We start from the raw sequence: 140,249 nt of genomic DNA on the forward strand, positions 1-140,249 counted from the left end.
CGAGGAAATGACCTCTGGTCACTGTACAGCCAACATTTTTCACTATAAATGACATACACTAAATAATCAAAACATAATTAACCACTTAATACAAAAAATATATACATTTAATTTTTAGCCACAGGACACCACTGTGGTCCAGACTGTTGGACGGATTACCATTAAACTGCCATTACATTTTGTACAATCAATGGTCCCAACAGGATGAACCATATTGACTTTGGTGATTTGCTGCCATTTTTTCTACCCTACATTTGTGGTTTTGGATAAAAAGCCTCTGCCACAAACAGATGGACTCATGAAATTTGGTAAATCTGGATGAATTGTAATAACTTTTTGCGATACCCTGACTTTTAATTTGGGGCCATTATCGGGTTATATATTTAATTCAGGACCAAATATCTGGAATGTAATTACATTCCCATCAGCCTCACCTACAGCATAATACAGACAGTTGTGTATTATAGGGTAGTTTTCTACTTAAAGGATTTAGTTCAAAGTAATGGATGGGTTTCCTTAGGGATACACTGGGGCTTTATGAGCCAGCAGGTTAATTCAGGTGGAGGTGGTCCAGGATCCACTACTCACTTTGTCTTGAAAGGGGGGGGGGGGGGGGGTCAACTGATTCAGACAGCTAGGTGGTTTGGGGGCTTCTGCAGACTCTGAAGGTAAAAGATTACATTTTCACACTGATTAACGGATAAGGAGCTTTGGCGTAGCTCCAGGCACCATGGGACCGAATGTGTCTGTGTATGCGTGTCCTTGTTCACACCAGCAGGACACTGAAGGCAATTAGGGTTTTAAGCCAGAGGGTTTGAATCAATTATCACATGCCAACTTCCTCAAGCCCATCTGTCGGGGTTTGTTCAAACCCAAGATTAAAAAAAAACACATCTACTTCCATTCAACTCCATTTAACTAAATATGGGGATTAAAAACATAAATTTTTCCATTTCTGTTGCCTCTGGTCTTAACGTTTTAATCACCGTGTCATACTTTTTGATGGGTGTCATGGCATCAGAAGCAGATGCACAGAAACTCAAGAGATACGAGAAAAACTGAATGAAGGTTTCAGCTACTGTAGTTTTTACCTTTTGACCAACCTTGAGGATAAATCCCGCTGGAATACTGAGGACATTTCTTTTTAAAACTGAATGTCTAATGAAACATTCCCCACTGATGTGTAATTTTAATGCCAACCCTTAAAGAAATTTAGAATATATTACAAACATTTGCATGTTTGAAGTAGCAGTAAACTTGGAAAATATCAGGCTCCCTGATAGACATAAATAAACCTGACCAATATCTCAGCAGCAGAGAGTTGACCCTGTTTTTAACCTAAGCTCCAAGTCTTTACTCGTATACCAGCAGAGCAGTGACATACTGACACCCAGCTGTATGCTTTAAACCCTTAGAAAACCTTTTCTTGATAGGGGTCATATTATATAACGCACACTGAAATGAAATTATCTGAATCCAAGCGTGAAAAGTGATATCAAAACACACAGGAAATATACCACACTCATACCCAACACTTCATTTCAGTTTATATCATTAAAGAGACATTAATTTGTTAGCAGTTATAATCGTCTGAAACAGGCCCCTCAACAGTTACAAAGTTTATATACACAGTTCCATTATGGTGCATTTGGGGCTTTAAATGCTGCCCAGCTTCTGTTGTTCAGCTCCTGTGGTCTGTGGGTTGCCACTAAGTGATCTCTCTAAAAGCCCTTTTCTCCACATACTTCAGCTTGTGCCTCCTCTTGAACCTAAGAGATGGGGGAAGGCAGGAAAAGAGAGTCAGAGACACATTTCTAATCAGTATACACCTTATGTATGTGTACGTCACTGTGAGCCTTCGATGAGATGTTATGCAAGAGCGAGGCAGAAGTCCTTACTTGGCTCTTTCTCTTGGTTCAATCAGGTTCCTCTTCTGCAGACTCTTGAAGCGGTCCTTGAGGACGCTGCCCTCTGGCTGCAGAGTCACGCCATTGCGAGAGGTGGGGATAGGAGAGACGAGACCAGACAAATCCATGTGAGACAATTGACGCTCTGCTTTGACTCAATTCCCACCCAAATTATAAAATCCCGTTCACACCACAAAGGCTGATTTAAGTACTATTCAGTATGGCGGGAGATAAGAGAAGGGCCGGGAATTTTCCACTGGCAATTAGACCATATGAAACTGTAATGATGCCTGTGGGGAAAAGTGGGTCGTCGCCGTATTAGAGAATAGGATAAAGCTTAAAATAAGACAATACAGAGTGCTGAAGATAATACACCAACTAAATGAACCAAAACTCATTACAGATAAAGACTTTGCGTCCTCACTGGCAAAGGTCAACGTGGATGAGCGAGCGAACATTGCAACAGCTGGTGAAGTACCTTGAGTCGTCGCAGGGAGCCGGCCAGCTCGTCGCTCAGCTGAACCTCCATGTCCTGAGCCTGAAACCTGCAAATAAAGGACCAAGATGTTTACAACATAAATAGGTCCATCCACATACTGCCCAAATACTGAAGTAGCCAGAGGTAAAGATTAAAATGAACGCACTTCACATTTGTCGTCATCACGGAAAGGTGGCAAAAGTACAGTGAAAATTGTCATCAAAAATTGATGCGAACCCAATGACATCATTTCTGACTCTCAACTTTTATAGACACTGATAATGTTTTTAGATTTTGTAAATATTTACACAAATCCCACTGTTGTGAAATGTACTCCTGGAAAATTTATATTTTATCTTAATTCTTGTCTTGTATTTCCTGTAGCAGAAGTCAACAAGTTTAAATACGTTTGTTTAAACCACATCCTACGCCTTTCTCTCTCCTTGCAGAGTTCAGGTTCAGATTCTTGAAGTTGCTTGTAAAGCCATCTTGTGGTTTGGCTCTGTTATAATTTATGATTATTTAACATCTTATTCTGCAACTCAGCTCTGACAATTAAGTCTACTTCTAAAAATGTTTCTTTATGTTGACAGCTCTAAATAAATTGTGAAAATTGCTTGACCTTGATCACTTTCAAGTTATAAGCATTTAATATTGTACTTGTTTCTATAACTTATTGTGACACATTAAGAGTAATGTAGATAATCCTCTTAAACCACAGTAGGTTGAAGTTAAACCTCAGATACAATGACCTCTAGTGGCGTTTAAGGACACGGCAACTGGATTTAACAGTTTTTACCTCACTTTCTGGGCAAAGGGTTTAAAAGACCAAGAGTTTTATTATTCCAGATCACACCGGTTTAAATGTGTCCTAACCCCTATACTGTAGCCAAGTTAATGACAGAGCCTGTGAGAGGTCATATATTACTAGTACAGTTGTATAATGGCTTACATGGCTCTGAAGTCTGAGAAACCTTTTCAGGCTTGTCTTGGGGTTCAGAAAGAAAGCCTGCGTTACAAACTGAAGGTGCAGAGTTTGAAAGAAGCGAACATTGAGGAGGCAAGGAGGGCCTTATAAAATAAAAGGCCCTATTTTGTTGCATTATGGGAAACGTAGGATCAAGTGTTTTTTGAGCTCGACTCCTAAAAAGTCAAGATATTATGTCCTCTGCCATATTAGTTTGGACCATTTTGCAGACCTGTCTCTTGGGAGTCCCTCAACTTTATGAAAGTGCAATACTAAATCACAGAAGGAGCCCTTTCACACGAGGGAGGAGAGTGCTAGGTGTGTACTTGAGTTTGCCGAGGCGTCTGGGTTGAGCTTTCTGGGCCTCCTGGTTGGCCTTGCGTTGTGTCTGTCTGTCCTTGGTTTTCTGGTCCTGCTGTTTAATTGAGGCCTTTATGGAGCGAAGCTGGAAGAGCTGCTGCTGTTGACCAGTCTTCCGTCTGTTGGCGAGTCGCCGCTGCTCCTGAGATGGGAAGAGGAAGAAAGAAGATTGTTAGATAGTCAGTAGAGCAACGACAAAATGGCAATTTTTGAGAGCACTTGCAATTGACAATTTCACAAGTTGCACTGTTTCATCTTGAATCGTTTCATGTGGGGATCCATCTAAAAATGAGGTTATCAAACATTTTGCTCTTTAAGAACCACACACAAAAACACAAGCTTTGCAATTCCAAACAGGTCTCTAAAAAAAGTTTAAAAATGCCTTGGCAGTTTGTCACACATGACACAAAAGTAAAAAAAAAGCTAGAACCAGTAAATGTTGAGCATTTCTGCTAAAATGACGGAAAGAAAACTGAAAATATTAATTGCTAATCAAAATAGTGGCTTCTCTTTTGATTGACTAATCAATTAATCAACTCATTGTTTCAGATCTCTATTCAAGTGCTTCTCTTCACGTTTCAACTTCCTGCTTTAGGAGTTGTGAAGTGAATATCTAACATTTTTCCAGCATACAGAATTATGAGACGGCTGCCTCCATCAAATTTTATCCCGCCTCCAGCTCTTGACAAAACTGATGGCGTTTTCATGTCAAACACTGTTTCCTAACAAGCGTTGCACTTTGTGAATCTCTGTCATTTGTAAGTGCAGTTGCAGCATTACGCCGACGTATCATAATCACAGAGATGCAAACTCATCAGGGGTGAAAAAGCCCCATTCACAACTGCCCCATCTCACCCTCAAAAACAGGAGTAGAGCTACATAAATAATATTTTGCCAGCAGAATATTCAGTATATAGTCATGTTCTCAGTCTCAAACAGAGCTTAACCATGTCACGTTGTTCACGTCAGAACAAATTACTGGGACCTATGGCTGAACGATTAATCGTTTTCAAATCAAAAAAACATGATTAGCTAATCGTGAAGACAGTCATTAAAATGTAGGTTAATAATACAGCCCATTTGGCCCGTTTGAAACAGTCGTGCAGTTACAGATTCATTCCGTTGTCATTCTTGTGTGACAGACCTGCTCGCCAATCACAAGCACCATGCTCCTCCTGTTACGGCCCAACTCATCATTGATCATGCCGTCAGGCCATTATTTGTTTTTACAGTCCCTCCAAGATGTTGCGATCTCAACTATTAAAACAAATTCAACAAATCCCAGTGAATTCAGCGTGACTTTTAGCAGTTTTTCATCGCCGTTTCCCGCAGAACGTTGTCATATGTCAGCAAACTCACTTTCTCGTTTATAAGACGCATACATACGTCTCACACTTGCCTACAAAAATAAAAGCCAAGGACCGTGAAAAACAGGATCCAGATCTTTAAGTTTTGCCAAACGTGCAGTTTTGTGGTCGGACATAAAAACAAACCGTCTATTAAACACCTTGCCACTGCAAAACATACACAGGGAATGGCAGAAAAGCATAGAGGATGTCAGACTAGACAAATCACTGAGACACAGGTTGTAGCATCCCGGTCAAATGCAAGCGCTGAAAGAATCAACTATATTTAAATAAAAATATGAATTAATATGATAATTACCATTTTCTTCAATCATAATAATATGATATATAATTAACTCTTAAAACACATTGCTGGTAAAAAGAGTTTGCTTGAGCCAGTTTGTACACGTGCTGTGTGGTCGGATAGGGATGTCACCACCTCTGCCTCATTTAGAGCCAGGAAAAACCCTGAATATCTAACTTTTCAAATAAATTATTTGAAAAGTTTCAGTCTGGTTTCAGGAAGTACCACAGCACTGAGACTGCCCTGCTTAAAGTCACCAATGACCTTTTAATGTCTGCTGATGAAGGAATGTACTCAGTCCTTGTACTCCTGGACCTTAGCGCTGCTTTTGACACCATTGATCACAACATCATGTTAGACAGACTGAGGCGCTGGGTGGGGTAACTCTGGTACTGCCCTAGAATGGTTTTCATCCTACCTGTCAAATAAGAGGTTTTGCGTATCTGTAAACAACTATGTCTCTTCGTCCAGTTAAATATGGTGTGCCTCAGGGGTCGGTCTTTTCCTTGTATCTGCTTCACCTTGGACATATTATCCATAAACATGGCATTTCTTTTCATATTTATGCTGATGACACACAAATATACTTGTGTCAGATCCACAGTCCCTGGAATGCTGAGTTCACTTAACAACTGCCTTTGTGAAGTTAAAAAATGGATGTCAAATAATTTCCTCCAGCTGAATCAGACAAAACAGAAATCCTGGTCATCGGGTCCCAGCAGATGGCAAAACAATACTGCCATCTGCTGGTTCCCTAGTAAATCACATTAAGCCTGTGGCAAAGAACCTTGGTGTTTGGTTTGATAGTAATTTAAATTTCGAGCAGCACACCACAAAGCTTGCTCAATCATGTTTTTATCAACTTTTTAAATAGAGCAAAAATTCAATCTATGTTAACTTTTAAGGACACTGAGACCATTTTACACGCCTTCATCTCATCACGCCTGATTATTGCAACCCAAAAATCTATTGATCGACTCCAGACTGTCCAGAACTCAGCTGCCAGGCTTTTAACCAGAACAAAGAAATATGACCACATTACTCCTATTTTAGCTTCATTACACTGGCTCCCAGTATGTTTTAGAATTGATTTTAAAATTCTATTGATCACTTTTAAAGCTCTTCATGGCCTCTCGCCTTGTTATATTTCTGACCTTTTAGTCTCATCCACACCAGCACGTACCTTGAGATCCTCGGGCAGAGGTCTGTTCTCTGTTCCAGAGTCTCGACTGAAAACTAAAGGGGACAGAGCGTTTGCTGTCAGGGCCCCGAGGCTCTGGAACAGCCTGCCCGAGGAAATCAGGTCAGCTGAGTCAGTGAACTCTTAAGTCCCTTCTTAAAACATACTTTTATAGGAGAGCCTTTCCCGATCTTATTTGACTTTATTTTATCCCTTTTATTTTATTGTATTTTACTAATTTTATATTTATCTTAAACGTGTATTTTAGTCTTTTCAATGTTTTCTTGCTTTTATCTTGTATTGTTTTTGTATTATTGTCTTTTGGGTATTATTGTCTTTACACTTGTTAAAGCACATTGTAACTTGTTTTTGAAAAGTGCTCTACAAATAAAGATTATTAATATTATTATCTGTTTTAAATTAAAAGCTACAACGCATTTACCAGATACATTCCATTACATGGAATGATGGATCAATGAAGTGGTGCCTGTATTCACAGCTGCCATCACACCATTGCTCTTTGACATGAACAGTTTAAACGTGCCTATGAATGTGTAGGAGTACTTGTATAGTAGAAATTACTGAACTGAAGCGTTTCTGAAGTAAACGTCTTCAAAATATCAAGCATGTACCTTAATTTTGTCTGCCCTCTCTTTCTTCCTCTGTCTCTCAGTCTTCTTCAATGCCAGCGAGATGGCTCCCACTGCCACATCCTCCTCTTCCTCATTAGGAGCCTCTTCTTCATTCTCTTCTTCTACCAGGCCTTCCACCTGCTCTCTGAAAACTGTCTCCTGCAGGACACACAAACACATGTTAGATAAAAATCACAGATCTGAACTTCCACAGCATTAAGAATAAACTAAATCTGATGGACAAGCTGGAATAATCATCTGTACCTCTGTTGCTGTGTCTTCTCTGTTGACAGCCAGCTGTTTTGCTATTTTGTCTTCTTCCTTTTGTTTCTTGACCTCCACCTCATGGGCCTCCAGCAGCAAGGCCTGGGTTCACAGAGAGAGGGAGGTGACCGATTAACAGCCAGCGCAGGTCATTGTAACAAGATAAATGCTGAACAACAGGTTATTGTTTTTGAAATTTTAAAAACAACTTTTATCATAAGATAAATCTGCATAAATGAGCTGCAGCTATTAGTAAGCCTGTAGAGTCGTGACTTACCTGATGGGAGAAGAAGTCTGGGTTGTAGGATCCTCCGGGAGCGATCACCTCCACAGCAGGAAGCACGGATGGCTTCTCATTCAACTTCTCTGGACGCTGACAAAACAGTGATGCAGCCACATTAGTCAAACTCAAACCGCCACACATAATATATTACATCTATGAAATATTAGTCTCTGGCTCAGGAAATCGAACTGCAGGTTGATGTTTACTTTGTAACCAGTCACTTACATCTCTCACAACAACAACAAGTCTTACCTTAACACGCTGCTTGCCCGTCTGCTGAAGGTACCAGGGGTCAGCTGCATCTTTGGCTACATTAAAAAGAAAATGTATGACCAATATATGAGTACCTACATGTACTAAAGACAGCTGATCGGAACTTGGCAGCAAACCTTAGTTTAAGTCCACATTTTCAGAATAATGTAGTTGCACATCTACGATCAGTCCAGATTACTGCATGTTGTCAGGTTTTTAGGTAGTACAGCTGGCAGAAAGATTGGTCTTTACAATTAAGGAGTGTGACTATGCTAACACATTTTAGTTGTGGTGACCTAAATGGACATTTCACAGGCCCCGTGTACGGCACTGGACACTGCAAATGGGCAAGCATCCACCATTTCAGAAAATAAACTAGAACCCTGGTGGCTTCCTCTTTTGGATTCCCCTGATCACCCTCAGCTGGCAGACACAAGAGTCTTAGTTGAGCTGAAGAACTCAAATATTTGTTCACTTGCCCCACATCTCAGGTTCTGATAACATTTGCTTATGGAGCATACTGTACACTTATCCCAACTATATGATAAATGCAGCTTAGGTTTAGACCAACTCCCACATGGGAGCCCATGGTCCAACATTTTTTAGGTTAATATCCTTTATCAAATTCTTAACAATGATTAACAATTTATTACCAACATCTCTATTTTGACATTTGAATCTTAGCATTAACTAAATAGATGTTCATGAGTATCCTCAGATCCCAGATGACCGTTAAACCAACGGTTGTCTGAGCTCCATGTTGGTCTTCACATTCCCATGAAGGAAATACTGGGAGCGCAAGGATGCGATCATCACTGGATAGACGGATACAAACACACACAGCACAAACTCAAACTCACACTCTTGTCCCCATATGTCGTAAAAGTCTCTGTCTGGGTTGTTGTTGGCCTCTGTCACTGCCTTCTTGGTCGCCCTGTTGACCGGCCGTCTGGTCAGCAGCTGTTTCTGTCTCCGTGGCACCACACCTTTGGCTGCCAGCTGCTCGGCCTTCTGGGCAATGCGACGGAGTTTCTTGGCATTAGGTTGCTGATAGGCCAGCACACTGAAAGGAGGAGGTAAAGGAAACAGCCAATATGATGAAGAGGAGCAAAAGCAGCAACTACCACACTAGATGTTTAGGCCTGTTTGATTTGACACTACTTCATGATGCATGTTTGCATATCCTCAGATCCCAGGACACCATTTACACAACAGTCTCCTGAGCTCCTGTGGGTTCTCTTCACATTCCCATGAAGGAAATACTGGGAGCGCAAGGATGGGATCATCAGCGGGCAACAACATTAAAATAAACAAATACCAGGCTGATTTTTAAATATATTTTTTTAAATGCTCTGATTTAACAGACACATACAAGGTCGCTCCAAAAACAACATGAACCTTTACAGACAACAACGGCGACGTGTCAGAGCTTATCTGTTCTTTGTTTTGGTAGCTGGTAGGGATGCACCGAATGTTCTGCCACCGAAATTAATCGGCCAAAAACATCACAAAAAGCACTAATAAGTCAAAAGACTGATTAATTTTTACCGAACAATTACGTTGACATATCAGCAGTGTGGAAGCATTTTAAAGTGTCAGAGAAAGACGCAAAAATTCTGTTGTATTGTCTCCTAGCACATCCACTCCATCTATGGCTGACTTCTAAGGAAAGGCAACAAACGATCTGAACCGCTTTGAGAAGACGATTAAGCTAGCCGCACCTACATTTGGAGTATTCAAGCCTTTATGGTAACTGAAATGGACCAGAACGAGCTGACAGGCAGGTTAGCAACTTTATCCTGTCATTTCCTCTCTTTACAAAGACATGTGTTGCAGTTTGAGAGTCCTATCTGAAGAGAGGCCATGAAGTCTTCATGTTACGCGATACGAGAACCACATACAACATTATTTATCAAATTGGGTCAGAGTTGATTAATTTAGTGCGAGGATACATTAAAAGTAAATGGACACATGTAATTTACTTTACTGGACCATCTCGGGCCTCGGACCCACCCACCATAGTCTCTCCAAATCCTGTTGGAAACACTGAGTAAAAAGCACATTTTGACTATTTAATTTATGCAGTGGTAAAAAAAAATGGCAAAAATGTTAATGTTCTTTTTCTCTTGACAGTGTCTTGATAGTTAAGGATGCTGAATTTAGCCACAGAAGAATAGTAAAGCACAAAGGGCCATGATGGAGACTGACTCTTTAGGTGGTGGAACGAGGGAATCATGCTGCAGGATCAAGTCTATCCTCAGAGGACGTGACGCCTTCCCTTTCCGCTTCCTCCCCTCGACAGGCTCTGCTACTTCACAGAGAAAGAGATTATTTTGATTCAGGCACACATTTATATATGCAATTTTGAGAAAAACAACTATCAAAATGATAAGTTGCTCATGTAAATTTCTACTCAATTGCATATTTACCTTTCTGTTCAGCTTTCTTTGGAGGCCCAACATCCAAAAAGAACAAACTGTCATCTGACTTCTCAGACAGCAGACCTCTGAAATATATAAAGATCACATCATGTTTAATTTAGACTAGAAACTGCTTTTTCCAACGTTTCATCTAACAACAATGATTCTCATGATCAATTTATCTGTTTTCAAGTAAATGACTAACCATTTATTGTATAAAACAAGATAGTAAAATAAAATGCCAATGATAAGTTCCAAGAGACCAATGTGACATCTTTAAATAGCTTGTTTGGTCCGGCCAATAGTCCAAATCCTAGGGCTGGATAATAAAACAATAACAGTTATTGCAATACAATATCGCCCAGCCCTACCAAATCTCCAAGATATTCAATTTACAATGATACGTAAGAAACAAAAGCATCAAATCCCCATATTTGGGATCTGGAACCTGCACATGGTTTTAATGTTTGCTTGATAAAAGGTTTGAATGGTTAATCGACAGTCATCAACTAACTGAATAATCATTTCAGCAGTTTGTACTGGTACTCTCTTCAATTCTAAATTAAAATAAAAAAACAAAACAAATGGCCTGACATGAATTTCACAATTTGTGGCATTCATGTGAAACACAATGGAGTCTTTTACAGGCAACAAGCCGTCCACAGCACATACAATATCGCCCAGCCCTACCAAATCTCCAAGATATTCAATTTACAATGATACGTAAGAAACAAAAGCATCAAATCCCCATATTTGGGATCTGGAACCTGCACATGGTTTTAATGTTTGCTTGATAAAAGGTTTGAATGGTTAATCGACAGTCATCAACTAACTGAATAATCATTTCAGCAGTTTGTACTGGTACTCTCTTCAATTCTAAATTAAAATAAAAAAACAAAACAAATGGCCTGACATGAATTTCACAATTTGTGGCATTCATGTGAAACACAATGGAGTCTTTTACAGGCAACAAGCCGTCCACAGCACATTGGGCCTTCAGCACTAGTTGACTAGACTTGTTGTTTGGCAAATAAACTTGAATTTCCTGGAATTTATTTCACCAAGCTGGATACTGCGACACTGTCTCCATCAAAAGGGGGAGTAACGTTAATAAAATGCCATAACAAAACAGGACTGGCCAAACTAAAAAGATACAGCCAACATTTGAACATAAACCTGTAAAACGTCCACAAAATGTCCTGTATCACAAATAACCTCGTGGTGGACACGTGTTTTGGGTTTTGGTTTAACGTTAACTTCATCGGTACCTCACTGTTCGTGCTCCCCGCATATGGAAACGTAGCTAAACTCACCCTGTGGTCCTCTCCTGGTGTCGGACGTCTTCTAAAAACGCATCTACATCGTTTATGTCGCTGTGTTTGTTCCAGTTCTTTTTCTTGTTCTTGTTCACACGTTTCCTCCGACTACTGGCCGGGTCTGAAGTGTCTGAAGAGGACTTAAAATTTAGAAAACCTGGCTGTGAAGCAGCCACGCGTTTCAACCTCCTGGCCGCCGCCATGTTGGGAGATTGAGAGAGAAACACGTTCCTTCTTCTTTTGTGGCGGAGTGAAGGTGGTGGCGCCCCCTGTAGGACAGATACAGTCAATGCTATAAATGTAAATAAAAGTTTAAACTTGTGGGGTTTTGTTTCATAGTATCATATTTTATAAGGCTATAATTATTTTTATTTACAACACAATGAGTACATTAACATAGTTTTGTGATAGTCATAACAAGAGTATTTATAGATTGGTTTTAATTATAATCTTTATATTAAATTGCATACTAAATAAAATAAAAAACGTGAAAATTGTGTTTAAAGATAAAAGTAACGTTACTAAATGCCACTCACTTTATATTCTCACTCCAATATTGAGAGTGCTTTAATTGCCTTTTTCTTTCCAGGTAAAATATATTTAATAAAACACTAATAATACTAATCACCCAAACTAACAAAACTGTCAATAATCAAGATTCAGATAAACTCACGACATTGCACGTGAGTGTGGTCATGCACTTGCTTATCATGTTGCTGCATGTATGTAATGTGTTTTGTCCCAAATGCATCATGGGAAACGTGTCTCCTGTTGCTCTCCTATGTTCTTTTTCCTTTTTTTTGCCCTCTTCGTTTTATTGCGAGAACAACGCTTTAGAGACTCAACAATAAATTCCCATTTTTAAGCCGCAATCTTTCACTAAGTTTTCAAAGGTAAGTATCACCGTTTCAATAAAACTCTAATCTATCATTTAATGTCATGTTAGTTGTCTGATGGACGTGTATTTTCGTTTATTTTCGGTGAAAAAGAAAACGCAGAGCAGCCGAGCTATTATCTGCCAGCTCGGGGAGTCGGGGACCTAAAAGGCATTCGTGATCTGCTCGAATTTGACTCGGAAATGCGCCTAAATTGAGGGGTCATCTGACAAAATATTGTTCATCAATTGATCCCCTGACATGTCTAGTGTCATTTTCAAAAAGTATATTCCAGTTTCATGCCGCGGTTTTTATATTCTTCCGTCGTTTTTATCATCACCGTCATCGTTTACTACAACGATTTTTCCTTCCCGTTTACATTCTTCTAGCCAGCAGCCAGCCATCATCTTTAGGTGTGCTCGTTTGCGGACTCCGGACAGCTGGTGCGGGCGGTGTCGCCTCGTTTCCTTCAAAATAGCTCATTCTGAATAAAAAATCAAGGCTTGTGCGCAGCCGGAGAGCACCCTGTGAAGAAGCGAACAAACCCACGTTCAATGCGCAAGGGGCGGGTGTTGTCGGGCAGTCACCTTGCTGTGATTGGTCGAGGGGTTCACAACATCCCGCCCCACGGGCTCGTATTCGGAAGGTGATTGGTCCACACTATAAAGAGGTCTGCTACGATTCGATGCTTTCGCTGTCCTCCTTACTACAGTCATTGCATAAGCTGCCTGGGATATAACTTGAAAAAACGGAGGCTACTGATGCGGATTTGTTTTGTGTAACTCACTCTAACTGAAGAGTAGAGTCTGTGATGTTGATGTAAAGGTCTAAAACACAATTGTATTGTAAACAATTGTAAACAACTGAAAAATTACATTTTTATCCTTTATATCCTGTACCCTTAAACTTTTCCGTTGCACATGTGCCTCAAAATGCTTTGTAGTTACTTTACCAAAGCAAACTTTGTAATGTGCCCTCAGGTGATCTTTATTAGCCATGGCCCGTACCAAGCAGACTGCCCGTAAGTCCACTGGAGGCAAAGCCCCACGTAAACAGCTGGCCACAAAGGCTGCTCGTAAGAGTGCCCCTTCTACTGGTGGTGTCAAGAAGCCCCATCGTTACAGGTGAGAGCTCACATTGTTCTTCTGTTATTGCTGGAAAGATAAACAACACAAGAGGCTGTACATATGTGGATTTAACCTAAAACTCAACTGACTTACAGATGGATTCAGTAGTTTTCCTCCAGCTCACAGGAAACTCTTTGGGGACATATTTTAGTTCTCTTATTAATGCACTACTAATGTACTAATTACTCTATTAGCAAACTTTGTTACAAAACACAGTCTGTGTATATGGTGCATTTTGGACCGTTATGTGGAGAAAGCCTCTCTTGAGTGGAGCTGATTCTTTACCCTGGACTCTCTCAGACTCCTACAAGTAGTCAAAGACTACTTACAATATGCCGAGGTGCAAAGATGAAAAAGTGTTCTGTTGAATTCAATTTAAAATTTTGCTCATGTTAGTGTGTGCGTCTCCTCTCCAGGCCTGGTACTGTGGCTCTGCGTGAGATCCGTCGTTATCAGAAGTCCACTGAACTGCTGATCCGCAAGCTGCCCTTCCAGCGCCTGGTGAGAGAAATCGCTCAGGACTTCAAGACAGATCTGCGTTTCCAGAGCGCAGCCATCGGAGCTCTGCAGGTCAGCAGCGGCCACTGTAGAAAATTGTTAACCTAATAGCATGTTTCATCAGTCCAACTAAACACCAATGCTTTGACTCTGCCATCTGCAGGAGGCTAGCGAGGCCTACCTGGTGGGTCTGTTTGAGGACACCAACCTGTGCGCCATCCACGCCAAGCGTGTCACCATCATGCCCAAAGACATCCAGCTGGCACGTCGCATCCGTGGGGAACGCGCTTAAAATGTTTTCTTATTTGTTATACGCTGTCCTCTTGTCCCTTCACCACTCTTTCTATCCCTTTCCTGCCTCTATACTTAATTAGTAGTTTGGTTTGAGGTTCTATATATATCATATGATTGTGATAACCGTAAAATGTGTGATCATGTCTTCTTTGGTGCTACTAGTAGCAGTTTCCTTAGAGATATCTTCATGTATGTTTGAAACTTTGAAGCACTCTGAATTACACTCACTCACTTCTAACTTGCTAGCTCAAAGGAATGCCTTATCTCTATGAAAAAGGTGTTTTTGCAAGCCAATAATAGTGTGATGTGAATTGAGCATAAAAAATAGCATTAAGGTTGAGACATCTTCATCTTCAGACGGACATATACATTGATATAATGGGTCTTCTGATTTTTTTTCTTCTCTTTAAAAAAAAAGAATAGAAATTTGTTGTAAAAGTAGTGATTTTTCTTTTTTACAATAATGGTGTATTTCTACTGTTTAATGTATCAAAATACAAAAGTCAGATTCTGGTTGTCAATTAGAAACGTCGTTGTGCTATGATGACACTGCATTTTTGGCAGATTACAAGCGGCATATATGTAGCAGACCTATGTTGATCGTATTTTGAGTTTTCAGCCACGTTATTATGTCCAGGTAATGTTTTGACTTTTTGTTCCTCTCTCAGGTTGATATGGTAACCTAATTTTATTTCTACTGTGTCTTTGATTTATGGTTTCAGCCATTTTTGAAAGAAAAATATTTGTACTCCGGAATTCAAACACAAACATAATAAACAGATTCTTGTGGTTAAATCAGCTGTGAGTGATTATCAACACTAAAATACTTTTCAAATGTGAGCTGAAACAGTTGGACAGAAAATTAATCTGCAACAACTTTGTTATTCTCCTGTCATTTTCCAAGAAAATGTGTAAAAACATTCCACAATCCCAACTTCTCATTTATGAGGATTTTTTGTTGTGAGCATAAATTAACGTTCTTTGAGTTTTGGGCTGTTGGACATCCGAAACAAGCAATTGGAAGTCACTGTGGACTTTAGGAAATTGTGATGGACATTTTTCACTAAACAACTAATAGTTGTAGCCCTACTTCACATTCTTATGCACACATGTAGTACATTTCTATTTTCACTCATCCTATAGATAAATGCTATATACCAAAAAGTTTCAATTGCATAATGTAGCTGAGGTAATAATGAGCATTTCATTCTGATATTTAAATAAAATCCAGGGGGAAACTTTCACTGAAACCCTTTTTATTGTAAATTGAATCCAAAAGAACTTTTTCCCGAGACAAACTTACTTTTTTGGGGTATCTTTAAAAAAAAAAAAAAAGACATGTAACGTTACAGATGAACAATCAGCCTTGACGATGTACGGGGTGGTTTCTTGATTTTTAAAGTAATTTCTAAACATACTTTAAGGATTTGTCACATTGATTGTGATCAATTACAGCGCTTTCAATCCGCATTTGAAAAACACTAAAACGTACGACTAACTTTTAAATGCAAAATATCAAACTTTCGGTTTGAGTCCAGATAACGGCTGAACTCTTCTAACAGCAGCAACACCTAGTAATTCCTCGTCAACTGGTCACGATTTAAAGCGCCGACCTGTTCCCTAAATATCAATAAAACGCAGTCAAAGTAATTACCGCATGTTGACCAGCGCCAAACTCATAAGAGTGACCACAGAAATGTTGTGAACGCTGTTGCATTGTGGGACAGATGATTGACGCGGCGGCCATTTTCCCGCTGGACGCTGCTTCCCATTGTGGATACGAAGAAGAAAATAGAGACAAGCGAAACATTTCTCACGACTTATACTCACTTTCCCCCTAGGTAAGCCTCTCGAAATATGCCACTGTGTCTGTGAATGAACTTTGTATTTTTAAGTTGATTTTTTTTGTAATTTGTAGGCACATATAACTATGAAAAACCTCTAATTTTGTCGTGTGAGAAAATAACAAACACGGCTGTCGAAACGACGGTGAAATGCAGTCTTTACTGCAGCCGTTCAGATCAGGGGAAATTCTGTTTCAAATTATGCGCCGGTTCAGCTCGGTCCTACGCAGCCGTTAGGGACCTTTCAGCTCTGCTATGTGTACGTATGAGTTCCTTGAAATGTTTTCTGTGTTGTTCTCTCATTTCCCGATAGACTGGAACAGCGGTTATTTGTAAAACTGAAGTTGTTTATGTGCTACTCCTTTGCTCTTCTGCCCTGGGTCTTTATCCCGTTTGCGCATCGAACCGCCGCCATCATCAGAGCGGGGTAGGCGGACCTAGCAACAGGAGTGGAAGGCAGCTGTAGAGCCCGCCTACTTCGAAGATTCTGCATACTGATTGGCTCATAGGTTATATTTTTAGAAACCGTTTGGTTTGCTAGCCAATAGAATCGTCGTTCATCTTTGATTGATGTGTGTCGGGCTGATAGTGATAGGGAATGTCTTGTATGTTTATTTACCCAAAAAGTTAACTTATTTTAAGTTGCCTGTTGCAGTTTTTTAAACTATATAATACAAAATGTATCTTGAGCATAAGTGGCGTTGAGAGGGCTAATAATCTGTATTTAGGAAGTGTCTTCAACAACAGTGGTTTCACCTCAAGTGCAGAAGTATCAAACCAAAAAAAAACAGTAATGAACTAATATTTTACTTGTCTGTTAGCATGTTCGCATTATTGGTGCAGTTAAAGCATTTGTACAAGAAATCAGGAGAATACTTACAAGGAGAACTCTTGACCATGGAGCATGTTGTGTTCTTTATTTATCTGTCTTCTGTAGGTGATCTTTAGTAGCCATGGCCCGTACCAAGCAGACTGCCCGTAAGTCCACTGGAGGCAAAGCCCCCCGTAAACAGCTGGCCACAAAGGCTGCTCGCAAAAGCGCCCCTTCTACTGGTGGTGTCAAGAAGCCCCATCGTTACAGGTGAGACAGGCAATAACAGCTCCCAGATAAGTGTTTTCACTGTGTTTTGGGTCAGACAGAAATCCTAAACCATATAGTGAAAAACTTATATGGTGAAAATAACATTAAAATGTTTCTAGAACACAAAGGAGTACAAAAAGAAATGCTCAGACCTTTGATTATAAACTTTAACTAAACCAGCTATAGGTATCCTGCTTTGTGTTGTTTGACATTGATGTATTTGATACAAAAAACATATTCTTCCCATATCCTCAGCACATAACATTTTTTATGTATTGTGAAGGCCTGGTACTGTGGCTCTGCGTGAGATCCGTCGTTATCAGAAGTCTACCGAGCTGCTGATCCGCAAGCTGCCCTTCCAGCGCCTGGTGAGAGAAATCGCCCAGGACTTCAAGACGGATCTGCGTTTTCAGAGCGCAGCCATCGGAGCTCTACAGGTCTGCATTATAATCAGATCCACACTAGGCACTTAACGCTGGATCTTTAATTAAAGAATCCTAAATGTAAACTTAAGTGTATGTGAATGATATAGTAAAGGCTGGACAATTTTTAAAGTTCAGATGAGAGCAGCAGTAAAGTACTTTTACTGTACATACATATATATACAGATTGTCCAAATGCATGTCTCTATAAGCAGGTCTAATAAAGACGTCACTGTACATATCTTTGGTGTTAAATTAGTCTAAAATTGCAACAACTATCTACAGTCACCCATATTAAAGTTACCAAAGCCAAAAGTGATCAATCACTTGATCAGCCAGTCATTTTAGCTCTACTGACAACTGTTGCATTTCCTTCTCTGCAGGAGGCTAGCGAGGCCTACCTTGTGGGTCTGTTTGAGGACACCAACCTGTGCGCCATCCACGCCAAGCGTGTCACCATCATGCCCAAAGACATCCAGCTGGCACGTCGTATCCGTGGGGAACGCGCTTAAACGTTTCTCCTTCTCTTGGTCTTTCTCCTTTTCACCTCTTCCTGCCCTTCCTTCACCAGTCTGTCTCGCCCTCCTTAGCCCCTCACCTTCTCCCTCCCTCTCTCCCTCCCTGTGTTAGTAGTGTGTAGAGGAAAACTGATTATATTATGGATACAGTGTATAGTCGTGGTTTTCTTAGTGCTCTTGGCAGCAGACTTCTAGGGTACTCTCTTTTTGTGCATGTACCGACTCTTTGGTGATGAGATCTCCTTAAGCACACGGCTCCTATTTTGCAATGTTTCTGACCTGACTGTGTGGGGGAGAGGGTGATTTGTGGATAGTATAAGGAAAAAAACAAGGCCTAGAACAATGCAAATTTAGGAGGGACAGACAGGAGGAGAGGATGGGTATTTGTCTGCTGGGGGACTCTAGTCTCTTTTCTGCAGCAGGGTGCTAGAAGAACTTGCCTGGTCCTCTCCTCCTGCTTTCTATCCTCTGCTGGCTTCGTTCTGATATGTGCAGAGACGACAGTGTTGGTCTCTTCTCATGAAGGCCGAGGCTGGATTTTCTGTCCCTGTATGTGTCTGCATGAGTGTTGGCTCTGATCACCACAGCAAATTGTATACAATCCATCAGCATCTTTGGAAAAGTTGATTTATGATTACCTTATTGATCATTGCTGTCATCTGTCTATGTTAGGGTTTTTATTTCCTTCCAAATAAGTCTCATGCACAGGATTTTTAATTTTTTTTTTTTTCACTTTAAACTATTTGTGGATGACATGGAGATGGGGGGATAAATCAGATTAAAACACCTACAGAGAACAAAAAAAAAAAAACAGATTTAAACAGATTTTTCTACTGAAATGTAAAGCTACTGACTTGCTTTGGCACCAAAGTTTGATCCTCTTGTAGACACACTTTTCCTAACTGACAGAAGAGTTTCGCCTCACCTGTTTTTGTGGTGTTGAAATTGGTTTCATCTAATTATTTAAAGCCAAAGCTTGAGAGCTCAAGTATGGTGTCAGAGATCCCTTTTTTAGTAGTGGCTCATTTTCTAATAAAGAACCTTTTTATTAACAAAGGTTCATCTTGGTTTATAATGTTCTCCAAAACCAAAAGCTCTCAAAGTGTGAAAAAAGATTTTTTTAGAAACCAAATGACTGATACTGATTAAAATGTGAAAATGTAATGTAAATCAGTGTTGCATGACAAATGATACTGGTCATGTTTTCTGTATACGTCCCCCCCCCCCATTGCTTTCTTTTCTCCGGATCAGTTGATCGTCTGTATACCGTCTCAGGTTGACTCGTCACCCTTTTAACTTAATTTTTATTTTTTTGCTCAATTTTATTTTTTTTCTCTTTTTTTTTTTTTTTTTTTGTTGAAATGTTGAGGATGATGTCTCAATTACACAATGTTTGTAATTTCCAGATTTGTCATATAAGGTGGTAATAAATGGATGTTACACACAATCCCATGTCTCAGTGGTATATACACTTCCACTTTAATCTGTTTTATCATTCCCGCTTTTATAAAAATAATTATTATAATAATAATTTTCCGTGAAGAGAAGTGTTACAACAGGTCCATGGACCTGGCATGGAGAAAGATGATGTAAATAACAGTCATATATCACCTTTGGACCCGCGTTGTACATACAAAGTAGTCAATTCAAACAGTGCATAATAAAGCTGAAATACCCCTGACACTAAGCTTATACCTCTATGGAAAGTGATTTGAGAGTCAAACGCAAACCAAGTAAATTTTATTTTAATAGAAACAACCCAGGAAAGGCACCAAAAACTCAAAGAATCGTGTTCAATGTTAAAAAAGCTGGTAGAGGATTTCTATATTCAGATAGCTTCACTAAGCACGTCTTGAATGAAGAAATGCTACATGTCTTTATATGTTCACATGCCATGAACATCTTCCAGATGGTCAAAATCCACTCAAATGAAAGCACATTATTACCATAAGATAACTATAATCCTAGATCAGTAACCCTTTCTTAAATACTTTCTGATGTATCTTCTGTAGCTGAAACCTTCATAGATTAAAGTCCTGTGAGCCCTGATGTAACGCTGATGCCAGTCACACCACTAGATGGCAATAAAAGACCATATTTGTGTTGGTAACGTCAACTTAAAAACTCTTTCATACTGCTCATTTTTGAATTTGGACACTATTATTATTTTTATTAGGTTAGTGAATTTGAATGTGTGCAGTTTTGTAGTTAGCCCTCCGAGCTGTTTGTTTTGACATGTTCACCCCTGTGGCCTCGCTTTTCTGCTTCATAAACATACACAAACTTAGATAATTTTTTGTATCCCACCTTTGTTATTCTACTAATGGAATATGATTTACTTCTTCCTTTACGTGTCTGACCATTGAGCTAAATTTAAATCAACTTCTAAAAGGACGTCTACTCTTTACACATCTTTGTCTGATGATACAACACTAATTTAAAGTGACTTCTTTGTTTTGTTGTTCTTTCAGGGTAATGTGTTATGTACCCATCACACATAAACATATACACCGACGTGAGACTCCAGCTTTACAGTTAATATCCTTTTCTGGGTTGACATCATTCCCCTCATCAGTGTTGCATTTCATCCTTCTACTTCCTTGATTAAAAGAGATAAAGCCGTGCCCTCAGTCATATTCATTACACACACACACACACACACACACACACACACACACACACACACATATTCACCCATGTTACTGTGGCCTCGGCTTTACTCATTACAATGAAACACACATAGACAAACAAACATCTAATCAAACACCAGCCTTTAATCCTGTTGTTTTGAATGGGCACCACAGCTACAGTGGTCTGGACGCATACTCATGTACTACACACAAACCCACAATCGAGCAGTCACTTCTTCAAGGTGAGGGTCAGCTCTGTTGCCACACAAGTGTTTTGGGATCAGATCATTCTGATGTCACCTACTGAAATCGCAATGTGGTCCACACTGAAATTTTCACATCACTGGAGGTGCATTATTTTGTCAAAGGCAAAATGTGTACCAAAAAATACCATTTTAAAAAAAGATTGTCGTGCTGCAGAGATGTCCTGGCCCACACATCATTTTCTATCGACTTCAGAAAACATCTTGCTGAATAATTACGTAAAAATGAGCATTACCTCTAATAAATCAGTCAAAATAATCGCAATTAGTAGATACTTTTTCAAAATCATTCAGCCGTAGGATATACATACATACATTTTTTTATTTGTATTTTTCCCATGAGGTTTGATCAAGTTTTCATTTGCACAGCTACCACTTAGAGTGGCAAAGGTCGGACGTTTCAGCCATTTATCCAGCACTGTTAATTTCTCTGCTTGCTCACTAACTAGTTTTTATGTAGTCTAAATCCCAGCACATTATTTTGATGGTTCAACACGGTCATGATGCTGTGATGTATCCTCAGTGCAGTTGGCCATTTGTAGCTAGTAGTTACCATATATATAGTATAATTTACAGACACATCAAGCACATATGTATTTTACTATAAGTTCTGTACCTCTTTGCAACTGCTGAAGTACGGTACAAGTAGATATACTGTGCGTCTAGCTGTTCCAATTACGAAGGTGTTTCATTGATTACATATTATCTGAGAACATTTATGGTTCGACTTACAGTTCTGCTATGAAAATGTTGTAAACATTGACAACCCAATCGCGTAATAATTCATATAATCTAATCTTTTTTTTTCTTCTCTTCTCTTCCCTTCTCATTTGTATTAAGTGTATACATTTCCCCAGATTACAGTAGAAACTGGTTTCACACAGTTATACAGATAATTTATACATGAAATAATTTCATTGTTTGGATTTAAAAAAAAAACAGTTGACCCTTAGCTAATCTAACTGCAGGATTACATGGCAGCATCTCAAAGAACCATTTCTTTGGACCCAAGCACTCTGAGAAAATGGTGTGTGGAACCAAGAGCTTCAGGCTTTTATATCAAAATAAGCCTTAATAATTATGACTTATGATGATGCATTGTCTAGCACAGTGTGGACAACCTGGAAATATCTTTTCCACAGAGTTTTCATTTAGCAAACTCAGAGCTGGAGCTCAAAATGAGTAAAATGGGGCAAATCGGGCATCTGTTATCTAAGTATGGCGTTTAAAACTTCCTTTTTTATTTGCCATTGTGCTAATGTTGTCTCTTGATTGTTATATGTTCATTGTGGCTTTGTTCATCAGAAACACAGCGCACAGAGTGCTTTCACAGTGGAGGAGCATCATCACCCCTCAACACTAGTATGGTGCCCTCATTGCTGAGCACATAATGGACCATACATGTTCATCTAAAGAAGGTGTGTGCATAGTTATTTATTTCTAATCGTATGTCTTCGTCCTTGTGTGAATGTGTGTGTGTGTGTGTGTGTGTGTGTGTGTGCACAACTGTGCATTCGCCTTCCACCAAGGTCTGCATAGTGGCGCTCCATCTGTGGCACTCAGGGGATTAAAGCCAATCTGTCTGTCTGCCGCTCAAAGTGCTGACCGTCAGACCAGCACCAGATTAACACAGTGCTGGGATTGGTTGGGGGGGGGGGTCATGGGGTGTGGGTGGAAGAGAGAGAGAGAGGTGGATGTTGAGGAAGAGAAAGAGAGATGTATGAGTGTGTTTGTGTGTGTGTGTGTGTTGAGGGAAGGTGGGGGCCTACTGGGTAGGGGCAGGTTGAGAGGTTGACCCCAGATTAGTGCACAATTGGTACAGTGTGTTTGTGTGCGTGTGTGTGTGTGTGTGTGTGTGTGTGTGTGTGTGTGTGTGTGTTTGGGAAGGGAAGGGGTTTACAGACATAGAGAGGGACAGAAGGGGAAGAAGGACGAGGGACAGATGTACAGTATAAGGTGGGTGGATGGATGGGGGGGCGTAGTTAACACGAAACTCAGTGCAGTTGCTGAAGTACCTACTCTTTGTGGCTGAACCAGACAAGAATTCTCCAAGTGCTGTTGGGTGGAGAAACAGAGAATTTAAAGCAGACGCACCTTCACCTGTAAATGTTAAAAAAAGAAAAAGAAATAATCCTGTTGACGTCATGCAAGAACAGGAGCTTGAGACCATATTCCCAATAAAACACTCAGGTTGCAGGTTCAACTCTGTACGTTTTCTCAGAATCTTCCACTTCATGTTTAGTGCGTACATATTCATAAGTGCCTGAGAGGGAAGGTCAAACTCTGTCTGACTGTTAACTGTCATTTAAAGCATACCGAGGCTGGCCTGGGCTGCCTTTTGCTGACACCTACTGTTATCACAGTGTGTACTCCAGAATGTGAAAGGTTACATCAGTGTTACATATGATGGTTTCAGAGCTACCAAACAACATTGCATTTATGAACTTACAGTAAACTGATAAGGACTAAAGTGTCTGCCAAATGAATCTAATGGGTAGTGCTGACAGCAGATAAAACCTGGAAGACCAACACAAAGCCAACATGGACATTAGGAGGTAATGTGTGTTGAAGGAAAACACAGAGTGAAACCGATGTTATGTTGCCATAAATAAAAAGCAAAATAATTGGGTAGTTAACATCTGCACTGAGTGAACTGAGATTAGGATGAGTTTACCCTCACCTGTCCCTGTGGGGTGAGACATCGAAGTCCAGGTGGGATGATTGGCAGTAAGTATAAAAGACGTGGGGGTTTTGTGTGCGTGCTGGGGGTTTTAGTCATGGTGGGAGGGTAGGGGCAGAGGCCTGGGGTTCAGTGTACCACCGAGATTAATGTAGTGTACTAGTGCACAAAGAAACATGGTGAGTGGGGGGTATGGAAAACCCAAGGGTGGGGGCGTGGAGGGAGTCGGGAATTGCGCACTGGGATTAACCATGTTTAGCCATTAGCACAACCTGGTAGTCAGCTAGCAACACAGGAGGGGTTCAGTTGCGCCACACACACAGAGTGTAACAAGAACTGTAACTATTAGTGACACTACACTAACCCTACACGGTGCTGAACAAGCTAAAATCTAAAAGTGCTAAGAGCTATGTGTAGGGTTAGCACAACAAATCATCCTCCCACATTATGCAGCCATCTGATTCAGTGTTAATGAAGTTATGTCTCTCACGTCTGGCTGAGCTCACTGACAGTAGCGTAAGCATAAACGTTAATGTACCAAACTGTAAAAGTCCGAAACACCCAGCCCAACCTTGAAAATAAAAACCTAACTGATCAAATGCTTTGTGTCTCATCAAGTCACCGCTTCATGTCTTCTGTCAAAAGTTGTACATGAACACAGCACAAAGACTGCAGTTAACGGATGGGAATAACTAAAGAGGAGTCTGTATTCCTGTGCTTTTGAAAAACAGTCAATTTGTGGTGTGTGGGCTTAAAAGCAACAAGGGTCAAAATCTAAACATAAGATCTTCGTATGTTTAGCTTTTGACCCTTTGTTATACTTTGAATAAACTGTTGTTAATTAGTTTCCTCTCCTAAATAAAGACATATAAAATCTCTGCTTCAGATAACAATTTGTCTGACATGGTTTGTTTGCAAAGATGTTGATAACCTATTAAAAAAATCCTAAAACGATCTCTATTCCTTCTCACCAAATGAAAGATTTAGAATCTGTTAATATGCAAATATTGTTCATTTCAAAAGTTTAACATCTGGACACAAGATATCTCCTACTTTTCCCCTTCAGCAGCCATCTGGCGTCAAACTAGAAGCTCAAACATCAGAATCAAGAAAATATAACCAAAACACATTTTTGAGTGCGGAGGACTTTAAGTGTGCCCGTAAAGAGCAGGACTGGACCTGGACCCAAAGTTCAGTCTCACTTGCTGTTTATGGCTGTGAATTGTGTTGCTGTGCTGTACCAGTGTGTGTCTGGTGTGTGTGTGTGTGTGTGTGTGTGTGTGTGTGTGTGTGTGCTGGCCTGTTTCTAGCAGGCCATGTGCTTCTCTAGTCACACTACCACCAAAACCTGTAGGGACAGAGGCGCTCTCTCTCTGTTACTGTGCTTGCTTCTCTACAGCTCCCCCTAATGACCACTGAACAAACAAATTTCATATTCATATTCACATGCAGAACAGTTCTGTTTCCACCTGACTGTTCACATAATATACTGTTTATTAGAGTGGCACGTAATCACAAATACTGAATCAAATGGTGAGTCTAGCGGAGTCCTGTGTCCTATAGGCCAAACAGGAACATAGTAAATTCATACAATTTTTCTTTAACTTTTAAGATTTTATGGTGCATCATTTATGGCACTTGAAACAATACTATGTCATAATAATGATATATTATCTTATCTTATATAAGATACTGATGACACTCATATTTGATGACAAATAATGATGGTGGATTTTGTTTAAGTGGCAGAAATTGACTTGCATATGTTTAGTTAATTGCTCACATTTTAGAATATACAGTATATCATGTAGGTCTACCTCAAGTTTAATGATGTTTAGACAATCAGCCATATGTGCTCTAATGGCCCTTTTATGTAAATCTAGAGAGTAAGATTAGAAACTATGCAAGATTTGAAACAGACATTTAGCCTTGATGCTGGTGGTTAGGTGCACAGAAAATTGTGTTTCTTCTACAACAAAAGGTATATATACATATATTGGCACACAGTAAATATTTGTGTGTGTGTGGGGGGGGGGGCTGCCTGTTCAGTCACAAACAGACATGGTTGGTGTGTTTGTTGTTGGCAGAACACACAGACAAACTGGCATGTAAATAGCCCCTGAGTCACAGAGATGAAACAAACATGTTGACTTGTTGTTTCCAGAATGTGTGTGTGTGTGTGTGTGTTGGTATGTGTGTGAGAGCATCAGTGTGTTTCCGACTAATATTTTGTAACTTAATGGAGGCACCCCCTGACCCTCCCCACCCCCACCCCATCCGTTTGTGATTGGTCTGTGGCTCCAGCATCAAGGATTAGGCGATGTTTCCCCACTTTACGTCCCCTGTTCCTCTTTCTCTCTCCTCTTTTCTATTTCTCTCTTTCTCCCCACATCACATGATCCGTTACATCACGGGATTGAGGTCAGAGCTGGATTAGGGCAAGCTACGCGAGTGAGCAAGAGAGGCAACACTGGAATTACTGAAAGTGAGGGAGGAGAAGTGGTGGTGGTGGTTTGGGGGGGGGGGAGTTGTTCAGATGGCCTGCAGATGAAGAGAAAGAAGGAGAAGAAAAGAGAGATGGGAGATAGGGAGAGACTGAAACAAAGAAAGAGGAGGGAGGTAGAGAGGGGGGATGAAGATATGAAGGGGTTTACTCTAAAAGGGGGATTGAATAATGCAACGGTCTTGGTGTCATGGCTGATGCTCTAAATGCAGTAAAGTGTGTTGGACAAAGTGGAGCTCTGTAAGAATAAAACATTGTGGGGGGGGGGCATAAGGGTGGTGTAGTGATGGGGGCAAAGTTGAAAAGCTCAGGCAGGAGCTCAGACTACATTGTAGTCTGTCTGTCATCAACCACCAACAGGGTTTAAGTACTGCAGTAGAACAGTAGACAGTTTTCGACTTAAAAAATAACTACCCTGCCCCCAAATATTTGCCTCTGAAGTAATCAAGTAGTGTTAAGTACCTCAAAATTGTACTTAAGTGCAGTACACAGCAAGTGTACTTAGTTACTTATCACCCGTTTCGGTGTTCATATTATGAATGAATTTGAGGATTTAATACAGTCAGTTTACTTGCAGTAATGTTGCCTCCACATTATTGCATGTGTTTAAAGGTAGGGGAATGTGATTCTAATCCAATACACATATTTTTGTCAGATTCAGCAAATATCTCTTCACAGTCCACTAGATGTGTGTGCACTGAAATAAAATCACCTGTTTGTACTCAGCCCTGGCTCTGAAAATGGGAAACAAACAAAGTGGCTCCGACTGAGCCACACAACACTATTCCAGCTGTTCTAGCCATGATTTGTGTGTCAGCTAACGCTAAATGACTTGCTCACGGACATTAGCTTACTTTGTAATGCTCCATGACATGCTGTTGTTGTGATGTTAGTAGGAGGAGAGTTGTGAGTGTCGCTGTCTGGAGCTGGTGTGCTACTCTGGGACCATCTCGTCCTCTCTGCATGTTAGCGACGCACATAGAATCTATATAAAAAGCATGTAGCAGCATGTAGCGACTAACTAACTTGACTAACTTGAATTACATTACTTGCTGTGTGGTTGTTTGCTCTATATCATGGGATTTGTCATGGTAATGTATTTCTCCAGAATCGCATACTCCACCTTCAGTACAGGTGTTGATTACAACCAGCAAATGCAGAGTTAAATAAAAAATTTTAAATGAAATATACTTTGAAGAGTATCTGTAAGAGAAGCAATTTACAATTGTTGTGGACTTCAACATGGTACAATTCACAGACACTAAAAGTGACAAAAATGTCAATTGATATTGTTTTCACTGTTTTCACTGCTCCAAGATAGCATAGAAAAACAATTGTAGAATAACAAGCATGCACAAATTAGTCGAATTTTGGTTCAGCAATGATTTAATTATTTAGAGGCATAAGATGTCTATCCAATAAGTAGGTACAATAATGGAAAACATTTAAGTCAGATTAAATGGACATCATTTTGTTTGGTGGAAATATGTTTTTTCCTGATTCCGAATTCTGTCATCTCATGACCTGTCAGATTCATCTTTTGACGGATTGATCTGTCTTGTGAGGGTCCTGGTCCCAAGGGGAGTATGTACCATGCTACTACCACATCTCTACTTGTAGATGCCTCCTCTCTGTGTGGTTTTCATTTACTTGCATCTTTTACATCTCATCTCATTCATAGTTCTCTGTGTCTCAGTTCTGTACTTTTTCAGAGGATCACAGTGGATTGGTGGATTGTTGATAACGAGGTTTCATGAAAAACTGCAGTTTTAAAGACAAACGAGGAAACATGGCTCTGACAGAGCTGGTTTCAGCAGAAAGTGTGGAGAACTCACCTTTGGTATTAATGTTTATTTTTAGAGTAGAAAGTAGAAAGAAATAGAGCAGTGAGGGTAATTCTTTGATGATTTCTACTCCCTGTTCTAGCTGTACATGCTGATGTTTGGTGGACGTCGTGTTCTGTCAGGTTTTTTAAAAAAAAATTATTTGTACGAGGTCAAAGTTTAATTAACGATACTTTTTGGGCCATGATGCACTGGGCCTGCAAGAGCATCTGTCAACCGGGGGAACCAATTTGTCATCTGGAGAGGGTGGAGGCTTTAATCCTGCCGATGAAAGGAGAAATGTCCAGAGAAAGATGGACATGTAAATGGAGAGATAGGGGAAGTGAGATGATGAGAAGAGAGTGACAGCACACAGAAGAAGAGGAGGAGGAGGAAGAGGAGGACGATAAGGAGGAGGAGGAAGAGGGAGATTGTAATCCTGTCTAATTCACTTAGTGTTGCGCTGAGGGAGCAGGACACTAAGAGGATTTGGGACATTCTCTAAATTAGATCAGCAAGAATAACAAACTGCAAGGAGAGGTAGAGTGGAGGGAACGAGGGGGCACACTGGGAAAGATGGCACGAAGGAAAGGTCAGATGAGGGAAGGTGGCATGAAGGAGGGAACATGTGAAGACATGGTGGGACACAAGAGATATCTGACATGCACAAAGGAAATTGGCATGACAAAAATGTTTGTTGCCAGTTTGAATCATTTTGACAGGGAAAAAGACACACTGCTCTGTCTTCCTTTAACATCTAATGTTTACAGTAGGTGCCCTCGAGCAAGACAGTCAACCCCCAAATGAAGACGAGCATTTCTAAGAAAAATAGCCTCCTCGCAAGCTCAACAAAACCTGAAGTTTGTTTAGATAAGAAAAGTGTTGAGACATCAGGAAAAACCTCAGGAAAAACTTTGCCCAGTGTCTCTGATCACATTCATGTTTCATAGTCCACACCAAATGCAGCCATAATCCAGACAACTGTTTTAGTCCAACATATCATTAATCTGAGGCTCTAAACTCTGACTTTTACTATTAGTGATATTAACTAGGTGTTAAATTGTAATCTGCAGTTAAGCCCTTAGCAGAAGTGTATGCTGAGGTTGACAGTGGCTGGTTGATCCATTCATACTGTAATACTGATCCTGTTACCACTACTGGCTGCAGATCACTCACACCTACTTACACTGCAGTGCTATGTGATTTAGCAGCATTACTGCACGATTACAAATCTTATTTGATGACTTATGCAAATGATTACATTGTTTTAATGTATGATCAATGTGATGGTCATTTGAGAATAGCCATAGATTTATTAAGCCAAATTCAAAACACTTTTAATATTCATCTGACTGGCTTTACTGTGTTCAGTGTTGGGGCATAATGAAAGACAGCTGATGTGAATGATTGACTATAAATAAGCAATTTTTCTGAATCAACCAATTGTGTTTTTTATTAATTGTAGGATTATATTATTGTGGAATGGCTGGCCCATCATTGTCATATGTTAATTAATACATACATTTTAAATTAGGTTACTGAGATGTACCTATGTATGTGTACGTGTGTCACCCGTGTTTGGGAAGACACATTTTGAGAAAGAATATTGGGACACTGTTTTAAGTTCTAATATATCCATGAACCAGGCTAACCAGGCTACAAATAATGTTTTCAACCACTGTTTTAACCTGGTTTGACTTTGTTGTGTTACCACACAACAGAACAAAATGTCCGTGACTCTACTCTGGAATGATATTAGTTCTCTGTTTCGTCATGGATTTGTTTTTCATTTTATTTTATTCTAACCGAAGCGAACAAACAAACCAAAAAAAAAATTGTTTATGAGTTTGCCATTGTCTGTGTAAATGTGGTTTGTGTATCTAGCCGTGTCTTTTGTCTTTAGCTGTGGTTGGTAATGACTGTTTGCATGTGTGAATTTGTATGTGTGTGTGTGTGTGTGTGCGTGTATGCTTGGCGGCATTGGGATTAGGAATCGATTAAGAGGAAAATGGAGGCAGGAGGGAGGAAGACGAGAGCAAAGGAGGGAGGGAAGGCAGGAGGGATGGATGGATAATGGGGAGGCTGGGCGGCACTGGCAGCAGCCTCTGGCATGATTACAGTGTGCCTCCAGAGCAGGCCGGCCACCAGCTTGTTTGTAGGGGATTAGAGAGGGGAAAGAAATGAATCATATTTCTAAGTCCTGAGTATGTCAGTGTCTGTGTCTCTGTGCTTCTGAGTCCATATGCTGCAGCTGGGGGATTACAGGAGCACACTGCCTGCAGAGCACAGGAAGAGATCTATCTATCTATCTATACATATATCTATCTATCTATCTGTGTCTCCGTTTATAAGCTGCTCACAATTTCAAAGACACCAAAAACAACAGAGCAACAGTGTAGCATTTCCTACATGTGTAATTTGCTAAATGAACCCATTAAAGTCCAAGACCATTACTGATTTCAGTCTAGCGCTTCAGGACCAGGGCTGAACCCAGCTCTGTGGTCTCCCAGTAAGAAGGCAGGACTCACTGTTACTGGGCCAAATGAGCAGAAATGTGCAGTATTAAACATCTATCTGGTTGTGTTTAATTGGTTACTCCCATTAAACATTTCACAGTTTACAATGTGGCAGAGTGCAGCACACTCAGACTTGCAGGTTCAACATCAATTCAAATGTGCACAATATTTATTATTCTACTCAAGTTCTGATAAAATATGCATGTGTGATTTCACATGATGACCACGATACAAAAAGGCCACACTCCTTCCACAAGAAATAAAGGACAAGAGTCTACAGCCATTCTAGCAGCATGGTAATACTGTGTATAAGAGCTAAAATATCTGAGCTAAATGCTAACATTGGCATGCTAACATGCTCACAATGTCAAACTGTAACATGATGACACTAACCAGGCATAATCTGTCTTAGCATTTGTAGCATGCTAACATCATGCTAGTTAGCACTAAACACAAAGTACTGTTGAGGCTGGTAATTGGTCATTAGTTTTGCAGGTATTGTATCCGAAACTAAAGTTCTGGACACATAATTTGTGATTTTGTGCTAGATGAAAAGTTAAAGGATCACCAAATATGGTTGTGGGTAGCAATCCACCTAAAAATCCTCTTACAGTTTTTCTAAGTCGCTTTGGTGCATTTCTCGAATCATCCTTAACATTTGCAAGACAGTAGTGCATTTCTCAAAACAGGTAGTAGCCTACAAACGGCACAACACAGTGGATTACCTGCAAAAGCCCATAACTTGCTCAAAATCCTTAGTCTATCTCTCAAAAGCAAATCTAGGACGACAAGTCCTTGTGTCTTGTTTATGAACAAGCAAGTCAAAATGTTTAGCCATCTTGTCAATATAACAGTGTACTCTGTAAGTATTTTATGATGTACATTTTGGCTAAGATTTTGACGACAATGATTGAAAATGCACAAGGCTTCACTTTTTTTTGTATGGCATATACAATTTTCACCAGTACAAAGTTATACATTGCAGGAGAGAGGACAGAAATCCCAGCTATGCTTTTACTGTTCGTACTGTAATTTGTTGACAGAGCATGTCATTGTCATGTCTAGTATGGAAGAAGAAAAGTAAGAGACAGGACTGCATGGGATACACCCCCTTGGCTGACGTTCCAGTCTGTTGTAACAGATATCTTCATCAATCCAGGACACATTTACAAAAATTCTAATAGACATGTATATAATGTCTATCTATATATACATTCATATATATATATGAATGTATATATAGATAGACATATATATATATATATATATATATATATATATATATATATATATATATATATATATATATATATATATACGGAAGCCCTAATCAAATATTTTTTTACTCATCAGTTTCTTGTGATTTCCACATAACCATAATGGTAATTATAGTGTGGTTTGTTGTATCGTTGTATGTATGTTGTATCTCACTTGGTAGAGTATAGGACTTATAGGTGTAAGGTTGTGTGCTCAATTCTCACTGAAGGCTAAATTTTTCTTTTTTATATTTTTCATAATCCTCTTCAACAAAGTTCTTATGCAAACACTGTTTCACATGCTCACATTACTGTAAAGCACGTGCTGGACTCTGTGCGTTCTTGGTCCACATCCATCAACCAATGGACTTTTCATTTCCCCAACATTCCCAAATCCATGTAACATTATACAGTTCCTGACGGTTTTCTGACGGAAACACACCTGCCAGCCCCTGTATTCAGCTATGGTTTGTTATCATATTAATTATCCCGTTCTCAGGGGAAAACAACATTTGTTTTATAGATATATACATATATTACTGCTCACTGTGGATTGTATTTCCTGCCTGGTATTGAGTATTGGTATGAGTGTTGCTATTGTGATGTTGTTGTGGTCTATTCTTTGTTTATGATCCTTAAGAAACAACATTTCATTTAGCTATATACTTGTAGGCAAAGGATATGAATAAAGTATTTTAACTTTGATTTTTGATAACGTGTTCAACCGTTTTGCATGTAGTGACTAATGCAATGAATTTATGCCTAGATGTTTTGGGGGGTAAGATTATTCAACAGCGACTGGTATAATTCATTGTGATCTGCAGGAAAATGTAGGATACAGCAGACAATTGTACATAATCATTTGCATCAGTGTGTCAAAGCATTTGCAATTTGTTCAAAACAATGAGAAAGTGCTTTTATGATGTGCACAAGTGACGGGATGATGTGGAGATTGAACAATTAGTTTTGAGAATTTCAATTCTGATCTGAGAAATGCACCAAAGTGACTGTGAAAAACTGTAATAATAGTTAAAGCAAGTTTTTTGTGAGATTTGGTGCCCCTACCATTTCAGAATGTAAGTAACTGCTGTCTTAAAAAAGGACAGCTATAAACATGCATTTGTTAAGATTATATTACGATCAAAAACTAGCAAGTTGCCAACAGGGATGGGCTGTATTTATGATACATCTAGGCTATTTAAAATATGTATTGAAATACAAAATAGGATTTTGTCAGTTGTATTTCATAAAGTTTATGAAAATAGTTTAATATTTTGTACCAAAACACTTGTTTTGTATTTTGTAGTTTAATATAAACACTATACATAAATATATATATATTTATGAATACTATAAATTACTTTGTCTACGTGATGATGTCATAAAAATGCTGCGTACACTGTAGTTTGCCTAGGATTGTTAAGATCAGAATAGAAAATTGGTCCAGAAGAAGAAGGATTAGGTGGGAAACGTGGAGCTTTCGATTGTTTTTTCAATTTCTGTTTCCATTTTTCACAGCCTAGGCTAAATTGTTTACCAATTTACATAATGTTCTAGCTAACTATTTGACTCAAGTAGCAGCCCTCACAGATAACATTTGCTTGCTACTTTCAACCTAAAATTAATAATATGGTGTTTTCAAGTTGAGCAAACTGTTCCTTTAAAACTGTTCTTCATCTGGGTAATCACAGGGATATGTGAATCTATGATACATTAACTGATTGCCAGTTTTCTCATCAGATTTATTGCACAACTCATTAGAGACAGAAAAGCTGTTGCTCTCAATCATTGTCCACTTAATCAGCTTAATCAGTCAGTATATTGGTGAATGGATCTATGCCTTAAAGAGGCCAGTATGTGATTTCATGGTACCTTCAAAAGGTATTTTTAGTATTTGTGAAATATACAAAGACAGTATATACAGTTACATGGTGTGGTTGCAGTATTTATTTATTTTTAATTAGGGTAATTAGTGTCTTATTTTAAAATACATTTTGATGTATCTTTGCCCATCCCAGGTATCTGACTTTGCTAACACATCCAAACATCAAGCAAGCACATCAACACAAGACATAGCAAGGCAGCTAATAACATTATTACTTACTGGTCCAACAGCAAGAATGCCAGCTCTACATCTATGTGGCATCCTTGGAAAGCTAGCCAATAAACAGCAACTGACACAAGAGCATGTACAGAAATGTTATCGATGTCCCAGTGTGTTATCTATCTATGTTGGCTAATATCAACTCAATATTTATAGCTAGTGGCTAAACCTCTGTCTGTGAAACTTCTGGCTGATTTTGCTTGAGTTGACAACTTTGCAAACACATGCAAACATCAAGCAAGCATAACAACACAGAAAGCCAGTTACTAAATTATAACTTTCTGGTCCAACAGATAGCCACAAGCCACAAGTAAAAACATGTAAAAGCCAGTCCCATATTTACTGTTGTCTGGTCGCTTGCTCATCACTCTCTTTTTCTTAGGATTCATCCTCTGGGGATCATGTTTCATGGCAATCCATCTAATAGTTTTACAAGTTTTAGACCAACATTATCATTCCTGGAGCCTTGACACTAGCTTGGCTCAAAACAACAGCACCAGTTGAAAGCAGTGAGTATTACATGTTGGGTTGGACCATTCGTCGGGTTGCATTTTCTTGTGGTTTTTTGTCATTGTGATTCAAGACTCACAGCCTTGTTTCAAGTTTCAAGACATAAGTGAGACTCAGGAGGTAGAGCGGTCATCCACTTATCAGCAGAGCCTGGCTGAAGGATCCTTGGGCAAGATACTGAGCCCCAAATTGAACCCCAAATTGCTCCAGATAGCTGTGCCATTGATGCACGATGGCATCTAGGATTCAGTGTGTGAATGGGGGTGAATGTAATGCAGTGTAAAAGCTCTTTGAGTTGGAAAGACTGGAAAGTACACAACCTGAGCTAAAATCTTTTATCCAGTGCACTCCTCACAACCCTTGTGGTGTTGACCCTCTAGCCCACCGGTGGCGGTAACACACAGAAATATCAGCTATCCTAAATAATCTGCCCGCCTCTCGTACTTCAGTTTGGGTCTGGCGAGAGCAGTGGGACTCAGTATTATTGTTAGTTCTAATCTGTTTTCTGTCCTCTCTGCCCTACTCCCTCTCATCTCTGCCTTATACCCACTCAACCTCTTGTATGGATTAGTGGAACGCTCCCAGAAACTGATTCCCAATCTCCCCTCTCTGGATGTCTGAAACTCCTATAGCAGCTCCAAAAGGCAGAGTCATAGAGGAATAACACATGTCACAGATATAGTCCTAAATGCAGCGAATAAACACTCAAATCCAATGACTTACAGAACAGAACAAGAGTTTTAATGAAGTTGTTTAATGTCTCAGAAACATAGCTATCTAGCATGGTAGTGGTGAGACTGGTCAAACACAGGAGACAAATGAAATATACAAAATAATTCATGTCAGAAAAAAAGCAGAGAAGATTATAGTAATGCAAAAGATAAAAGTACAGTAAATGATTAAAAAGCATAAACAGCATTGTATCCTATTACTGCTACTTTTATTGGATAAACCCCTGAGTTTGAAAAAAGAAGAAGAAGCAGAAAACAGAAAAATATAAACAGAAACAATAAAAAGTTGGCAGTTTTCTAGAAATTAAGAAAGAGAGAGATTCTGTTGGGTGGAGCGCCTGCGTAACAACTCATTGCCGATACCAGACATGATTGCATTTTCAAGTTTTAATATTTACAAAAGAACAACAAAAAAAAGCGTATTAGCAAAGTCCATGTCAGCTCAAGACAATATTAATGATGATAGCAATAATACTGATAATAATATCAACTTCAAAAACAAATTAGCACTATTTTTACTTCAACGAATTCACAATTTTTCAAAGAAACATAATATTGTTTAAGTCTAATACAAAAAAAAATCAAACGATACACCAAACACATAAAGTGGTACCCATCACATCTTTACAGGTTAGAGTTGCGAGAGGCGCCAAACTCTCTGTGCAAAGGGGGGCTGCATGGCGGCCCAGTCCCTTCCCTTTCTCTGGTGCAGTCTTCTCTCCCATCAAATACCTAACTGGAGCAGTTTATCATCAAAAACAGTTTACAATAAAGTTATTTGTATATTCAAGAACTGCTTCAACAATCCGCTAACCTCATGCAAACACTGTGAGATGGAGTGGGGGGAAAAGTACTCGGCTGCCAATAGCAACAATGAGACCATTGTTGCCCAAATTGTCTGGAAGTGATCCTATTAAACTAACAATGTACGAGCCATTCTGCTAATGATTTCAACCATGCTCAAAGGCAACAGGTTTGTACTGCAGTCACTTCAGTGACCAACTCTACCCCCTCCGCTTGTATCGCACAGGCTGCAGAGGGTCAGTATCATACAAGGCTACTGGGAATCATCAGCTTCTGTCTGCTATACATTTTTCACATGGTATTAAATTAGTGGCCACCCTGTAAAGACACCTCGTTAAGATGTCCATATGGATTTGTTGAGTTGTTTGGCTCAAAGCTTTTTGAGTCAGCTTGCTGATGAAAAGCAGCTTTATATATATATATAAAAAAAACACCACAGAAAATACAAGACAAAGTCTAGAAGGAAGAAATGAACATGAGCTTGGGCTGTCGTCAGTTGTTGTGCTTTAACACGTCGATTTGAAGGCTGTCTATGCAGTAAACTCGTAGGTTGCTGAAACTGCTGTTATGCTGCGGCAATGTACAAAATAATAAGCTTTGCTTCAAATGTGGTCCAAGGCCACTCAGACAGCAGTTTCTGAATTCGGCTCTTTCAAACAAAATAGATTTTGCTAAAAAATTCTTTAAACCAAAACTACTGAGTCATCGGTCAAAAGGATGCATTCACCCTGTGACAAGTGGCCTCCTTTCTTTATACATGCTCACTTTAAATTTTCTTGTCATCAGTAATAGAGTCAAACTGTATTTAAATCACAACAGTTTCGACCCTCTCGTCCACTGAGCTAGAGAATTAAAACTGCGTCTCTCACTAATTTGATTTTATAGTACAGATATCGTAATCCTGTTTTCCTTTTACACAGCCATTTCTTGATTCCATGGCTGATTTTTATGTTGCTTAACTTAGTAGAAACACTACTGTCATCTCTTTTTCACAATCACCAAACCAAGCATCAACAGATCAGTTTACCTTCACACATATTTTTCTAAAACAGCAAAAATGAAGACATTATTTCAGCTGATTAGTTCAGCTGACATGATTAATTGATTTCTGTCCCAAGGTCTCTTCCTTCTTCTAAAACACACCAATTTTGGGTTCTTCACCCTACTTGGAATTTGTATGATTTGTTTGATTTCCCCTACCCTCTTCCCTCCCCAGAACCCACTTTATGTTATTTACAAGACCTGGAACTTCCAGGAGTTCTGGTCTTTGTAGTCCAGACAGTCAGTGGCATTGAAATTGAGCTTCCAGGCAGCTTGGTCCTTGTAGTCTAGACAGTCGACAGCTCCAAAGCCCAGCGAGGCGGCTGTGTAGCCCTGGGAGGAGAGCGAGGCGGGGGACTGGCTGAGAGGCCCACCCATCGAGGAGGCTGTGATGGGGCTCAGGGCGCCTCCAGTGCCTGATAGCTGCGGGTGCATGGGGGGACAGGTAGGAGCTACAGTCCAGGCCAGTGAAGTAGGAGGAGGAGCCTGCGTAGCTCTGGCTGTAGGCTGGGGCCTGGGTGTAGGTCATGGGATAGGTGGTGGTGCGCTGCATGCAGGGGGTGGTGGAAGCAGACAGGGGGTCTGGCAGCGGGGAGATGGAGGCTGGGCTCCAGATGGACACTGTGGCACTGGCAGAGCTGGAGCTGGGGGTGATGGCGGTGCCTGGAGGTGGGGGTGGAGGGCTGTAGGGTCCATTGGTGGGGTTGGCACTGGCCTCAGTGTTGGCATCACGAGCAGGTGATGTCTTCTTTTTAGGGGGCCGTGGTTTGGACTGGCCTGTGCTCTGCTGCTGCTGCTGGCGGCACTTGGCACGGCGGTTCTTGAACCAGACCTGGAGAATGGCAGGGGCATCAGTGAGGAGGTCAGTTTTGAAATCAGTACTCCATTATCAAATCCAAGCCTTAAATAATTTGTCCCAAGTGTAAAAACTGCTATTGTGAGGAAATATGTTACTTTTTCCTACACACTCTTCTCTGTCTCTTTCTCTCTCTCTCTCTCTCTCTCTCTCTCACACACACACACACACACACACACACACACATACATACATACAGAGGAATTTATTTATTTCATTAAGCCAATAGTATATTTGTTCTGTATTAAAAAAATAAATATATACATATATATAATAACAAAACGCACAATACTAAAACAGCACACTGTATACTGCTATGTAATGTGTTACCTGGACTCGGGACTCCGGCAGGTTGATCTTGAGGGCCACCTCCTCCCTCATGAAAATGTCTGGGTAGCGGGTTTTGGCAAACAGAGCTTCCAGGATGTCCAGCTGTGCGCGTGTGAAGGTGGTGCGTTCCCGACGCTGTTTACGCGGGGTGTCTGCAAGGAAAAACATCAGATGCAAAAAAAATTATTATTATTATTATTATTGTGCTTGCGTTGTTTTTTGTTGTTTAAAACATTCTGCACCAAAACGATGACCTATAACTGTAAAGACAAGTGCTTTTCGACCAAATTCAACAGGCCGATTGATTGGAAATAGCACAAAGTTCCAATCCATATTAGATTTTTTAAAACCCATTATTAAGGTAATTTTAATTAATAACTGCACAAAATAAAATGTTAGTGATTGCTTATGAATCAAGGAAATTGAGTTATTTATCTTGAATTGGAAAATAAAACGTTGCTTCTCTCCGGTTCTACATTTTAGAAACTGCCGAGAATGTTATAGAAATAGGCAACTATTTTACAGAACAGGTCTTGCAAATTATCGGATGGAGATTAAAAACATTTTTAGTGATAATTTTCATCGAACTATATCGGCATCTCTCATATAGGCTACTAGAAGAAATGTGGAGTTTCAATGGATCAATACAATTATCTTACAGAAATGATCGTTTTTTCTTTCAACTGCACTGTTGGGATCGAAATATACAAAGTAAAAAAACGAAAGTTTCTCCAAAGCATAGACTCTGAATTTGAAAAATTGTCCTAACTCTTCCTTGATTCAAACTCTAATCTGCGACAAGAGGCCAAGCTTTGTAACACGCCTTCTGTCATCGGTGCCAAATCTCGGCATCATTTCATTCAAAGTCTCTTCTCAAGGATGACAGATGCTGATCAGGCCATGCAGCCAATCCGAACAATATGAGAAGTGTTCATTCAAAACATTGGGGTCGAAATAAAACACAATGCGAATCCCATTGTAAATAGGTTACATGATAAGATCAACAGATTGGAGTCTGTGTTTGGTGTGAAGTCTGTGTGAGAACATGCTGCGTTTCTATTCACACACATTTGCATTGTTTTTTGACTCCATAATCCGCTGAACGTGTAGGTCAAGTGAACACATGTTCTGATGGCTGAAGCAACAGAGACATCTATTCATACTCTTAAAGCATAACCTCACAGCTACATGAAAAAAAAAGTGAATAGGTCTTTTTTTTAAATAATACAACGACATTTGTTGATTAATTCTTTGAGTTTCTGTATTTCGAAATAAACGTTTTTTTTTTCACTTGAAACAACAATTAAACGACAGATTTAAATTGTTTCAAAAAATCATACAGTCATATATCATCTTCCATTACTTACTGGGGTATCCAACGGCGGAGTGGAGCAGATCCATGCCCGGGCCGGACAGCGTTAACCCGTTCACGGCGTAATGGGGTTGCTTAATGTAGGACATCATGCCTCCTGCCGGCTTTAAAACACTCCCTCACTCCCTCACTCTCTCTCTCCTTCTCTCAGACCGGGGGCCGGGTCTCCTAGCTAGTCTCCAGGGGGTGTCTCTCTCTCTCTCTCTTTCTCTCTCTCTCTCTCTCGTTTTTTCTGTCACTCCCTCCCTCTCTGTTTTTCTTTTACCCTGGGTTGTTTGTCACTTAGTTGTTGTTTTTGATTTTTCCTTGCTGGCCTACTCCTTGTTTGCTCAGTGCCGTCTAACCAGGCACTTGTGGTTCTAACGGTCCAAGTAGCGGCAGTGCGTCTTTACACCTGTTGGAACCTGCTGCGTAAAAACACCGCTGATTTAGCGACAGGGTGTATATTTTATGGCTCCTCTATCCAGATAAAAAGGACAGCAGCAACTAAAATCAACCCAAGACTATCAATTAAGACAGCTCATTAAAAAAAATGATAATGGCTAACTAAATAAGACCCGTGTTATCATGCAGTTCTTCTTCCAAGTCGTGCGTAATCGCGGTGCAAGGTAAAAGCAGAAGCTCCGCAAGTTCGGCCGTCTGCGGGTCTGATGGGTGCTGAAAAGAGCAGGGGGCCCTGACGATACCTGGTCCCAGAGGAGAGGATCTGGATCTGCAGAGTAGACAAGTGAGGCGAACAAGAAGAGGCTGGCTAATTAGAAGTAACTTCTTACCCAAGTAGACACCTCCCTCCCTTCTCTCTCTCTCTCTCTCTCTCTCTCTCTCTCTCTCTCTCTCTCTCTCTCTCTGTCGGGCGCGCTCACGCAAACGTACGCACACACATAGGCCTACTTGTCCTGAATACACGTCGTTATGTAATCCTGTTGGATATGTAGTGCGAAAGGTGCAGTGTTCGTGATGATAATTTGACACAACGTGTTTAAGTTTTATTCTGCACGTCTGCTACGCTATATTTTATTTTGTTTAGGCTGTGATCTAACTTTTTGTCGCTGCAGCGGTACTGTCACTGACACCTGTTGATGTGTAGCCTGCATATTATTAGTAGAAAGATTCATTAGAAATTTTTTCGGATTTATAAAGCCACTTGGAAAGTTATACTCAATATATATGTTATACTACAAAACGTATACAGTTATGATGAACGATTGGCCGTCTTCTGGTCTGGTTTAAGAGAACCCCAATCTTAGCCTTTTCGACTCTTGTTCAGGTTTTTTTGTTATGAACCATTTTCGAAATTGGCCTCCTAAAATAATTAGACGACCGTGCCTGAGTGTGGAGGCAGAGGGTGAGCAACTGAGAGGCAGAGAAGGGGGTACAGGCCGGATTAGAAGCAACACAAAGAACGCGTTGTTCTGCTATTAAATCCCTTTCTGATCCCCAACATGCTCCCTCCGGCCCATTCATCCATTCATTCACTATTGTCGATAATAATAATAATAATAATAATAATAATAATAATAATAATAATATTCCGCCTTATAGGCTAGTAGCCTATGTGATTGTCGATTTACAAAATGTACTGGCAGACTTATATATATTTAAATCTTCTTTGTACATTTATAATTTAATCATAATATTTCATATCAAACTTAACTAGAGGAAGATAATGTATTATATGGGAAAACATAATTAATTGCGTTTTGTAGCTACTTTAAAAGAAACAGGCAACCAAATGAAATGTTAACTTTGTACTGAAATAATTTCAGGTAGGAGAAGACACATTTCTATAAGGCTTAAGCCATGGAGATATAGACGCAGCTCTATACTTCATATTTCCATCCATTATATGTTGGTCCAAAAGTCAGAGCTGATGATAGTTAGGCTACATTTCTTTTAGCGTCTTATTCATTTCTAATATTTTATCAGAGGTCTTGTTTTTTGTTTTTTTTGTCAGACTCAGTGTGTGTTTTCAGACACTGAGTCGTGTCTCTTCTCTCTGGGCTATTTGGCCTGTGCCATCCTCTCCTGCGAGACAATTTCACAGTGTCCAAAGCCGATTCTCTGCGCTTGTTAATTGAATCGGATTTCTTATAGTTTAAAATCCACACACACACACACACACGCACGCACACACACACAAACACACATACAGACACACACACACAGACCCATGTAGCTACAGCCCAAACTGTATAAGGGGTTTATCTGGCTCTGTAAAGCCAAAGCGGAGATATAAAGACTCACACAGAGCGACAGAGACACTTTACCGGCGTGTTTGAACGTTCCTAAATCTCGAATAAAATGTCTTCACCTGCTGAGGTGAGTGTGTGTGTGTAGCTGTTTGAGTGTAGGATGCCTGTGTGTGTGTTGTTGCTGTTGACGTTGGATACATTCTGTCTCCAGTGAACGCCTCACATCCAGGTACGCTTTGTTTGTTTACTTTGTTTGTTTTGCTGTTTTAGCTCAGCCCAGTTGAACGGAACTAATCGCCAGCAGGACAGATAGGCCTAGTCTAGCTAACCTTGAGGAGTCCGACGACAAGAATGTCTCCAGACCTCCAACTGACAGAAAGAGAAAAAAAACCCTAGCCAGAGACCTCAGATAGCCTACGCCTCAGTGCGCGCCACTCTGCGCGCGGCACCGCTGTGCACGCGCACACTCCACGCACCTGCTTCCCTCACACTCTTGATGTATTTCATATTGTTGCTAGTTTAGACATTTATTTGATATAGGCCTATTTGTTGATGTTGATCGTTTTGTGTTATTTTGATTGAAATACTGCGGCACGTCTTTGAAAAAAAAAATGCATAGTAGGCTAACTGAATATGACTGAAATGAAAAAATCAAAATGTTTTTAACTTTTTGTTATCACAACAAAGCTTTTTTGTTCCATTTTTTTTATTTACCACTTTTTTAATAATACAAGAAAAATTAATAATGATACCATGAGAAAATGGTAGGCAAAAAATGGTAATTAATCAATGGGCTAATTATCCTAAACCACGATCGATCGGGTAAAATAGCATGGGAACGGAAAAATCATTCTTTCATTAAGATTAGATAAACACAGGAGACCTATAAACGTGGAGTTTTGCATGGCAAAAAAATGTGAGGTTACATTTATCTCTAGCTCTAAAAATATTGTTACATTGCAAAATTAAATATCTGAAGAAGAAAAAAAGGATCTGAATGTTGCTTTTGAGTAGCCTGATCCCAGTCCTTTATAATTAAAGTTATTGGTAACTGATTTTGGGATAGGCCCACAAAGTAAATTACACTCTAAATTCCTATAGTGATACTTTAGTTAAACTCTGTACCAAATAAGCACTAAACAACCATACATAAGTTCCTATAGAAATGCCATAGAAACACAGTGATTTATCACAATGAATTATCTAAAAATTACTGGCAACTCTGCATTCATTGTTTTTCATTAGACAGCAATTTGTACATTGAATTAACAAAACTGGTTGTCTTATTTAATTTGATTCATTCCATCATTGTTTTCCCCCTCCAAGTCACTTTTAGTTTCATCTTGTGTTTTTTCTATACAGGCAAGTGCATAATTATATGGCCTAAGATAGGTACTCTATAATCAGTCTCCTTATTTTAAATCTATATATTTTATTGTTGCATGACATGTGATGTTTTCATGCAAGGTTGTTTGCGTTGAAATTGCTCTGTGATGAAGGCCTGCTGGTAGTTTGGACGCACTAGGACCCAGAGCACACGTAAATTAAGGACAACCAGCACATAAGAGGCTTAGTACATCTAATCTATGCTCCTACACACACACACACACACACACACACACACACACACAAGGACACACACAGCATTTCATAAACATCCCATTTTAAAAGAAGCACGCATACGCGTCCCGAAGGCAAACACAGCCATTGTATTTTCATTTAGTTTTCATTTTCTCCAAACTCTTTTATTCCCCTTGTTGACCTTAACTTCCATCCCACTTTGTTGGAGAACATTTGTCCATATGCTCCGCTATTTCTCTCGTCCCATTTCATTAGCAAACGTGTGTCCCTCAGAGGCAGAGAGCAAACTCATTCATTCTAGACAATTATAGTAAAACAGGAAAAATACTCACACAGTCTTCCTCATCCGTTTGGTCAGTGCATGTATGCATATCTGTGTGACACTGAACACTTCATCTGCATCTTACTATTACATCACTTGTACAGCCACTCAAATCTAGTTGGATAGATCAAAACTGAAAAAAGATTTCAAATTGAAATTGAAATGAAGTTTGACTCAGGCATAGCCCCAACACAATCCTCAGTCTGATGAAGCTTCCTGGGCCCATTTTATTAACAGAAACGTCTTTTCTTTTTTGAAAGTTGAGAGTAATGAAACTACATTTTTCATCCCTGGTAAACCAGCCTTTGTTATGTGCATTTGATTCCAATCCGCCTTTTGTGTGTATAATGATGTTGAAAACATGAAAAGAGGAAAGACTCCTCATTTATGTTTTGTCTCCATTCTTGAATGATTAACAACATAGACCGATAAATACCCCCCAAAACACACAGACACACACACACACACACACGTATTATGTAAACACTCAAAGACATTTCCAGCTGTTAAGTGGTCTACCTCTGACATCATGTTGTTCGATACACACACTGTAATTTTGTATGTCTGTGTGTGCACACTGTGTGCCTATAGTGTATGTGTGTGTATGTGTGTGTATGTGTGTGTGTGTGTGACAGTTACACACTCACACGCACAGAGTTCAGCCGATTTATCATAATATGCTTTATCTGAAAAGTAAGTATCTTACCTCGGGATAAAGGGAGGAAAGAGGGGTTTGTGGCCAGATTGACAGAGGAAGGGTGGATGGAGAGAACCGAGCGCTTGCTGCACAGGGACAGAGAGCAGGACCTTCACTTCTGTGGCTGGATCGATCACTAATGATAAGGTAACTGAGCATTATGGGACGGGAATGAGCTGCGCTGACATTGAGGGCCAGAGTGGTGTGTGTGTGTGTGTGTGTGTGTGCGGTGAAGAGGCAGGCTGAGTGAGAGACAGACCAGAAAGAAGGCATGTAGTGCTAACTGTGAGGGAGTGGTGGAAGTCAAAATTTTTCCTGGAGGAAATTGGGTGGAATGAAGGAAGAGTAGAGGAGCGTGATGATAAAACAGGGCAGAAATATGTTGAAGGAGAGAGAGCGCGGCAGATGGGAAGGGGGGGGGGGGTATGGGAGGGGCGTTGGGACAGACCTAGTCTGAGTATCTGAGGGTCTTGCTGTGAATTTTTGTCTTTTGTTGTTTTGTATTTAGCTAAACTATCAATAAGACGCTATTGATTTTGGAAAATTGAAATTGATTTGAGTCTGTTGAGTCTGTAAATATGTATCAATATTCCTGCAACTGTCTATATGCTCATATAGTAAAAATATTGTGTGTGTGTGTGTGTGTGTGTGTGTGTGTGTGTATTGAGGTCACTGTATGTTAACTCCTCATTAAAGTGATGTGAGGATTACCCTGTGTGAGTCCAGGACAGACCATGTGTCTCTCTGCACTCCTCTTCCATCTACAGAAACACAATGGGTCATATGACATCAAGGTCCCATACTGCATGCAAGTTACATTAAATGGCCCTGCTGTTAGACTGCCACATGCCATTAGTGTATATATATAAAAGTGTATTTATGTGCAGGAGCATGCGTGTGTGTGTGTGTGTCCATTTAGCAGGTGGCCAGCAGTCATGGGTCTATAGGCTAAAGATTAACTCAGGCTGTGGTTGCTTATATCATGAGGAAGTACGAACTAAGTATACAAGTGTACATATTATATATAATAGCCTATAGACATAGAACAGTTGTGTTGATTTACTAATTTATTATCACTAAACTACACCAGTAAAACCTTAATTACATATGTTTATGTCGTTCAATAGTGTTAAACATTAGCTGTGCAATTTCACATTGATAGTGTACTGCACATTACAAACCTAAAATACTGGTATGTTTATAATTCTACTACTGAATATGTTTTCTATACAACCGACCTAGGTCCACTGCCAAGATTTGCACAAATGACTTCAAATCATTTTCTACCAGTTATCCATCATATTCTGACTAAGGAAGTTAATTGTAATAGCTGTAACAATGTTTTGGGAATTATGCAGTATTAAATTATGGTTCAAAAATTTTAACAATCCTCCTGTTTGTAAATAAATATATAAATGATCAAATGATTGGTTTGCAGAAGGAAAGTGCAGATTTGTGACTGTCACTTACTTAAGTCATGGTTGGTCCTGTCCATTGAAGGCCTATGTTTAGACAGAGAGTGGTTATTGCGTGGGGCGTGTTAACAAGCTGAAAACTGGATGTTTTTGAGGACATAGTTCCAGGTGTATGGTTCTGTGTCTACATCCAACTGTATATCTGAACAGTCTTTGGTGCATGAATAGTGTCTGTGACATACAAGTCTGACAATGAGTTCATCTGTAAATAATGTTTAGCCAGCATCTTGCTCAATTTCACAGACAGTGGACCCCCTGCTGCCTGCATGTGTGTGTCCTGCTGTCTTCTGAGGGTAGTCAGATCGCTAATCCACTGCAGACAGCAGCAGGTGGGGTGTGTATGCTGTGTGTGTGTGTGTGTGTGTGTGTGTGTTCACTGTCATCATTTAGCCCCCTCCTTGACTACTGTCTGGGGTTTTAGCAAGTTAACACCTGTTCATGCCCTCATACTCATACACTTGTAATAGGGTGAGCTGAGCAATTTCAGTTGCATATGCATATCCAGACTGTTAGCAAACTGTGTAATGTTGTTTTTAATAAAATTCTTCTCTACATAATAACTCTATGAAAGAGCTTGCATCAAGTATTTACAGTAATAAAAAGCAGCTCCATGAGCATTTTCAATGGTAAACAAATGATATATGGCAGCAATAACTGTTATTTATGAAGTTGCTTTTAGTCATAGTTAAATTTGTATTAATTGATTATTCATAATCAAATAACATGTACTTGTCCAGTCCAAACACTACAGATTTAAAAGAAAAAAATAAATACATATATTGCAGAATAGCCTATGTGGTTCAAAAACAACATTTCTTTCTTAAATCTAGCTGGTTGTACAGATATTAGACGATGCACCACTTCGTAAAGAAAGAAGTTCTTTAGCATTTAGGCAGACAGGTCTATGGCCTCATATGTGTGTGTGTGCACAGTCGACAACTTGTTAAAACAAAGCTCACATGTTTCATATGCACTGTCTTATGAAGGACTGTGTGTGTGTGTGTGTGTGTGTGTGTGTGTGTGTGGGTATAAACCCCGTCTGGGCATGTGTTCTGGGAGCATGTGTGTGGTGGTGTGCTGGTGTGGTTGGGAAGGGGGACATTATTGGTGTAGGTGGGGTGAGTTTGTGTGTGTGTGCGTGTATAGCATGGTACAGTAGCTTGCAACCCCCCGCCAACACCGGCCCCCACCTGCACCCCCACCACCCCATATGGCAGTAGACAGCAGTAGTAATCATGGAAGTGGAGCAACAGGCCCTGAGCCTCACTAATCCTCTGCCACGCTCCGACACGTGCCACACTGATGCATATACCCACTCTACAGACACACACACACAGACACACAAGTATGATTATTGAAAACATTTACATTTGTATAAATGTATGCATCCACACGACAGACACACTACATGCACAGCAGCACACAAATGCATATACCAGTTAACAGACTAGAGTAGAATGTTTATTATATTATCTGCATTACTATGTAAATGTATAAAGGACAGGTGGACTTGCCACTGGTGCCTGAACAAACCTGGGATTAACTTGCAAAGTGCAGCATTCTGTCAGGCACACATGTACACACGCATCTTGTGACTTGCAGCCACTATTTGGCATGCAGGAGCCATAATGCTCCATCTCTCACTCTATTCACAGCATGAGTTTGTTTTAAATTGCACAAAATTTAATTGTAATCTTTTTTTTTATGAAGCTATAGTGAGCATGTTAACACAGAAGTGCAACATGCTGGTAGAAAATCACAAAGAGTGCTTTTTGCATGACCATAAGCACCTTACACACACATAAGCACATGCACTCACACACATAAATAGAGTCACACACATGCACTCACTGCGACACGTACACACACAAAACCTTTTAACTGTGACGCACAAGGAGACAGGGCCACAATGGCTCTCTTATTGTTAATTGGCTGTTTAATCCCGAGGAATGTGTCTGATTAGTACCCGCCGGTGGGTCAGGATCTTGCTCAACACTCTCCTTCACAATGGACATGCTGTAACAGAGATCTGGGAGCAAGCACACACACCGGTGCACACACAAACACACACGGACAAAGGTGTGCATATAAACATTCGGAGTGCACAAGTCACACAAAGAAACACACAATCAAGCATCGATGCGTGTGTGTGGAGACACGGGGGGCCACAATGGCTTCACATACCCCTCTGCGTTGAACACACACACAAAGTGACTCTCCTCTGTGAGCGCCTCTTCAAATGCCAGTAATGTTAAGACCTTTTGATGATGAAAATTCACATGAAAGTTCCCCAAATTAAGTTGCACTTAGATTTACTTTACTGTCATTAAGGGAATCCATGGATTGAAGTCATTCCATTAAAATAAATTGGATTGTGTGCAAAGTTTTGCTGTAATAGATGCTAGTGAGAACGGGCCCGAATGTTTGTTTTGGGGTAAGGGTGGGGGGTGATGCCTACTGCATGCTACAGTGGTCTGAATGTATATATATATATATATATATATTACACATGGATATTTACTGTAGTGTGAAAAAGACTGAAACAAGCTTAATTAAATTAGAAATTGAACTGTTACCGGGAGAGATGAAGAGAAGAACTACACAGACACAAAGGGGTGATGGGACGGTGAGACTGGTTACAGGTGGATAGGTAGGGTCAGAGGTGACAAGGTGTGCTTGTGTGTGTGTGTATTCGTGTGTGTGTGTGTGTGTGTTCTGTAGGAGGTCCAAGCAGGCTGCATCAATGCTGACACACTGCTGCTGGTAAATCCAGCTTAGTGTGTCTAAAACAGGACTACGAAATCTGCCACAGGGCCCCTAATGCTAGGGCCGCTGTCACCCTCAATCACTCACACACACCTAATCCCCACGCCGTGACCCAACACACACACACACACACACACACACACATACAGCTTGGCTACCCGATGCACAGGGCCCATTCAGCTTGGCAGGCAGTCCCAGTACCAGGAGACACCAGCCACAGGGTCAACATTTCATAAAGGGGGAGGGAGGAATGGGCGGAGAGGAAGGAAAATGTGGTGTGGTGGAGTAGGAGTCTGAAGACTTTGGGTGAGGAGGAGGTTAACAGGTGCAGGTAGTGGTAGAGGTGAGGCAAGAGCAGATAGAGAAGCAGAAATAGGGAGGCTAAGGTGACAGAGGTAGTAGAAGGTTAGGATTTAGGGAGGGATAACGGTTTGGGAGAAGAGAATTGCTATAAATGGAGTGGGTGAATGGGTGAGGTAGAGGAGGAAAAGCACAGCCATGGGGGAGATGGACATGGGGATGTGAGGAGAGGAAGGTAAAAAGTGCATATTAGGAAGGTGTGTAAGTTTGGTAGATAGAGTAAGCACAATGAAGCGGAACCACCCCCCACTTAAATCAGTATATTACTGACATAATTTTGATATTAGACAAAGAAAATGTGTTAAAGTAAGAGCCAAAATAATTGACTGCAGTTAACTGCATTCAGCTAGTGCCCCCAGGTATATATAACAATATAAATATATATAAAATTAAAAAAGCAGGACTTGGAGTCACATTGAATTAAAGGAGACTGTCAACGTACATGTTAGTGATTAACATAATAAAAACAATGCCAAGAGCGAAAAGATGAGAACTTCTAGAATTGAAAGCTGATATAATCAAAATTTTTACTATAATATATTAAATGAGAAAGGGGTCACTCATAGTGATAAAGCTACACAGAATTATCGCCTGAAGCCGCAGCTTTATGTAGCTTTAATGCTAGTTCTTGCTCATTGCTCTGCGAAGTGAAATTTTACTGTTTAGGTTCACTCTCACCACTCTCGTTGTGTGGTTTCTGGCAGCAACAGCCAACTTTAAAACACTGCCTGCTCCACACCAAATGGAAGTTAGACAGAGCTAACAAGATATCAACTTCACTTCAACTTCTTGTTTCAGCTGCCCACGCGTGGCCAAGAAATCAGTTATTGCAGATTCAAGTATGTGAGTAAGTAGTTAAATAATAAGTGTGGCAGGGTTTGTGTGCGACTCCTTAAGTTCTTCCTAAAAAGGAGACAAACGTGTCGGGTCTTAAACCAACAGAGACTTTGTTTCCACAAGAGACATGAATAAATTTATCTTAAAATTAAAAATTAACATTATATTATCAAAAGGTTGCCGTGTGCTGGAACACCATTGTTAGCATGGTTGCACTACAGACACTTTAATTTTATAAGAACTATCTAGTAACTAATGTTACAACTTCCAAAAACCTTGTTGTTGTTTTTTATGTTTGACAAGGCCTCAGTAGCACCTGACAACTGGCCTTTTCAGAGCAGACATTTTGCCTTGTCACAATAGGAAAGACATGTCTTACTAATAATCTTAACAATGGCCCTGTTCTATTCAAGTGCCCCAATACGCCATGGCAGTGTGGCGGCGATCCTGCTTACACAATAACAGGACCCAGAAACTGAAGCAGCTAAACAGAATTCAGCCATCAGTAATTTTATTATTCACACCTGAGCTTTTCCAACTGTGATATCTTCCTCCTGTCAGGTAAATAGGCTAGTTGGGTCAGGTATGTGGATGAAGAAGCATCTAACATGACATCTCTACATGACCTGAAAAACAACATACAGTACGTCCAACTTCATGACCATCACTTGGATCCCTGTAACAACATGGTGACCTGATTGCTGTGGCTTGCATGATTACTGAAAACTGATTTCTGGATCTGTCTTCCATGTTTTTTTCTGCATGTCCTAAAAAGTCTCCTTTTTTTGTGTGTTTTTCCAGCTTTTCATGTGCATGCAGTGTCAGCCATGAGGATGGAGAGACAAACATGAGACAGGAGCAGCTTCAAGTCTCCAGTTAAACCAAACACCTTCTTCCCAGGTCTCTTTCATTGTATTCAGAAGGCCAGTTTACTTTTAACAATATCCTGTTGATTCTGTGAATACACCTGAAAACAAATATGCTAAGTGTACTGTATGTATTTGTACATGTATTTTACTCATGGTAATGTATTGGCTTTACCCATCAGAATGGCTGTTACAGCCTACGAGGCCTGTAACTTGGCTGGATCGTCTTGCACAGCTTTAAGTAGACTAGCAGGGCTTTTTGCTGCTCTCACTGAATCACTACTACAAGCCTCTCAGTCTAAATCCTAATTCTGTCTGCAAACAAACTAAGAATCCACTATTTAACTATACCTCTACTCAGCCCCAGAAGTGAGAATGAAGTGAATTGTGGCTTGTCAGACCCTAAAATTTTATTACCTTTTAAAATGATTATGAAAATGGGACCCCAAACCTGCTGAATTTTAACATGTATGTCTATCACATACTGCAAGTGTAGAGTAAGCACTGAATTCTGGGCAACTCCTGTAATCTTTAGATTTACCTTCACTATCACAAATAAACAGAAAGGCTGTATAATAAGTTGTAAGACTCGTATTCACATAATGCCTCGCCCCATGCCTTGCAGGTAAGTAAGAGTGGAAAAAGTTTTTGGTTCATGTTTCATGTTTCCTGCAATGTGTTACCTTCCATCTAATAAATTAATAATAAATAAAAGCAGACTCTCGTTGCTGTTCTCTGTCACTATATATGCTCATGTACAAGTGAGAAAGTGTGTGTGCACAGACATGCTTATACATTCAGATTGCAAGTAGCATTCAGTAATTGAATGGGACAGTGATCCGCATCCTCAGGTTGATGGGTCACTACGGTGGAAACTCAGAGCGATAGATACACACAAACATACAAGATGTCGTGCTAGGATTGGCTGTCTGACTCGCTCACGCACGCAATCTCTGAAGACTTGGAATTTAATTGTTTCCAAGAGTCAAAATAGGTTTCCCTAAATAGAAAAGTACACACAGAAACATGTTCGGTTTCTGTTATGACATACTCAGAGGAAGGCAGAGGCAAACCCAGCATTGCCATCTAGTGGCAGTCACATAAAGTAACTCAGGATAACCTACAGTACAGTGGACATAACGGGTGATTGACAGTACAGAACTGGGGAGCCAGCAGTGTGGACATGACACATTTCGGTTTAACTTACTACTACTATCATTGCTGCTGAAAGTAGCATAATTGTAAAAGTAAAATACTATTTGTTATTTATCCCTTTATGAATATCATTTCCAAATCCACAATATTATTTGTTGGAATAAGTTCTATTCAGTCCCGTCTTTGCCCTCTAGACCAGTGAACTGACCTGCTACCAGCCAGCAACAAGGAGACCAACTGCAGGCACGTTATCGCCTCACTGATGCCATCTGCTGTTCAACAAGGGAATGGCGTTTAAACAGGATATTTTGCAACATTTGGGAAATAAACCTTATCAATCCATTTTAGTGATAAAAGTCCATACACTTTCTTAATTATTTAATTTAATGCAAAACAGGACAGTGTTTATAGTCTTTTCTATTCAAATTTATTATGGTTTTAATGGGGTTCACAATAAGTATATTGGACATTTTTTATTTCAACTTTACAAGTGTGGAGCTGACAGCAAGGCTGGTGTTATAAACGTACAGTATGACAAATATTCTGTACACATCCAAACAAAATCAGCAGGAGTCATATGAAATAACCAGCATCCAAAAACATTTGTATTTCAAACATGGAAATATGTTGTAAAGTATTAAGGTGGAAAGTGTTGTTTGTGTTGTTCACTGAAGATGGTTTTAATGTGCCAGATTGGACTTTAAACGTTGTGCTACTTGCGTTGGTATGCTGAACAAAAGAAAAGAGCCCAGAGGAAATGTCTGATGAAACACTTAGTTTCTCCTTCAGGTGTGCATGGTTAACCTCCCCAGACACACAACTAAAGATTGTGTACTTTTGTCTTCAGACGGTTGCTAACAGTGTTGTTAAATTGGGCTAATTCAAGCACAGTGAAAATGAAAATACTATGATGAATCACGGTCTGAAGTTTGTGAGGGCATCTTTACTCTCGTTCTGCTATGGCAACCAGGTGGGCTTCTATCTCTTCTTCCAACAGCGTCCTGCGGGAGGATGAGGGAAAAAAGGTAAAAAGGGATTAACAACTAGAGGAAAGAGGAATAAAATAAAGAATAAGGAGAGAAAAGAAAATAGGGCTCAACCGATATGGAAGTTTTTAGACTGATTTCGATATTTTAGGATTTTAAAATCCGAAATAAATTGGCCAATATTCTTTTCTTTCCTTCTTTTCAGAAACACAACATAAACAAATATTGTCCCTAACATTTGTTATGTGTAGTTACGAGACCTCACCAAGATAACTTGACATAATGCAGTTTAAAGGGGCTAAATATAGTTTTTCAATACAATCACGTATTAATAAATCACATTTTCATTGCCTTATTGTCAGTGGGCTCTAACATCACTTAGAAATGAAGCACACGCCTGTTTTCTCTGTTGCTTGGAACAGCCACTTTTCTGCTATTAACGTGAAGGAACTGGGTCGGGATGAAGCCCTGCGCGGGCTCCCGAGCCTCTTTCCAACTAAATCGACAACACCACAGCTAACAAAATGCAGTCCACTCACACCATAAAACAACCGCCTCCCAGCACAACACAGACTCCAATATAGACTCCACTTAAGGATACAAAACAACAATAAAGTTTTATGTGCCTGTCAGGCCAAACTGGAATCAGGTGCATTGCAATATATAATACAGTATGTAGTAGTAGAAATGTTACGGCTGTCCACATTAATTTACAAACGCGACCCTTATTACCCATATTTGTCTAACTGTCATAAAGTGTGACAACAATCTCATTATAATGTTCAGTCCAGCTCACTAACCGTTTCATTATCATTCAATCTATGTTAGTTAGATGTGTTGACATTGCTGAGCCTCCGGTGAAAGATACACTAATAGTAATTTTAGTTACTGAAAAGCAGACAGGCGAGCTAACGCAGTTGTATCACGCTAAATGCAGTAAATGTACCATTGTCATGTAACAAGCATTGATTAGTTCAACGTTAAGCTGATAAAAATTATTACTGTAGCGTTGCAGTGGGAGTTTACAGCATGCTGTGCGAAGCTGTCTCCCTGTCTGTCTATAGCCGCTGTCACACTGCCTTTTTTTTCAGGAGTATTGTGCCAATATGCAGCTTGGTAGTAACAGAGCCTGAACATGTCTGTGTGAGAAGCCACAGCCCAGTCGGCATGCCAGTGTTTCTGCGTTTATTGCGGGATTTCTGTATGAAAGCGAATGTGTTTCGGATTATGCTCCCTCATACTGCTCATACATATTGTCCCTTTAAAAATAAACTCTTTTTATTGTTATAATATTACTTCGAACAAAAGTGCAGCTGATTATGCCAGCTGATTGCGGTGTTTGTGTGTTGCCAACCGGAGAGTTGCAGAGTGCCCTCTGGTGAACGAACTGTGCAATGACAACACTCATAACATGATTGAATGATCTGTCATCCATCTCTCTGTTTCTTTTTTAACTGTCATTTATGGGCTGTTATAAACACTGAATTATCTGCAATTAGCTTATATTGGGCTCTAAAAGAATTAAAGAATTAAAACCAAAACAAGAAGAAATACACAATAATGTAAAAAGATAACGCTTCCATCATCATTAGTGTAAATTCACTATACAACTCCTACAACTGTAGGTCTGAATGAAGATACCTGAACTTCGGATTTTCCTTGGTCACGACGCCGATTTCCAGCTCACTGGATTTGAAGTCCATGGACAGGACCGAGGACAGGCATGATATAGCCAACTGGAAAAAAAGAAACGGAGGTGAGCAGCTGATCCAAGTGAAGGCAATGTTACAAACAAGTTAGTTACATTTATTAAATGTCAATCTTCAGAGGCCTTTTATATCAAGAAATATATATCAAGTGGACGGGATCAGTTTAAGTGCAATCATCAGGACACACAGCTGTTAATTAATTTAGGTCTTTCGGTTACAGGAAGTTCCCACAGGAACCTTTATCGCGACCAGTCCACTCTTTCTTCCTTGGACTAGAAATTTACCATCTTGCTCAGTTTTCCATATTGTTTATGCAGCTCTGTTAACTAGGTTTCACTCTACCTGTACTGTCCTGTCGTGAGTCAGTTCAGGCTTTTTCTTCAGTTTCTTCTCCAGGTAGCTGTTGGCCTCTGTTTGTTTGGGCCCAACTGCTGTGGCTCTGAAGCCACAGTAGTAGCCTGCTGGGTCACATTTATACAGGACAGGACCCTGCTGGGGGTCCATAGCCAACATGATCATACCTGCGGAAGGGGAAGGAGAGAAAAAGGTTGGATGAAACAAGTTAAGAGAAAAACCTTCATCTTCACATCGTTATAAGGAAGACGTCACCTATTTAATGAGAATGTACTGTACAGTCATAAATCAAGCTCCCGACTCACAGCAGCCTAGGGGCCTCATTTCGGCATTTTGTGTGTAGACTTGGGAGATATCGGCCAACCTGCGACACAACACGTCAGCCATGATGTCATAACCAAACTTATATTTCCATTCTCCAGCCTCTACTCGTGCCCGGTGAACCTGGGAACGACTGTCCGCTGCAAAAGATAGAAGGGTGGGAGAATGCAGCTTCTTAACAATATTAATGTAATATAATATTCCAGACAGAGGTGTAAATACAGTAAACAGAGAAGAATGTCACTAGGACAATTAACAGAGTCTAATGCATCATAAACAGTATATTACACTATAGTCCACCAGTTGTTTATCATCCTTATTTAAAGGAACAAACAAGGCCAACTTTAGGTTATCTTAACCATGGTCACATTTGTTTGTGGTTATTAAATATCACAGTTACATGGGTTGTTTGTGTGTGTGTGTGTGTGTGTGTGTGTGTGTGTGCTGAATACTCACCAGTGTGCCCAGTCATTACACAGCCAATGCGAGGGGTTAGTTTGAACATATTGGTCACAGTGGAAGAGTCCAGCAGCTTGTCCTGCATTCAGGAGAAGTGAAGAGTGTCACGTCCAACTTACAAAATGACATTGTGACGGCACACATCAATATGTCACTGTGCATGTGAAAATGTCAACGTTACATTTAACATTTAACATTTAACAACAAAAATAAAAACAAAGTTTTAATAAGTAATAAATTAAGATGGAAAATATATTAAAAGAAGATACTAGTGGCTGCACTGATGTAAGGTAAATCGTATGCGTGTGTCTTGGACAATATTTGGCCCAAATTCTTCCATTATATGAATTTCATCTTACATAAAGCTTTGATACAACTATTTGACAATGCTGCTTGACCTCACTCATCCTTCATTATGATGATTAGACATTGAGACTGACAGGAGGAGATGGACAAAATACAACGTGGACTCCGTCCTTCTCCTGTGTGTAATAAGAGCTTGCTAAAATTAAAGTAGTGTCTGGCTTGGTAATGTGAGTACTGGCATTTTTACAGCAGCATCTTGTTCATATATTTGACCGCCAAGTCAGCAAAAAGCTGGAGTCATGACTCCTGTGAAGCTTCACTGTTTTGCTTGAACTCATATCATCATTATCCAAGTGAATATCTGTGTGTGTGTGTGTGTGTGTGTGTGTGTGTGTGTCTCACAGGTATTTTCTTTTGTGTCACCACCACAACGCTGTCTATCCCCCGGATCCCCACGGACGTCAACCCACTCTGGGAGATGGCTTTGAAGGCATACTCTAATGAAGAGGAGAAAGTTTTTATATAAAGTTTAAATTCTGTTCATCACTGGAGAACTGCATGTTTGCTCCTTCACCAACAACACATCAGTATTAAAAAAGACAACTTTGAGGAGCAAAGTAAAGTTAACGTTAGCTCAACTGTTTCTGGGCTACACATAATGAACCTGACATTAACCTATACATTATGTAACCTGTGAAATAAAATCCAAAGTTAAATTTTACTTTATCATGGTGGAGTGTTTAAATAAAAATGTTTAACTTACATATTTAAAAAGAGAAAACGTGGGTGAAAGTGTTGTTGCTAACTGCAATGCACCCAGACACAGCCGGACAAGCTAGCTTACTTTAGCTCCATAATGATATTTGTGTGTATTGTTAGTACTGTTTGTATTAACAGTAACGGTTAAGTTAGTAACTGTAAGTTGGAAAGGCAGAAGGCTTCTTTTGTGCATTAGCAAGTATTACCATGGACTAAAACAACGGGGAAAACGTCTCTCTTACCGACTTGGTAGAGGCGGCCCTCCGGTGAAAATATGGTGATGTGTCGGTCGAAACCTGCGTTTGAACCGCGGGACATTTTTTCTTCTCCTCGTGACCTCAGATGAACTTCACAGCGCTTAATGTGTCTTTATATTATTATTGGCCTGAATACTCGGCGATTCTTTCCTGTCTGACGGTCAGCAAATACAGAGCTGCATGTCTGTGCTGCAGGATAATGGAGTTACTTCCCGGAGAGATTTTTACTTTCTCTTTCAGTTATGTTTGATGAGTGAGGTGCAGCAGCTCCATGGCCGGCCTCGCTTCATTACAATTGGATGGCAGCAATAAGGAAGTCGGGAGACTTTACCGGCAGGACTGGCGCTGTCTCTTTTTCACGTGAGCACAAAAGACAGAGAGCACTTTTCAAAGACTCGTCAGCAGAAATAGTCGAGGGAGGGTTGAATGGAGAGTGAGATATCTACTCAGACCCCCCTCTCTCTGTCTGTGGCTGCTGTCCCTGGCTGCTGGCGGCCTCCACACTCACAGCCAAATGTCAGGCCGCAGGGTTGGCTTCTATCTCAGCGATAAGAAACGCAGGAAGATGAACCTGGACGCATTTGCAGACTTCTGTGCGTAAGTTGATGTCGACTTTTTAATTCATTTTGAGCCCCTGATTATGTGTCTGGTGAATGTGAATGGGCCCCTGGGGACCCATAGCAAAATGAGGAAGGTATTTCTTTAATTTTATTTTAAAGCAATACAGATTATCTCCGTTAAGACGTGTAAGAATAGCTATTGTAACAGCACCCTCACTAGTGTACACAGTTGCGCCATTCTTTATCAGCAGCAATGGAAATCATCTGTCCATATGAGCCTTTATTGCCACACAGAAACATTCATTGTCAGCCCTGTTTGACATCAGATGACTCCTGTGTAATCATCACCAGTAATATATAAACATTTCAGTATTTGTCCTGCAGGGTCCATGGAGTGGAAGTGGTGGAGGTAAGTGTTTTCCTTCACCAATAAAACCATAAAGATAAATAAAATAAGGAAGAAATGTCAAGCCTGTGGTGAAAAGTGAGGACTAGTATTTGCCATGTCTTAAGGCTGTAACTTTCGACCCTGTATGTGTGTGTGTGTACACATATAGCATGCTGCCATTTTACTCCAAAAGGTTGAGCATTACAGCTGAAGTATGACATAGTGACAGTAGTTTGGGAAACACTGTCCACCCACAGACACCCACGTGTGACATCAACAGATGTCCACAACTTTAGTAATCCATGTCACAGCCACCTGCAGCCCCCTCCTATAATCTGCTTTTAGCAGAACAGTGAACAAGGGCTGCCTGATTGTAACTGCTCAGACATTTAACTGCATGTGAATATCTATGCAGACCAATAATGATTTCACCTTCCCCCACATTTTACTTGAGTGAATATCATGAAAAGTCAAATTACAATAAACAAGGAGATAATTGCAGAGAGGAAAAGTAGCCTCAATCAGCCTCTGTACTGCATTTAAAATTGTCTGACTCTGCCGTGTGTACATTATTATACAGAATGTCTTTCACATACATTCCCAAACATTACTCAGAGATAGGCAGTAAGAAAGTATCAGGTACTCTAGTTGGACACATCCACTGCATAGGATTGTAAAAGTGTTTTTTCTCTCTCAGATTGACCTCACACAGCCACTGGTGGGGCCCTTCGACGTCATCATTCACAAGCTGTCTGATGTCATCGTGGAGGCTGAGCATGACAGCCAGTCGCAGCAGCTCCTTGCCAACTTCCAGGTAAGGCCGCGTTGTGAAAGAACCAAGTTTTCTGCATCTGTCCTAAATAATCCAGTCAGAACATAAAGGATGATTGTTTTTAGCTGGTGCTGCTGGAAGAGTGGGAGAATGGACCACTGACTGTGGAACAAAAATACAGTTTTTGTATTTGTGTGAAATGCAAGCAGAGGAATATGTACACCTGTCTGTATGTGCTGCACTGACGCTTTTTTTGTAAGGAATATGGATTGTTTATCAACTCTATGCTTGTAAATGAGTAATTATTCAGTCATTCATGCTGGAGGTGAGATGATTTCTCTTTCTGTCTTTTACATGACAGAGCTATGTGTCAGCTCATCCCAGGACAGTTCTTCTGGACCCCCTGCCTGCCATGACCCAGCTACTAGACCGCTTTGCCTCTTATCGGATCATGAGCAAGCTGCAGAGTTCGCTCCGAGGTGAAATGCAGCTTCAGAGTGTGTATTGTAGATCGCTGTTGCTTGAAGGTATTAACGCCTGCCTTTCCTATTATATTCTGTTCAACAGACTGGTGCATCTGCAGTCCTCCTTACCTAGAGGTCCACAGTGCCAGTGGCCTGTCATCCATTCAGCAGGCTGTGATGAGCCAAGGCATAAGCTTTCCTCTCAGTCAGTTCACTCCCTGTCTATCTGTGTCCTTTTAGTTCTTTACGGATTTCATTCTTATATTTCAACTTCATAAGTTAAGAATGTTTAAATGAACTTTAAAGTAATCCCTTTTCAGCTTCTCTGTGTCAGTAAGTGAAGCCTAAAAACTCATCTGCAGAACTTTGGACGGTATTATTCAGATTATATGGGAGCAGATTTGTGGTCAGTGGTGTGTCAGTTCTCCAAAGGTTTCTCAGGTTATCGTGGTTCTCACACTGCTGAATCCATCATCATTCTGTCCTTTTTGTTTCGTCATGAAGTATGACAGGACTCACAACAACTTCCTATTTTTCTTCGTTGACCCCAGTTTGTAAAACCCGAGGGGCACATGGCTTGCTTTCCCATGAGGTGAGTGCTTTAGCTTGAAAATTACACATGTTTGTTTGTTTCTCTCTCTGTTTATTTCATGTCTGTGCAATATCGGTGTACTGCAGATGTCTCTGATCTTCAGTGCGAGGAGTCTGGCTGATATCCATCCTCCCTGTGTGCTCCAGAGCTTCATCAACCACGGAGCTGTTCTGCACAAGGTGTTTGTGGTAGGAGACAGACACTTCTGCGTAGAGAGGCCCTCACTCAAGAACTTCCCCTCCGGTCCCTGTGGTCAGTCTTCACCAGACCCCCCAAAAAAGAAGATATCCTTTTCTTAGATAGATATTCCTTTCCTTCCCATTTCTGTCTCCTGCCATGTATTGTCCTGTCATGCCATGTGCTGTTGTGTCTTGCTCTCACCTATGTTGCGCTCCCTTGTTTTTTTGTTCCCTGTATGCACTCTGATTGGGATTTCTCTCTGTCTCCAGACAGGAAGACCATCTTCTTCAATAGCCATCAGGTGTCCAAGCCTGAGTCAAGCTCTGATCTCACAGCAGTAAGTAGTACAAGTGGGATACAAGTATTTGTAACAACAACATACTCATGAACTACTGTATGCATCAAACTAATAATCTCCAGTATTTGAAAATGTCTTCCCTATATTTCCTGAAATTCTTTCAGATGAAGTCAGAAATGAAGTAATTCTTTTTTAACAAAGGCACTACATTGTATTATATTTTATATTATTATATAAACTTGTCCCCAATTTTCCTACATTGATATCCTAACCCAAGTGCTATATAATATATTTGCAAAACAATAATAAGCATTAATAAGTAATAAGAGTGCTAAAAAGGCACACATACAGCTTGTAAATGGTAAATGGCTTCTAAATGTACACTCAGACCCCCAACCATTTGTCACCTGACTAGGCTGAAATCCACCCTAAAAAATTGTCCTCCTGTTCTCCAAGCTGGATGAGCAGATGCCGTGCCCGCCTCCTCCCAGCTCTGAGGCCGTGGCCGCCCTGGTGAGAGAGCTCCGAGTTCAGCTTGGCATGGCTCTTTTCGGCGTGGACATCATCATCAACATACACACACACACTCTCACCGTTATCGACATCAACATCTTCCCAGGTACGGCAGCTGTACAGACGCACACACACGGACACACACAGACATGCCAATGTTCTGATACACTCTTCCCTCTTTCAGGCTATGAGGGAGTGCCCCAGTTTTTCTCCTGTCTGCTCAGCCACATTGAGTCAGTGTTGGACAAACAGACCTCCGATGGCCCCCAGGCTACTGGCTCTTCTGAGTCAACACAGACTACAGGTGGTCCATCTGCTGCCGGTTCACCTCAGGAACAGATCGTGGACTGTACTGCTTCGTCAGCTTCTCAGGACAAGTAAAGCACTAGTTTTTACACTGACCTAACTCAGCTGTTTTCAAGACTTTGTGTTCAATTGTAAGAAGATATTTATTTGTAATTTGTAACATGACTTGATCTTAAACTGTATCTCCTGTAAATCACACTAATGATGTTGCTGCAGCTGTAACGTGCTGTAAGTGATTCTGCTCTTTTTACAAGTCGACAAACCAAACGGACGACACAAACTGGTTTAATACACTTTCCGTTTATTGATTGACAGGTAGCATAGAAGATACAGCAGGCACAAAATACAGCACTCTGATTGGCCAGTAATATTACAAATGGTGTTTTTGTTGTCATTTTTTTCCCTGTTCGAAATGTCCTCTGTGCCCTTATGTCACCCCCACCACACACACACAGACATTTCCTACATCTGTCTTGCTCGTTTGTAATATACATTTTGTGGAAAGATTTTGCACTTCTATAGAAAAAGAAAACTACAGTACATTAATTTTTCATTTATTCTCAAGTGAACAAATATCTCATCTTTGGAATAGACAGCAATGAGCCCATCAGTGTTGACTGATCACGCGTGTGTTATTACTACGGGTTTACACAAGGTGACCGGCTTCTTTGCCAGAGTTCAAACACATCAATGTATTGTAAATCTTGGCTGTGTAGAAAAAGATAGATTATATCTGTTATGTGAGTACTATATGATGCACTTTGATTACACATTTAAATACAAGAAATAAATCATCATTTGGCTAATTATTGCATTCACATGTGCTGTAGTCTATTTTGCCTTATTGCAGATAAGTGGGCCTCCAATGGTAACCCTGTTAATCTTGCACTGTGTATTTCTACCCAGTGTCCTCTTGGGGGCGCTGTTGCTTCATATTTCCTTTGACCTTGGCTTGCAGACCATATCTGATATATACATAAATGACATGACAACCATGAAAACTGTGATGTAACACTACTGAGCATTTACCAAACAACAACAAAATGGCTTTAGTGTCTCCCTCTTCCTCTCGACTCCTCCTTGGCTTGTTAAGATAAGAGTGCAAAGCTGGCTGAGAACCTGAAGTGACACTTTTAGACCTTGTAAGCTTGTAAGTACATTGTGTCCTGTGGCCACACACTAACCACGCTCGAAGCAAACTTTAACATCTGACACCCGTGTCAGCGTGCAGAAGTTAGGAGCGCTAATCAACTTCCTCTGTGTTTTGTTTTTGTCACCCTGGTTCATCACAAACAGTCTGGTTTTAACAGTGCGAGAGCCAAATGAATCTCTGTTTCTACTTCATCATCAAAGAAACGAAGAGGAAATAATGTCTTACTCCTGTGTACAAATATTAGTAATGCATATCATTAACAGTCAGAACAGCAGGAACAGCTTACACAGTTAATCAATTATTGCACAAAATATATATTGAAATACACATTACTAGTAGGGAATCTGTTTTTCCCATCATGAACACATCAAGGATGATACCTTCAGAGACAAGAAGCGATGCTTGCCAATATTCATGACTCAGATTTAAAAGATGATGGTGTTTGTGTGGATGGCAATCTGCAGTCAAAAATAACATTTGAATAAAAGTGCTGAATGCTTTGCATCCTGGTGGTTTACAACTGAGGTGAACCTGTCTATCTTACAAACAGCATTTACAGGTACCGAGACAGGGACACACTGGAGGACACAAAGATCTTTCAGATTCTCTAGAAAAATGCGTCTCTTTTTCCTTATTCAAATGAGCGTTGAAGAAACGGTGACAATCTTTTCCAGGCAATCTAAAAGCAGAAATGAAACAACAGTATGTACAGTTTCTACTAATGTCCATTTACAGATTCACATCTGAAAACATTTCTCTGAGTGCTGTGGGGATTTGAAGGCTATAAAATGGAAAATGCGTGAGCTGAATGTGTGACTGTGATCGCAACAACGGGTTTTGTCAGTCTGCTGCGTGTGCTTGTGTGTCTTATCCTCTGCGAAGCTCCCTCAGCTCTGCAGCAACTTTGCGCAACTCTGCTTCAATCTCCAGCAGCTCCTGTGGACGGAAACATGCCAGTGCTTCGGGTTACAGCTCGCACATGGTACATATACAATATGAATCGAAAGGGTAAAAACTATAAAATAGATCCTCTCAATAATAACGCTGGTAAATATGAGGGAGCGCCTCCAAGACCTCTCATCTTAAGAGAGAGCAGAATTCTGGGTATGAGTCTGCTAATTTTGTTGTTACTGGTGAGCCTAGGCCAGCGGTTTTCAAAGTCTGAGACCGTGGCCCTCAACTCGGACAAAGCTTTGGGAAAAGGTGCCCCTCTAGTTTAGTTTCCCTCAATTCCTGGATTCCTGTGGGATCATGATTATGTTATTAAGTTAGCTTAATATTGCTGTTTGATGAAACTTCAGGCTACACCAAATACATTTTAAAAGAAGCCAAATCACACACATGTAGGCTATTCTATGAGATCCTCTTTTGATAACTAATTTAATATTGTTTCACTTCCATTCACTGAGCCTCCCTTGAAACAGTTTGGAGCCCCCTTAGGGAAGCTCGACTCGCACCTTGAAAACCTCTGGCCTAGGCTAATGAAACTTTGTAAAGGGTGTACATTTCAGAGTAATTATTATTATTATTACTATTATCATTTTTATTCAGCTTTATCCAGAGGATTCCAACATGATTCAGAGCCAGCAATCTTCAAGCAGACAAACACTTTTGCAAACACTACTGTTTACATTTTGACATCCATCCATCAACACTGAGATGGACACATTTTGTTTTCTGTTTAATTTTATTTATTGTGGTTACAGAGTGTACTGCATAAATATAACAGGATCAGTAATGCTACATAAAAAAAGCCTGCACACCCAATATTTTTTTTGCATTCACACGAAGAAAGGGTGAACAAGGGGCTACTTTATTTTGTGGGCCGTATACCCTGGACTTTTGACTGACAGGTGATGTTCGAGACACTAATAAATTGTTACTACGTTATTCTCTAACCTCTTATTGTTTCCACCTGTGCTTACGGTAGATATTTGTCATGGTACAGGTACACAGTAAGTATTTCAGTATTACCACATACTAAATAATTACACTATAGTGTGTTGGCTCTCGTATAAAGTGTCAATACAAACAGCCATATTATTTGCACCATCTCACCTCCCCTTCATCTTCTTCGGCGTCACCCTCCTCGTCGTCTTCCTCGCGCCCCTCCTCATCCTCTCTGACGTATTCATCCTCATCCTCATCGTCCTCCTCTTCCTCATCCTTGTACCTCTCCCGCTCAAACTGCTGCGTGGCTTCATCGCTCGCTTTCTCCATCACCCTCTTCTGCTGCGGCTCTTTCATCTCCGCCGCCTCCTCCCTCTTCTCCACTTCGTTCTGTGCTTTCCCGTCACGCTCCTTTTCTACGTCGCCCTCCTCCTTCACGCTCGTCTCCTCCGCTGCCCTTTCATCCACGCCGCCCTCTTTCTTCCCGCCCGGCGTCTCCTGCTCCTGCACCCGTTTCATCTTCCTGACGAGTTCTTCCAGCTCCTCCTGCTTCTCCTTCCTCTCCCTCTCCTGCTCTGGTTTGCTCTTGCTGTCCTGCTCCTCCAGCAGCTCCTTGAGCTCCTTCTCCACCTTCTCCTTCTCTACCATGAGCTCCACCTCGTTCTTCCTCCTCTCTTCCATCCTCTGTTTCTCCAAGTCCTCCTCTGTTTCTCCCTCCGTCTTTTTGTCCTCCTTTTCCTTATTTTCCTCCACGTGTGCCATCGGCTCTGTTCCAGGGCCTTTCTGGATCTCCCTCTCTTTCACCACCTCATAGCGTTTCTTCTTCAGCTCTTTCAGCAGTTCTTTGAGCTCGTCATCATTCTTCTCCTCCTTCCCTTTCTTGGTGATCTCTTCAGCTAGCAGCTCCTCAAGCTCCTTGGCTCTCTCCTCTTCATTTTCCCTCCCTGTGTCATCGACCCGTGGCTCCTCCATCATCTTCTCCTTGGTGGCATTTCCCTCTGTCTTGTCTTCTGTCTTTCCCTCAGTCTTTTTTGCAAGGTCGGTCACGTCTCTCTCCTCCTTCGCTTCCTCACCTCTCTGCTCGAAGTCGCTCTCATCGTCAGCCAAGTTGTACTCATATCGCTCCCTCTCATCGTCTCGCTCCCTTTCTCTCTCTGCCAACAGTCAGATTGCAATAGTCAGTGCCATCAAGTGAAGAAATCACTTTTCTCACAGCAGACTTTTATATCACTCCAACAAAAATTTATTAAACACCTAAAGTCTTCACCAAAGACGTGTATTCTAGCACTGAACAGTGTGTTACAACGTGAACTTGTGCGTACCATCACCAGCCAGCGTCTGCAGCTCCCTGAGCAGACCCTGATGTCTTTGCACTTCATCAAGTTCCTCTGCAAAAACAATGAGACACAACACTTAAAAACAATAGCACACCAAAACAAAAAGAAGTGCAGAATAGAGTATCTACAAATGTAACTCTGTAGATGCTCACAAGTCTTTACACAACAAGAGAAATGGCAGTACATTTCAGCAAATAAAGAGACAAAATTACAGTAGTTGACTATCTTACATTTTCATGTAACGTTAAATTGACGTTTATTCTATAAAATGTGAGAAAGTAGTGGAAAATGCCCATCACAGTTCAGTTGTTTTGTCCTACCAACAGCCTAAAACCCCTAAATGTTAATTAGAGATGTCACCTGCTAGCTGTGGGCCACACTCATGTTGTGACCCGTCTTCGTTCAGAGTCTCCTGAATAATACATTCAACCTAAGGACATAAAAAACCCCCGCACACAATCACTGGTCGAGTTATTAAAAGGTATATATATAGTATACACAGTATATACTGTATTATGCTGAAAGATAGAGGAGATAAAAAGACCTTGCTTCTGACCTTTGCATCATCAAGGGGTGAGGTTACTGGCCGGCTTCCCACTGAGGCACAAAACAAGGAGGGAGATACAGAGAGAGTAGGGAGAGCGATGGGGTGTGAGCGAGAATGGGAACACAAATCAATATATTTAGAATTTCAGCGAAAACTGCTGCAAACTACACAGAGCAGCACATTGTTTACTTAGCATTGGTAAGTCCTGCATGTGGCGTGGGTGGAGCTGTTCCCTCATTAAGGTAAGCACAGTTACCCTGGTAAAGCGACACAGCAAAGAAGCTTAACCCCATCTCCCTCTCTCTCCGGGATGCAGATATTCCCAAAGGCTTTAGCTCACAGGTAGCTTCCCACCAGGCCTAAATCAGTCACCGATCATTAAAGGCACACTAAGCGGCGCCATCTGTGCCTTTTCTCACGGAGCTACATTGCATTGAACAAGGACAGTATAGATCACAATCCATGTTCAGCCTGCAGCCTGAGAACTTTTCCTGTTATTGTTATGTATTGGGTGCAAGGACTGGCTGAGGTACAACATATCATGCTACACAATTACTGCACCTTCATTTAGTCATGAATCTAAGTGTGAGCCCAGAATTTTCCGCCCAATGTAGAAACATGTGTCTGTTTTCTGTCCACATTTTAAATGTATGCAATTCATGATCATAAACTCAATACATCTCAAAGCTGAGATTCTAAATAATTTAAACAGTCAACCATTCACTGTTGTGTGCAGTTATTTCAACTTGTCAACTCAACACACTGGTGTTGCTTTAGTTGACTTGAGAAGACATGTTCTTGAGATGTTTTGATGAAAAATTTGATTTACAGTAATCTAACCCAGCCTCGCGTTTGGATCCCTTACGACCCAAACTAATTACTAAAGTTACATAAACTTGCTCCCTTAACACATGTAGAAGCTGTGTGTTTTCCTCTAAACTCTGTGGCGTGTGTCAGCACAAAGTCAGATCAGTACAAATCAGGATCAATGGGATTAATTGATAACTTGGCCACTGTTGAACCCCCTACAGACACGTGAGCCGCCTACAGTTTGGCCCTGTAATGTTCTGCATGTCCATGTGATAGTGTGGGTGTGTGTGTGTGTGTGTGTGTGTGTGTGTGTTTGTGTGCGCCCTTTCCAATTTCCAATTACCACACTGTCTAAGCTGGGACACCCTGGCCCCATAATTAAGCTGTGATCTGGATATTATTGACAGGTACTGCTGCCCATGGGCCCATGGTCAAAATTCAGAAATCAAAAGATCTGCACAGGTCAAGAGGCTGCAGTTTATCTGATAAATTCAGCTCCAAACGGTTGCCATGACTAAAAACCAGAGCCACATCTGAGTCAGGAATATAAGCAACTATAGGGGCTGAGAGATATTTACTTCTCTTGGCATTTCATTGACATCAAGCTACAGTCAGTGGTAGCCTACAGTAAGGTTGTTTTACCTACAACTGCTGGTTCTGTGGCGATATCTTTTTTTTAATGCAGGCTAGGTATAGCTGTACTTGTGAGGTTTGACAGTTATTGCCTTCGCTCACTGCGACAGCCAAATAGAAGTTAAACCCACAGACAGTTGGCAGTCTGCTCTATGTGGGTTATCGCCTGTGTTACTGCATAACACTGCGCGTAACGCCACTGCAGACTAATATTTACCCTATTTTTGTACGCATGTCTCAGAGGGAGGCAGACTCCCCTCTAAACCTCACACCGTATTCCTGACACTTATTTTAAGTCATTAACACGTTTTCGCAGCAGCTGGCGTACGTCGCCGTGCCGCACGCGCACACGCACGCTGTTCCGCTCACCTGTGCGGAGCTTTTAATTCGCATTAATGGTGTTCAAGAGGACTCTCTGGGGTCAGTAAAAAGTCAAATATGCCTTTGTTTAAAATATCCATCCCAACAGCATCTTCAGTCAGCAGACAGAAACATAAGGTGGGCGCATATTATGTAACAACGCTTTTGTTTAGCCTATTAACGGGTCTTAAGCCCCGAGGCTTTCGCCGTTAGCATACACCTTTGGTCACCTCCATAAAGAAGCCTGCAATTATAACGCATCTAGTTTCGTCTGTTTATAGCCTTCCACAAAGCTGGTTTTATGCCGGTAAAAAGAATGACAAAGGCAGCAGTGTGTGAAAGATGAGCCTCGTCTCCGACGCAGCCTGCTGAGAGCTTACTCGCATTTTGTACCGTCATTTCAAACTGACCGCTCAACACACACACACACACACACACACACACACACACACTGTCGCTGTTTAATAAACGTGATGAATGCTTACCTCCGACGGCAGCCCAAAGAAAAACTGCGGTTATCAGAATTCCCATAGGATCCGAGAAGTCAGGTTCCTGCAGGAGATAACCTTGAAAATAACGGGCTGGATCTTCTTCACACACCCGCCGAGCGAGGTGGAGCCGAGCACCGAGTGTGTATGTGTGTGTGTGTGTGTGTGTGTGTGTGTGTGTCTGTGTGTGTGTGGTGTCAGGTGACTGAGTCCAGATCAAAGCCCAAGTCCTGTTAAGGTGCCACAGATGTCAGGTGGTCTTCCTGTAAGTTACTAACAGCAGATTAACAAATTGTGGGAGGGTGCGCATAACATGTGTCTCAGGTGTAACGTTATTAAAATCAGGAGCATTTGGAGTGCTTAAGTGGTATAAAAGTAGCTACATACAATTTAACACATCAAACTTCTCTGTAATTCCCCAAATCCTATTTAATATGCCCGGTGAGAATACTAAAAGCTGAATTTGGTAGGTCCATGTAAACACCATCAACTCCCTGTGCTGGTTAATTACTTTTGCATCGATTATTGATACTCTGTAACAGCTGGTCATATCACACACATAACAAGCCTGTATGCCACCTCTGGAAGATTCATTTTTTTTTGCTGTGCTCCATCTGAAGGCCCTCTTCCTCAAGGTCACAATGTCACTCAGTCTGTTTGTGTGCTAATGTATAATGTAACAGTACTGGGCATGAGCAAAAGAGGACCACTAAGCAATAATAATAATAATAATAATAATCTTTATTTGTAGAGCACTTTTCAAAAACAACTTACAAAGTGCTTTAACAAGTGTAAAGACAATAATACCCAAAAGACAATAATACAAAAACAATACAAGATAAAAGCATGAAAAAATTGAAAAGACTACAATACAGGAGACAGAAATTAAACACATATCTTTATTATGGTCCTCCGCGTGAGCTGGTCAACACACATTCAGGCTTACATTCACAAAATACAGTAAGACACAAATAGGCTATATTTACAGTGACAGTAATGCAAGCTTCATCCATCGCCTCAAAACATTGATGCTATCAATTCAAACTGAACACAAAAAGTCAATATTTCAATGAATTTGAAGAACAATGGCTATTATTAACTTGTAAGCAGATATACAACATAATGTATGAAACATCCTTATGTGTGGTAAAAATCTGCTTCTCTCTGACTTGGTGTTGCTGAATATGAACTGGCTGTTATTGGTGGACTAGTGTTTGTGGACGATGGCTGGCTTTACAGCACTACACTTAAATTTGTGTCATCTGGTCTTGGGAGCAGGCCTGGATGGTCGACTGTGCTGATTGGGTCCGATGTATTTCAGTGGAGCGTACTTTGGCTTCTCGATCACTTCTAGACCCAAATAAGGCTGCAGGGCCTGGGGGACAAGTACTGTTCCCGCCTGGGGAGATGGAGACGAAACAAAAAAGGCATCAAAAATTTGTATCTTTAATAACAGTGTAATGTTAAGTCAAGAGGATTTTTAAAAAGTCTTGAAATAAAAATAAAAAGGAATAGGGCGGTAGTAAATCCACCGGGAGTACTTTACAATGAATTATAGAATTTGACAACTAGTTGCTCTTTGGAGTTATTTAAGGCCCATTTTTATGGAAAATTTAAAATGGCTAAGTAAACAGATCAAACAACGAAATCAAGGGAAATACAATACACATACGTTGTTATTTGTGTTTGCTTTCAATGTAATCATTTACTGTTTCATAATGAAATGAAAAGCATGTGTTAAATGACAGTTATGTAGCAATTTGTCTGTTTTTCATTGTGATATGAATTTTCCTTAAAACATTAAAATCAAATCACAACACAGAAAACAAAAGAGAAGAGGTGGTTTGCATTTCAGTGTTGTTCAGGAGAAAAATAACATGTTCCTTGCAATATTGTAATGGGTATTGGTTGTAACAAGATAGACATTTAATACAGATAAAAGACATTTGGGAATTGGGGGGCATTTATTGTATAGATTAAAGCAGGATTGTGGTATTGTATCCTATAATACCATGTTCAAAACCATTTTGATTGGAGACTGACTTAAAGGGTGAATAGCGCTTCTGTCTTTATACTCTGGGCTCACAGCGTCAGCTACTGCGCTATGTGACATTGCAATCCCGGGAAGCACATTTATCATGACAACGGTGTAATGGTTTACAGCACAAACACGACTCTTCAGCAAGCAAGCAGAAGAAGAAGCAAAACGTATATTGTACAATGTAAGTTCTTTGGAAAAAGCTAGCTCGGTATTCTGAGTAGGAATGTCATGGCAGAGGCAGAGGAAGATGTCAGAGGAAGATGTCAGAGGAAGATGTCAGAGGAAGATGTCAGAGGAAGCAAAGAAGAGAAAAAGAGTGACCAGGAGTAAATGTCTGACTGGCTTTTACTCGTTGGTGTGAGCTAAAAGAGCTCAAAGGATGCAGGACAGATGCCGAGCTTCTTGCTGTTGGACTAGTCAGTAATAACTTATTAGCTGGCTTCCTGTGTCTTCTGTTGCGCTTGCTTGATGTTTTGCTGTGTTAGCAAAGCTGTCTACTCGAGAAAAATCAGCCACAGACAGAGGTTTAGCTGCTAGCTATAAATCTCGAGTTGATTTTAGCAAACTTACAATATAACTTACTCTGACATCAGTAACGCTACTGTATGTGCTCTTGCGTCTGTGTCTAGCTTTCTTGGCATGTTTCCCCCCAGTCTCGTGCTCAGTCACTCTCTCTTAAGCTCTTTTTCTCTTAGCTTCCTCCATCAACATCTTCTTCTATTTCTTTGCCTCTGCCATTGCTTTATGTCCATAGAGACTGCTGAGCTTGATTATGCTGCCTGCTCGTCCGACTCGGGCACGACAGCTAAGATGAGAAAAAGAGAGTGACCAAGAAAGAGGCCACCGGACATCGGCGAGAGCTTCGTGAACTAAGTAATAACTTATTAGCTGGCTTACTATGTCTTATGTTGTCGCACTTGCTTAATGTTTGGCTGTGTTAGCAAAGTTGTTGACATGCTAGTTTTTTAACATAAGTAATGCAGGCCTATACCTGTCCTTATGCAAATCTTACATAATGTTGCTTTAAGTTTCATTAGGTTAAGTTCCCTATTAAGCCAACTTATACTATGATTTTTGTTGAATAATTTTTCTGCCTCAGGAAAATGCTGTATTATTTCTATATTACTATTTCAGCATTTCTGCTGAAATACATCACAATTAGTATAAAACAGTTTTGACAGACAACAATCACAAGAGGGAGCCACTTCTACACCAAACTTTGCACACAGATGCATGCAGAGAAATCCACATTTAACGCAGTGAACGGTGGACAAACTACTGTTTTGTTGGAAGAGAACGTGAAACTACACAGTTATTTTCCAAAAGAAGGGTCACATTTTTAAACATTTTGATTAAAGCTTTGTCTTTAAAATAAAGAATTTGGGTCTGGTTTAGTTGCTGACATGACAATGATGATATTTGTTTCAGTTATTGTGACCTGGGAATATGCATAGAAAGATAACTACAAGCCCCACATAAGAATTTTATTTGTCCTCTTCCTAGCACTGAGCACTATTTTTAGGGGCCTTGTGATGCCTATTACAACCTATAACAACCGGATCACAATATAATTTTCAAAACAACTCATTATTTTCCAGAATATTTTATTCTGTTTAGTCATTTCCAATTTTCCACAATTCAATGACTGAAACCTGCATTAAAGAATTCCAGGGTTTTGGAAACCCTCATGTGTGAAGTGCGCCCTTATGTTGGTGTCTTACTTTGGTCTGGTGAGTCTCCAGGATAGCGATGATGGTTCGGGGGATGGCACATGCTGTGGCATTCACCTATAGACATAAAATTAAGAAAATTTATCATGGAAGTGGTATACTGCTGTAAAATAACCCCACAGGAATGTATAGCAGTGCTGCCTCATCTGCAGTCTTACTGTGTGGGCGTACTGCAGGCTGCCATCCTCTCTCTCATACAGGATGTTCAGGCGTCTGCTTTGGTAGTCTGTACAGTTGGACCCGCTGGAAATCTGATACAGTATATATAGAGAGTAAAGAACAGAAATCAGAATCAGCAGGATAAACAACTAACTGGCTCTGTGGAGCTCAAAGGCCTTAAATCTGTCATCATCTTCATAGCACCTGCAGTGCCATCATCAACTGTACCATTGTATTTTTTTTTTAATCAAACAGAAGTTATAGGCCCTTTCAAAAGAGTATAATTTTCCCCTCAACTGCTTGTGTGTGACTCTTCAAACAGAAGACATGTTTGTGAGTCTGACTCTACAGCATATATTATCACAAATGAACATTGTGATGGAAATGTGATATTTTACAGTGTTTACTGTTTCATCTTGCATGCTTCATTATTATAGACCAATGTCTCACTGTGTGATTTTTGATCATTTTATTAGGTTGCAGTTAGGTGAAGTTTCCCATGGGAAAGATGCTCATTAGAGAGTTTTATCGGACTGTGCTTGATAGGCCTTCATCTCAGGGCAGTCGGTAATACCCTTACAGTATAAAGTCACCTGTTTCTACAACATTCATTATAATTTTATATAATAGTATACTTTTTTACCACTAGTTGAGTATTATATCCAGTTCCACCTGTTTCATTTTTGTGGGTTGTTTTTATTCATAAAATCCTTGTGCAAGCAAAAGGCTCTACATTGGTCTGTAATTTGTTAATGCTATGTCCTAACTTGTCAATAATCATATTGTTCAACATTTAATGATTTGTTGTAGCACATCAAACTTTTTTAAGCTCCGGCCCCATCCAGGCTGTGATCGGTCGGTTGACGAAAAGTGACTGACAAGCATGTCGGCTCTGTGAAAAGTTGAACATGTTGAACAACAAAAGGCACCGATACAGCGTTAAATGGCCAGCGAGCCAAACCCAAACCTTCCTTATCTTCTCCCAGTTTTCTTCTGTCTGACCGCTTCAGCTGCAGACGACGTCTCCGACTATGTTTTAAATGATTAGTGGCAGGGCAGGGAGGGGTTTACAGTAGATTGTTGTCTTAAAAGTTACTCTGAGCACACTGCTCATAAAACATTTTTCTCATTGCACGTAGGCTTATCTGTTTTTAGGGGCACATGCGAGAGCCCGGTGTGGGCAGAGATAATGAGCAGACTGCAGCACACAGCGAAGAGAGCCTCACACACACCTTTTCTGTTTTATTAAATCGCACACTTTTGGGGTTATGTAATCGCACGTGATGACATCGCAATTACGATTAATTGTGCAGCCCTAGGACTTACACTATCGAAATAAGGTAAGTAGGTAAATGGGTTAATAGTGACATAATGGGACCTCTCCATAGCTGTTCCTCCCAGGCATCCATGCTTCAATGTCGTACTTCCTGTGTGCTGGAGGCCCCAGTTCCTGTGTCGGCATGTCCAGCACTCTGAGCAGAAACACACACAAATACAACTTAGATTATACAAATATTCTATTATGTCAAATTGAGTGGATGTGTAATTGTGACTGGTGTGAGTGAGTATCTGTGTGTATTTACTAACCTGTAGTGTAGTTCCAGTGCAGAGAACATCTCTTTCTGCAAAGAGACAAACTCCTCCAGCAGCCGAGTGCTCTCTTCTCCCGTCTCACTGGCTGTCACTCCAAACATCTCTACCTGTACGTGTACACACACACACACACACACACACAGTTAATTACAAAGCCTGTTAGCGTAATTATGGAGTAGATACTTGTTTAGTGATTTGCAATCACTTGTTATATTGTTTTCTGTATACATATTGATCCAAGCAACTGCTGTGTGCCTAACATAATGTTGTTGTCCTTGTAACCTTGTTGAAGTGATGTACTCTGTAGAGCCCCCATGTCTCTCTGCCCGTGTCTGTCTCTGCTCTGTAGCAGGTGCTGCTGCACACCGTCCTGCAGCGGGAGATGACAGACCATGTCAGCTTTAATTACTCAGTTATGACACTCATCAGTAGAAAACTAGGAATGAGGGGTTCTTCTAACCTGACAGGCAGGTCCTTCCAGTTGACTGCATGATCCATGAAATAGCCTGGAGAAGAGAGACACACAGTAGCTTACTGCACATACTGCACATGTAAAATGGAAGCCTCCAGCTCTCATTTTTGATTTATGATCCATTTAACTGCGTGATGAAAACTGAAGGAACATTTGATGCGAATAGCTGGATTCAAGATTCATGATGTAGAATTTAGGTTCACTGAGAAAAACCCAGAAACAAAATGCATTTATTACAATTCAGCTGGAGTCAAGTATGAAATCTCATTATAGTGCACTAATCACTACTACTAATAATAAGTAATAATCTGTCAATCTGCCAGGTTTTGGGTGAAACTGACAGCAACTGTGGGCTGCGTAAGAACCAATACATAGTACGTGCAAAAAATGTATCATCTATTTAGTGATCTCTTCACTTCCTCTTCCCCCTGTGGAGGAAATTATAGATTTCCTCATGAAGAAATAAAGAATGTTTACAACAAGTTGTTTTTCTGCTATTTATAAAGAAGAGTAACAGAGTCAAGTTTTTCAGCTGAAAGGACAGATCTCTACACCAGAGTGTATTCGGTGAGTCTGACAAAAGGAAACAGATAACGTGTAATTTCTTTTGCTACCACATAGATAGGGAGGTAGAGAAAGAGAAACTCATTCATCACGAGAATGGAAATATCCTTCTGCCCACTGCAACAAAACAAATCTCACAGAAATGAGCTGTACCAAGGACACTGGTTCACTTCAGGTCAAATTAATTAACATGTTATAGAGTATCATAACAGCACATGAGATATTACAAGTACCTATTAGTTCTGCGTGAGTGTTGCATAACAAAAATAGGTGCGCAAATATTGCTTAGATAGCCATGACAACACATTGAGGGGGTTTACAGCCAAGCACGATAGGTAATCTTGCTAGTAAGAAACAGGATTATTGATAAGTTGACTGATAGCGGGATGCACCAATTAATTTAATCACAAGTGTGACTTCAACAATGAGTCAAAAGCTGGGACTGATCAACTGACAAATGGATATTTTGAGTGTAACTGGCCAACAAGTAGATGGTCACTACTTGTCATTTACTACACAAGTTATAGCTGCAGATAAAATACCATGCTGTTTAAAAGCAAATACACACAGTACAGTATAATCTTGGAAGTGTCGAGGTCTCAGGGCTTCTCTATAAAGATAATGTTAGTTAATGGCAGAGGCAAAGAGACAGAAGAAGACATTGACAGAAAAAGCTAAGAAGAGAATAGGAGGGCGAGCAAGACGTTGGCAAGAGCCCAGGTATTGGTATTGAGACTGAAAAAGTCGCATCGGTGCATCCACTGTGTTAATCAGCCCTTTGCTCAGGTTGAGTTGTGGTGAAGTAATGCTGGAAAATATGTGAGGTCACTAAATTCCATAAACCAACAAGAATGTCTCTGTCCTAACAGATGCCACAAAGTCAGTAGAAGGATCAGAGACACCTCAATCCAGCTCAGTACAGATAAGGTCTGAAACACTGTCACCTGTATGTGCGTACTGAGGATGTGTCGCATTGTTCACCGGTACTGATACACAACCTTAGGGGTCTTTTATTGTTGCAATGAATTAAAACCTCATTGTGCTTGCAACACATTAAGCCAGCACATCAACATTAGTGAAGAATGAAGCTTCACCTGCCACCCCGACCTCTCCAGTCCCAGCCAGGTTGAGATCTGGGAAACGGGCCGGGTCCAGTGAATAGACCTGAGAGCGATGGGCGTTGGGCTGCATTCCACAACCCTCCTGGAGGTGGATGAATCAGAATGACGAAGAGAAGAGAGGAGAGGTCAGGTACATTGTGTGGCTTAAAGATACTATGGTCTTTAAACTGTTATATCTGAGTGTTTTCACCCATTTACATAACCAATCTACCATATTTAATTTATCTACATTCAAATCTCATCTTTAGATATTAAGTTTAGTATCTTCTGTTTTAGTGACGACACCTATGCAAAATCACTATGTTAGAAACAGGGCTCTGCTACTCACAAATACTGCCCCTTTCAGCATGTCAGGTACAACCATGGGGATGAAGCCCTGCAGGAGTCAAAAGAAGACTCACGTTTTTGCTCTCCTATATATTAACAGAGTAATAATATCCATTCATTTTGCAGACTTTAAATCTAATATTTCCACAAGCTCACCCGTTGCTGCAGTGTGTCAAGGGCAAAGTTTTGGAGTGCAGTCTGAAGTCGGGCCCCCGCTCCTCTCAGATAGTAGGACCTGTGGCCTGAGACATGAGCTAGATGTCTGCGGGAGAGGAACAAAATATAATGATCCCCACTCGTATTAATGAGGTTAGACTTAATATTAAACATTATGGTATTATCATATTCATACAAAATGGCATTTTGCTCTTCAACCTGCAGACTGACTAAACAGACAAACTAACATCCCCTCTCTTTGAGTTTTCTTTGAATCATATGAATAGTGCAGTACAGTATAGCCATCCTCGCCTCTGCCTGATGAGACCCAGCTCCTCCCCCAGCTCCACATGGCCTCTGGGCTTGAAGTCAAACTCTACAGCAAAGAGGGAGCAGATTAGGAGATTTGTATTTTTAAAAACACAAGGGTAAAGCACTTTAGATTATTATTGATCTAATGCTCCAGATCAATAGCGGTACAGATCACATCCATCACCTGGTTTTTGTCCAACCAGCTCCACCACCCTTGCCTGACTCTCATCTCCAACTGGCTGAAAAAAAGGAAAAAGAGGCACTTTTGGACTTTCTTTAAAAGGAAAACACTTGATAGAAAATCTTTTCCCAAATGCTCTGGATAACGTACGTGTGTGTGCGTGTGTGTGTCCTCACCACATCGGGGTGTGTGGTGTTGGGCAGTCTGAGCGCTCGTCCATAGTGTTCCCGATCCAGCTCAGTCTCTTTGGGGTAGAGTTGATTCAGTCTGTTGCGGATCTCTCGACCCTTCTGCAGAGCCTGGGTGTACTCTGGAAGCTGCATGATAAACAATAAGGACTCAGAGCTGCTCCCAAATGTGATTTAACACTGAGCAGTGCAATGTCAGGGAAGCAGCAATGCCATGATTCACTGCTTCAATAACAAAAGTCTTAAAGAGTTTAAATTCTAAAGTGCCAAAGTTGCACTTACATTGGCGAGGGCTTTCTTGTCATTCTTGGCCTGTGAGGAAAAAAAATATCTGTGTCACAATTATGGTTGCAGCTTTATACTCTTACAACTTATGACCACACAAAATGTCAATATAGAGAAAATGATTAAGTATTAAATAATTTTAAAAATTGGGATTTTGGATGGATGTGTTGATTTTGAGATTAATGTCTACATATTCCAAACAATCAACCCAAACAACATATACACAAGAAAACAGGTGCTGTATTAAGCTTTACTGACCACTAGAGCTTTGACTGTTTCACCGACGTGTCTCTTCTGCTCCTCCAGCCCAGAGATTTCTGTCCTCACTGCCTGGAGCTCCTGCCACACACACACCTACAATGTGGACAAACACAGAGTCAATGGGATTAATTGAAAGTTGACAGCAGAACAGTGAATTTGAACTCTTAACTTGCTAGCTTTCCATGTTTCCTTTTAACGTTCAGTATGTAAGATCTAGTGGCTCCCCCCTTCCTTTGCTGGCACCTAGGAGAAGCTGCGGGGGCCGACACACTCTGTCGACTCTTGTGCGAAATAATACGTGTGGTCCTCCATTTGTCCAAATTTAATTTCTCTTCTTACTTCTAATAAACCAGACACCTACTACTTCTTCTTCATACGTATTCAATGTAGTGACAAAACGCGCTCTGTAGAGCAGTTTGTCCATTTAGGCTCCTGTAGAAACATGGTGGCACAACATGGAGACTTCCATGTGGTGTATGTAGACAGAAATGGCTCATTCTAAGGTAATAAAAATATAACTTAACATTATGTAAGATCTTTATACACCACTAAAAACATAGTTGTGGATATTATATTGCATTTCTGTCAATAGACCCTCCTAAATATTACACACTGAACCTTTAACTTACAGTGCTTACAATAGCTACTGTATATGTTTGTTTCTTTATCTTGTTTTAGTTTGCTGTCTTTGTTAAACTGTGTGCCTACTGTATTTGTGTATGGTCCTACACATTTGATTTCAATATACTGAGTAGAAACATGTGATGGGCAAATAAAGTTTGGTCTGATAAAATAAACTAAATACTCTATATTTGCTTGTTCCAATATTTCTATGAAGGAATATTGTGCTTATAGTTCAAACCTATTTTACTACTGTATAACAAATTGGAAATACCTTGTGACTTCCAATTCACTCAGCAGGACCATATATTATGTTTGGAAACGTTTTCATCAAGAATTTAGAATAAAGTCCTCTGTGTATGAACAATGTTTTAGCAGTTTGAGAGTTTAAAGCCCCCATCCATTAAAAAATGTGTTAAGCATATTGTTGTGATGTTTGAGCTTCTCTGAGCTGAATGATGTATGTGCAGAGTTTGACACCAGAGAGCTGTCGAGGAGGGAGGTTCTACTGTGCTCACTTTCAATCCCAGTTCAACAAGAAGAGGTACAAGAAGGATTTTGTGACATCACAACTCATTTAGAGCCAATCGTGGTCCCATAGGCATCTTACACAAGTGTTGATGTGGAAGCTTAAAACCTCCAGTGCACACACGCTGAGAATGGCTTTTCCAGTGAAGTAGGCTGCATCTTCTGTCTAAATGTTCAACTTTTGGAAAGAAAACTCTGCACACTGTCTGACAAACATATATTAACGTTTTGGTACTAAACCTTTTTTTTTGACTGCCATATCAGACACAAATTATTATAGAAAAAAAAGAGTATTTTTATATGTGTGAGGGAATCCAACCCCAACCATAGCTCATTCGTCACCAAAAAGTAACTTAAACTCTGATATGCACATTATTTTATAAAAGCGCTTTGGTAAATCGCATAATCTGATTTACAGTCTGTGTTTTTGCTTGTAAGCAGCCTCACAGCCAGCTGTCAACTCTTGAAGCATACTTTTGACAGAAGATAAAGTTGTCGTGGTTTTAATGTCACAAACAGAACTGAATTTGCAGTTAAAGAAACACTTACAATTTTCCTGACATCGTCCCCTCGCAGGTCACCCTTCCTGCTCTCTACATTTGCTATGACTTTGTCGGTCTCCTCGCACACTGCTGTCATGTCCAGCTCGGGCTTGTCACTATAACCCTCACGGACATGCTCGTACAAACTGCTCCGGGCTCCGTGCGAAAAGCGATGCGGGATGAACACACTCTGCCTTGCACACTGCCCGGCTACCGGCTTTAACACCTTCAGTGCAGTCCCTCCAACTCTGACCACCATGCCGATGCAAGTCGCCATGTTTGTCTTGTGGTCAATGTTGCATTCAAGGGGTATAGGAATACGTGTAACCATACTCTGTGTCGGCTCGTGTTTTAATATTATAACTTAAATTAAAGCATAATGTAGGATTATAATAATGACTATTCACGTGTCTTACAATTTCTTTTTTAGCTGCTAATGGTCCCAGCGAGCACTATTGACGTCGTTATAACGGCCGTATCTGCCTTGAATGCAGCATGAATGCGGAAATTACAATTTTGATATTTTTGAATCAAAATAAAACGAATGTGCAATGTTTTTTTATGTTATAGCTGCTATTTTACGCAACTGCTGTCACATAATGTCAAAGAGGGAGCGGGAAATATTTACATTTTTCCAGTGAAAAAAACGACTCAGCTCCAAACAATCGTCACGAGCCAAAGGTCAGCCAATCAGAGAAGCGGAAGTTTAACGTTGCGGTAATCCGGTTCAGACGTGACAAGTGCGGCCGACTGATCCAGAAAGTCAGTCCTAATTTTCTGTCCTTTAGGCTCTACAAACTGCACTCTTTACTGTCTCACCACCGAGCTGGACGCGTGTTTGTAATGCCAGGGTGGACGTACATGTGTTGCGACGAGAAGCTTTTGTATGTCGGGAGAACTGTTCCTTTGTAAGCTAGTTTGGCTTGGTTTTGTCCTGATGTTGTGCTCGGGGCTGGATGAGCAGCGAGTAGCCTGACGCGTCCTCGCCACAGGCCGGGACGAGCCTTTCAGCTGAGCCCGGAGGACCAAGACACCCAAATGGGAACAAGGAAAGCCTCTCGAAGCCTCTGGTAAAAGCCGGGTACTTGCACACAGTTAGCCTGCCTCACCAATTCCTGCTGAAAGTGAGACCCAACCAGCCTTCACGGTGGAAACGAGAAGAAGAGCAAAGGTAATGTAGCTTCTTGCCGGTAAACTGATGCTACTGTCTGCTTTGTGTTTGTGGTCTATGAGAGCAAGTATTTTATGAAAAACATTGTTTGTTTGTTTTTTTATCATTTTGGTAAAATGGAAACACACACAACAATAAATACGTAGCAAACAATACTTATGTATCTTAAAATTAAGCTGTATCATGAACTTTGCCTAGAAAGCAGATTTTCCCCCCACAGAGAAACGCGTTATCTGGGTCACATCTATTATAGGCCTCGATCTATAATACATAGGCCTGTCTGTTACAGATAGGCCTTGCATCCATAAATGCTAACCCGTGAAACATACTATGTATACAAATGGCCTAAATATATGAGTGTTTGTGTTTATATTGTACTTCCAGATGAATGCTGTGCGGGGGGGCACAGTCACCTGGCGTCCCCAGCCGTGGCAGGATGGGAATGGGGGAGGAGGAGAACCTCTGTCAGACAGCGACTCAGAGGAGGAGGACTTCCCTGATGACAGCACCACGCCGTTGGGCGACTACATCACACACGGTGAGAAAGAAAAATGATAGCTGGCTTGTGTAATGTCCTTTTAGTGAGTCTTCTGAAATAAAGAGTCCAATCCAGACGTCTTCTAAGAGTTTTATTCTTTGCAAAGGGTCAGACAGACATACAGAGTGCAAACAGTCTGCAGAGTGTAAGACAAAGAGCCGGTGAAGAAACGGGTGACTTGAGGAAAGGAGCAGGGACCAACTGCCCTGAAGTGAAGGCCTATCAAGGACAGTCAGATAAGAAACTCTATATTGAGCATCTTTCCCATGGGAAACTTCACCTAACTGCAACCTAATAAAATTATCAAAAACCACACAGGGAAACACTGGTCTATAATAATGAAGCACGCAAGGTGAAACAGTAAACACTGTAAAATATCACATTTCCATCACAGCTAGAGAGGGTGTTACTGGGTATTTGGAAACTAGCCCTTGAAGAGTTTGTGTGACTCATTTAGTTTCCCAACCCTTTTCTCTCCCTGTGTTTCTCTCTCTCTGTTCCTTCTCTGTCTGCTCTTTCTCATTCTTACTCATCCCTCCTTCTGTCCTCGCCCTTCTCTCTGTTTCTCCTCCCCCTTTCTGCCATGTTGTAGGATTGAAGCAGCTCCTGGATGCTCAGCAGCTGTGTGATGTGACTCTACTTGTTGAGGGAAAGAAGTTCATGTGTCACAGGTATGGCTGCCACATCCAACAAAGAAGCTGAAAAACCCATTCAGGAAATCTTGTTGCTCAGAAATCAAGAAGAGCATTACAGCCAGGGCTGCAGCTAACAAATATATTTGACTATTCAGTTTATGGATAGCTTTTCAGTGTTTCAGTCTTGTATTATAATTAAAAAAGTGTCTCATTTACAATTATATGAATTAGAGAATATTTTGAACTATAACCCCCCAAATATTTTATATTTTTACTTAGTAAATGATGTAAAGCATTTATCAGTCAGCATTACCCCTGATTTTCTTCTAGTTAAATAACAGATTAATTTAATGCTAATTACACCACCAGAATACAAAGCAAATGTGACTTGTGATGAAGTTGCTATTATTTTTTTAGAAAGCTGTTTGCAGCCTGTGTTGGACGTCAAAGAGGTGAAGGATGGATTTGTCAGCTCTTCTCCTTTTAAGTGCAGTCAAAAAACTTAGCACTGTTGTTTGACTTTACGTATCCTCCACATGAACAGTTATCGTCCATACTCCTCTCCCCTCAGAGTCCTCTTAGCTGCCGTGAGCCCGTACTTTCGGGCCATGTTCACCAGCCCTCTGGTAGAGTCTCGCCTCACTGAGATCCGACTGGAGGAAGTGACGCCGTCTGTCATGGAGACTGTCATCCAGTTTGTGTACACCGGTGAGGCGGGGCTCTCTCTGGACACAGCTGAGGATCTGTTTGTGGCCGCCAACCGGCTTCAGGTCATGCCCCTTCAGGACCTGTGCTCCAGGTAAGTCTGCTGTAGAAAAGTGGAAGATAATCAAGCTTACACCCTTATTCATTGGACGTTACTATTCAGGTGGCTATATTTTTACTTTGACATTAGGTTTTAGTTAAAACAGTTAACAGCTTCTGGATTTGAAACTCCCTTGTCTCATTTATCTTCTCCCCCTGTCTGTTTTCCCCTCTTTCTTCCTCTCCACATGTTGTTTTTCTCTACTCTTATTCCTCAAGGTTTTTATTTGAGCACCTCTCAGTGGATAACTGCCTGGGGATGTACTCTCTGGCTCGCTCTCACCACGACCAGCTGCTGCTGCGTGCCTCCCTGCGGCTGGTAGCTCAGCACTTCCCCCGGGTGGCCCGGCAGAAAGACTTCCTCCTGCTGGACCACGGCACCTTAGGCAGCCTCCTGAGCTCTGACCGCCTGGGGGTGGACTCTGAAGCGGAGGTTTACGACGCAGCACGCCGCTGGGCAGAGCACCAGCCCTTGGATCGCTACGCCCACATGCCGGCGCTGCTTCACCACCTGCGTCCTGGGCTGCTATCCCAGGAAGAGAGCCGAAGACTGAGCCAGGAGTTGGGGCCCGCTGCTGCTGGTGAGGGCCTTGGGGGGCCTCTGAGACCACGAGAGGGCATGTTTGAGAAAAAGATTGTCTGTGTGGACCTGACACCTCGGGAAGATGAAAATTTAGCTGCAAGAGACTACACGGTGGACTGCTTTGATCCTCGGACAGGGAAGTGGGAGAAGTTAGCAGCGCTGGGTTCGCTGGTCAGTCCCGGCTGTACAGCTGTAGGTGACCGGCTGTTTGTAGCAGGTGGGATTCTGCGGACAGGCTCTGTGTCTGCAGCCGTGCATGAATATGATGCAGTGTTGGACCGCTGGATAGAGCGGCCTTCGATGGTCCAGCCCCGGGCTATGCTAGGCCTGCTGGGCTGTGGAGAATCACTCTATGCCTTGGGTGGTAGTAACCGCTCAGCCCTGCTGGACTCCAGTGAGACCCTGGAGCTGACTACACTTCAGTGGGCTCCGGGGCCTCGGTTACCGCTCCCTCTGCGCGCCTTTGCCTGCTCAGCGTTACGTGGACGGCTTTACCTTCTGGGTGGAACCACACTTGAACAGAACCGAGCCGTGGTTCACTCTGGGGTGCTTATTTATCACACCCTAACAGACTGCTGGACACGTGTGGCTCTGGACTCAGGCGCCACCTGTCTCGCTGGAGGAGTAGCAGTGCGTGGAGGAGTCTGTGCCATTGGAGGATACATGAGGGATACCACAAAGTTCCTGGATGGAAACTACACCAATTTGGAGACTTTAGACGCCACTGGGCGTGTACTGTTTTTCAGAGAGGGCAGGGGTTCTGGAGTAGAGAGGGAGGTGACTGGGGGAGGGGTGATGGTCACCGCGGAGCAGCGGGGGGGCGCAGGTGGTGGAAGCGACCGAGCCCCAAGCCCTGTGGTGTTTCCCGGGCTGCCGCGCCGCATTGCAGCTGGGGGTGTGGCCAGGTGGAAACGCAGGATTTATGTGCTGGGTGGGGAAAACGGTTCACGCTTCTATGACAGTGTGTACTGTTGGAAGCCCGGCTGGCGCAGCTGGGTCCAGAGACGTGAGAAACTCCCTGGGGACACTGGAGGCGTGAGCCAGTTTGGATGTACCACTTTAAAGTTCCCTAAGAAACATATCCTGTCCAGACTGAGACTAGCCAAAGAAAACTGCAAGAAAGCCGCTGACTAGCTTGATAGAGACCAGGATGACTGAAGTTGAGGCAGCTGTTTATGTGACACAGAGATGAGCTCCAGGATGGGTTTGAATTCGCTCCTCCTTGACCGCATGAAGTGTTGGTGTTGAGATGAACACACAAGGAAGAGACCATTTACACAATCTGAGTAAGTGCAGCCACAGGGTAGGTCTGCAAAGGACTGGACGCAGACCGACCTTATGAAACGGATTAGGGATAGTAAAATGTACAGGCAGGGAGCAAGTGGAGCCAGAAACTGGTTAGAAGTCAGGCAAGATGCACCTGACTGTGACCTAATTTTGTCAGAACAGTCCTTTGAGAGAGATGAGGGCCTTTTGTAGTTGTTTTCTCTTCTCTAAGTATAATGTCATTTTTAGCTAATATTTTAAGGGTGTTTGGAAACCCTGTCAGTGCTGTGAATGTCTCAGCAGTGTTTAGTGTAGACACAAGGAGACTGGCACATGTCTGACCATGTCATGTTCCATTTAATTTACCTGAACCTTGTTTCCTGTCTAATGTGGGCCTGTAAAGCCCTTTTGAAACTGCATTTAAGGGCTATAAGGATAAACTTGACTTGAGTGGAAGCACATCATAGTAAACACATTTTTTCATAAAACCACTTGGATGTAGACATTTTTTTACTTTTACCATCAGTTTTTTTTAACTAATAGTCAAAATAGAAAGAAAAATGTGTTTGCCCAATCTCTTGGAACTAGTCATCTCTCGACTAAACTCTTGCAAAGCCTTGTTTGGTCTCACTAAGCAGGCAGTCACATCTCTCCAACTGATCCCAAATATGGCAGCCCATGTGTAGAACACAGACCAGATAATGTCTTTTTACTTGGTAGAAATTGTGCATATGTTCACTGTTCTTAATTGCTTTTATAATGGTCTTTCCTCAAAGAAGTGGGACAGACAGGGCTGGATAATATGCAAAATAATTAATTAAAAAGATGATAGCCAGAACACCATCTTCCATATTATTTCTATAGGTGTGAAACTGGGGTGAGATCTGGAGACTATAAAGACCGCAGCATTTTAGTCACAATTCAGTGTATCCCGGTGCACAGAAAAATCCACATTTCATGTTTCTCCACTGTTATACTCAGCTAAATACTTTTAAGTATTTAGACAAAACTACATGTTTGTAAAGATGACTCACAGTATCCTTGTGTCCACACTACCACTCTCTATCCAACACCTTTCCTCCTAACCCTTCAAGCCAGCAGTTGTCTTTACTTGTGAATGTGTTTAGCATGGAGGTTATGGATTATCTGAACACATTAGCACTGCATCTAATTTATTGAAATGTATTTGAAAGGTTTTTTTTGTTGTTGTTGTTTTGAAACTTTTGCTCTGACTGCTGTGACCGGGGCTTCCTATAGGATGGCAGTACAAGCTTAGACAGCTGCGAGCAGATGTGTTTCGATCTGAAAGTAACTGCAGGTTTAAAAGTAAATTCTGATTTTGTGAAAGGTCAGAAAGTTTGCCCAAAAATGTAAGCACATTGTTTTCCTGTAAGCCACTATGTTTTCTGTCATCTTTTTTTTTTTTTCTTTTCTTCCATTTTTGATCAAATCAAGATCTTTCTGCTGGAGATATGTGTGCACATCAAAAACACTGCCAGCTGCGTCTGAAAAAGACCCAGTACTACCAGGAAATATAAACAGGGATCATATTAGAAATGTGTTTAAGACTCCCAGCATCACAGAATCTGGAGTTAATCATTTTTGCCATTATGGAGGTACTCTAATTCATGTAACCGAAGGCGTAATGTCAGATATGACGTTACAATTAATGGGTTTCAAATGATAAAACTCGGCAGGGAATTCTTTTCGAAGTCAGTGCTTGCTGCTCTCTCTTAACAATCCAAGTTTTATACATTACTGCAGGCCAGATATTAAATACAGGATGTAACTTTTAGATTGGCGATCCAGATTTATACAGTTTAGATACTGTAAATACATTATCAGCCTCAAACAGGAAATTAAGATGGATACTGGATGTGCTTCTGTATTGGCAAAATTGTTTTCTTCCAACTCTTCCTACTGAGATGAGGCAAAGTGTCACTCTATACAGGATCGAAGACCTCACATTAGGCTGTAGACCAGTTTGTCTCAGAACTCAGCCTTCCACTGAATCAACCAACCAATAGGCTCAAAAGTACATTTCATCATTTTCAGTCAAACCGCCCTGCCTTGTTGATTTTTCCAAAGTGTTACCATGGCTCCGTCTCAGTTCTCCCTTGAGAACAGAATAGTGGAACTTCCCCAGTTTCCCAGCTACAGTATAGCGGCTGATGTTTTAACACAACAGCCGAGTTATTTCTAGCAAGCAGAAGAAGTCCTCGGTGACACAGCTGCCACTTCACAGCTTGATTATCACATCCTGATCTCTAATCTACATCTGGATGCATAATACATTGCATACTTTCAGTTCACAATATGCAATGAACACATAAAATCAATTAGTATTTTCATCACCCAATACCCGATAAGAAGATTCTTGATCAGTAGTGGTGTATTGATATGTCATCACTTGTGCGCTTTCCTGTCTTTTCCAGTGCCATGTGCAGACTCAGCAGGGAGGAGTCAGGCGGGGGGATAGGTGATCTGGAAGAGTTCACACCTGTTGAATATCATGTGAACTGTGTGTCTGACCAAAATAATAAGAAGCAGGAATCCTTAACCAGTAAGGTTTTTGAGCTTTATTTCATTAGTAAGTTCACTAGTCAAACACAACAAATGTAGTTTGTTATTTTTTTGTTTGTCATTTTAGTTGGTTAAGAGATGTGAGCTTCAGTTCTTGTTTCATTTCAAATAACATGCTCTGAACTATTTTCACCTTGAGCTGTTTTTCTTTCTCTCCGTGTGCTTACGTGTATGACATGTGAAAAGTGATTGTGTACGCATGCATGTTTTCTATGCCGAGGCGTAAATCTGTTCTACACACAAGCTCTTTGCACTCATCCACGCACACGTGCTGTGTGTCCTGTCAGAGGAGTGGAGCTGCCCCCCATTTGTATAATCTAATGAGTTTGTGAACTGAAAGGCAAATGGATGTTTTGATGAAAGCAGTGCTCTCAAATGATTAAAGGACTATTTGCTTACATGATTCTTTCACTGGTGACTTTTTCACAACTGCGCAAACTTTTGATGAAGTGCTTTGGCTTTTTCTGCATGAAAAATGTTAAACTGAGTGGAACTACTTGAGTGAACAGTTTGGTGTTAATAATTACTCTAATAATTAATAAGCTCCTGAATCTGCCCATTTTCCCAGCTGGCCAAAGTTCTCGCTCAGACTGACCACTGCTAATTTACTGCCTATGGGGTCTTTGACAGTATTTCTCTTCTTGTAGCTATTTGGTCATATTGATTTTTCTTTAGGCACCAAGCTTTATTAGAAGCACACCTGCAGATAAATCAAAGGCAGGTTGCCTGTATAGGAAGCTCAGTAAAGTGCAGTTAGGTATAAGTAGAGCAATGGAGGTTCTCTCATCAGACAAAGTGACCATCAACAACCCAGCAGACATCACCATCATTGTTGGATACTTCATCATGGTTATTGGTGTCGGCATTTGGGTGAGTTCACTTGTGTTGGTGTTAAACAGAGTCTAATTATCAGGAGGGTATAATTAAAAAATGTATATCACCATATAGTATTTATGTCACATACTATATATATTTACAAGGAGACGCAGGTAATGTGTTTGGTTAGTGAGAATAACAGAATTGCCCTGTTTGTGTTTAGGCCATGTTTCGGACCAGTCGTGGGACAGTTGGAGGATATTTCCTGGCAGGGCGCACCATGACCTGGTGGCCGGTGAGTTCATTGTAGAGCTAGATCAATAAATATATATATATAGCTCGTTTGTACCATTGTATATGGTGGTCACTAATATGAACATGTGGTACAGAAATGCCCTTGATATGTTTGAGGTCGTGTCATAGTTTGTCCACCAGAGGGTGCTGACAAGTTAACTTTTATTCTAAAAATGCTCTGCTCAGTACCTGTGTTTGAAAAATACATTTAGAAAATTCTTATTTCAACTGTCAAATTGGTGTCCTGGTCAGGCTTTGTTTCAATGAAATCAGTTCGCTTGAACTTTCAGGCGGCAGGAGTATTTTAAGGTTCATCACTTTTTAGGGAAGGAAGGATGTTGAGGCAAGGTTTATCCAACAGATTTATCCTTTTGAATTTTAAAAAGTGTGTGGTTCCTTACAGAAAAGTGACAATATGAATAAAAAAATTTCAATTTAAAAATGCTTCACTATGCACTCATATCTTATTTGTGCATTTCTGGTCAAAGTCTTAATTGCATGCATGATGTTACTGTATGGCTGCAAATGATGTGTTCTTTTTTTCATTCAGGTTGGTGCATCTCTGTTTGCCAGCAACATTGGTAGTGGTCACTTTGTGGGCTTGGCAGGCACTGGGGCAGCTAGTGGCATTGCTGTGGGGGGGTTTGAGTGGAATGTAAGTGACATTATATACTCAAAGCCTGCACAAATACAGTTTAAATGAACGTGCACAAATCCAATTCATTTAAAAAAAAAAACTGAATTGATGCATAAAACCATCTGAATCTACTGTCATTTACGGTGTCTCGTGGTAAAGCTCTCTCGTAGTGGACTAGAAGATGGCATGTCATATTAACATGTCATACGTTACCGTGTGTTGTTTATTTAATGTGTCAGGCTCTGTTCATCGTGCTGCTGCTAGGCTGGTTGTTTGTACCTGTCTACCTCACAGCTGGGGTAAGTAGTTCAGGCTTATCATTTCAGCATCAACACATGGACCATCTTTCACTGATGCAATGACCATGTTGTTGGAATGTGCTGTGTTCACAGGTGATCACGATGCCCCAATACCTGAAGAAGAGGTTTGGAGGGACCAGAATCAGCCTCTACCTCTCCGTTATCTCTCTGTTCCTCTACATTTTCACCAAGATCTCAGTGAGTCATCCTTTCTGAGAGCCCACAGTCAGAAAAGCATACAGTACACTCCCACCCTCTCTCCGTCTCTCTCCAGGTGGATATGTTTTCAGGAGCTGTGTTCATCCAGCAGGCATTAGGGTGGAACATCTATGTGGCCGTCATCACCCTTCTATTAATAACAGCCTTGTACACTGTTACAGGTACGCATGTATTTTTAGATTCTTTTTTTTTGTAAGGGGCACGCCACAATTTTTACACGTGAGGATCAGTTTACTCGTCATGATGGCAGTAATCCTCACTACAAGTAAACTGATTTGTTTCAGCCTGTGAAAACAGGTGTGTAACGTCTTCTAAGAATTTAGAGGGCGCACTCTGTAGTTTGAGAAAACTACTCTGATGATGTCATAGTGATGTCAACACGGTTATCTTGACTCGGGCTTGGAAGCTACAAATTTATGACCAGCGTTACAAACTGGTGGTGTGGAGTTTGAAAGATATGGGCATTTGCAGGGCAGACAGGGTTTAATGAAATTTTTGTATTTGTTGCATTGTGGGAAATATAGGAATGTAGTGTTTTAGAGCTTGACCCTTGTTAAGGACTCAAAACCAGGATATCGAGGTGCAATTTGAAATCACTGAAGTACCCCTTTAAATGTCAAGGTTTCTGTTAGTGTGTGTAATTTAAGAAGTGTGAGTGTGTGTGTTACCAGGTGGCCTGGCTGCTCTCATGTACACTGACATGGTTCAGACTGTTGTCATCATTGTTGGGGCCTTCGTCCTCACCGGTTTCTGTAAGTGCAAATGGAACAACATCATATTCAATCCTCCAATAGATACTTTCATTTACACTACACACGGTTTGTAGCTTTGGTCTGTCCCTCCTGGCCTGTGACTCTGTCCCTCCACAACAGCTTCAAAACAGGAAAGGGATTAAATAGGTTTGGTAATCATTCATTTCAGCAGAGGACAGTATGCTGCCACTGCAAAGTCACAAAACTCTACACTTCCAGTTGATACAACCACCCTCTGTAACCTTATTCATTTTTTTCTAATAAAAGATCAATATGTAGTATATCAGTCTAATCCTGGTTTAGATTACACACAAAGTCAAAGAAGGAGGCAGACTACTTAAAAGTGGAAGAGAAACCTATGGAGGATGAAAAATCTAGGAAAAACAGCCACCTCCTTTTGTGAATTGGTGATGCGTTGAGAAGACTGCTGATTCAGCAGCTGACTCATATCTTCTGTTAGGACAGTATCAGTCAACAAAGCACTGGACTACTAAACTGAGTCAGAGAACAAATACAATGTTCTTTTTATTATTTATTTTTAGATAAAACAGTCTTGTTTTACACAACAATCCATACCATACCATGCTGCTACCCGAATTTAAGGGTGTCGCATGGAATTCGGAGGTGACACGAGTGTCAAATTACACTCAAAAGACACCACTAGGTTCAGGAAGAACTATGCCTTTCTGTAATGTGTCTGATCTGACCCTTTAAATCACAAAGAACTCTTTCTTATTTTCACTTACAGCTTTTGTTGAAGTAGGAGGCTACAGCGCTCTGCTGGACCAGTACAGGTCTGCTACGCCAAGTAATTTCTCTTCCATGGATCCCCAGCGCTACAACATCTCCCCTCAGTGCTACACACCCAGACAGGATGCCTTCAGCCTGCTGAGGAACCCAACCACAGGGGACCTGCCCTGGCCTGGAGTGGTGTTTGGGATTGCTATAGTGGGAGGCTGGTACTGGTGTACAGACCAGGTAAATATCCTGCTCAGTCTAACAGCAGTTGACCAATTACTTAATTGGTCAAAATAAGTTAAGACCAGAATTTTGCTTTTATAACATCTTACCATATAATATAAAATAATTATGCCAAAGACACAATAATAATAGAAGAACAACAGCTAGAGCTAATTTTGCTCTTTTTTTCCTGTTTCCTGTGTTTGAAAAATCTATTTTATTTTCTTAGTACTTGATAGTGATGCAGTACTCGACACTGGTCTTAAGACCACTTTTTGATGGTCTTTGTCTCGTCTCGGACTCGACCACATTTGTACTCGGTCTTGACTTGGGCTCGGACATTGAGTACTTGGGATTTTATTTCAAGACCAGTCAAGACCATAACTTTGGGATTATCAGTAAATTGCTTTTGCATTGTCTGATTTATATGTTAACATCCTAAATTTGATTGGATGTAAAACTTAAAAAAATAATTTAAAATGTATTGTTCCCGTTAACGACTGTCACCCCTAACCGCAATGGTAAACTTGGAAAAGGAGTGTTGAATATGAGATGATAAGATGCTTACGATGATTTCAGCTCTGAGTATTTGTATGCAGGTGTTTTTATGGGAATGTGGATCTTTCAGATCAATTTGAGAAGTACCTTTGATCTTGTTCCACATTTTATTGTGTTTCATGTAATATGGGGAACTGGTCTTAGTCTTGACTCGGTCTCAGCCCCTAAAAGTCTTGGTCTTTACTTGGTCTCTGTTTGGGCGGTCTTGACTACAACACTAGTACTTGAATTTGTTATTATATACCACACAAATAATGCAGCAGTTAAATCTAACCATAATGGAGAAAGACGTAACACCACCAGATAAAAGGTAACTAGCCTAGCTTAGCAGAGTAACAGTAACTGCTGCCTCTGACTCTATGTGGATAAGCTACCTTTGCACAGACCGTTTAATTAAAGGCTACTTTAATAAACTAGCTCATTAGTTCAAATGGACAAGAATGCTGAAGAAGAAACAAGAACATATTTATTTTTTGGGTACTTTCCCCCTGCACCCTTTAGAATGTCCAGTGCAGTATTGAAATGTTTTTTTAAACCTAAAGTTAGTGACAAAATTGTGGTTTTACAATGTAAATTTCTGTTTCACAGTTTAGCCAAAAGCCTTCAAACCCTTGTTTCTCACATTCACCCTTTCTGTAGATACTGTCCTCTGCCTTTGCAGGGCAGTACAGTACAGTTGACTCAGTAGGCCTACTGCAAGTCACATAACTGTTATTCAGTTAAGTTAAAAAATAAAGCCTTACTTAAGTCCAGCTGACATAAACCGGATGATCTGGTGCAACTGTGCCTATCTTTAAAGAGCAGGAATGATCAGGAAGACTTAGGGAAAGGACTCCAGCTGTATTTGTAATACAAAGAAAACTGTGTAATTTTTAACAACCAGTGTGTTTCTGCATATGGCCTTTATCACAGGCATATACAACATAAGTAAAGAAACTTGAAAAACAAAACACCACTATGTCAGCAGAATGACAGCAGGCAAGAGCCATTTGATTGTAACCACATAATTGATCCTTCCTCAGATTCTGCAGTTATGTGAATACTGATCCAAATAATTTGCAGTTTGTTATGCTGGAATGCTATTTTACTGACTGCGGACTGATTACCTTTTTTATTCTATACATTATAACATGTTTACTATACTTGCATCTGAATCTAATGAAAGCTACAAAAAACATTTCCAAACCAACTTTTCTTCACTAAAATAATTGATGGAACTTTTTGGTGTTTCCTCACAAACTCTGAACCCAAACTCGATAAACCTAAACTCGATTTCCTGCCCTTCTCTTTGGAAATATTTCTCACATGATGTGTGCAAACAAAAAATAATCTATCCCGCCTTGTTTTCTTCTCTAGGTGATAGTCCAGCGCTGCTTGGCAGCTAGCAGTCTGACCCATGTGAAGGCTGGCTGCATCATGTGCGGGTACCTCAAACTGCTACCAATGTTCCTCATGGTGTTCCCCGGTATGATCAGCAGAGTCCTCTATCCAGGTCTGAGGCTTACACTTGTTCTGTCAAATCCCATTTGACAAAAAAAGAAACAATAGAGAGTACAATATAGTACCTTTGCAGTAGATACTATACTGGTAAATGGGTTGTCAGAGGTGTGTTGACTCAACGTTGTCATGTATAAAGCCCATGGTTGTACTTTTGTTAAGAGATGTCTGACATACATAAACCAATCTGGATCTTTAATGTGTGTGTGTGTGTGTGTGTGTGTGTGTGTGTGTGTGTTTGTTTGTTTGTTTCCATCTACCTGCAGATGAGGTTGGCTGTGTTGTCCCTGAGGAGTGTAAGAGGGTGTGTGGCACTGAGGTGGGCTGCTCCAACATTGCTTACCCTAAACTGGTGGTGTCAATCATGCCGAATGGTGAGGACACATAACAATGACTACCTTTAAAAAAGAAGAGTAGTAGACCTTACATTTCTCATCCCTTCCCAACCTTCCACTTTCTCCACCTTTTTGGCCAACTTACTCTGATCTTCTCACTGACCCGCCTGCCTTCCTGCCATTTCTCTCTGCAGGTTTGCGAGGTCTGATGCTGGCTGTGATGTTGGCTGCTCTCATGTCCTCTTTGGCCTCCATCTTTAACAGCAGCAGCACTCTGTTCACCATGGACATCTGGACTCGCATCAGACCACAGGCCACCGAGCGCGAGCTCATTATTGTGGGCAGGTAAATAGACCAGTGTTGCAGTAAAGAAATGCTTCCTCTAACTACCTTTAGATGTCTCTAGACATCTAAATCCACTGCATTTCCCCAACTCTTAAGTCTTTTCATCATGCAATGGTAAAAGCACCACCAACCTCACATATCTACTTCTAATTTTTCCTCTCCTCACTAGAGTTTGGGTTTTGTGCATCGTAGCCATCAGCATCTGTTGGATCCCAGTGGTCCAGGTGGCTCAGAGCGGTCAGCTGTTTGATTACATCCAGTCAGTCTCAAGCTATCTGGCTCCGCCTATCGCCTCAGTCTTCTTCCTGGCTGTGTTTGTTAAAAGGGTCAATGAAACGGTGAGATGATATATGCATACATGACAACATATTATCATGTTAAATATACACTCACCTAAAGGATTATTAGGATCACCTGTTCAATTTATCACTAATGCAATTATCTAATCAACCAATCACATGGCAGTTGCTTCAATGCATTTAGGGGTGTGGTCCTGGTCAAGACAATCTCCTGAACTCCAAACTGAATGTCAGAATGGGAAAGAAAGGTGATTTAAGCAATTTTGAGCGTGGCATGGTTGTTGGTGCCAGACAGGCCGGTCTGAGTATTTCACAATCTGCTCAGTTACTGGGATTTTCACACACAACCATTTCTAGGGTTTACAAAGAATGGTGTGAAAAGGGAAAAACATCCAGTATGCGGCAGTCCTGTGGGCGAAAATGCCTTGTTGACGCTAGAGGTCAGAGGAGAATGGGCCGACCGATTCAAGCTGATAGAAGAGCAACTTTGACTGAAATAACCACTCGTTACAACCGAGGTATGCAGCAAAGCATTTGTGAAGCCACAACACGCACAACCTTGAGGCGGATGGGCTACAACAGCAGAAGACCCCACCGGGTACCACTCATCTCCACTACAAATAGGAAAAAGAGGCTACGATTTGCAAGAGCTCACCAAAATTGGACAGTTGAAGACTGGAAAAATGTTGCCTGGTCTGATGAGTCTCGATTTCTGTTGAGACATTCAGATGGTAGAGTCAGAATTTGGCGTAAACAGAATGAGAACATGGATCCATCATGCCTTGTTACCACTGTGCAGGCTGCTGGTGGTGGTGTAATGGTGTGGGGGATGTTTTCTTGGCACACTTTAGGCCCCTTAGTGCCAATTGGGCATCGTTTAAATACCACCTACTACCTGAGCGTTGTTTCTGACCATGTCCATCCCTTTATGGCCACCATATACCCATCCTCTGATGGCTACTTCCAGCAGGATAATGCACCATGTCACAAAGCTCGAATCATTTCAAATTGGTTTCTTGAACATGACAATGAGTTCACTGTACTAAAATGGCCCCCACAGTCACCAGATCTCAACCCAATAGAGCATCTTTGGGATGTGGTGGAACGGGAGCTTCGTGCCCTGGATGTGCATCCCACAAATCTCCATCAACTGCAAGATGCTATCCTATTAATATGGGCTAAAGAATGTTTTCAGCACCTTGTTGAATCAATGCCACGTAGAATTAAGGCAGTTCTGAAGGTGAAAGGGGGTCAAACACAGTATTAGTTCCTAATAATCCTTTAGGTGAGTGTATATTGTATATAATGTACATTAACATCGGTGAAACACCTAGTGAAATCATATCAGCATCTGCTTTCACCCCCAGGGTGCGTTCTGGGGCCTGGTAGGAGGCCTGGTGATGGGTCTGTGTCGGATGTTGCCCGAGTTCTGGTTTGGTACTGGCAGCTGTATTTTCCCCTCTCATTGCCCTTTCTTGGTGTGTGGGATCCATTACCTCCACTTTGCAATCATACTCTTCTTCTGTACGTCAGTACTGGTGCTGGTGGTCAGTTACTGCACCCAGCCTATAGACGATCGACATGTAAGTGACTTCTTACTTACTGTACTCACAGATGCACTGGTTCACTAAGGCCCCACAGGTTGTATTTCAGGCGTATTAAGTTCTAGTAACATGTGCTTGGTCATTTAATCAGGAAGAAGATACGGTGTCATTTATGATTGTCATTAGTCACGTAAAGATATTTAGTGGTTCAGCAAATTATTGCTTGCTTTTCTCCTCCCATATCTTACCGTTCTGTTGGTTCAGCTGTGATAAGATGTGATAGGCATTGTTGTCATTGTACAGGCAAATGTTTTAATCAATCAGTGTTAAGTCACAGCTTTAAATCCATCATGGATTGCAGGCCTGGTATTTACTTATCAGACACCACACAAACCAATAAGACCTAAGTTTGTGTCGTGTTAAGTCAAAGAAAAAACTTTTTTATTTAGGTTCCATGACATGAAAACATTTTCCCTGATCTGCAGATTAAGCAGCATTTAGAACAGCTAGAAAGGGTGTCTGTTTCTATGTCTTATGAAATTTAGCTCTCTTTTTTTCCCTTCAGCTCCATCGGCTGGTGTTTAGCCTGCGTCATTCCAAAGAGGAGAGGGAGGATTTGGACTGGGAGCTCGAGGAGAAAGGGAGAAAAGCCCGGAGAGAGGCTGGGGAGAGGAGGAGGGAGAAGAACAGCAGTGGTGCAGGTAAGAAAGAAAGGAAGGAGCAGCCACAAAGACAGACAAATGGAACGAACATAGAGTACACTCATAGAAAGTATTAACGCCTTCCTCCTCCTCTCAGTGGCTGAAGAGGAAGAAAAGTCTGGGATCTGTCACCTGGTTGGTCGGTTCTGTGGGTCGAGTAGTGGCTCCCAGAGCCACGAGACAGACGTACCTGAGGAACAGGAGAACCTGCCTGACATCAGCGAGGACCCGGTGTGGAAGTCCACTGTGGATGCTAATGCTCTCGTTATGATGGCTGTAGCAGTTTTTGCGTGGGGTTACTATGCTTAACAGTAATATTAATGCTAGTTGAAAGTGGGTGTTAAAATGTGAGTTGGTATCTTGATGTGACTGGATTTAATCACTTTGTTAGGACAATATACAACAGCATTGCCATCTGTTGGCAAATACTTGTCACTGCAAATCCGAGATGTTTTTGCAATTAAAAAAGGTTCAAAATAAGCAGCTATGCAAATATGCCTACAGTCTCACTTCTCTGTAGAGCGTTACAAGCTGTGATCCTTCACTGCATTGCTCCAGTTTTAAAGAGCATGTGTAATGCAGTATAAAAATGTTTTCATCAGGTTAGAAGGCCATTACTGTATACAGTTACACGTTGATTCAATCACTAGTCAATCCGCACCTGCTTCCAGCACTGAAATAAAAGGTATTATTTGGGAGCCAGGTAAAATGTAAACCCAATAAAGCCTCAAATCAAACTAAGACATGGTTTCAAAGTTTTCTGACTTCTTCTCAAACTCTGGCTCAAGACATTGATGAAAATGAGTCATTTTACAGCCCCCACCTACACACTGTAGAAGAGAACACAAGAGCAATGTACATTAAACACCAATTAATATTCTAACGTGCATTTCTAGTTCTCCTGGGTCAATGCACTTTCTAATTTGTATTCACTTGTGCTTGGTCATTTCATCAGGCAGTAGATACTGTATATCATTTGATTGTCAGGCAAGTAAAGCTATTTAGGTGATTAAAGCCGTTAAAAACATTGGGCTGTTGCGTTTGCCTGTTAGTTCAGCTCTGATAAGATGTGATAGGAATTGTTTTCATTATACAGCCAAATGATTATTTAGTCAATAATTAGTGTTAAATACCAGTTTTAAAGCCAGCGTGGGTTGCAGGCCTGGTCTTTACTTATCAGACACCACACAAACCAGGTAGTGATTCAGATTTCCAGTTTTAATCATCACTTCTGTTTTTTTATTTAAGCAGATATTTCCCAATAGCATTGTACATGTCTGGAACCTACAGAGTCCTCCCATGATAACCCAACCATCTTCCCACCTCCATGCAGAGTTTCAGCATCATTCATCACATCAGTTCTTTAATGTCCAGTCTGTCAGCTTGCAGGGGTGGGGGAGTGTAACAGCAAGAAAGGGGAGGGGAGGGGGTTCCAAGAATGAAGAGTCAGAGCTGTGACCAGGCACTGTTCATCTTACACTCCCACACAAAGAGTTATGGGTGGATCCAGTAGAGCTGGATGGAGTCTATTGAGGATCTGAAATCTAGCCGCTTACAGGGTCCTGTGCAACTCCCAATACTCTTGATCATCTGTGAGGTATCCGACGCTTCAATCTCCTGCAGGGCGGGTAAGAGGTAGGGGGCTTTTAAGGCTGGAAGCTGGTGTAGAGAGTGTCTGCGGTAGTTGGTTTCACCCGCTTCGAAGCATGAATGACGGCTTTGACAAACACTGCCCTCTGCCGAATTGGAGGACGGAGGGGAGGAGGAAGGGAAGAGAGCTGGGGGTTAAAACAAAGATGGTGTATTTAAAAAAAAAAAAAAAAACTTTGCAGGCCGAGTAGGGTGACAGACTGATACAGGGAGAACACAGTCCTCAAGAATAAAAGCAAACATTCTCTGACACACACACACACACACCCAATAAAACAGCCAAACAAAAAACAAAACAAAACGGCAAACAAGCAATCAAACCATACAAAGTGACATCAAGTTTCTCTTTTTTATCCCATTCAATCTCACTGGTCTTAATCAATTAAGTCCATTTCCCATTATTCTCTGTAAACCAGAAAGTACTCGTTGGCTTCTCTTTATGGCTGGTCAGCAAGGTTAGGGTCCACTCTGAAACAATGACAAGAACAGGTCTCCGGGGCCAGTGAGACTGGCTAGTATGGTGAGACTGAGCCTGTCATTAACCAATGGCATGTCTGTTTCAAAATTAACATCAGTGACACAGGCAATGATTTCAGCAGCATTGTCAGGGGACTAATTAACATAGTACAACATTACAGCACATTCAGAGAAATAGCAACGCATGGCATAGGACAGGTACAAATGGCGATCTTGTACAACGGAAAATCAAGTTTGCTTTATACAATCACATTTCTATAGCAACGCTGAACATTCCACCACTGAAATCTTTTACATCTGTTGGACTCTGTACAGCTCATTCCTTGAAGCACCATTGTACAGCTAACATGGGAGTTTGTGATACAACACAGACCACAGAACAAGGATTGGGAACAGTAAGCAGGCTCTAGGGCATTACATTTCTATGTCACTTTATGAATGCTAATCTCAATCAAATACACTGCAAAGTTTTCACACGAATTACCTAACAACCATGTACGGAGTTAGACAGAAACCCAGGTGAGTAAGAGGCAGAATGAGAGCTGACTGACAGCAGCAGGAGAGGACCCCAACCATGGTATGCAAACTTTTTAAAAAGGTGCCACTCTGGAGCATAGTGGGTGGAGAGGGATTCTGGAGGGCTTGAAAAAAACCAAAATAACCAAACAAAAGGCTAGGAGAGTGACACACCTCTCTTCCTTCTTTACCTCTCAACCTCCATCCACTGAGGACAAGTACGAGATGGGAGTGCTGGAGTAAAGATAAACAAAAACGGTCCCGGAGTGTCGATTCCTCCTTGTACTCCTCATGTCTTCTGTTCATCCTCTGAACAGCAATGAGAGGGAGAACAAAGGAGGTAAGCAGGAGGAGATGAGAGTTTGTCTGTGTGAGGTGTACTCTTCCTCTCTACCTGGCCTCCTCCCTCCTGTCCTCCCTCTTGGTGCGAATGGGCTGAGAGCCATCAGCAGGCTGCTGGACCCAATTGTTATCATGGAGCCCAACACGGCAGCCTGGCGTGTCCTTGTCTGTACGCCGGCAGCACATCCAGTAGGAACGTCCATAAGGCAGGTCGTGGTGGTAAGGTTTGGGGTGCCAACGGCACAGGGAAACATCCCCGCGTTCATATTGCCGCTTACACTGCTTGCAGGGGTCATCCCTGTAGAGAGGGTCTTGATTCCAGCGTGAATCCACTGCCCGCACCCCATATGTCTCGATCAATACCTTGAAGTAGTGGCAGGTGCACTTGAGGGCTGCCAGCGAGCGTGTCGGCAGGTAGCTGAAGATGTTGACCATGATGTGGTCGGGCAGCAGCAGCATGTACTGACGCGGTTCAAGTAGGCGCTGAATCTGAAAGCGGATCTCCAGGAAGTCATGGGACACGTGGCGGTAGAGGCGACACAGCGAAGGGTCTGAACAGTCCTCCCCACCGCTGGGAGAATCTGGTCGAGGTGCCCGCTCCCCTGAGCCTACTCCCATCCCTGCCCCAGGGCCGTTGTTGTTGGCACAGTCCAAAGAGCACATTCCTGACCCACTGCCAGTGCCCGGTCCCTTTACATCCTCCTCTGGGCCCCGTGGGGGCTGAAGGAAGAAGAGCTGACCAGGAGGGGGATCATCTGATGAAGGGTCAGTGGAGCTGGCTACACCTCCTCCACTCCCTCCACCACTAGGCATAGCAAAACACACGGTCTCCTCCTGCACATTCTCTGTACTGTCCTTGCCATAAAACACACATTGGTCCACAGCACCCGTCACCACCACCTCCACATGGAAGCCAGTCACTCGCTCCCTACCCATACCTTTCTTCTCCCCAGAGGAAAGCTCCTGGGTTGGATCTGGGCTGCCACAGGCCTGCCTGTCTGGGTGATGGAGGTCTCCATCTGGTTTGGGGGCAGCAGCTGTGGCAGCAAGCAGCAGACTACTAGGGTCTCTAGATGAGGGACTGACAAGCTGGTAGAGGTCACAGGTGATTTTCTCTTTGGCCCTGGCTGCTGCCTGGTTACCCCCACCACCACAGCTCATAAACATACAGCGGGACCTGCCAGCGGGCTCCAACTGAGACCGCGGGTCCAGATTTGACACTCTAAAAGCTATCCTAACCTCACCATGACTCCGGCTCGGGGGTGGCGGAGGGGTAACAACGCTGGACTCTCCTCCTTTCCTACACTCCCTTTCTCTGTCTGGATTAGAAGAGTCTGTTGCTGGACCAGCGCCCAGATGAAGCCGATTCTCCAGGTTCTGGGACTCAAAGTGTGCGATGGCCTGGGCTACCCTGAATGACTCCTGCTGCTCCTCCAGCTCCTGGTCTGTCTGGATGGGAGATGATGAGTCCTGGGCCTCTTTGGAGGGCTGGCCATTGGAACTGTCTGACACAAACACCACAGGAGTCGGGTCTGACACTGTTCCCCGGAGTAGGGTGTGCTGGTGGGGGGTAAGGCCCTGACTGTGAGTGGTAGTAGAGAGCTGGTGGTGGTGTTGGTTCCCATGAGCAGCCACAATTCCCTGGAGGGCCATGGCGGTCCTCTGCTCCACCAAGGCAACCATCTCTGCCACCGACAGCAGGTCTGTCTCATTTGCCCCTCCTAAAAGTGACTCATCAGGGCTAGGAGGCGCAAGGGAGGAGTCATGGCTGAGGTGAGGCTCTGAGGCTTGGGAGCGAGTTGGTGGGTCATAGGATGAGCATCGTCTTCTTCTCTTGGCTTTACTGCAGTCAGTTGCCCAGTTACCTTTAACCTGTGGAGAAGTAAAATTATTTCTATTTAGCTGAAAAGTAACCAAATCGTACTTAATGTGCTGCTGCAACTTCTGTTTCACCTTCTTACCTTCATGGCGCTGGGTCTGGGCTGGCCTGCTCCACTGAACTGGTGTGCAACAAAGAAGGCTATCTTCTCCTTGGTGTTGCCTGGTTTAATCACATACCAGGTGTCAAACAGCACCCGGCCATCTTCCATCTGGGAGCCGGAGGAGGGTGGTGAGGGAGGGGCTGAAGAGGGAGGAGGGGCCTGGCTCTGCGTCAGGGAGCTGGAAACAGGCTCAGGTTCTGGTGGAGTGTTCTCTGAGCCCACATCGTCCTCTTCTCCATTCTCTTCCTGCACCCCTACTATCATCCCCCCATCTTCACTCCCGTCCACAGTCCTTCTAGCATCTGGAGAGGGTTCAGCCTTGCAGAGGGAGGAGGACCCTGCCCCACCACCGCCTCCACCGCTGCCCCCTGAGCCTGGGCTCCTTGCTTTGTTCTGGGAGTAGGTGCCAAAGGGGCGTGGGCACCACAGACGGATGTGGGAGAACGTGTCTCGGTCCATCAGGATGAGGACCACCGGGGCATATCGGCATCTATGCTGGCCAGCAAACACCCACAGCCAGAGCTCTCATTGTCAGCTCTCTGTTCCAGTGCCAACTTGATGGGCACTGTCTGTCACCGAGGTCACCAGCAACACAGGGCATACAACCTGCATCAACAGGAAAGGGAGAGCGGAATACAGGCGGGGAGGGAGGAATGAGAGAAAGGAGAATAACGGCACAGTCAGTGTGGCTCAGTTACTGAAAACAGAGTTCATGTCTCTACAGCAACAATGCTGGTCAGTGCTGGGATCAATTCAGATAATCAATGACCAATTCAGGCTATATTGAATAGATGCCTTGAGGTACAACTCAGACAGGTTTGCATTGTACACTAGCAGTCCAGCCACTAGACTGGAGAGAACAGAACTATCATCATACTACTCACTGAACTAATCACAACTGGCCTGCCTCCTACTTTGAACAAACTCGATTAGAAATTACATTTGCTACTTTGTACTAAGATCATTTCCCCTGCTTTGGAGCCTCTAAATCAAATTAAAGAGATTCCATTTCAGGTTTGGTGTCTGCGGCCTGCAGATGAAAGGGATGAAAGATGGAACACAAAAGCTCCAAATGGGCTCTCCTCTCTATCCCTCTGCTCCTCTCCTGCATCTCAGTGCTTCAAAGAAGACTTGCTTAATAGGAGGCAACACAGGGAGGAGCATGCAGGCATATGCTGGACCTATTTTTAGCAACGGCAGGCGGGGGTGGGGTAGTAGTGAAGCTGCTGTGCCTATGCTACAGGCTGGGGGGGGGGGGGAGCCTTTCGTCCAGCCAGCGCATTTCGCTTCTGCAGCTATGCCAGCTGTAGGAGCTGCCAGGAACGTGCCGGCATGCTTAAGGAAAGGAACAAGCAGCAATGGAGCAATGGTTTGGCTCACTGCTAATATTAAGGCCTCCTCTGCATCAGCAGCTTGAACCTACAGTTATTGCTCATCTGGCAGTCCCGAGTTGCGTCCTTTCAGACTACCCTTATACCTTTATTCCCAATACTTTACCTAATAGGGCCCTATCATTTCTGCGATGTGTAAAACATGGATGCATTTGCGGAATTTGATAATAAAAACTGTCAAATGTGGAATATCACGGAATCTGCCTAAATGTGGATGCATTTTTATAAAAATTGGGGGCTTTCCCTAACATTATAGAAGCATTTTTTCACAGCACTTGAGCCAAACAGAAAAAAACTATACTGATATATTTTGGTGTCATTTACAGGCTCAGCACCTCCTGCGTGTACACACACACAGTCATATCGAAGACAGTCTGCACACTAGCAAGAGCTCATCAAACTCTCAAAAGTGCAACCACATCGGGAGATGCAAGACACAAGCTTGTTGTAGATTTCGTGGTTGTGTGAGTGGAAGGATTTTACGTTAGAAAAAATTTAAAAGCTACTGTCAAGCTTTGTAAACAAGGAGTAGTCTGTCAGACTCACTTACTGTGTGTTCGAGCAGCGTGTTTGTCCTGTATAAAACCCGTGCGAAGAAATTAAGAAGCAATAAACTGTTTTAGGCCAATTCAAAATACATGTATTGCAAAAATGCATTCATTGTGATTTGTCCCCATAAATAATTGCACACACATTTGTATATTTCTATGCATATTTACGTGATGCATCATATTCACTGAAACTGATTACATTTTGAATATTTTCTTATTTAATTGTTGAACTCTTATTCATCCAACACATAATTTGGAAAATAAATAAATATAAAAAACATCTAATTGCGATTTTTCTGCCAGATATTGCGATTACGATTCAAGATTTTTTTTTAATTGACGTTTTGCTAAAGTTCAATATTCACTGTCAGTCTATCTTTGACTGAAGCCGCATCAAGCAGCACAGAGCAGATGAACCAGGCAGGAAGTCAGACACAGAACTGCATAGAGAATCTGGTCAGTTTTCAGAATAAAACACCCTTTGCAGCTTCCCAATCGCACATCAACAATAAACACAGTTAAACAGACAAAAGAAAGAAACAATTTGACTACGTAATAAAAAACAAGCAATATCAGACAAGCTAAATGCTCTTATTCTGAAATACTCCATGTGGATATGTAACGTTAGCCTGCAGAGAGCGGAACGGGTTCACAGAGAGCTGTTATCCATAGTTGAAGCACACAAAATGACAAATTAATAACACGATTACAACGTGTATGCTAAACGCTCTGCTGCTCAGTGTGAGTTGACACCGGACAAAACTCCAGCACAGCCGCTGCCTGTGTCAGTTCGGCTGGCGCCATTGTCCCAAGTTTTCCTCTAGTTTTGTTTGTTGTTGTAAAAATGTACACACCCTCTACCCGCTCTGATTGGCGAGTAGGACCATAATAGGAGGCGCATGGAGCTTGTGAGCAGATGGAAACGGAATGAATTTGTAACTGATTGACTGTTTAAAACGGGTCAGATGTGCTGTATAATTGACCTTAATTTTATTCGTCGTCTTCACGATTAGCTAATCGCATTCTTTCAAAATCGCACTTTGATTTGAAAACGATTAATCATTCAGCCCTAGCTGCCGTTCCCGTTTTTCGTGGTGTTTTAGTGTTAAATTTACAGATTGCCAAGTACATCTTGGGGTGTGACAGCAACTTGACAGAAGATGTCTACAATGTTGGCAGATAACCAATATTAGGAGTGGCTCAGTTTAATGTAGGAGACACACGCGCACGCACACACGCACACACACACACACACACTAAAATAAAACAGTCTAATAAAGAATTGGCTTCAACAACACTGTTACATGGTGACACAAGGTATGTTTTGCTGGACAATACAAACTAGTTTTGCAGCACTTGAAAATCCCACAGGGCTTCACAAAATGAATACAAAGTTCTTTAAACAATATAGTCGCACAACACAAAAGTTGATCAAATCCTTTATTTTGCTTAATATTGTGCTATATTAAGGTTGATGTGTCCAAGATTGGTTTCTCTGAGTTTCGACAACACAGTAGTTGCCTGCTTTCCATTTTAGCCACCGGACCGGCCGTCCACAAGCTTTAAAAACAGGTCATTGTTGGGCTTCTCTATCCAACACACTGAAAGGGTGGTGCTTCGTACATTTGGACTAATGGAATGGTTCAGAGAGGTGCAAAAAACAAACACCGCCCACACAGTGTGGTGAACCAATTCAAACGCTTCCTCTATAATCACACAGCAACAACTCCGCTAAGAGCAGGCAGATTATACTGTTGTGAGGAAAAAAAGCAAGTGAAGTTTTTTTTGTTTTTTTTTTTTTAAAAACAGCCTTCTCTCTATGATCCCTTATGACTCTCTTTAACCACTTTTGTTCTCTACATCTTTCCCCTCCCTCTCATTGCATCATACAATCCATCTCTCATAACAGATTGGATAGTATTATAAGAGGGGCCAGAAGAGAGATGATCCGCCCCCACTGCAGCGCTCCTGTATAAAGTCTCACTCACACACACACACACACACACACACACACTATGAGCCACATTATCAAAGTACAGACTAGAATTATTAGCTCTCACTTTCCTTTGACTGTAGGATGGTTGGAAGAGAGGACATGTCCTCACTACAGCAGATACATCTGAACACACCATTTAAAAATGACTAAAATCATCTTCTTCCTGCTGCTCTGTTGGTTGGCAAACAACTCAATTGTGCAATGCAGCCAACATTTGGCAAGGAGTGGGATACTCACAGCCAGGTTACTCCTGTTGGTCTCAGCACGTTAAAACTACATTCTGTCACCTCCATGAGCACTTACATTATGTTTCAATACACACTACTGAAATGTTGCTTGCTTGAGATGTCATCAGACATAAACATATATAAAAATCAACGACACTTCAATTGTGTGATTGGATTAACTGGTATTCAACATAAGCGATCACTGAGATTTGAAGCCTTCTTAAAATTACTGCTACACAGGACTCGAGCTTCTCAGTTCAGGGTACATCACCATTCTAGAAAGAGCTCTTTTCTCCGTCCACAGTGCACACCACTATTTTCTGATCCTGTCCACTTTGGGGAGTGTTTTCTAAAAGCTTTGTTTTGGATGTTTAAGTATTATTCTCTTCAAAATAAGATACAAGTCAATACAAATCAGTGCTTCCCATTGTGTTTGATTTTTTATTTAATTTTTTACTAGGCCTATTTGAAATCGTATTTGATTGCAAGGCTGTGCACAATGCAAGCATGTAAAGAGCCTAGCTAATAAGGATAGCTATGTTAATGTTAGAATTCAGGTGTTTTGTCAAGATTAGCACATAGCTGCATAGCTGGTAGTCAATATAAACTGTAAGCACCCATTTCCCCCCCTGAACAGACACTCAAAACACATGCCTGTAAAAGATGTATTTCTGAGATACTTGACATACTTGTCCTGGCACAGCTGGAGAGTCACCACTCAATCAGTTTAAGTTAGTGTCTGAGCTACTTTTACTTTTTCCCCCCCTCTTCATTTGAAACAGTTCCTGCAAATCAAGGCTTGGGTTTGATTTTAAGCTTTCTGCATCAACCTAATCCTTCAAATCCTGTCCAAGCACAGAGGCAGCCAGCAAACAGCACAGCAACACTGTAGTGCCACGGTCTGCATCGTTAGGTACCCAAGCTGTCTGACAAATGAAATGTCAGAAGAGAATTATTATCTGCTGTATGTGTTACTTAACACTATTTCCACACATACAGAACTACGCATTTCTAAATGTAGGCAGCAGGTAGGACAAGTCAACCTGGTTGACACCAGCTTCTGTACCACAGTGTGCAGTGATGGTGCGACTGAAGATATTATAACAGAATACTAAATAGGTCAAATCATATCATTCTCCCTCTTTCTGGAAGATTCTGATTAAGATTTCCAACATTGCAAAAAATGTCTACATGCAAATATAGATTACTCACTGTTCTGTCAGAGTCAGACGCCTGTGGATTACTGCTGCAGTCATAATGTGGAAATCCACACTACACAGCGGCGCGCACCACACACACACACACACACTATAACAGGGTACGGACTGTTTCTAAATTACTATTCTGTTGTCTGCATGAGATTGACATTGTCCCATTACACTAAACTTCTGCTGGACTGGGTCATTTCCCTATACAAATCAAGAGCAGTTTGGCATGCACACTCACCAGGATAATGGTTTCACTATGTTAGGTGTGTGCAGTTCAGAACACATAGTGTGCCACATTAAAAAAGGCTTGTGTTGTTTTCCCTTAAACCCATCAGCTCCTAGGTCTAAGGCTGCCCTTGCAAAAAAAGGTCAGCCTGAAAAACACAGTGTCACTCCAACTCAGCCTGCTCTCGCTATCCTCCAGCTCTCCCGCGCTCTTTTTCACAGCATTTCAGACAGACGGCCAAAAGCTGACGAATAATAATAACGAAGCATGCCAAAAAGTCTTAGCTCAATCTCCCTCTCTGCATGTGTGCCTGTGAAGACAATGCAACAGAAGCGCAGCCAGCAGGCCAGCTTTGCTGCAAACTGTCAACAGAACAATAGAGCTGAGTGCATCACTCCAGCAGTCTGCTCAGGAACATTATTACATACAGAGCAGCCTCTGTGTCAGGACACCTAGGAAGAGCAGCTGAGCGGCCATGAAGGGCTGTCTGTGTTAGAGTTAGACTTTGATGCAAGCTTTGATACTCCAATGACAAAGGCCACTGCGTCAACACAGCCTGTTACCCTGCTTGAAAATCTGAAAGGACTAGGGCAAACCCATGCACTGTCTAACAATATCACATCAGACAGTACTCTAAGTGGGCTGTTTCAAACAACACAATTTATATATTACTACAATGGCAACATGATATTTTAATACGTTATTGTCCCAAAAAGTCTCTCTTGACTTGTTCATGACTTGACACTGTCAAATACATTATATAACATAACAGCGACTACAATATGCCATACAATGTCTCATTTAGTTTATTCCCATATGCAATACAATCAAAACACTCAATACTATGATGGGCGTCAATATATTACCCTTACTGTGACTGATCGCAAACTTAGGCCTGCAGGTCACTTAACTATCACTTGTCCTGATTCTCTTTTAGACCTTAACTTACCCCTCGTTTCACCTTATACCCGTCATTACAAAACAAAAGCCTGAAGTGATGCCAACTTCTCCAGTGACAACCAACAAGTGAGGTGTCACAAACATCGTAAATAGAAGCAACATGCATCTGGTTGTTGTTTTAATTATGGCAGCAGTCACCGCTGAACGTCTCTGACAAACCAGCTGGTTAACTAGCAAACAGTTAGCATAACGTCGTAGTTTGGTCAAGCAGGACTTGGTGTGTTTTTCAGTCTATTAATATTTAACATCAACTAGGCCCATATCAACTACGCTTCTAGTAATTTTAATACTTTATCTAGTTTTTAGATAGTAATTAATGGATACTTGAATATGTTAAACAAACCCGTCATTAGCTGTTTAGCACAACTTAACATCACCTGCATGATGTACATGACAGCGCTTGCTAGCAGGCTAATATATAAAAAAAAACAAAAAACAGCGTTATATTTACTGCAACGTACCTCTGCAGCGTTGATCTCCACAGACAGGCTCCTTGACTTGCAAACTGTCGATGACAAATATTTCCTCGCTGTATTTCGCTCTAACCAAGCCTGTTTGAAATGCAGGTGACACGAGTTAACTATCCGTGTCCACGTAGCTAAGCTAGCTCACTCGCTGGCTAACCTCGACATTAGCCAGCAGCTAGTTACTTTCTGTTATCAGCCTTGTCTAGTGATGGCTGCTGTCGAGGCTTGTGTGCCTGTCAGTTGTCTGAACAAAGTCTAGCTGACCGTGCGCCTTGTTAGGACACTGAACAGTCGCTCTCCTGCTATCTATTTAGAAGTGACACAAGCTTTTACGGTATGTTCTCGGGGATACCAAAATAATCAGTGTCAAAACGGCAGGAGGAGGAAGGCCATCTTGTTGACAAGCAGCTGCATAAGGCCCACAGCCAATAGCAATGCAGAGTCGGTGGTGTGCCCTTATATGGCGTCTGCACAGCTCCCTCCCTCTGCTGCCCCCTGCCCCCCAACACCGGACCACACTGTAAAATCGCAACATCAAAAGGTCACTGTGTCAAAGAGGTGGGAAAATCCATCCTGTAAGGCACATTTACCTTCATAGTATAGGAAAAGTATGCATTCTCTATTTCATTAACTATGTCTTCATATAGCAGCAATATTTCGCATTGCACATTTCCCCTATTATTGGCCAGATAGTGGAAACATTTTGTCATAATTTGTACTCTCATTTTTTTCTTTTACTATGTAAGTCCCACTGAAGTTATTTCTTGATATCGTTCTTAGTATCTTTTATTCTGTTATTCTCTATCCTTAAAGTATCAATAAAAAAACCTTGATATTAACAATGTTGTGCCAATTTTACACTCTTAAATTTTCTACACACTATTTTCTATTTGGTGCAATGGCCCAGTTTGCCAACAGGGATCATTAAAGTTTCATCTTATTCTCCAAAACCTGTAAGTGCTTGTGTGTCAGAAATGAAACACACAAGAATATTTTAGCATCAGCAGTTTTTTACTAGCATCTTCATACTACACTAACAACATATGCCTATAGTACACATTAAAATGTGTATTTAGATAGGTAGTGGAGGAGAAATACAGTATGTGCCACAATGCTCAGTATGTTTCACATGTCTGCATTTCAGGTAGGCTGGAGAAAAGAAAAACCAGCACCTTCTCAGTCCAGCAGAGGGCCAACCACCACTGCGTGTACACTTGTGTGTATACTTGTGTGTACATTTGTGTGTACATGTGCAAACATGTATTCCTACTGACATTCATTACACAAGTCACCAGTATTGTCAACTTATTTTTTCACCATGTGCTTATCTATATATTAATCTATATTAAACACTGATAGATAGAGATGATCGTGCAAATCCTCTTCATAACAGACTCATGATAGCCATAGGGTTTCTGGGGTCAGTGATGTAGTGATAAAGAAAACAATGGCTAAACTACTACACAGATAATCATGAGGCAAAGGACTGGTATATGATTGACAAAAATCTGTTCTGTTTTCAGAAAAAAAAGTATGCTACTTTTTCTGTAACATACGGCATCAGTCTGTAGGGCTGGGCAATAATTCAACATTATTTATCAGTTTTCTGTGGAATCATATTGTGATTGTATGATGATGTCATGTGATCATTCTAGAAATGTCTGTTTGTTGTCCAAATTGATTATGTCAAATAAAGTGTAATTAAAACATAATTAGTTGCCACCTTTTGTTTTTACACTTTACAATTTGGTATCAAGTCATTGACTATTCTTTCAATATGAGGAAGTGAAGATATGCTGGGATTTGACAATTAATTATTGTCAATTGTTCTGAGTGCATTACTGACAACTGTAGTGAAATCACAACTGTGCAATAATTAGGTTTTGTTTAACAGTAATTAAAAAGTCTATCAATGAAGAAGTATTTTTACAAGTTTCTTCTGCATAACACTCCTGATTGGGATCTGCAGCTTCACCACGAGTGTCCTCTAATCTATTATTAATTAAATTAAGAAATCATAAATTGTAATGTGAGACAATCTAGCTTATATAATGTATCAAAACATTATGCCTTCCAGGCCTCCATTGAACACTTGCTCAATACCGGTCAGTACATACTGGAAAAACATGTGTCCATCTTTATTTGCATTCATTTTTTTTTTCCTTCACAGATGCTGCAGATTTTCATTAAGTAAAGTCTACAGCTTAAAGCAGAGGCAAGACATCTGTACAGTAGTTGTCCTGTTTGGTAACTGTACCTTCCTGCACGTGCATGTTGGCATCCTTTAACGACCACACCCACTTAACTCTCATTGCACGTTGTTCCATTGTAAGCCCGCCTTATAATGACTGTAATTGGACCAGTAGTCCTGCTTTAGACGTCCATCATCTAGTGTTCTGCACTGCTGTTTGTTAAAGAAATACACTCCTCCCCCAATGGCCTCTGGCTTCCGCCTACTTCTTAAAAATCGGCATGTGGTTGGAGGCCGCTTAAGTCAGTCAAATTTGAACTTCCGGGTATTGAATCGAGCAAAACACACAAGTTATCAAACCGAGGGTGTTGGACAGTCATAGAGACAACCCTGGACAACGCAGCTCTAGAAAAAGTAAGTCATTTAATTTGTTTACAGCAAATGTGTCTATCGTTAACGTATATGTTAATGTGGAAGAATAAACCTTTGGTATAATAAATGTTTGGGTGTAGAGCTAGAGTCAGAATCTGCTGACGTGACACAACATGGTTAAGACTAACTATGATACAGGAGCTAGCTAATGAGCTAGTGAAGTAGCCGAGAGTGTGTAAATGTTCATTCTGTAAATTTGTATCTACAAGACTGCAGGTCACTGTACTGTAGGCAACACGTGTCGGTGACATATGCATATGCCATGAAACATGGGCAGCTAATCGCACCCAAGGTCAACCCATCTAGCAGGGTGAAATATTTTTTACATTTTGTCCCAAGAGTCTTTATATTTATATATATTACTATATATTTCACTTTGTATTGATTCTTGGTTAAAGGGTGTGGTGGGTGCGTCATGTACTGTGTGTGTATTTTCCTTTACTGTTAACTCTTACCATCTAACTTGACCCACTCCTCTCTCCACCTGTCTGTGTGAAGTGATGCTATCAGAAGTCCTGCAGGTGCTGCGTGGGGCAGGTAAGGTGGGGTCTGCCCTGGTCACCACCCAGGGAGAACAACTCCGATTAATGGCCTGCAACTCCTCCATGGGAGCAGGGGTCAAAGCTGCTCAGGATGTGGTGGAAGGACTGATGGGCACCTTTATGGGCGGCAGCAGCGCGGTAAGGAATCCATTTAAATGCAGCCCAGGTTATATGTACATATAGTAATTATTTGGTTAATTTGCCTGTCCAACTCGCAGCAGTCAATAAAGGAGGAAGTGTTTCCGGATGCGGAGGGTTGGGAGAATATGGACCCTAATGAAGCAGCCAAATGGGCCATGGGGTCAGAGTTCCCAACTGATGCGCCGGAGCAAAGCGAGACAGAAGCTGGATCTGCAGCAGAGATACCAACAGGTATTGTTAAAACCAGCATGTTAATATTTACAGGAGGTGACATACATATAGTATGTGGCACTTAAAAGAGAGTTTTTGTACAAGGATTTTAATGTCACCCCCTTTCCAGTGTTGCAGTAATTGTAAAGATTGTTGATTGTTAAAAATTCTGTGAAGTTTTACCTTAATAAATGCTCCCAGAACAGGCAGTTATTTGAAGACAAGCCAAGTACAGTATACAAATATAGTATTAAGTAAAAAATATTACTATTATTATAATTTTCAGAAACCATCTTCTGGCCTTAGAAAAGAAAGTGAATCATGGACATCTGATAGCATGGATACAATGTGAATGCATCCTTATTGTATTGTATGTATTTGCCATTTTGCCTTTGAATAGTGCTTAAAAGTGCTTAAAAGCTGTGGCGTTTTTCTCAATTTTTGTTCTTTCTCGTGCATGAACAGGCCAGACACACAGGCCAATATAATGAGACTTCAAAACAGTTGCATAACGGTCCACTCATGTTCACGTCATGTATTCAATAAAACATTGCCCTCCCCTCTCCCTAACGTAGGAGTTCCTCCACCCCCCGGGGTAGCCCCTGCAGGAGCGGGCTGGCCGGGACAGAGCGCTCGCTTTCTCCACACGACCCACTGTCTCCACAGGTACTTCTGCCAGACCAGGTCTGTTCACAACACGGTGGTGACCAGACTCACACCAGAGGACATCAAGAAAGCCAGGGAGGCCAAGCAGGCTCTGGTCAAACCTGTCAGACAGAAGGTTGGTTGACGGTCTTGATCTGCAGACTTACTCGATTTAAGAAGCAATATGCCTTCTTGCATCTTTGAAGCTGTTTATACCTGTGAAGCTCACCGGAGTGAATTATTGAGTTTTTATTCTATATTTTTTTTAGTGTCTTTAACTTTATGGGTTATTTAATGAGCAGGCTGGTGCCGAAAGAGACTTGTGATGAGTAGGTGGTCATTATATTCCTTTACATTCACACATTTTATCTTGCCATATGAGTATTTGTTCAGATAGTCAGATAGAGGAAGGGGGTGACTTGGGTAGAAGCAATATGCTGAAATTGCTTGAAATTAGTTGTCACAGACTCTTATCGACCAAACAAATTAGTTTTATATATTTTTTATCAAGGCCAGATAAAGTAGCATAAATCAAATGTTAATCAGCAACAATCAAAAACAGCTTTGATTTCAAGTATGTAATGTATTTTGTTACTGGTACGTCTTCCCTCAGCTGAGTGACCGTGCCAGAGAGAGGAAGGTGCCAGCCACAAGAATCAGCAGACTGGTTAATTTTGGAGGTAAGAACAATATAATTTTCATGAGTTTTCCATTACAGTGCATATCATATTTGGCAATATACATTGTTCATACACTATTGTCCAGTGGGGAATTCTTCTCCGCTCTAGATTGTCCCATGGCTTCAAGCACAGCAGAAGAAATAAGACGTGTACAATAAAATGTCTACTGTATGAAACACAGTTTACAGTTCACTGGAAATACAGAGCATAGAGGACAGCAATTACACACATTAGCTATAAAACCAAATGTTCAGACTTCCCTTGACAGTCATCAGGGGACAGATCTTCAAAACAATGTGTTATTCTTATTATACCAACACTGACAACACAGTGTACATTCAAACAATCATAAGGTGAGGCGAATATAACTCTGTTAAATATGTATGTACATGTATAATCTTAATTTTTTTATGTTAATTAAGTGTCAGAATTAAAAAAAACCTCTAGAATATTTTGCTAAATATACCACAGATGAAATATAATTTAACTCCTCAACTAGCGGCATCAGCTGCATCAAATTAACGCTTCTCTTCAATTTAAAATCACTTAAGTGTCTGTCTTCCTGCTGCAGGACTGGCAGTAGGACTTGGAGTTGGTGCCATTGCAGAAATTGCAAAACAGTCATTTGGAGGCAAACAAAAAGGAGGTAAAAAATACTCTCTTTTCGCTTCTTCCCTCCTGTTGTCTCCTCCCACACTGTAAAACAGCTTTTGGTCAAGCTCACACTTGGCAGATCCAGCAGACAGATGGGCAGCTGGTCAGCCCTGGAGAAGTTTTTCATGTGTCAGCACCTGCCAGGCACTGGACAGGCATTAAATCCAACTTGTTAACAAAAACTTAAATAGAGGCTTTCATATGTGTTAAATGAGCAGTGTTTAATGATGTACCACTGCCCCAGTTTTAACAGGCTGTCTACTGTTGGCTAGTAAGAGCTGGAGTTTAACTATTGACATGCAGCAGTTTAAAGATAACTGCTGAGACAAGTTGCTCTTGTTTATGTTTTTGTACTTCTACTGTGTGTGTGTGTGTGTGTGTGTGTGTGTGCGCTGTCTGTTTTGTAGACATGAGTGCTCTGTTAGACTCTCCTCTCATGTCAGAGGCCAATGCTGAGAGAATAGTCAACACACTGTGCAAGGTCCGTGGGGCTGCACTGAAGATAGGACAGATGCTCAGCATTCAAGGTACACACTTAAGCAACGGCATCACTACAAAATAGTGTTCAGATGTCCTCGCAATTGCAGAGGATCTCTGCGGAGTGAATGTTGTTTTTTTTTCTGACAACTTCTCTTTTTTTTCTTCAGACAACTCCTTCATCAACCCCCAGCTACAGAAGATCTTTGAGAGAGTCCGGCAGAGCGCAGACTTCATGCCGGCCTGGCAGATGACTGTAAGCATGGACTGACCCTCCTTGGTCATCTAGTGTTCTAGGAGTAAATGTGTCTAAAAGTGTCAAAAACCCCAAAGGAAAGTGCTGCAGTGTGTTTATGACAAGATGAACATTCACAAAAGATCATTTATCCAAGTCTGTTTGAATTAGCCTAACAGGTCACAGGTGCAGCTTGATGTATGTAGAGTTTAACGCTCAGATCCATGTTTTTAAGGCTTGCCTTAAACTATAAAAAAATTTTGTGGGTCTTATCGTGTAGAAAGCTCTCGAGAAGGAACTGGGGTCAGGCTGGCGAGAGAAGCTATCATCCTTTGAAGATAAACCGTTCGCTGCAGCTTCCATCGGCCAGGTGCATCATGGGGTGTTGAAAGATGGTAGAGAAATCGCCATGAAGATCCAGGTATTCATACTCTGTCTCCCTCGCAACCTCTTGTCTTTCTCTGTCTGCACTAATCTCGTCTCTTATTCCTGCATTCCTCCTAGTACCCTGGAGTGGCAGAGAGCATCCACAGTGACATAAACAACCTGATGTCAGTTCTGAAAATGAGCGTGATCCTGCCAGAAGGTAACACCTACATCTGCATTTGTTTTAGTTTTAGTTATTTCTTTTTCTACTCAAGACTTTCAATGTTCAATGAAAAACTCCTGATACACACAGTAATTATCTAGCTATCTATAAATAATAATAATCTTGATATACAACCCTGTGTTGTAAAATGATAAATAAATCTACCTTGCAGGTTGAAGGGTATATTCATTACTTCATGCCAGCTGTTGTAATCCCCCCTTCATTATACTGATGCTTCTCCCATTGATTTGTTTCGATCTCTTTCATTCCAGCATTGTCACTATTACAGTTTACACCATGGGGTGGTGCTGTAGTTGCAGGTCAGAACTAGGTGATGCTACTGTTACTGATGGACAATGAGGACATCTGCATCATTTATAGAGATGTTACTTGTTTCCCTGTTATGCTCAACCCTACACGTTTTTCGTCAAAAACATTAAACTATTGATCATAACTAGTGATTACATGCCTTGCTCATTTGCAGAAACTATGTTGTTGTGTTTAAAGATGACAGTCTGTATGTTTTCTTTAGGTTTCCCTGCTGAGTTTGGCACTGTTTATTTTTCCCCAGGTCTGTTTGCTGACAGCAGCTTAGAGGTTCTTCAGAGGGAGCTGGCATGGGAGTGTGACTATAAGAGGGAGGCCGAGTGTGCCAAAAAGTTCAGGTAGGTTTATGCGGCATAAAGAACCATAAAGACTCCTACAGTGAAGCCCACTTGTGAGCCGCTACTGACCATTTAACTTCACAGAATATTAACCATTCCAGGTCATCTTTGAAGTTTCAGGATGATTACTCTATAATTAGATAGATAGATTCACTAAATGTTTGCTGCTGCTACAACACTGAATACATTTTGCACAGACTGTATACAGCTCTACTTTGATTTTGATTCCTTTTGATATTTTGGGTACTGATACAAATTCAAAGCTTTGTACTTTTAAGATTTGTACTATAGATTTTTGTATTGTTTTTATATATTTATGTAGTTTTTAGAGGTATTCTACTATAATATAACTGCAACTACTATACTAACTATATTATTATTAAATATAATGAATATTGTCATAATTACAATTTTGGAGACAGGCTGGATTTCTAGTTAGTAGATTTAGTTTCTGGTCAGACATTATATTAAGTCATTTAGTCACTGTTAACTATTTCTATGTACATGATTTCACATATATTTGACTTATTCAGCAAATACACAAACCATTCCTCATGAAAGGGTCATCTTTATTATTGTTGTTGTTGTTGTTGTTGTTGCTGTTGCTGTTGTTTTCCTGACCATTTGTGTCTGGCCTCCAGGTCCCTGCTGGAGGGAGATGAGTTTTTCCAAGTCCCTGAGGTGATCGATGAGCTGTCAGGCCGCACAGTGCTGGCAATGGAGCTGGTACAGGGAGTCCCACTAGACCGCTGTGTAGACCTGGACCAGGAGACCAGGAACCAGGTACGGGTCGACTCAACAGGCACATGGATCCCATTTGCCATGTAATATCCTCAGTGGTGCACTGGAGACAGGGAGAGTCAGTAAATGTGGTTAATTCTCTGGGCATTTGAGGTATTTCAGAAGCTTTTACAAATTATACTATGTGTTCTTGATCAGGCGACATTATCAAATATTATTATTGTATTAGGTGGTACTGCTCAATTTAGTTTTCTCTTCACCAAAGCTAAATCACACCAGGGAACCAGGAATGGAAAAAAACAGTTTCAAGTAATCAAAGTGCTGGAATCTATCAATTTATGGAAAGTGGAAAAACAGGTCATGGGATTTAACCTTAGACTATATAAAAAAAATAAAAAAAAAGGGCCTTGGTGAGAACGCTGCATAGTTCATGCAGTAGCGCATGCACTATATGGCTGAAAGATCTAGCCCTTCACAGTCTGTACCTCTAACTATAGGAACCAATTAGGTGCTGAAACCCATATGACAAGTAGACGGAATAGATTGCATCGCTCTGTTCCTCCACCCTGGGCTTTTGTTGAAATTTTATGTATTGTATCTCTGTGTTGATAAAAGGAAGTATAATGTAGATCACTTTGATTTGTAACATACATGGCATATTGCCGTAATGTGCCAAGTGCAGAATTGAACAGGATTGTGAAAAGGACAGTAGCAGTGAAAATAAGGGTCACTGCAAGAAATATGCATTTAACAGGATCCTTGGAGTTCCTTTTCTTCTATTACCATGGACCTTATGGAAATTATGTTGAAGATGAAGCCTTCCTCTAGCTCTCTTGATCTGATTCCTGCAAAGTTTTTAATAGAAGTTTTGGATTATATTAGCCCACACCTGCTTTTAATTTTTAACAGCTCATTATCTACTGGCTGTGTCCCGATCTACTGGCTGTGTCCCGGTCTACTTCGTGTACAACCTGTCTTAAAGAAACCTAGCCTTGACCCCAACATCCTTGATAACTACCGCCCAATCTCTAAACTGGCTTTTCTTTCAAAAACCCTTGAAAAGATAGTTTCTAAGCAGCTCCTTGTTGTAATGGAAAATAATTGTATCTTTGAAAAGTTCCAGTCTGGCTTCATGTAAACATCACAGTACTGAGACAGCACTCTTGAAAGTTACTAATGACCTCCGAACGAACGCTGATGCGGGCAAATGTTCAATACTGGTTCTGCTGGATTTAAGTGCGGCCTTTGACACCATTGATCATGGCATCATGTTAAACAGACTGAGGCACTGGGTGGGGGTATCTGGTACTGCTCTGAACTGGTTTGCCTCATACTTATCCAATAGGAAGTTTTGTGTCTCTATAAATAATTTTAAATCTTCTTTCTCTACCACCAGCTACGGTGTGCCTCAGGGGTCAATCCTTGGACCTATTTTGTTTTCTATATATATGCTTCCTCTGGGTGATATCATACGCAGGCATGGTATCTCCTTCCATTGTTATGCGGATGATACACAGCATACTGTGTATACCTGTACAGCCCACCGACCTTAGTATGCTGAGTTCATTACAGGACTGCCTTACCGACATAAAACATTGGATGTCAAATAATTTCCTACAACTTAACTCCAATAAAACAAAAATCCTGGTTATAGGTCCCCAACATCTCTACAATCAAATTCTGCTCTCTTCTGGCTACCTGCTACAACACATGAAGCCTGTTGCAAGAAATCTTGGCGTGCTATTCGAGTAAGTTATGCTTTAAGCATCATGTTTCTAAACTGGTCCAGTCCAGCTTTTACCACCTTAGAAATATCGCAAAAATAAGGCCTATTTTAAATGTTACAGATGCAGAAACTGTTATACATGCTTTTATCTCCTCACGCATTGATTATTGCAGCAGCCTCTTCACTTGCATTAATCAGAAAACCCTAAATAGATTACAGACCGTACAGAACTCAGCTGCTCGGCTCCTAACTAGGACAAGAAAATATCATATCACCCCTGTTTTAGCATCATTGCACTGGCTCCCTGTTTGTTTTAGGATTGATTTTAAGATTGTACTCATTACTTTTAAGGCTATTCATGGCTTGGCTCCTGATTATATTTTAGATATTTTAACTCTGCATGAGCCCTCCTGTGGCCTAAGATCTTCTGGCAAGGACCTCTTGTCTATTCCTGGAGCCAGACTAAGAACAAAAGGTGACCAAGCATTTGCTGTCATGGCCCCGAGGCTCTGGAACGACTTGCCTGAGGAAATTAGGCTGGCAGGGTCGGCTTCTTCTTTCAAATCTCTTTTAAAAACATACTTTTACCGGAAAGCATATCCAGATTTTATCTGAGCTGCCACTCGTTTTACTATTCCTGTCCTACCGTTCTTATCACTTTGTTTGCTTGTCTTATCTTCCTTACCTCCTACTGAACATATTTGTTGTACTTTATTGTGATCCTTGTTGTTATATTCTGTATTTTATCCTCCTGTATCTTTTACCCACATAGTTATTTGTTTTTGTATGTGTGATTGTTGTGAAGGACTTTGTACTTTGTTTGATAAGTGCTATATAAATAAAGCTTATTATTATTAACAGTTGAGATGTATGCATGTAGAGCATGACCTAAAGAAAGGCAGCTTCTTTAGATGTGGTGATTGTGTGGCGGTACACTGTAACAGAGTACCATGAGAAAGCCAGACAGAAAAGAATAAGATGTAAGAAATAGATTTTATTTACCAGACCATAACAAGAGCTATAGCATGAAAATATCGCTTTCATAATTATAACAGCGTGGCAGTAAACACAGAACCTCTCCTCCTTTCTCCAGATTTCTTTCAACATCCTCCAGTTGTGTCTCCGGGAGTTGTTTGAGTTCAGGTTCATGCAGACGGATCCAAACTGGGCCAACTTTTTCTATAACTCTGACACCAACAAGGTGAGGGGAGTCTGCTAGTAAATGAATTATCTAACACAGAAAGGGATGTCATGCTGACCAAAATATTTAATTGTAGCCAATAAATTATCATATGCAGCAGATGCATAACAGTTTGATCTTGTCTGTAGGTCATTCTGTTGGACTTTGGAGCGTGCAGAAGCTACCCAGAATCATTCACAGATGACTACATACAGGTATGATGAATCTAAAATTATACACAATATGATTTATGCAACAAGATTTCTGTGAATAATTTAGCACTCGAGTCTTTGGCTAGATTTTTTGAGGAACAAAGATCATACTACACATTTACATAAACGTCGTGCATGCCAACTTGCAGCTACTTCAATCTGCCAGTGCGTTTAGGTGGAGCATTTTAAATAGACCTGATTACCAAAGTGTGTGTGTGTGTGTGTGTGTGTGTGTGTGTGTGTGTGTGTTCAGGTGGTGCACGCAGCTTCCGTGGGTGATCGAGCCACTGTTCTTTCCAAATCGAAGGACCTGAAATTCCTGACAGGCTTCGAGGCCAAGGTAAAGTATTTTTGTCTCTGCTGCTGTGCTCATTTATTTTTGATTTGGTTTATCCTCCTCTGTCTCTTCAGTCTTCTCTATTTATTTATATCTCTTCCAAACTGCTGTCTCCTCCCTGTGTTTGATGCACTTTCCCTGCAGTCACAGTGCCTGGTCCTCCTTCTCTTAAAACACTTTTTATCTTTGCCACAGACTCCTGTTTTCAGCCCTGTCTGCCATATAGAAAAATTTCTCAGAATTCATAAATGGAATTTGGTGGACACAAGTGGGTGCGGGTGAAGGGACAACTGATATGTAAAACTAATTGAAAGTGATTCAGCGATTATAACTTAAGTAATAAGTTGTTGCACAGCTATTGTACTGTGTGCTGTAGTGTCATGTAGTGAAAGTGTTGAGTGTTTTGCTTATACATAAAATCTTTATCCTAATATTATATAAAATGTGATTATGGAGAGAGGAAAAAAGACAAAAAAGGGAAGAAACCCTTTTGTTACATATAAAAAGAAATGGAGTTGGAGATATAAACATGTGTATACAGTCCCCTCTCAAAAGTATTGGAACGGTAAGGTAAATTCCTTTGTTTTTGTTGTTCACTGAAGACATTTGGGTTTAAGATCAAAAGATGAGTATGAGACAAGATGTGTTAAACAACTCAGGACATATCACCCATTTTTCAAGTGAGCAAGACTGTTGGAACATGTGGCTGACAGATGTTTCTTGTTGCCCAGGTGTTGCCTTTTAGGTTGATTGTCCAAACATTAGATAGCTCTGCATGACTAGTCTAAGTTTTCATCCTTGGTTCAAACCTATAAAGACTGCATTTCCTGTTAAAGAGGATAAACCAACATGAAGTCCAGAGAGCTGTCTATGGGAGAAAAGCAAGCCACTGTCAAGCTGAGAAAAGAAGGAAAATCGACCAGAGCCATTGGACAAACATCGGGCATAACAAGCACAACAATTTAGAATGTCCTGAAAAAGAAAGAAACTACTGGTGTGCTGAGCAACAGACGTCCAACAGGTCGGCCAAGGAAAACAACAGTAGTTGATGACAGAAATATGGTGAGAGCTGTAAAGAAAACCCCCAAAACATCAGTAAGTGACATCAGCAACGACCTCCACAGTGCAGGGTGAAGGTGTCACAATCCACTGTTGGAAGAAGACTCAGAGAGCAGAAATATAGAGGCCACACCACAAGATGAAAACCACTCATCAGCAGGAAGAATCAGAAGGCCAGATTGAAATTTGCAAAGAAGTACAGAGATGAGCCGCAAAAGTTGTGGAACACAATCTTATGGACTGATCATGTCATTGCTTGGGCGAGCATGGCTGCTTCTGGAACAGGTTCATTAATATTTATTGATGATGGAACTGATGATGGTAGCAGCAGAATGAATTCAGAAGTGGACAGAAACATTTTGTCTGCCAATTTACGGAGAAATTCATTGAAACTAATGGGGAGGAAGTTTATCATGCAGCAGGACAATGAGCCAAAACACACTGCCAACAAAACAAAGGACTTCATCAGGGGGAAAAGTGGAAGGTTTTAGACTGGCCAAGTCAATCACCTGACCTTAACCCAACAGAGCTGCATTTCACCTCCTTAAGAGGAGACTGAAGGGAGAAACATCCCAAAACAAAGAAGAACTGAAAGAAGCTGCGGTAAAAGCCTGGAATAGCATCACAAATGAAGAAAGCAACAGTTTGGTGATGTCGATGGGTCGCAGGCTTGAGGCAGTGACTGCAAGCAAGGGTTATGCCAGAAAATATTAAATGTTATTTACTTTAAGATTATTTGTTCCATTACCTTTGTTCACCTAAGAATGCTGTGGTCTAATACAAACGGTGATATGTCCTGAGTTGTTTAACACATCTAGATGTGAATACCAGGAAATGAGAGGTGAAATTCTGAACTCTTGTCTTGACTCATCTTTTGATCTTAATGTCTTCAGTGAACAACAAAAACAAAGGAATTTGCCTTACCGTTCCAATAATTTGGAGGGGACTGTATATGTCATGGCGACGATGCAGTGGAGACCTGGGTTCAACTCATACTGGAACACTCTCTGAGCAAGATACTTGACCTCTAGTTGCTGACATATATAGCAGTTGTAAGTCGCTAGCTTAAAAAGCTGACGCTAGTAAGTTGCTGGCGTGAGCAAAAATGAGTAAACGTAAATCCTGAGGTGTACACACTCAATAAGTCTGTTTGTGATGGCATATAGTGTACAGTTCTATCTGACACAGATATCGGCTTCCATATTGAAATCTTAGTTCAGTTGATTATTATGTACACACAAAAGACTTGCACAAAGGTACCTATTTAACACGTCTGTGCTCCCTACCAGGCCTTTGAGGATGCCCACGTGGAGGCGGTGATGATCCTCGGTGAAGCCTTTACGTCTGCAGAGCCCTTTGACTTCGGGACCCAGAGCACCACCCAGCGCATCCAGAGCCTCATCCCTATCATGCTACGCCACCGCCTCACCCCTCCGCCTGAGGAGACATACTCCCTTCACCGCAAGATGGCCGGCTCCTTCCTCATTTGCTCCAAACTGAATGCACGTATATCGTGCAGGGACATGTTCCTGAACGTGTACAACACCTACAACCAGAGGAGGCAGGCGGAGCATGCAGCATAGGCCAGTGCTTAGACGCTCAGGGACAAGGTTGTTAAATATAAATAAATATGTCTAGGACTTTTTCAGAGTTGGCTGCAAAGTAGGGACGGAAAGGATGTGGTCTTTAATCTTGAAGTGGAGACACTGGATGAGACTTGCCTAAGACTTTACACCATGCCAATATGTAACTGACTATGGAAACGTGCTCTAATGAGGACCATGAATGTGCCTGCCTTTCTCTGCCTGTCTCCTTTCAGTGCTACAGTTCACTGACATCAGTGTGAGGGTGTAATGATGTGGGGATCCCACCCCAACGTGTCACTCGAGGCTCAACTAAGCTCTCACTCTCATGTACAGACAAACATAAATACTTAATAACGTGCTAAAGCCCAAATGGTTATGTTACTGATTCAGTTTATATGTTAATCAAAGAGAGGATTATTTAATTCATTTTTAGTGTTTGTTGGTGTGTGTTTGACCATGTTGGCCCAATGGTTACATCTCTCGTCACTGCAAATGCACTACACAGTGCTGCGGTACACTTAAGCAAGCTTTGTGTGCAGTTTATCAAAAGGCAAGATGTACTGTATATTTCCTTTGTGCTCGCCTGGCTAAAAACGAATAAATTCTGACTCCTACTCACTGTGACAACAAGGTCCACCATATTTCCAAGAGAATGGGTTTCTTCTGTCTTAAAGGACACACAATAAGCCCTGCATTGCCTAGCTGATGCAGCCAAGTGCTCTCTTTTGTTAGGAGGACTTTTATCCTGCCTGATGAATTGGCAAATAAAGCTTTCTTCTAAATGTGATGACTGGCAGACCTAGATGAGCAGATTATCAGAGGAATTAGTGAAGACCATTGCATTATAAAGTATATTTGACGCTATAATGTGTTATACTGTCAGTGCTTTTTGATATTTTGAACACTTATATATGACAGATATGTGAAATGTAACATACAAGGCAGTGTGCTGTGCATTGTTTATTTTGTTTTTTTTTTTATGACTGGCAGGAGTCAAGAAGAGGCTGTAAGCTGTGGATGTCCTTCACTCTATTGATCTTTCCTTTTCAGTTTTAGACCTCTTTGGGAAATGTTATTGACTTGGGGGCTGCGTTTGACCTCATTTTTCACCTACACTGTTCTTGTATCGATCATGATGCAATAATGCTGGCTCACAAAATATAAAACTTGAGCTAACGGTGGCATTGATGGGTCTGTTTTTTCAGAAACTATTTCTGTTTCAAGGCAGTGCTGTCTGTTGTGTCTTCAATCAAGCCATTACAGCACTACAGGATTGTCTGCAGGCTGCTCACAAAGGTTATTGTTCACACCGGGTGAAGTAATATGTGAGGCTTTCACTGACGTTGTAAAAACCTGATAGAGAAAGATGCAGTTTTTAACTGTATGAACATTAGTACTTGCTGTTAGTGTGCCTCCATTGAGCTTTGTTACATCCTGCACAGTACAGCTGTTGCTACGGTGAGGCTGGCTCCAAGACACTACATCAAAATCACAGTTTATTTTTCGGAGTTTTGGGAATCGGTCACAGTTAATAACTGCAGCACATGCTGAGAAGAAAAGGCACATTCTTCTCTTGTAGTTTCCTGCACGGAAAGTTGGAGCGTTTCTCTGCGTGTAAGAAGCAGCTGGCTTCAGTTTATTGGAGGAGAACGGGCTCTTTTTGGCCTCAGTCTCAGACTTTTCATTAGTGCTAACACTGGACTGGTGTGGGGTGATTTCTACCAGGACCACTTCATTTACCAAGTTAAAACATGCCGCACGCCAGGAGATACATTCTGAGGGTTAATTTTCTAATTACTTAATGTTGGCACAGTGAAAAATCTGTGAAGGTCTGCCGGGGACAACACTGAACATTAAGGGACAGTGGCGGTCTCTCTGTCCAGTACGCTTGTGCTGTTTATGTCTTATAGGCTAAACTGGCTATAATATGTTGGAACTTTACTGCTAGTTTTCTGTCTTCAGCTATTATTATTCCCTAGAGATAATAACCATATTATGTTTGCTTGTTTTTCATTTCTATTTTATTTTATAACTTTTAAGCTCATAGTATCACTATAATATTTATCAGGAGGGCTGTAGCTACCATTGTTGACACTGATTCCATTTCCATACTAATTCCAATATATATTTTTTAGACTCAGTATCATTAAAGATCCCCAATCATGTTATAAGGCTAAACAATATTCTGCTTTGAAGAATACTTTGTGTCTAATTGTTTTTTCCACAAAAAAAGCTCATTTGTTGCATTTTTGTAGAAACCTGTCTACTCTTTCTCATAGAAAAATCCCAAATTTAATTTAATTTTTCTAAAGCTGAACTGGTGGAATCAAGATGACTCCTGCTTCACTCATCCTCAGTGTTGGTGGAGACTTCAAGTTTCCACATCGTGCTTGCATACTCAATGCTGATTGGCCTCCAGTCTAGTTTTGATGTCACAGAATCCTGCTGGTACGTCCACTTGCTGAACTGAGATTTAAGGTGAGCACAGAGGAACTTTCCTTCGTCAGCGGATGAATTTAAAAACAACCTTCTAGTGTCAAACTCTGCAAATACATAATTTTGATGTTCAAACATTCAAGTTACGCAACAAAAAGACAGATGTGGACTTTGAATTTAACTAGTTCACAGTGTGTAAAAGATTTTGAAACAAAATCTTTTAATCGAAATGCCTGTGGTCTTCATGTTGGGAAATACAATTTAGCAGTGAATATTAGTTAACTGAATAAATAACATATGAACAATTCAAGTAATAATATTACTGTGGTTTTAAGGCTGGACGCTGACTCGATAGCCTACTGAAAGATAAAGAGCTTGGTGTTATTAGTGTATTTACCTATATTTCCAGCTCACTGTAATGGCCTGAGGACATGAGTTCTAGTCTACAATGGCAACCTGCAAAGCATCTGACCTGAAAGCAACCTTGAGCAAGGCACCTGCTCCCTACCCACACTCCCTGGTGCTGTTCAGCCTGAAGCCTCAACCACTTTCTACAAGCAAAATGACAATCTCCGTACAGGGATGATTGGAGTAACTCCAAAATCGCTGCAGCTAAGATGCCGCACGGTGGCGCAGTGGAGCAACTGAAACAGAACCCAGCTTTTTTTCTCCTCTTTTCTTTTCTGGAAAACATCAATGGGGAGAGTAGATTTGCATGTCCGGCCGCCTGTGCCAATGGGCGCTCTGGGAAGGCTGGGTTAGCGGGTGGAGCCGGGGGAAGCAGCTCAGTTAGTGCACAGTCAACAACCAAAGCATCCGATATTACTACAGATACACCCATTTCACCGACATTTCTCTTGAATCGCTGTTGTACACCTTTTTATTTTGTGTATGTATGCGTGCGTGTGTGTGCGCGCAGCGGCCAGGTTTATTTGCGGCTCCACATCGCCTCCACGCATCGCTTTTTCACTGTGCGGATAAGGAAGATTTTGTGAAATTACCAATTTGCACATTAGTCTGGTGCCCGGGGTCCTGGATTTACACAGAGGAGGAGCGGGGAGCCGATCATCCGTCGTTCTCTTGGGTGAGTTCACCGGATTCCCGTCCAATCTGGCATCCCTGTTCACTGACACTCTCAGGGTTATCTGGAGACCCGGCAATGTTTTTATAGCTAACGTTAATGAATGAGTCGACAACCAAGAAGTGCACGATCCACTCAAAGCCCTTACTGAGCCCTTGCTTTCTGAGTTACGGGATGTTTGAATACAAGTACAACGTTTTCAGGAAATGGACCTCGCCAGTGGGCCCATATGTGTGAAATGAATGAAATGTGGCAGCTCCAGCCTTTGATAGCGGTTTACATCCCTAATCCACAACGAGAGAGAAACAAGTAGCTTGTATTTCTTAGTAGGACTCTGATGAGCTCTTACACAAAACTACCGGCACACAGATAGTCTCAATACAAGGATTATCTTACCCTATAGGAATAGCCTACTGATGCCACATTAATTTCAAAAGCTGTAACTTCTATTGAAATAGCCTATTATGATTATATGAGACACCGATCGATTGTCAGGATTTTCAGGTTATTGCGTCATTATTGGCGTGGGAATGAGATAATGTGACATTGAGCTGTAAAGAGTCACGTATCCTAACGTGGGTTGTTTGGGGTCATTATTGGCACATAGGTTTGCGGTGTTTGTCGGTATTTTTTCTCCGGGACAGCATGGCCACTGAAACACGCGCCCTGAGTTTGAATATGTAACACCACACTTCGACCTGTCCGCAGGACTCTATCCATCTCTCTCCATTGCGCCATGCTGTGTGTGTTAATTGTGCATGTCTTTTGGCTTTGGTTGCATCATTCTCAAACTTCTTCAGGCCTTGTTCTTTGTTGGGGAAAAAGTGCTGCAGCTTACTGGGAAAGTCATAGAACAGGAGGAGGAAAAAAGTGTGGCTTTCAAATGACTAGAGACCACAGCTATAATGGACACTCAGTTACACACTTGGCACGTCTTCCTATATAGGCCCAGTAAGAGCATGCCGCTCCATTGTTTGTGGAGCTCCATCTGCTCCATGACATGGCATTCCTCAGACAGCCAGTCATGCTGTTAGGGGGTGGTCTACCCTGACCCTACCCTGAGTGAGAGAGAGAGAGAGAGAGAGAGAGAGAGAGTCACATGGGGTATTAACAGAGTAGGTGCAGGACTCAGGGTGTCTCAGCCAACAAGGGCTAGACCACCTGCATAGACAGCTCCTGGGTCAGACTAGGTTTGCACCAGGACTGGGTTTAGTGCAGCACTAAATGTGGCCTGAGACTTGACCTAGAGTTAGGGATAGAGGAAAGGCCATGTTCTGTCTGGAGCTGGAGCTATAGGTTGGCTAAATTTGGTTGGGACCATGAGCTGGATTAGTCTAGCTTTAGGCTATGGCTGGGGCTAGAGGGGACTAGATTTGGTCTGAAGCTGGTGCTCAATGAAGGGTAGTTTTGGTCTAAAGCTAAGACTAAATAGCCCAGAGAAAGGTTAGGTTTGGTCTGGAGTTGGGGCCTGTGAAAAGGCTATGTTTGGTTAAAACCTGGGGCTATAGAAGAAGGCTAGATTTGGTTTAAAGCTAGAGGAAGGTAAGATTTGAAAGTATTTTGAAACCAAGGGGCTGCTGGATGGGCTCTGATGTAGCTAATCACTGTTGCAGTCATCACAACTAAAACATAACTGCACCAGCCCCATCCACACAGCACTACACACACACACACACACACACACACACACACACACACACACACACACTCACACACTCTATTTCCCCTCTTCCACTGCTCTGATTGCTGCATTAGGACTTGGCTGTCTTTTGTTGTCCATACACACATGCGCCCACGCGCACACACACTCTAGGGGGAGGGTTGGCGCAGCTGAGACCACAATACAACAGGGATCAAAGGTCATCCAGCTGGCCAATCAGCGGGCCGTCTGGTGGTGGAGGAGGGCGTAGCCCCCCTTTGTGCTGGTCAGGGTGGGTCTGCTAAACAAGCGGCTCCACTTCCAGCCCCGGCCCTGCTACTGCCGGCAGCCACACTGTGCTTCCTCAGGGCCAGTCACACCAGCATCTGGACACTTTAATAGACTGCAGGTCCGAGGCTGGTCCAGTTTAGAGGAAGTCCTCTGTTGGTTTAGGACTGAATTTCTGGTTTGTAATCAGCTGCTTCTTGAAAATTTAAATTGCTGAGCCTTCACGAAGAAAATGTATAAGCACAAGAAGGTATGATTTAAACCAAAGAATATGTATACTGCTGCACTGAGGTATATTTTCTTAGATGACTACTCTGTCGCAAGTTGGCTGATAGAGTTTAGAGGATGCACAGTGTTCCATTGGTACTCTGCTTGTATGCACTGTGCAGTTGTAACGTGTGTGGGGGTGTTAGTGAATGAAACTAAACCCTACAACTAAAACCTTAAATTGTCTACAGAATTCTATTTTTGGTGGTGGGGATTAATTAAAGAAAAAGAATACGATAATGAGATTTGAAGTATTCAAAAGATGGTGATGAGAGGAAGGATGGAAAAAGGAGAGTGGTAGCAAGAGGAAGTGCTTTGAGAGACCGAGCAGGGAGCTGAAAGGGAGCGAGAAAGCAGGGGAACAGTTAAAGAGAGAGTGACAATGTAAAAGAACAAGAGAGAGACGGGCTGAACAGAAGGGAGAGCGAAAAGTGGGAATTGGTCAACAAGGACGCTGGAAACCATTTGTTTCCCGGTCACTGTTTTTAGTTTGTGGCAGAAACTCCTCTCCTCATTGGATGTGATCAAGTCAGTCTGCACAGAACCTGCGACACAGAAGATGTACTTGTCTTCTAACATTTATGTCCATGTCATCCTCACTTTGTCTCTCTCTCTCACACACACACACTTCCAACTCTACTGTCTGATGCTTAAGTGCCTTCAGTATGTGCTGAGAGGAGTTATCTGATTTCTACAGGCTAGTTAAATGCAACCACTCCTTTCCCTCATACGGTTCCATTACTGCACACAATAATGGCATGCTCACAGTGCATCGGCCTATTGTTTGGTCTATATGTCTGTTTGTGTGCTCTTATTGCTGTGCATTAAATTGAGCTGCATTGATAAATGATTGGAGCAGTGGATTTGAATGCCTGTCTAGTGGACGCTCATGTGTGAACGCAGCGATTTGTGTTTTTCCCGGTGTGTTTGACCATGTGTGTGTGTGTATGTGTTTTTCTGGCGATCAGCAGTTTATTTCTTTGCATCAGTGGCTTTTTTCTCTGCAGATAACAAGGAAAGTGGAAATGGGTCTTTCTCAGCAGCCACAACTCCGACTGGAGCACTCATCGCAACTAATAAATGTCACTTTGAGTTGCAAGGGTTGCATTTTTGGTCTCGTTTGTCTCTTGATTTATTTTTTGGTGATGACCTATTTCAGCCTGTTTAGCTGCTGAAGCTCAGATGCAACTGCTCGATGAAGAATGTGCAATGCAAAAAACCCTAAAATGCTTAAAAAAGGAAACAAGCCTCTGAAATGCCACGTCCCTCCCTCAGGGTCGGATTTGATCTATATCCTTTTCCAGGCTTTTAGCAACTGCTTTGCTTGCTGCCTGTCGATTGTTTTCACATGGTTTGTCCCAAATTACACCTAGCACCTACCGTGAACATCCAACACAGAGAGCTTTTAACCCAATACCTCCCTCTGCAGTGTGAACATACTTGTGTGCTGGTTTTGCACAGTCTCTACAAGAAGTGTTGACTGCCTACAGAGGAGGCTTAACACAGTCTCAGTGTGAGAGTCATGGCAGAATAACCAAAGAATTAATCATCTCTTCCCTCAATTACTTCACTGGTAAAATTTGAAAAGGAAAACATGGACTAAAGTGGATTTGGGGTTTAAGGAATAGATGATGCCTATTAGCTTTCTTGCTGACAGGTACATGAGAAGATCCATACCAATCTCACATCTGTAAGCTAAATAGCTTAGCTTAGCAAAAAGACTGGAAGCAGTGGGAAACCGCTAGCCGGGCTCTGTCAAAAGGTAATAAAAAAATCTGCATACCACTAATTAACACGTCATATCTCATTTGTTTAGTCTGTCCAAAAGTGTAAAACTGACCTGTTGCTCTTCCCCCTGGTTTGAGTCTTTTCCCATCCTACTGCTGCATTCACATCATATGGGATTGATAGCAGAGACTCCCATGTTATCGACTTGCAGGTGTTTGCGTCATCAATACAGAGATGGCAAACTACTGTGCATTAACAATATAACACCATCACATGTAAAAAAACAACAAAAAACTGTAACTATAAATAATATGAATAAGATAAGCTAACTGTCAATTCCTTTAAGAAAAAAAGTATTTTACACTATTTACAAATATTGGTAGTGGCACAGAAGCCCCAGTAAAACCACAACCCGTCGTTCTTACACTTTGGTGTTTGTTAGTATGCTGTAGAGATGGTGGAAGGTGGGGTTTGTTACCTTTGGAAAGAAATCATGTTTGCTTAATCAGGATTCTCCATTTGATCTATACATGGAGGTAAATGAGCCCAGATGGCCTGTCTGCACTGTTATGCATCAGAGGAACTGCACTGGCATTGCTAGATTCTAATCTTGTGTTATTTACCGTACCTACAGCCCACCTACAATGCACTGCACCCTTCTTTTATAATTCGAATTCCTGTACAGCGCGTGTTCAGCTGAGCTTTGGTCTCGCAGCGTGGAGACAACCCCTATTTAAAATGACACTGGCTCCTCCACTGCACTATTTCAGAGTGACGCCAAGGGAGAGAGATTGTTAGCGACAGACAGAACCCAAGTTAAATCTTCCAGAGTACAGAGGGGTCTATTCACTGGGCTATGTGAAGGGCTGAGGGGGTGAGAGAGGGGGGGAAGAGAGAGAGTGAGTGAGGTGGGGGTGGAGTAGCGGGGTGACAACACTTAAAGCGTTTTCTTTTGTTTTTTTACAGTTGACGGCATGCATCTGTGTGGTGTGTACATTGTGTGGCTCCACAAGCCTGTCTGAAACAGTCAGGGACCCAGAGACAGAGTGAAGGGTGACCAGAGGACAGCTGATAGCTGTTTTCTGCTGATGGAGGACACACATAGGAATCAAGCTCTATATGTGTGTGTGTGTGTGTGTGTGTGTGTGTGTGTGTGTGTTTGAGGGAGAAAGAGAGAGAGACAGAGGGAGCAAGTTTCAGTTTATTTTGGAAAGCAGCAACAAGTTACCTCTGGCAGAAAAAAGCCAGTCACCAGAGAAAACATGTACATGTCTGCACTTTTGTTTTGGTGCACACGTACTGCTGTATGGGTCTGTTCGCATGTACCGTGTAAGTAAATGTATGACTGCTTACGCACTGATGTGCATGTGACAAAACATGACAAGGGCGGACAAAACAAAGGTCACAGAACATGACTGTAGATCCAATCAGAAAAGTCTACACAGAGTAAGGGAGTAACACAGAAAGGGGGCGATAGTTCTGGTGTTATTTTACATAGAGGTTTAGCTAAATACTTATTAAATGTATATGTTATTTAAGCAGTTCTCATTAAAGCTAGACTGAGAAATCATCCAGACTGATAAATCAAGCAACTTTAGCTTGCTGCAGATATAGCAACATAACTTCTGAGGCAGTTTATCAGACTTTTCGAAGCTCCCTCTTGAGCCACATAAGGCTTTAAACTACTTTTTTCATAATGCCGTAGTACTGCCCAAGAGCTGTTAACAGACTCTGATGTGTAGCTCAATGCCCAATAAAATTGATAGTTTGATTTTTATCGATACTTACTGTATATGGCAGCTACTGATCAGCTGCTGTTCAAGAACTATAAATCTTGGTGATAAGGAGTTACTAAGTAAATATTATTAGGCAGTAAAAACAAAGAGAAAGGAACATTAGTACTCTTGATGTGTTATTGCAACAGTGTGTTATAACCGTTTTATTAATGCAGTCATTTTGTAGTGATGTTTAGATCAGATGGAATCCCCTTTGTATTGCTCCCTTTAGCACTTCTTAGCTGGTCTTTGGTCACTACAGTAAATCATTTTATTTCATCACGACCACGAGTCAGGTGTTTGTGTTTGTGGCCTTAATGTGATTGTGTAGTTTGTGTCTTTATGATTCTGAGCAAAGATGAAGCCCCACTGCCAGAGGAAAAAAAACATTTCGTTATCGTTTTTTTTGGTTCATGAGTCTGACAGGTTCCTTTTTGTAAGGGAATCTCAATAGGAAAGGAATGGCTTTTGTAAGCGGCGCGTGTTATTTTTGGTGTGGACAAGTTTGTGGCTCACCTCCTGGTTCATTATGCTTGTAAATGTGTAAATGTGCCAGCGAGGCGTTTGGTTTATAAAACTGTTTACCAGTGCTATGACTCATGGTTGCTATGGCAAGGAGCTCTGACAGCAGCGCAGCTGAGCATCTGACTCCACATGACTGTCCTCCCTTCCTCTCTCTCTCTCCTCCATCAGTCTGTCGCTCTTGGTTTCTGCCTCTTCTAGTTTCTTGCTAGCTTTATATTTTTCCATCAATATTTCCTCACTCTCTTCTTCACTGTGCTGCTGTCTTTGTGTTTACTTTACTTTTTCTGGCCAGAATCGCAGGTGTCTCCAACTTTCATTTGTCTGTTCCTTCACTCCTCCTTTTTCCCCCCTTCTACTTCTCCTCCCGTCCCCCCGGTTTAGTTCTGCAACACTGAACGACCTTTTAATACACCTCCATATAGATTTTCTTATCCCACTATCACCCTTCAGTACTCTTGTCTTTTCTCCTGCTCTCCTTTCAGTCCCATCCTTCTGCCTGTCTTTCTTTGGTGGCCAGCTGCGAGCCAGATGTGGCCCACTCTCTCCCAGCTGTTGGCATCATGATCATGAAGAAGAGAGAGTGAAATGATCCCTCATGAGGCATTGTCATCTTCACAATGCACATGAGAAGGATTAAAATATCAGAGATAAGGAAGTTAAAAAACAAAAAAAAAAAAAAACACAACCTAGTACAGGAATTTTACAGTAAGATCCTGCCATACGGGATTAAATTTATAGTACCACAGACACACTGTAAATCCCTATAGGGACATTATAGTGATGCCACAGAAGATAAAAATGCCATTAATATAGACAGACAGACAGACAGACTTTACGCTAAGTCACTATTATGACATTAGAGAGTACCTACTATCATCATTGCAGAGATGCACAGGAATATGCAACTACCCAGCAAGAGAATATGACAATGTTTTCAGTAAAATCAACACTGTGGCTTTGTTCACACTGCAGGCCTTAATGCCCAATATCCATTTATTGCCTAGATCTGTTTTTTTTGATTGACTGTTCCCTGTTGTGGAAATTGTATATTGCTGGTGAGGGATTAAGCAATTTTCTGCCATTACATTCGCATTTTTTTCAAAGGTGGCCTGAAAGTGACCCGCATGCGCAAAATAATATGACGTCACACTCAGCACGCTGTCATATGGAAGTACACATGGAGGCTACAGAGGTTTAATGTCTACGGTTTTATTTTTAAGTTTATTCAGGTGGGAGAGAGGCTTTTTTGTGGAGCTTTTTCATTTCACCGTGGCTCCTGCTACCAAATAGTTGTGACAGCAGTTGCTGTCAGTGACGTCAGAGTCACGGCATGGATTCTGATCGGACTGTCTGGACTGAGGTCACATTTCCAAAAATCCGACCTGTATCTGATTTGGACCACATATGAATGTGGCCCAAATCCGAACAGGAAAAGATCAGATTCACACACACATATGTGACTTGGGATGTTATAAAAGACTCACATATGAGCAAACAAAAAAAAATCTGATTTGGGTCACTTTGGCCTGCAGTCTGAACACGGCCTTTGATGAGGTAGATTTGTTGAGTTTGAGGTATAAGGAGGACCATGACAAAGCAAACAAGACAGAAAACCACAGGCTGGATTGTGGGCAGGGACACCTTTCAGAAACTTTAAAGCAATGCTTGGAGAAACGTTTCACCACACAGCCTGTGTAGTTCGATATTTTGGGAACATTGTTGTTGATCGATACCACTACCATGTCTGTTTACTAAAATACGAAGTAGCAGCCAGCAGGTGGTTAGCTTAGCTGGTAACAGGAGGAAAGAGCTAGCCTGGCTCTATCCAAAGGTTGGGAAAAAAGTGCCTACCAGCACCTCTAAAGCTCAGTTTAATCCTTAAACAAAAAGTGTAATACAGGCAAGTTGTTAACAACTTGCTCTTTCCCCCGCTTTTTTGTGCTAAGCTGACGTCTATTACTTCAAGAAGTGTCTAAGAATTTTTACTTTTTGGCAGAAAGTAGCTTCTAACAAGCACACGTATCAGATTTACATGTCGCTCTCTTTGACCTTTGAGCACACAAAACATCTCCTCCTTCATGGGTCTCATAATCCTGGACATCCCGTATGATCACCACAAGCTGTTCAGTTTGTAAAAGAGTGTTCATATGCCTAACATTATGTGGAATAAGCTAGTACATATTGTCATCTACAGAGTCTTTTGTTTTTCAAAGAATTAAATGAAACGTAAAATAGTGAACTGATAACAGCATTTTAACAAGCAAGAAATCTGGACAATGAATCCATGGGAATCCAAATCATCCAAACTGGCTTTCACACGACAGCAGCTATTAGCTGGGGCAGAGGGCAGGAGGCCAAGAGGAAAGAGGTGAGGAGCTATTGTAGGTGCTGGAGAGATACACAGAGCAGAAGGAGAGATGAAAGGAGGGACGATGGTGGAGGCAGAGGTGTCTTGTTTCGCAGGCGCAGGCGAGCTGCAGCAAAATGCCACGGCCACGATGACAAAAAACCATGGACAAGTGTTAGCATTTAGAGTGAATTGTTCCTGTTGTGACAGTTTAGAGGTGGTGAGGCAGATATTTTGTGAAAAGGGCAATTGAAAGCAACATTTTGACAGATTGTAGGTTGTTACACCAGAACCATATTGTAGTATATACAGCTGTTAGGCAGTGCCTGACCTGCAGACCTTTTCTCCACACTGTGCTCTTGTCCTCCCCCATTTGTTTTAAATAATTCTCCCTGTGTTTTTTCCAGTTTCCTCTCAGACCTCAGTTGTTAAACGCTCCCTCCCTCTTTTCTGTTCTGTTCTTTATCTTTCTCAGTCCTCCCTCTTTCCTCTCAAAACATAAATTTCTTCATCTATCTCACTTTCCTCCCTACTCTCTGTCTGCCTCTCGGTCAGGGGAAGTGGCAGTCGCTGCCTGCTGGCTCCCAGAGGAACAGACCTGCCTTTGTCTGTCTGCACTGTAGGAAGATGAGTAGCCGGTCCACCCAGTAAGCCCAGAAAGCCCAGTAGGGATTCAGGGTTTTTCTGTGGTGAGCCAGCCACCCAGAACGCCTGTAAATCAGCCTGCCACTCAAGCCAGGGCCTTCCCAGACTGTATAGCTAGCTGGCTAGTAAGTCACGTATTATGTTAGGCACTATTGAGAACAATGGATGGGAAAGCACGTTGGAGACGGAGACAGACATACTGCAGACCTTGGTTAAATGTTTTACAAGCAAAACCAAAAAATGCAATGACTTTGAAACCTCGCTGCACTGTTCTCTTTAGATTACTGTTAAGGTTCATGATACTTCCTTAGTTTCACTGAAATAAGTCAGTAGTCTGCTTCTCCTTTGGCAATGTGTAGATTAGGCACTCCATATCAACTAAGTAAATAAACTTAAGAGAGATAACAGAAATGTATAAGAAGGCACAGAGAAGTCATGAAACAACACCTTTGGCGACATGCTTGCATGTTATGTCTGTACCAGCTCATCTGACCACACTCCTCCTTTAGAAAAGGTTCCTCTGCCTGCACAAACGTATTCTTACAACCACATCCTAGCCCTTTTGGGATAGGAAACCAAAAACATTCAGAAACATTGATTTTATATTCTATTTCAAAGCTGAAACTACTTTACATCATTACGCACAACATGATCCTTTCAGATATCCCTTCCACAGCTTTGACTACACTCTGAAATTACTCTACAAGCACGATGAAATCTAGAACAAAGCCAGAGTGCTTTCTTTTTTAGTTATGTTTTAATGGATGAGGCTTTAGGCACCTCAGGCTTCAACAAGCCTTAACAAGGAGATCAATAGAAAGTATATAGGCTGTCCTCCCACAGGCTGTGTCTGCTCCCGCCTCGGATCACAGAGGAATATTGTGGCGATGCCAAAGCGACACCCAGCCAGTGCGGAAATGATTTGATGTAATAGGAACACTATGGTATGATTAGTGGAACCTCTCTCCCTTCATTTCTCACCCTGTAACACCCTTCAGTCTCTATGAAGTCAATATGTCAAGAGAGGTGAGCGTGCATTTACCATTCTCTTTAAGCCTCCCTCCCTCGAAGTCACCCCTCTCCGTGTTTTAAAGGATGGTATGAGGGTAACAGCAGAGTGGCATGGATCACAAGAAGGGGAGAGGAGGATGTGTCAGACGATAAGCGGTTATGTTCAGTAAAATAAAAAATAGATGGCTGCAAGGCTGGACAAAAGTCTGACTTAGTCATGTCCTGGATCGTCCAGTTCACCAGATGGCTGCTTGATATGTGCAGAGTGACCAGATCAAGACACACCAGACTCTCTGTTCCTGTGTGTGTGTGTGTGTGTGTGTGTTTACATGCTATGCGTCCTATGCTGCTCTCTGTGCTCCACATAGGGAATGTGTTATTGCTCTGCATTCCTAAGAGCCAGAGGAAAATCTCAACCCCTTTTAACCCCCTTCTCAGCTGTAGACCAGCTTTGAAGTCCCCCCCCCCCAATGTTCTCTCACTTACACACATTCACATACACATCCACACACCCTTACACACACTGCACAGCTATTTTCCTCACATGGATTGTGTTTACATCCTGGCAGCCAACTCCCACATTACATGTCTGAGACAGCTTTATGGCACATATACTCTAGGCATGTCCTCTCACTGAGGTGTTGCTTAGTCAAGCTGTATTTGCATGGGATGATTACTTACATACGGCACAACCCTTTTCACACATATGCATTTTGAAAGATTTTTGAGACTGGAGGTTGTTAGCACTAGCTGGGACGTGCAAAAAACTAACGTGGCTGGCTTCTTATCCTCTCCTCTCCCTTACCCTGGAGAGTTTTGATGGACTTACCCCCAGCCCACAGAGCTGTTGCATGTACCCCCACTGCCTGTGAAGGGTAGGGCTGTTTATGCATGCTGTCTATGTAGATGCCTGTTGCAACACAACCACCCCTGTACATTGTTTCTGCTGATAGTGAGGAGGAGTTCTGATCTTGTTCTCCTGCAGCACTATAATCACTTGATCCCTACTTTATCTGTATCGTAATGTAACTCCTAATAGGAAAAGCAAAGTGTGCATGACATGTGCATGTGTGAGTGCTTCCGCGTCTCATTTAGCGAATGAGATAAGATGGCCTGATGGAGCGCAATCAGAAACCATCCTATACATGCATTATGTATATGCAGTCATATCCCCATTATGCTGCATTCTGCATTGCTCTACACTGATTTCTTTCACTCACAATTTTCTACACAAATCCCTCAGCGCACATCTACAGTTTTTAAACCTTGCCTAATGTACAAGAAAAATCTTCTAGTCTAAGTGTTCGCCTGAGGCCCCAGCTTTATAAAGTAAAGTTAGGAGAGATTTGGTTTGGCCCCCCAGTGTGATGTGTGGGCTCCTCCCTTCCCATGCATATCAGTAGTACTGTTTGTGTGTGTGTCTTACAAGATATGAAACAGAAATATGCCTGTTCAATTAGTGTTATACTGCAAAGCATGCACAATAAAATAAAAAATAAAATTACTTTTCATTTTTTACACTGTGCCTCTTCTTAAAGATATTTAGGTGCTAGTATCATGAGGGCCAGGGCTGTGCTTTGACACCAATCCAGGATATCGAGGCATAGTTGGGGTGGGGAGGGGTTGCAATTTGCTGCTTTTTGCAGATGATGTGGTCCTCTTGGCATCATTGGTGCGTGACCTTCAGCACTCACGGTATCGGTTCGCAGCTGTGTGAAGTGGCAGAGTGTGAAGTGGCAGGGATGAGGATTACCACCTCTAAATCTGAGGCCATGGTTCTCAGCTGGAAACCGTTGGAGTGCTTACTGCGGGTAGGGAATGACTCCTACCCCAAATGAGGGAGTTCAAGTACCTCGGGGTCTTGTTTGCGAGTGAGAGGACCGGGGCGGTATTGCTTTCGCTCCACTGCACCGCTGCAACAAAAAGAGAGCTGAGCCGGAAGGCAAAGCTCTCGATCCACCGGTCAATTTTGGTTCCTACCCTCACCTATGGTCTTGAAGGCTGGATCATGACTGAAAGAACTAGACTGCGGGTACAAGCGGAGTTAATGGGTTTTCTCTCAAAATGGCTGTCTTCTCCCAGATGGGTGAGAAGCCAAGTCATCTGTGAGGGGGGGGTGGTGATGGTGCAATGGATAAGACAATGCCTTTGGTGTGAGAGACCCGGGTTCAATTCCCACTGTGACCCATCCACCAATGTGTTCCTGAGCAAGACACTTAACCCCTAGTTGCTCCAGAGGTGTGTGACCTTTGGATCAAAGCATCAGCTAAGTATGTAAATGTAACTCGGAGTAGAGCCGCTGCTCCTTTGTGTCGATGGAGAAACGTCAGGCCTGCTGCCCCCCCTCATCCCGACCCTCCCTACCAAACATTACCTACCCTCCAGGTAGTCAATGGACATAAAGTTGTTACTGTGATGTAGACAGAGCTCACTTATAACTTTATGGATGAAAGATACATTTGTTTTTAATAACTCACCACTCTGAAACTGTTGATACAGTCTATGTTGCTAAGCTGGTAAGGGGATATACAGCTGAACCGAAGTCATGTTTACTGGCTTCTCAGGGCCCGCCCTACTCTGCTTCTGATTGGCTAGTATTCCTTAACAAGGAACTGCGCATGTGCAACGCCAAACAAGATCATGTAGAGGCAAGATGCATCACTCTATAGCTAAAACAAGGCGTTCATCACACAGGTTGAAAGAAGGAGCTGCAGCAATGTGCAATATGACAAAATTATGGTGTTTTATTTTTAAATTAAACCATGTAAACCTGTTCTGGTACAACCCAAAAATAAAATTATGAACTTGAACATGAGCATAATATGACCACTTTACACATTTTACTACAGCATATGACACCCTCTATCCGCAGACCCCTTGATTCAGATAAGAAAAATAACCTTTAAATGGGGAAAAAAATTTAAGAATCATCAGGGAGCAGTAGAGGAGGGATTCCTCTTCCAGGACAGACAGTCATGCAATAGATGTCATGTGTACAGAATAGCCCAGGATGATACATTTACAGTACAGGAAATAAAGAAGACAAAATTATAGATAGATTGTAAACATTTATTAAGAATCACCAAAAAACTTTTTAACATTTATTTTGCAAAATGTATTGTTATACAGGTACCATTCTTGTGTCATTTATCAGTCGTGAAGGGTTCTTCAAGTACACAAAACCATCTGTGTACTTGTATGTCATAAAGCTCCCTGTGTGTGTGAATCTGTGCACGGCTCTATGTAGGTCTGTGTTATCTAACACAATCTGTCCCTATATAATATTCACACAGCTAACCCTGCAGGGTAAAGAGACTAGGGAGAGGAGAGGACTTTACTTGCCAGTAAACAGAACTCTTCCTGGAAGTCTCCTGACTTTAAAAGGACATCTTACACAAAACAGATTTAATACACATGTAAAACGTTGCACACAAACACACACACACTGGCAGCTGCTATTGCACTCTGTTTGTCAGACACTAAACAACATAAGTTTCAGATGCATGTGTGGTAAATGTGACAGTTACACACTCATGCCCAGGAGCTACAGTTGCAAGGCATTTACTATGAGCTTTAAAGGCCCTGGAAACCTATTTTCTCAATCAGCTTCTTACGATAAGCGATGGTGTCCTACATAAACGCATGCTTTTCTGCCAGTTTTGGTTATATCACTTGAGAAATGTTCGGTATTTTGTTTTTGTCTTTAGCCTTTTCATGGGTTTGAGATGGGCAGGGCTTGGTTGGAAAAAGGCGATGTCACATATTGCTGTGCAGCAATCAGGATTTAGCAACATTTGAATCAAAATGTGATGACA

The 140,249-nt window shown here is 41.5% G+C and overlaps 13 protein-coding genes across 19 annotated transcripts in view; 7 read left to right on the forward strand and 6 right to left on the reverse strand.

The window, feature by feature from the left end:
- Positions 1 to 1,525: 1,525 nt before the first annotated feature.
- Positions 1,526 to 12,449, reverse strand: nop53 (NOP53 ribosome biogenesis factor). Of its 2 annotated transcripts, none has more exons than XM_038694346.1 (13): positions 12,246 to 12,449; positions 11,707 to 11,978; positions 10,403 to 10,479; positions 10,182 to 10,281; positions 8,834 to 9,036; positions 7,974 to 8,029; positions 7,716 to 7,811; positions 7,439 to 7,540; positions 7,175 to 7,333; positions 3,679 to 3,854; positions 2,386 to 2,452; positions 1,899 to 1,975; positions 1,526 to 1,769 (listed from the first exon to the last, which is right to left on the reverse strand). In XM_038694346.1, the coding sequence occupies exons 2-13, from the start codon at positions 11,910 to 11,912 to the stop codon at positions 1,709 to 1,711; spliced, it is 1,380 nt and encodes a 459-aa protein (XP_038550274.1). In that variant the 5' UTR covers positions 11,913 to 11,978; positions 12,246 to 12,449; the 3' UTR covers positions 1,526 to 1,708. The 2 variants fall into 2 exon arrangements, with proteins under 2 accessions (XP_038550274.1, XP_038550273.1); XM_038694345.1 differs by having other exon boundaries at positions 10,182 to 10,284.
- A 10-nt stretch (positions 12,450 to 12,459) lies between these two features.
- h3f3b.1 (H3 histone, family 3B.1) lies at positions 12,460 to 15,298 on the forward strand. Its single transcript, XM_038694347.1, has 4 exons — positions 12,460 to 12,602; positions 13,565 to 13,708; positions 14,128 to 14,281; positions 14,373 to 15,298. Exons 2-4 carry the CDS (start codon positions 13,581 to 13,583, stop codon positions 14,499 to 14,501), a joined length of 411 nt encoding a protein of 136 aa, XP_038550275.1. The 5' UTR covers positions 12,460 to 12,602; positions 13,565 to 13,580; the 3' UTR covers positions 14,502 to 15,298.
- Positions 15,299 to 16,191: 893 nt separating this feature from the next.
- LOC119883605 (histone H3.3A) lies at positions 16,192 to 19,815 on the forward strand. The gene is made up of 4 exons (XM_038694348.1): positions 16,192 to 16,344; positions 17,285 to 17,428; positions 17,712 to 17,865; positions 18,234 to 19,815. Exons 2-4 carry the CDS (start codon positions 17,301 to 17,303, stop codon positions 18,360 to 18,362), a joined length of 411 nt encoding a protein of 136 aa, XP_038550276.1. The 5' UTR covers positions 16,192 to 16,344; positions 17,285 to 17,300; the 3' UTR covers positions 18,363 to 19,815.
- Positions 19,816 to 37,421: 17,606 nt separating this feature from the next.
- On the reverse strand, positions 37,422 to 39,879 carry otx5 (orthodenticle homolog 5). The gene is given in 4 exon segments (XM_038693916.1): positions 37,422 to 37,667; positions 37,669 to 38,061; positions 38,416 to 38,567; positions 39,783 to 39,879. Coding segments are annotated over 4 exon segments (888 nt in total).
- A 12,563-nt stretch (positions 39,880 to 52,442) lies between these two features.
- On the reverse strand, positions 52,443 to 57,396 carry psma6l (proteasome 20S subunit alpha 6, like). The gene is made up of 7 exons (XM_038693451.1): positions 57,175 to 57,396; positions 56,576 to 56,670; positions 55,865 to 55,946; positions 55,393 to 55,548; positions 55,076 to 55,254; positions 54,666 to 54,760; positions 52,443 to 53,039 (listed from the first exon to the last, which is right to left on the reverse strand). The coding sequence occupies exons 1-7, from the start codon at positions 57,248 to 57,250 to the stop codon at positions 52,982 to 52,984; spliced, it is 741 nt and encodes a 246-aa protein (XP_038549379.1). The 5' UTR covers positions 57,251 to 57,396; the 3' UTR covers positions 52,443 to 52,981.
- Positions 57,397 to 57,596: 200 nt separating this feature from the next.
- Positions 57,597 to 62,080, forward strand: LOC119883006 (inositol-tetrakisphosphate 1-kinase-like). Of its 3 annotated transcripts, none has more exons than XM_038693448.1 (10): positions 57,597 to 57,786; positions 58,134 to 58,158; positions 58,835 to 58,951; positions 59,271 to 59,388; positions 59,477 to 59,578; positions 59,925 to 59,965; positions 60,052 to 60,217; positions 60,415 to 60,482; positions 60,900 to 61,062; positions 61,141 to 62,080. In XM_038693448.1, the coding sequence occupies exons 1-10, from the start codon at positions 57,704 to 57,706 to the stop codon at positions 61,335 to 61,337; spliced, it is 1,080 nt and encodes a 359-aa protein (XP_038549376.1). In that variant the 5' UTR covers positions 57,597 to 57,703; the 3' UTR covers positions 61,338 to 62,080. The 3 variants fall into 3 exon arrangements, with proteins under 3 accessions (XP_038549376.1, XP_038549377.1, XP_038549378.1); XM_038693449.1 differs by having other exon boundaries at positions 60,112 to 60,217; XM_038693450.1 differs by lacking the exons at positions 59,925 to 59,965; positions 60,052 to 60,217.
- On the reverse strand, positions 61,544 to 68,671 carry LOC119883005 (vicilin-like seed storage protein At2g18540). Of its 2 annotated transcripts, none has more exons than XM_038693446.1 (6): positions 68,478 to 68,671; positions 66,187 to 66,239; positions 66,003 to 66,072; positions 65,628 to 65,693; positions 64,474 to 65,459; positions 61,544 to 63,351 (listed from the first exon to the last, which is right to left on the reverse strand). In XM_038693446.1, the coding sequence occupies exons 1-6, from the start codon at positions 68,521 to 68,523 to the stop codon at positions 63,283 to 63,285; spliced, it is 1,290 nt and encodes a 429-aa protein (XP_038549374.1). In that variant the 5' UTR covers positions 68,524 to 68,671; the 3' UTR covers positions 61,544 to 63,282. The 2 variants fall into 2 exon arrangements, with proteins under 2 accessions (XP_038549374.1, XP_038549375.1); XM_038693447.1 differs by having other exon boundaries at positions 66,199 to 66,239; positions 68,478 to 68,661.
- A 686-nt stretch (positions 68,672 to 69,357) lies between these two features.
- sars2 (seryl-tRNA synthetase 2, mitochondrial) lies at positions 69,358 to 79,862 on the reverse strand. Its single transcript, XM_038693976.1, has 16 exons — positions 79,569 to 79,862; positions 77,868 to 77,963; positions 77,607 to 77,636; positions 77,313 to 77,453; positions 77,140 to 77,194; positions 76,956 to 77,019; positions 76,644 to 76,749; positions 76,489 to 76,536; positions 76,134 to 76,242; positions 74,464 to 74,509; positions 74,286 to 74,373; positions 73,998 to 74,110; positions 73,789 to 73,882; positions 72,410 to 72,502; positions 72,243 to 72,308; positions 69,358 to 69,879 (listed from the first exon to the last, which is right to left on the reverse strand). Exons 1-16 carry the CDS (start codon positions 79,836 to 79,838, stop codon positions 69,739 to 69,741), a joined length of 1,560 nt encoding a protein of 519 aa, XP_038549904.1. The 5' UTR covers positions 79,839 to 79,862; the 3' UTR covers positions 69,358 to 69,738.
- Positions 79,863 to 80,263: 401 nt separating this feature from the next.
- On the forward strand, positions 80,264 to 87,539 carry si:dkey-260j18.2 (uncharacterized protein LOC325231 homolog). 2 transcript variants are annotated; one of them, XM_038693974.1, is made up of 5 exons: positions 80,264 to 80,732; positions 81,117 to 81,270; positions 81,863 to 81,941; positions 82,477 to 82,704; positions 82,929 to 87,539. In XM_038693974.1, the coding sequence occupies exons 2-5, from the start codon at positions 81,117 to 81,119 to the stop codon at positions 84,424 to 84,426; spliced, it is 1,959 nt and encodes a 652-aa protein (XP_038549902.1). In that variant the 5' UTR covers positions 80,264 to 80,732; the 3' UTR covers positions 84,427 to 87,539. The 2 variants fall into 2 exon arrangements, with proteins under 2 accessions (XP_038549902.1, XP_038549903.1); XM_038693975.1 differs by lacking the exon at positions 80,264 to 80,732 and having other exon boundaries at positions 81,129 to 81,270; positions 81,377 to 81,941.
- Positions 87,540 to 87,693: 154 nt separating this feature from the next.
- slc5a2 (solute carrier family 5 member 2) lies at positions 87,694 to 97,138 on the forward strand. Of its 2 annotated transcripts, XM_038693972.1 has the most exons (15): positions 87,694 to 88,011; positions 88,181 to 88,252; positions 88,802 to 88,906; positions 89,128 to 89,187; positions 89,281 to 89,385; positions 89,462 to 89,567; positions 90,078 to 90,158; positions 90,907 to 91,136; positions 93,033 to 93,168; positions 93,440 to 93,547; positions 93,703 to 93,853; positions 94,023 to 94,191; positions 95,520 to 95,735; positions 96,262 to 96,397; positions 96,495 to 97,138. In XM_038693972.1, exons 1-15 carry the CDS (start codon positions 87,913 to 87,915, stop codon positions 96,704 to 96,706), a joined length of 1,986 nt encoding a protein of 661 aa, XP_038549900.1. In that variant the 5' UTR covers positions 87,694 to 87,912; the 3' UTR covers positions 96,707 to 97,138. The 2 variants fall into 2 exon arrangements, with proteins under 2 accessions (XP_038549900.1, XP_038549901.1); XM_038693973.1 differs by lacking the exon at positions 95,520 to 95,735.
- A 459-nt stretch (positions 97,139 to 97,597) lies between these two features.
- Positions 97,598 to 108,810, reverse strand: fbxo46 (F-box protein 46). The gene is made up of 3 exons (XM_038693977.1): positions 108,385 to 108,810; positions 101,344 to 101,970; positions 97,598 to 101,254 (listed from the first exon to the last, which is right to left on the reverse strand). The coding sequence occupies exons 2-3, from the start codon at positions 101,821 to 101,823 to the stop codon at positions 99,431 to 99,433; spliced, it is 2,304 nt and encodes a 767-aa protein (XP_038549905.1). The 5' UTR covers positions 101,824 to 101,970; positions 108,385 to 108,810; the 3' UTR covers positions 97,598 to 99,430.
- A 2,062-nt stretch (positions 108,811 to 110,872) lies between these two features.
- On the forward strand, positions 110,873 to 123,319 carry coq8b (coenzyme Q8B). Its single transcript, XM_038693598.1, has 16 exons — positions 110,873 to 110,995; positions 111,512 to 111,693; positions 111,774 to 111,927; positions 112,482 to 112,687; positions 113,165 to 113,231; positions 113,803 to 113,877; positions 114,293 to 114,412; positions 114,533 to 114,618; positions 114,878 to 115,018; positions 115,102 to 115,183; positions 115,758 to 115,851; positions 116,493 to 116,634; positions 119,412 to 119,519; positions 119,648 to 119,713; positions 119,964 to 120,050; positions 122,396 to 123,319. Coding segments are annotated over exons 1-16 (1,905 nt in total). The 5' UTR covers positions 110,873 to 110,994; the 3' UTR covers positions 122,690 to 123,319.
- A 2,602-nt stretch (positions 123,320 to 125,921) lies between these two features.
- numbl (NUMB like endocytic adaptor protein) overlaps positions 125,922 to 140,249 on the forward strand; it is a 56,156-nt gene continuing 41,828 nt past the window's right edge. Inside the window, exon 1 of the mRNA XM_038692956.1 lies at positions 125,922 to 126,212. The gene's annotated coding sequence lies outside the window, so the exon portion shown is untranslated. The remainder of the gene's footprint in view (positions 126,213 to 140,249) is intronic.

Source organism: Micropterus salmoides, unplaced genomic scaffold (assembly GCF_014851395.1).
Source record: "Micropterus salmoides isolate LMB-PRFRI ecotype aquatic unplaced genomic scaffold, ASM1485139v1 Ms_hic_scaffold_3, whole genome shotgun sequence".
NCBI classification, from domain to species: domain Eukaryota; kingdom Metazoa; phylum Chordata; class Actinopteri; order Centrarchiformes; family Centrarchidae; genus Micropterus; species Micropterus salmoides.

Bases quoted from the DNA above. Each gene is read 5' to 3' on its own strand.
- nop53 (XM_038694345.1), bottom strand. From the start codon at position 11,912: ATGGCGGCGGCCAGGAGGTTGAAACGCGTGGCTGCTTCACAGCCAGGT. The intron at 10,480-11,706 runs GTGAGTTTAGCT...TATATATTTCAG, and splicing joins CACCAGGAGAGGACCACAGG to AGGTCTGCTGTCTGAGAAGT. The intron at 7,812-7,973 runs GTAAGACTTGTT...CTGTTTTGTCAG, and splicing joins CGGGCAAGCAGCGTGTTAAG to CGTCCAGAGAAGTTGAATGA.
- h3f3b.1 (XM_038694347.1), top strand. From the start codon at position 13,581: ATGGCCCGTACCAAGCAGACTGCCCGTAAGTCCACTGGAGGCAAAGCC. The intron at 13,709-14,127 runs GTGAGAGCTCAC...TCTCCTCTCCAG, and splicing joins AAGAAGCCCCATCGTTACAG to GCCTGGTACTGTGGCTCTGC. The intron at 14,282-14,372 runs GTCAGCAGCGGC...TGCCATCTGCAG, and splicing joins CAGCCATCGGAGCTCTGCAG to GAGGCTAGCGAGGCCTACCT.
- LOC119883605 (XM_038694348.1), top strand. From the start codon at position 17,301: ATGGCCCGTACCAAGCAGACTGCCCGTAAGTCCACTGGAGGCAAAGCC. The intron at 17,429-17,711 runs GTGAGACAGGCA...TGTATTGTGAAG, and splicing joins AAGAAGCCCCATCGTTACAG to GCCTGGTACTGTGGCTCTGC. The intron at 17,866-18,233 runs GTCTGCATTATA...CCTTCTCTGCAG, and splicing joins CAGCCATCGGAGCTCTACAG to GAGGCTAGCGAGGCCTACCT.
- psma6l (XM_038693451.1), bottom strand. From the start codon at position 57,250: ATGTCCCGCGGTTCAAACGCAGGTTTCGACCGACACATCACCATATTT. The intron at 56,671-57,174 runs GTAAGAGAGACG...CCTCTTCATTAG, and splicing joins GGGCCGCCTCTACCAAGTCG to AGTATGCCTTCAAAGCCATC. The intron at 55,255-55,392 runs GTGAGTCGGGAG...CCCCTTCCGCAG, and splicing joins AATGAGGCCCCTAGGCTGCT to GTATGATCATGTTGGCTATG.
- LOC119883006 (XM_038693448.1), top strand. From the start codon at position 57,704: ATGTCAGGCCGCAGGGTTGGCTTCTATCTCAGCGATAAGAAACGCAGG. The intron at 59,966-60,051 runs GTGAGTGCTTTA...GGTGTACTGCAG, and splicing joins ATGGCTTGCTTTCCCATGAG to ATGTCTCTGATCTTCAGTGC. The intron at 60,218-60,414 runs GTCAGTCTTCAC...CTCTGTCTCCAG, and splicing joins CTTCCCCTCCGGTCCCTGTG to ACAGGAAGACCATCTTCTTC.
- LOC119883005 (XM_038693446.1), bottom strand. From the start codon at position 68,523: ATGGGAATTCTGATAACCGCAGTTTTTCTTTGGGCTGCCGTCGGAG. The intron at 65,694-66,002 runs GTGACATCTCTA...TTGTTTTTGCAG, and splicing joins GTGTGGCCCACAGCTAGCAG to AGGAACTTGATGAAGTGCAA. The intron at 63,352-64,473 runs GTGAGATGGTGC...TTCCGTCCACAG, and splicing joins CCGAAGAAGATGAAGGGGAG to GAGCTGCTGGAGATTGAAGC.
- sars2 (XM_038693976.1), bottom strand. From the start codon at position 79,838: ATGGCGACTTGCATCGGCATGGTGGTCAGAGTTGGAGGGACTGCACTG. The intron at 77,964-79,568 runs GTAAGTGTTTCT...TCCACATTGTAG, and splicing joins GGGACGATGTCAGGAAAATT to GTGTGTGTGTGGCAGGAGCT. The intron at 77,020-77,139 runs GTGATGGATGTG...TCTTTGCTGTAG, and splicing joins GCTGGTTGGACAAAAACCAG to AGTTTGACTTCAAGCCCAGA.
- si:dkey-260j18.2 (XM_038693974.1), top strand. From the start codon at position 81,117: ATGAATGCTGTGCGGGGGGGCACAGTCACCTGGCGTCCCCAGCCGTGG. The intron at 81,942-82,476 runs GTATGGCTGCCA...CTCTCCCCTCAG, and splicing joins AAGAAGTTCATGTGTCACAG to AGTCCTCTTAGCTGCCGTGA. The intron at 82,705-82,928 runs GTAAGTCTGCTG...TTATTCCTCAAG, and splicing joins CTTCAGGACCTGTGCTCCAG to GTTTTTATTTGAGCACCTCT.
- slc5a2 (XM_038693972.1), top strand. From the start codon at position 87,913: ATGGAGGTTCTCTCATCAGACAAAGTGACCATCAACAACCCAGCAGAC. The intron at 88,012-88,180 runs GTGAGTTCACTT...GTTTGTGTTTAG, and splicing joins TTATTGGTGTCGGCATTTGG to GCCATGTTTCGGACCAGTCG. The intron at 96,398-96,494 runs GTAAGAAAGAAA...TCCTCCTCTCAG, and splicing joins GAAGAACAGCAGTGGTGCAG to TGGCTGAAGAGGAAGAAAAG.
- fbxo46 (XM_038693977.1), bottom strand. From the start codon at position 101,823: ATGGACCGAGACACGTTCTCCCACATCCGTCTGTGGTGCCCACGCCCC. The intron at 101,255-101,343 runs GTAAGAAGGTGA...ACTTCTCCACAG, and splicing joins CCAGACCCAGCGCCATGAAG to GTTAAAGGTAACTGGGCAAC.
- coq8b (XM_038693598.1), top strand. The intron at 111,928-112,481 runs GTATTGTTAAAA...TCCCTAACGTAG, and splicing joins TGCAGCAGAGATACCAACAG to GAGTTCCTCCACCCCCCGGG. The intron at 113,232-113,802 runs GTAAGAACAATA...TTCCTGCTGCAG, and splicing joins CAGACTGGTTAATTTTGGAG to GACTGGCAGTAGGACTTGGA.